At 38.5% G+C, this 144,179-nt stretch overlaps 6 protein-coding genes across 8 annotated transcripts in view; 4 read left to right on the top strand and 2 right to left on the bottom strand.

Annotated features, from left to right (window-relative positions):
- Positions 1 to 4,689, top strand: part of LOC147164490 (transcription factor Dp-1-like) — a 9,309-nt gene extending 4,620 nt beyond the window's left edge. For both annotated transcript variants that reach the window (XM_086092011.1, XM_086092010.1), the window contains 8 exons: positions 257 to 378; positions 461 to 626; positions 733 to 879; positions 949 to 1,017; positions 2,265 to 2,416; positions 2,530 to 2,696; positions 2,770 to 2,845; positions 3,519 to 4,689. In XM_086092011.1, the coding sequence (XP_085948137.1) occupies positions 257 to 378; positions 461 to 626; positions 733 to 879; positions 949 to 1,017; positions 2,265 to 2,416; positions 2,530 to 2,696; positions 2,770 to 2,845; positions 3,519 to 3,657 (1,038 nt within the window). In that variant the 3' untranslated portion in view covers positions 3,658 to 4,689. The remainder of the gene's footprint in view (positions 1 to 256; positions 379 to 460; positions 627 to 732; positions 880 to 948; positions 1,018 to 2,264; positions 2,417 to 2,529; positions 2,697 to 2,769; positions 2,846 to 3,518) is intronic.
- Positions 4,690 to 6,479: 1,790 nt separating this feature from the next.
- On the top strand, positions 6,480 to 11,476 carry LOC147164489 (rhodopsin kinase GRK1-like). Its single transcript, XM_086090956.1, has 7 exons — positions 6,480 to 7,389; positions 8,121 to 8,248; positions 8,935 to 9,092; positions 9,158 to 9,241; positions 9,459 to 9,583; positions 9,660 to 9,861; positions 10,833 to 11,476. Exons 1-7 carry the CDS (start codon positions 6,691 to 6,693, stop codon positions 11,120 to 11,122), a joined length of 1,686 nt encoding a protein of 561 aa, XP_085947082.1. The 5' UTR covers positions 6,480 to 6,690; the 3' UTR covers positions 11,123 to 11,476.
- Positions 11,477 to 12,505: 1,029 nt separating this feature from the next.
- On the bottom strand, positions 12,506 to 16,623 carry LOC147164488 (methyltransferase-like protein 21E). The gene is made up of 5 exons (XM_086090959.1): positions 16,548 to 16,623; positions 15,030 to 15,148; positions 14,806 to 14,951; positions 14,437 to 14,554; positions 12,506 to 13,290 (listed from the first exon to the last, which is right to left on the bottom strand). Exons 2-5 carry the CDS (start codon positions 15,124 to 15,126, stop codon positions 12,893 to 12,895), a joined length of 759 nt encoding a protein of 252 aa, XP_085947085.1. The 5' UTR covers positions 15,127 to 15,148; positions 16,548 to 16,623; the 3' UTR covers positions 12,506 to 12,892.
- Positions 16,624 to 21,824: 5,201 nt separating this feature from the next.
- On the top strand, positions 21,825 to 29,424 carry jam2b (junctional adhesion molecule 2b). 2 transcript variants are annotated; one of them, XM_086090958.1, is made up of 10 exons: positions 21,825 to 21,961; positions 24,006 to 24,071; positions 24,229 to 24,339; positions 24,410 to 24,559; positions 26,499 to 26,680; positions 26,815 to 26,923; positions 27,002 to 27,109; positions 27,681 to 27,696; positions 27,769 to 27,811; positions 28,322 to 29,424. In XM_086090958.1, the coding sequence occupies exons 1-10, from the start codon at positions 21,916 to 21,918 to the stop codon at positions 28,358 to 28,360; spliced, it is 870 nt and encodes a 289-aa protein (XP_085947084.1). In that variant the 5' UTR covers positions 21,825 to 21,915; the 3' UTR covers positions 28,361 to 29,424. The 2 variants fall into 2 exon arrangements, with proteins under 2 accessions (XP_085947084.1, XP_085947083.1); XM_086090957.1 differs by having other exon boundaries at positions 27,678 to 27,696.
- A 32,534-nt stretch (positions 29,425 to 61,958) lies between these two features.
- st6gal2a (ST6 beta-galactosamide alpha-2,6-sialyltranferase 2a) lies at positions 61,959 to 116,090 on the top strand. The gene is made up of 6 exons (XM_086090616.1): positions 61,959 to 62,109; positions 84,333 to 85,401; positions 90,245 to 90,342; positions 91,567 to 91,668; positions 95,672 to 95,846; positions 111,414 to 116,090. The coding sequence occupies exons 2-6, from the start codon at positions 84,447 to 84,449 to the stop codon at positions 111,659 to 111,661; spliced, it is 1,578 nt and encodes a 525-aa protein (XP_085946742.1). The 5' UTR covers positions 61,959 to 62,109; positions 84,333 to 84,446; the 3' UTR covers positions 111,662 to 116,090.
- Positions 107,510 to 135,885, bottom strand: tmtops2b (teleost multiple tissue opsin 2b). Its single transcript, XM_086090618.1, has 4 exons — positions 135,161 to 135,885; positions 120,966 to 121,291; positions 116,105 to 116,338; positions 107,510 to 107,976 (listed from the first exon to the last, which is right to left on the bottom strand). Exons 1-4 carry the CDS (start codon positions 135,531 to 135,533, stop codon positions 107,764 to 107,766), a joined length of 1,146 nt encoding a protein of 381 aa, XP_085946744.1. The 5' UTR covers positions 135,534 to 135,885; the 3' UTR covers positions 107,510 to 107,763.
- Positions 135,886 to 144,179: the final 8,294 nt, after the last annotated feature.

Below are 144,179 nucleotides of genomic sequence, written 5' to 3'. Positions count from 1 at the left end.
TATACATAGAATGTATACATCATGAAAATCAGCTTAGATATCACCTTAGTACGGGATCGGGTGCCTACTTTCACAATGCCTCAGTTTCAGCACATGTGAAAGTTGTCAACCCTGTTATTGGTATTTGAGTGACACATCACCTCAATCTTCCAAATACTGCTTAGTTGTGTTAATTGTCATGCAAGTACACAAAATAACTTCTTAAAGTAAATGTTAAATGTTGAGAAGTATATTATTGCCCCCTTTTCTTTTCCAGGTGATTGGAACACCTCAGAGGCCAACTGTATCCAATACTATACTGGTTAACAGCCCACACACACCCAATTCCCAGTTTCTCACTCAGACTCAGCCTTCTGATGCCTCTCCTTGGTCGTCAGGGTAAGTCCTCAAAAGATTGGCGAGGAGTTCTTTTACTTTTGCAAACCACAGCATGAGCCGATGAGCACACCGATGTTCGCAGGAAGCGTGGCAAGAAAGGCGAGAAAAATGGGAAGGGCTTGAGGCATTTCTCCATGAAAGTGTGTGAAAAGGTGCAGAAGAAGGGGGTTACCACGTACAACGAGGTGGCAGATGAGCTGGTTGCAGAATTCAGTTCGGGCGACAACCTCATGTCACCCAACGACTCGGTAAGAGCCGCAGCTCCAGAATGATGCAAACCTACACACAACTCAAACTGGGAACTACAAGGTACTCTTTATCTTGCTGATGTTTGAAATGTTTTTTTCCGTTTAGCATGTATATGACCAGAAGAACATCCGGCGGCGTGTGTACGATGCCCTTAACGTCCTCATGGCCATGAACATCATCTCCAAAGAGAAGAAAGAGATCAAGTGGATCGGCCTGCCCACTAACTCAGCGCAAGAGTGCCAAAACCTTGAGGTACTGTTAGAACTCACCGCATGTCACTTCTGTGGTGTCTCTTTTGTAAGTTATTTTTGTTGATGGCAGGTGGAGCGACAGAGGCGGCTTGAGAGGATCAAACAGAAACAGGCGCAGCTTCAGGAGCTCATACTACAGGTAGGGGTGGCTGAGAGCCATGTTTCCACATAGCTGTAACACAACTGCCAAATTTTAGGGATCATCCGTATTTTGTTTTGAAATCACTTAACACTAACTGGCTACACTTACATTATGGCTCAAGCATTTGCTTAGGCTACCTCACGGTTGCCTCCCTGGTGAGGTGTCATGGGGAAGACCCAGGCCATGCTGGAAAAACTAGCTAGCTTGGGAACACCTCCTTCATCCGCCAGGAAAAACTGGACAAAGTGGCCGGCTTCCTTTCTTAAACTGCTTCTCCTGTGACCCAAACCCTAGCTAGATGCCGAACCCAAGATTTCGAAGTGTGTTGATTCGATTTGAACACCAACAGTTAACGCTATAATATGGAGCTCATTTGAAAAACACTGTTTTGGTGAGTTAAATACAAACTAAGAATATTCATTTCATTTCATTATTTATATGGCACTTTCACAATAGTTGCAGCTGTAACAGATAAATGTGAGATGCATCATTGTTCAAGATGCAAGGGTTAAAGCTGGGGATAAAAAGTAGTAGCTTTACGGTATATATAAAAATGAGTGTGTTACACAGACTAATAATGAACTAGCCGTGCCGTGGGCTGATATTAGATTCGATAGATATGATAACTCTGAGAAAAAATATTGTTGTATCACGGTATTATAATTACAGCTCTAAAATGACCTTTTTTGAAATATTTGGTTGAAGTCAGCACATCTATACACATTGAACAATCTACTGTATTTTGTTTTTAAGCAAAATATGATATAATACAGTATTTGGTACAGAAGAAACGTTTACCATGTTAAGTTTAAATAAGTAAGTGTTAACATTCTTCTGTTTTAATTCTTAGTAAATCACAATGTTCCATCACTAGTGAGCTCTTTTTAGAACAGACCTGTGGGCCACTCATGTTGTCCTTTGGCCTAATTAGTACCCAATGAGACCATTTTTAAAATTTTAATTTGTTTAGGAGTGCATATTTATCAGAGCAAAATGCATCTCGGTTGTGTCTTTTTGGTCTTGCTTCTACCGTCAACCTCTTCCTCCATGCCTACTGGTCTCTACTCGCGCGGAGAAAAAAAATCAGTAGAGGCAATTAAATTCAGGGATGGCTCATTTACTCAACTCTACAATCAGCCAATCATGTTTTACCTAGCCTAGATGTTCCCTCAAAAAAAAAAAATGCTGTAGTGTTACTACAGTGATCCATGTTCACTTGTTCAAGGCAAACTGTTGTGTTGCAGCAAATAGCCTTCAAGAACCTGGTTCAGAGAAACAAGCAGAGTGAGCAGCAGGCAAACAGACCTCCACCGCCCAACTCCATCATCCACCTTCCCTTCATCATCGTCAACACCAGCAAGAAAACCGTCATCGATTGCAGCATCTCCAATGACAAGTACGCCATTTAGTGACCACACACGACGACAGCACTTTCAGTTTGGACAAATGTATCTGTACATGTGCCTTAAATAACATTTGCTGAAGATATTTTCTGTTCTTGATTGGCAGGTTTGAGTACTTGTTCAACTTTGACAGCATGTTTGAGATCCACGATGACATCGAGGTACTGAAACGTATGGGCATGGCTTGCGGTTTGGAGGTGGGCAAGTGTTCGCCGGAGGATTTGAAAGTCGCACGCAGTCTGGTGCCCAAAGCGCTGGAGCCCTATGTGATCGGTCAGTGCCACACCTTGCTTCTATTTCACATCAAGAGTCACGGTTTCACATGATGATGTCTCTCCTTCACCAGAGATGGCAAAGGGCCCCATCAGTAACGTCTACATCACTGGGGGCTCCTCAGCTAACGGAGCCCGTTACACATCCAGGTGAGTGGCATTTCAGTTTTATTTTGAGCTTTTCCCCCTTGCAGTTTGTCTTTTAAAATTCCCTTCCAACTATTCGAATTGTTGGAGGTAGTTTTAATTAGCCATGGATGTCACTGATAGTACAAATGTGTTTTGCCCATACATTTCCTTGAATAAACTTTAATAATGTCTTAAATTGACCATCATTGTTTGCAAAGCACTTTGGACTATTACACTATGCAGTAAATTTAATAACTTTTTGGAAGGAGTCAATCCCGTGCCCTCCGATTGTTGATGCGAGCAGTCAGTGAGCCTGAAAAAACAAAAACTAATTTTTTTGGGGGGAAGGTTTTTAGGGTGTCATGGCTTGGTAAACGAAGGATATGCAAGACCGTGCTTATGAATAGTGGCTGCTAGAGGATAATGCAATGTGATTGCAGAAACGCCAATGTTTTTAATTCATTTTATTGTGCAAGTTTAGAAAAATAAACAAAATATATTCATAAGAAAGCTAAAAAACTGACAATCTTTTTTTTTTTTTTTTTTTTCCAAAAACACACAAAAATCTAAAGAGACATGCCTTTCATTGGCCATCAACCATAAAAGTGATAGTGGTCCATTCGGGTGCCCGAGGGCATAATTTTTATTTTTACAAATTGTCTAAACACAAACATCTTTTTGTCCATTGTTCTAGCGATGGCTGCCCTGATGGCACCATGGCATCCAGCTCTAACGACTCTCACTACAGCGGCTCCCGCGTGGAGACCCCGGTGTCTTACATGGGAGACGACGATGATGAGGATGACTACGACGAGAATGATGACGATGACTAACCTGTGTTCACCTTGCCACTCCAATAAGCACAGTCTCTCAAAAGCGCCATCATGAGAACATAGAACACCCCCCCCCCACACACACACACACACACACCCTCCACCTCTTACACCCTTTCCCCATGCTCTCCCATGCCTTTTTTTTTTCTGTCTGGCTTTCTCAGGGCTGTAGATGAGTATTGAAAGAACAAGGGGAACCGTGCGTGAGGTGCCCCCTTGCCTGTTGAATCACTTGCACATGCACTGCCGTTCTGGAGGAGAGTTTTGTCCCTGGAACTGCAGCGTGTGGCCTGACTTAAAAGCTGAATGAAGTCTTTGTGTGTTTAGCTCATTTTTCTCTAAGCCATCCAATAAGAAACAAAACCATAAAAAAAACTAATGCTGTTGGAGAATGAGAAAAAAAATTGTTTGTATCGTTATGCCACTGTTCCCTATGGCAACACAATCTTTAATGTTGAACGATGGTCAAAGTATTCGCTCAAACAGGTCGCCATGTTTTCCCGATAAAGTTGGCATCCTATGATGGGGCTCCATTATACATGTTGTTTTTGTTTTGTTCTGGGCAAGAGGTTAATGTTTCTTCCATTTCCCACTCAATTGAGCTGGCTTCCTTTTGTTTTTGTAGGCAGCTGCTTAATTTACCTTATTTGCTAGTTTTTTTTGTTTTGTTTTTGTATGTCAGTTCATTCTCATGAGCGCCCTGTTTAACACCTTGGTAGTGTTTACAAAGTTAATGGCACCAGCAAAGTAATGTTTTCATAACCCAGGTTCTTGATAGGTAAATAAGCTTTGTTAATGACATGTTATGAAGTCTGTTGATGATTGTAGCTTATAGTATCCTTTAGAGGCCAGTGATATTGATACTAGACCATCTGACATTATCCATGTAACTGTGTGGTTGTATAGGTCTTTGTATACTCCCATCAAAGATCTCCCTTTCAAAACTGAGCAACACCTGTACTGACTTCTTCCAAATACCTTTTTTTCTGTATTCTAATATAAGTTTTCAAATTAAATATAGTTTTAAAAGTTTCTGGAAAATGGTCTGAGTAATTTGCAAAAACAAAACTGGTGTCAGTTAGGGATGGCTGTTATAATCCAAGTAAGAATTGTCTTGTGAATCAATTGTGTGGGATTTACTGTTGTTTTAGCGACAACCTTTATACGGCAGACATGGTTTGTTCACTATAGTTTACTGTCTAAAGAAAAACATCACCATCATTCTGATCTATACACAGAACATGTACCATCGAGTTCAGAACATTCAGAGAGATTTTGACAATCCATAAATGATTGATTTCTAATTTGCTCTTGTCAGTCACGTAGAGTACCGTTGTGTCGATCCCGAGATCAAACTTGTGGAGTGCCATAAGGCTCTCATCTTGGTCTTGCCGGAGTAAATTGACAATAGTAATTTGTTAGGGGGCTATATAGCTAAGTCCCTGGTTTCAGTTTTTTTATGGCCTAAATTTTTAATATACTAACCAAGATGGTCCAGTATTTCAGTTTAATGTTTGCTTTAGACTTGTGTTTTTTTTTCTGGTCATGAATTCATGATTATTAGATGCAACAGACATTTATAATAAAAGATGGGAGGAAAAATTTATACAAATTTTAATTTATAGTTTGAATAAAGTTATTAGTGTGATAACATCAAGGTTATTTTACTTAACTACTAACGAAAAAATTTAAATTACCCAAAAAATCGTTAATGAAATTAAAACGAAAATGTTTAAAAAAAAACCCTAAAACTACATTTTAAGTTTACAAAACTAAAACTAATTATAGCAAAAATGTCCTTAATTTTAGTCTTTGGTAATTTAATGCATGAGCCTTTGGGGATGATTTCAAATGTCATTTTAAGTAGATTTATTTTGATATTAACCGGAATAAGGACGTTTGAAAGTATGGCACGCAGCAGTGACGTCATCGAGCTGCAGCCAATAGAAAAGCACCTCCAGATGACGTCGGTGACAATTTTTCATGCTTGACTTTTGGCGGCAATGGCTCGGCTTGCCTGCTTTTTCCATTTAACTCAGCCGAAAGGCAACATTAGGTAAGAAATGCATTACTTTTGGTGTTTTTTTTAGTAATAATACCCCTTAAAAAAAATAATACTGAAACTAAATAACTAATAAAAACTAACAGACCCACCCAGATAACTAATTAAAACTAAGTTTAAAAAACAAAACAAAATCAAAACTAACTAAAATGAAAATTCGAATACATTAATAACCCTGGATAATGGATATCATACACAAATTATTCATAATATGGTGCTTTATAAATAAATCAACTCTGCAACATTTGCTCAATGGCTGATGCATAATTTTTGACTAACTATACATGCGGTATATATCTTTAAATGCCTTTTTAGCTAAACACCTAACATGTGACCAGTTTTCATTGAGTTATCTCTTAATGCAAGAGTACAACAAAACTAATACAATCCATAGACAGTGTGATGTAAAATTCGACGGACAAACCACAGGTTCATGGTATTTTTACCACCAGCCCTGAAACTTTACATTTGAAATGTTTGTCACTGTTCTTCTCGTGTATGTTTGTCCATCTAACAATGCAGAAGCTTGCTGTATTTTTTTTGGGCAATTTGAATCTTATAACTTGGAACCTCTAGTCCGAATGCCACGTTCTCTGAGGCCAATCAAATGCTGCCCCCAAATTTAAGATGACTTTAAATTTTACTCTATTAGTTAACAGGATCTTTTTCAGTAGTCCTGACCTTATGTAAGATCACAATTAGGACGGACTCAATTTAAGGCTGTCTAAAACCTCGTTGTGAAAGCGTCCCCTGCAGCCAGTGTTGTTCTGTTCTAGTATGTGCTCGCACTCATTGTCTGGGGCATCGGGGTGTTAGGGGATTACTGAAAGGTGTTGACTCAGGTGTGTGCGCGTGTGTGCGCACAGTTGTCGGGTCTGCCCAGAGCGCTGGTTCAGATACCGGCACCATTCCTCTCCCTGGTCTCCTTCCGCCTTGCCATGTACCCCTTTTGCGTGGCCTAAAAGTCAAGCATGGATATCGGGGGGCTGACCACTGTGGTGGCGAATTCCGCTTACATCAATGCCCGTGGCAGCATCGATGGCTCGAACCCAGCGGCGGCTCGAGACAAGAAGTACCACTCCCGCCTCAAGCTGCCTCACATCACCGTGTGTGAAGACCTGAAGGACACGCTGGATTTGGCTTTTGACAGCATCTGCGTGGAACAGCCCATCGGAAAACGCCTCTTTAGGGAATTCCTGGAAACCAACCAAGAGTACCACGGTGCTTGTCGCCTGTGGCGGGATATTGAGGAGTATGACCTGGCAGAGGATTCGGATCGAGCAAAGAAGGCCTCCAAGATCGTCCAGCGCTACATGGACGCCTCAGCCAAATATTTCTGCCCGTTCCTCTCTGAGAACATCATAGCCAAGGTGAAAGAGGGCCGGGAGGCTGCAGGTGACGACTTGTTTGCGGCAGCTTTGGCCACGACTCTGGACTACTTACGAGAGGCGCCCTGCGTGTTCTACCTGGAGAGCATGTACCTGAAGAGGTTCCTCCAGTGGAAGTGGCTGGAGATGCAGCCCATGGACGCAGACTGGTTCCTGGACTTCCGCGTGCTTGGCAAAGGCGGCTTTGGCGAGGTGTCGGCATGTCAGATGAAAGCCACGGGGAAACTTTATGCCTGTAAAAAACTGAACAAAAAGAGACTGAAGAAACGGAAAGGCTATGAGGTACGTTCTATCTATTTTCGAAGATTATTCTAATTCTTTCGCTTTATGGTTGTCGTCTTTGGAAAATGTCAGCTTTACAGATGCCATGTTTGCTATTCTCACTGGCACGGGCAAAAATAACGTATGGTAATAAGCGTACTGGGTTAGGGTTACCGTACCCCCCTATTTGCTATAGCCTACCGTTCATCCTGTTTAGGGAGCTGGAACCTCGCCCACTTGACTTCGGGTGAATCAACACCCGGGACTGGTCAGCTTTCATTCACAGGCCCGTAAAGACTTACAATCATTATTCACATCTTCAGTGAGTGATGCAAAATAGCAACATTGCTGTCCTTGTGTGTCTTATAGTTTTGAATATCATGTAGCCTACATAAGACTCCATAATAGACCTTTATCCATTTAATAATTGTATAGCCCTTTTGTTTTGAGGCTACTGCACGTCAGTCATATATTCATTCTGCAGATCGTAACTTATTTCTCTGCTCCAAATGTTTTAGCTTCTGTTGCTTGTGCTAATCATATTTGTCCCTACCATAGGCGCGGTATTAAACCCTAAGACAGGGATTGAGTGATTAGTGGGGGGCTTTATTGAAAAGCTCCTCTGAATGGAACTGCTTGGCACAGTTATATCTTGCCCTTGACTTGTCTGAAGCCAATGATGACAAAGTGCTTCACGCTCCACATCGGTGAATTGTATTTTCAACCGGCTTTTCTCCTTCTTCCTCCCCTAGGGGGCGATGGTGGAGAAGAGGATTCTGGAGAAGGTCCACAGTCGCTTCATTGTGTCACTGGCTTATGCCTTCCAGACAAAGGACGAGCTGTGTCTGGTCATGACCATCATGAATGGCGGCGATCTAAAGTAATTTCGTATTCTGAAAAGCTCAAATAATGCAATGGGCCTGGTATCAACTTTGTGTAAAAGCCTGTTACTGTATTTGGGTGTTCGAGCCAACATTTCCACACGTGAAATTTCCACACCATTTCCATTTCCACACCTGGTCACGTGATCAAATAGGAAGAGAGAGAGAGAGAGAGAGAGAGAATACTCTACTCTCGTAATGCTGTAATACTAGGTTACATACAAGAAAAACTGCAGAATTTTAACCTAGTTTCATTTTTTTTCTAAAAACTTCATCAACCAATTTCATTTAAAGCTACCGAATTGTTCTGATAATTGATGTGACAAAAAGTCTCAACATGCTTAAAGCAGACAGATTTCCTGCCAAGATTGCATCAAATCTTGAGCTTCATAACAAATTACGCCACATAGAACAGTATAAAAGTTGTCCCGTTTGTTTTTCGACAGGATGACTACTGTATAAATCCGTTTACATTAGAGATTCTCATTCATCCATGTCATTTCATTCTCAGGACTTTGACTCGATCGAAACTGGACTGCTCTGGTTGTCTCAGAAGACGTTTAGCCTCTCATTGTCATGCAAAAAGGCACCCGTTCTAAAACAACCAGAACAGGCCGTTTACATTACGCAACTCAGTTTAAGATATGGATCTCTAATGGTTACCCGCTGTGTCTCTTCCTTGAAGGTACCACATCTATCTGGTGGATGAGAACAATCCGGGTTTCAACGAAACGAGAGCCTGCTTTTATATAGCTCAGATCATTCAAGGCATGGAGCATCTGCACCAGAAGAGAATCATCTACAGAGATCTCAAACCTGAGAATGTGCTCCTCGACAATGACGGTAACGCTCAAGAATAAGCACAACAGTAAATGCCTCATATTAATGATCGGTGTATCTGTTGGTAGGGAATGTTCGTATATCTGATCTTGGGCTCGCTGTGGAGTTGAAAGAAGGCAAAACGATGACCAAAGGCTATGCCGGGACACCAGGTAACTCTTGAAATGTCATCTTCAAATACATTTACATCTTTTTTTTTTTTACAGGCCTCCACTCTAGTAAATGCATCATCACTGATGAGCAATTTGAAATAAACATTCTGTTAAGTTAGATCCTTTTAAAACAAAAAATAGCATGATGATTCCAAAATTGCAGTCACCCCAATCTTAGGCCATGTTTGACATTGTGTCCCCCTTTTGTGTCTTGCAGGCTACATGGCTCCAGAGATGCTGAAAGGAGAAAAGTACGACACATCCGTCGACTATTTCACCCTCGGTGTGACCTTGTTCGAGTTCCTCGCCGCCAAGAACCCCTTCAGGAATAGAGGAGAGAAGGTTTGCTCGCTGTTTTGTTTTTTTCAAATCCAATCAAACCGCGTTTGACTTTGTCATTTGTTTGACTTTTGTTCAGCTTGAGCGCGAGGAGATGAAAGAGCGAATGCTGACCCGGGAGGTGAGCTACACGGACAACTTTAGCGAGAATGCCAAGTCTCTGTGCAACGGGCTGCTGGCTAAAGAAGTCGATAAGAGGATGGGTTTTAAAAACGGTTGCTGTGACGAAATCAGAGCGCACCCCTTTTTTAGTGACATCAACTGGAGGAAGCTGAACGCAGGTACACTCCCGTCCAATATGTCATTTCCCCCGACTTTGTACACTCACATTGTGAAAGCTGAATCAAATATTTTGTTTACCTTAGCGACTACCTATAATCTACTATATTGATATTGAATAGGAATTAGCAAGTAACGATACCAGGTATCAGTATTGGGCCAATACCTGGCCTTATTTTAAGGTATCGGTACCGGCCGCCCTCTTGTGGCTATTTTATGAACAGAAACTACAAATTAGAAATTCAGAAGAATAGAGAAAATTTCTATTAATTTCTCGCAAATTTTTTTGGGGTAGAACTGGGATGTATAGGTCTTTAAAATGTATCTTTCATAGTTTTGTTTTTATCAGCGGTATTAGTGGTATTGATACCTATTATCAGTATCAGTGAGAGTTGACTACTCATGCTAGTATCGGTCTGGAAAAAAAGTGACAGGGTGGTAGGATGTTTGTTATGATTCCAAAAATATATTATGATTAAAACAAGGTATAATTTGTGTTTATTTCATGACAAACAAATCACATTATATTCATATTTAAGTCTATATATTTATATATCTATTTTAAATATTTTAACTCTGCAGTGTTAATTTATTCATATTTTATAATTAAGCCATATTCTCATTATACTATTATTATTATTAGTGTAAAATTTATTTCTTAATTATGAATAAAATTGAAGTTGTAAAAATATATTTTGTGGGATGTTAATGGCATAAACAAAAAAAAATTGCACACACACACATATATATATATATATATATATATATATATATATACGTGTGCGATTATTATTATTTTTAACATTAAAATTGATAAATTACAACATTTCTGATTTATATAATCTGGTTGTTATAATTAAAAAGTTTTTTTTTTTTACAACAAATTTTTTTTTGATTAACCTTGTTGAGTTGAATTGAGGAATTTTACCGACTAGGAAACAAGTAAATGAAGTCAATCAAATCCCCTCCGCAGGCATCGTGCCCCCTCCGTTCATTCCCGACGCCAGGGTGGTGTACGCCAAAAGCCTGGACGACGTGGGCGCCTTCTCCTCGGTCAAGGGCGTCGCGCTGGAGGACCCGGACAGGAGCTTTTTCGACGAATTCTCCTCGGGCAACATCCCGATCCCCTGGCAGGAAGAAATGATAGAGATGGGCGTTTACGGCGAGCTCAACGTATGGGGCCCCGAGGGTGGGGTCCCCAACGACCTGCGCAGAGAGTCCATACTGGAGCAGCCCAAGTCGTCCACCTGCTGCGTGTCCTAGTGGCTCACTCAGGCAGTGAGGACTGAAATGCTCAGGACTACTTTTCTTTTGTGGGAGCAACAGTGAGGCAGATCGCCAACCGGGAATATCAGTCCTTGTGATATCCTGTCAGGTCAAAGTCATCTTTTTGTTTCTTAGTAATTGCTGTATTCTGCTCAATGACATGCTGGTGATGGATAATCCAAAAATGAAGGACCAGATGGAAAAATACTGTATGATTAATAATGTCTGTTTTTGGGCACAATAAGGAAAATTTCCATGTAGGAAAAATGTTCTGGGCAGGTTTAAAACAACAACAACATATGTAGCATTTATTGAATTGTGTTAAATAAAACTGGGGATTAGAGTGTGGAACTTGTTTTTATTTCTTTTGTAATGTGAAATGAAATCATTAGCACTTGTTTTATGAGGACATACTTCAAGTATTTATTCCTGGATATTTTAATTTAAATTTTTGGGGGAATATATAGAATTTTATTTGCATAATCTTTATCTTTTTTTGTGCTTCAAATTACAACTTTTTTTTTGTAGATCAGAAATACTTTTCATAATAGCCCTACATTTTATATTATATTCTAACTTTATTCTTGCAATTTATTTATTTATTTATTTATTTTTGGGGAGGTTAAATAATATTATTTTTTCTTGCAACCACTTTACAACTTTGTTGTAAATATGATATGTAATGTTTTTTTTTTTACGATTTTTCGTAATATTACGTGTTATTTTTGTAACTTTTGAGTTTTTTTTCCTGGCAATCCAACTTCATTCCTGTAACAACTTGTTTCATAATAATCAGACTTTATTTTAGTAGCTTAACAACTTTTTTTTGTCTCCATAATATTGGAACGACTCTTGTGAAATTACTGTACAGCACCATAATAGTCCAACTTGAGTTTTTGTGCGGCTTTTTTTTTCTAATCATGCAACCACACGTTTCTTTTAATATCACATCTTAACTATTGTAACGGAATTAAGTTTTCTTCCCTTTTTTTTTGAGTGGGGTAGGGGGGGTGGGGGTAATTCTGACGCGATTCCCTTCATTTAAGTAATTTATTTTTGTTAATGGTTGTATCCATATAATATTAAATCCCTTTTGAAGTAATATTGCAAGCTTATTTTTGTCACAATGTACCTTTATTTGTTGTAGAATTCTGACTTAATTTTTTGAAATTTTGTAACTTAAAAAATGTATTTATCCATCTGAATTTTGTCTTGTAACATTGCGACCCCCCCCCCCAATTAAAAGTTTCTCTTGTAATGTTAAATTTTTTTAGAATATTATGACTAAGTATAAAAAACAAGTATATGTAGATTTTTTTAATGGGGGGGGGGCTGTGTGTGAGGGTAGGGGTGGGGGGTGCGCTGTGTTGCCAACCTTTTTGAAGCTCAGAGTTAATTCTTGGCTGCTGATTCGTGCGAAGGGCTACCAGTTTGATACACACGTCTAAAATAACAAATTTGCTCAAATTATCTTTACTTATGTTATTAACATAAGGGCTAGGGAAAAATAGTTTAAGTCAATCACCAAAATGGTTTGACACAAAAGTGCATCATGAAGCTTCATTTTCCCATCACTATTGATCACTTCTAAAAAGATTCATTAGTGACAGCTCTAGTTATTAATAATTAAAGGCGTTCATTTATGTGAAGACATAAATCATGTTAATTTCTCACAATAATTGGAAAACATAAATACCACATTGTTTGTAAAACCCCTGTTTTACTTTATCAAAAGCACTATGAGTATCGGAATGTCCTTTCCGATCGTCACTCCTTGGCCGTGGCCCTGTAAATCCTCACTTCCTGCTGCGGGAACTCTGCGAGCAGGGTTGCGTGGAAAGTGCTGAGGAAGCGCTCGGTGAACCTCACGTCCGACTGGAAGCGACCTTTGTTGGCCCACAGTAGCGCGGTGCGTCCCCCTGGCGGACAGAAGTGGCACATTGTGTCCAGCAGCCGGTCCAGGCCTCCGTGGTGGTAAACCACGTCTGCCGCTAGCACGTAATCGTAGCGGTGGGACAAACGAGGGAAGTCTCGTTGGAGGTGGTGACCCCAGGTGAGGGCCGTCACTTGCGGCGTGTGTCGGGAACGACCCTCGGTGTTCCGCATCAGGTTGAAAGACAGATTTGGTAAAATGGCGGGAAGATCTGTAGCTGTCACGCAAGCGCCTTCGTCAGAGAAGAAGAAAAATGTGGTAGTTACATATTGTAATGTTATACTTGTAAATATAGAATTTTTTTGTTTTTAAAAAAAAAAGAAAATATACTTCATTTTCTAGATAATAGTGTATCCTCTTTTTTTTTTATCATAGGCGTCATCACCATATTGTGATAAGATTGATAATGCAAAATATCATCATCACATGATAGTTTTTAAATTTGTCTATTTTCTGAAACATTAGGTTTTTATTATTTTAACTTTGCAACATTTTTGTGAAATATTATGTTTTACAATATCATAAACATAACTTATGGTAACTTCTTTCGGGGTAGGAGGAATGAATACGAAGTTTGTGAGTTTTCATAAAACACTGTTGCCATGGCAACGCGCTGTTAGCCAGGACACTGTTTTTGAGAGTCTTAACGTGCACGAAAACTCATGAAACTTTGCATACACATCAGGCCTGGCAAAATAACATTTTATTTGTTTATTGTGCGATTTAAACAAATAAAAAATCTCTGGTCTCCTACAAACGTTTGACATAGCAGCCCAGGTTGTGCGTTGCATTTTTCTAAGATCTGCAAACAGTTGGAGATACAGTACTGTATATGTAATACAATGTTCCCTCGCTACTTCGTGGTTTAGTTATTGCGGATTCACTCTATTGCGGATTTTCTTTTGTGACCAATTTGTGACGTCTATAACCTTGTTTCTGGTTAAGGTTCATCAGCGGCTCTATATTTATTCTACACTTTGCATGCTAAAAGTTAAATTTATTAAGTGTAACAATTGTTTAGAAGGGTTTGAGCCATGTGGGGGGGTTCATACTTTGGGAGAGGGGGGCAGATTACGATTTTTGTCCATAACCTTGTTTTCATTTTTTTGTAAGGTTGTGATTTATTTCATAACATTGCAACTTTATTTTCATAAGTTATACATACATTCTTCATAATATTACCGAGTCTCATGAACTTTACTGAAGCATCCACTTGGAGCTGTGACGAACGACGGGTGCCAAATATACTCAAAAGCAATAAGGGATTATAAAGAGCCACGGGATTATGAGCGCAGGTTCATTTAACAATAAACAATACGTCATGCCTGTGTCATGAAATGGATTCATATTCTATATGAAATGGCAATACGGATCGTACCAAGCAAGCTGGCCACTACTGACAGTAAACCAGTGCCTGCTCCAATCTCCAGTACCGTTTTGTCCATCAGGTTGACCTGCTGCTGGTTGTTCTCCAGGTAGTGACACAAAGCTACGGCCTAGACATGAAAAGCAAAACACAAATCATTCTCATTTGAAATTCAAAATGCTCAGCTCATTCAATTCAATAATGAATTTCAACATACCCACAATTCCACATACAAAATTATATTTTCTTCTTCTTCTTCTTCTTATTATTATTATTATTACACATTTGTTGTTTTTAGGGTGTCTGGAAGGGATTGCTTAATGCGTTTCCATTCATCTCAATGAGGAAAGCGGATTTAAAATATGAGTATTTTGAACTCACCCCAGGCCAGACGAGTGCGCCGAAGCTATCCGTGGACTCCCGAATGCTGATGCGATGACCCGCGAAATGGAAGGACTCCATTTGCAGCGCATCATGAATGCTGGATTCCCAGACACGCCGCTTGTCCACCGCTGTCGCGTTCCAGTCTGACGACAACCCAACGAGAGTCCAAAGTCAACATGATAGCTGACACGAGATCGAAAATGCATACTGGATGTGCGTACCATCAATGGTGCTTCTCATCCTTCCTTTGTGGACGTCATCACCTCCCACGTCCTCCTTCTCAGGTTGCTTTCGAAGGACCATCGGGCTTTCCTCCATTTCCTTTTCCTCCACTTGAAAACTGCAAAGGCGCATTTCCATCACTTGTGTTGATTACAGTTCGATGCTGTGCAAAACTTGTAACTTCACAAGCCTTTTTTCCCCCCAATATTTAGAATGTGTTTTTGTAATTTGACAACTTTAACATAGACATTTGACAACACATAATATGCTTTGAAATATTAACAGCTTGTTTGAGTAATTTTTTAATGCAGTAGTCTGACTTGACTTTAGCCTCAACTTAAAAAAAAAGGAAAAAAATCGGACTTTATTCTATAACAACCCCCCCCCCCCACTGTATTCTCAATATACTTTGAAAAAAATAAATATAAATGATAATGTGACTTAATTCTTGAATTTACTTTTTTCAGAATATTGAATAAAAAAAAAGAAGTCTTTATTCATGTGACCTTACAAGAAGCTACAGTATTTTGGAGGATAATATTGTGACTTCATTCTTGTAACCCTTCAATTCTTGTTTTCTTTATTTCATTTTTTAAAAACTTTCTTAGGAATATTTAAATCTAAGCATTTATTTATATTATTTACACAATATTCTTCCCTTTTTCTTGTAATTTTGCATATTTCTTTTTTAATCATCTCAAATGTAATCTTGTAACAGCAACTTTTTTTTGTAAGACTTGATTCTTGAAACTAATTGATTTTCTTCCCCCTGCAGTATTCTGACTTTAGTCAATAAAGTAGTAAGCAATTAAATTGTCTCTTTTCATATTATCACAACTTTTCTCCTAAATTTACAATTATTTTAGGGTGAAAAAAAGACATCCTGGGATTTTCTGACTTTTATCTATGACTATTCTTGTAAGTTTAGGATTTACATAAATCATTTTCATAACATTTTTTAATCATTATTTTGCTGTTACAACTGATCTTTTATATTTAGATTTTTTTAAGTAACATGATTTTATCCTCATAACTTTAAGCTTATTATGTATGTATGCATGTATGTACTGTATATATATATATATATATATATATATATATATATATATATATATATATATATATATATATATATATATATATATATATATATATATATACAGTATATAAACCCGACACTGTTCATCCTCCCTTTTGCTGAATCCCAGAGACAAACATTGCATTGACGATTTATGCATTCATTTTAAGCCCACAAAAAGCCTCGACGGTTTGGAATGAACTGGATTCAGTGTGATAGTCTCTGTAGTCGCCACTGGACCCCCCACAAACACAGCTGCTTTAAGCCCCCTACATCCATGTCAATGACTATTTATTTGCAGTGTGATCACTGACTACAGTTACTTAGTCTTTGCAAAGCAATTAATAGCACATATAAAACATCATCTCACTTGTCACAATTAGCCACACGATGCATTACAAGTACTCCTTGTGTGCATAATATGTTAAATTAAACATACCTTTATTGAAGCAGTTGAGCAGAATATTCCTCCTGTTTTTTTTTGGCTCTGACTGAGCCTCTCGCCCTTGTTCTCGTGTTTATGGGCTGAGACAAAATCGTGGGACACGCCCCTTACCTCCGCCAGGGAGCGAGGATGCTTCATCATCATTCATCAACATCGTCATTGATCCTCATTATCCTCATCATCATCACCGCCACAACTATATTTTAACATTAATATTTGTATTAGTAGTAGTATTTCATGTATTTCTTTTTAACATATAATTTTAATTGATTTATTTATATAATGTACTATAATGATGAATGATCATAATCATCCTCCTCCTCATCATCATCTCCATTATTATATTTTTCCCACTGTGTTAACAATGACAAAATATCATTTGCATCTTCATCAAATAATATTAACCTTTTTTTTGAGAATAACCAAATATCTTGAGGCACCATATGGCAAAGTAAGAGAACATGATTGTTCCATATTGTACAAAAATTGTGCTATATAAATCTGATGCATTATATTATTATCGTTATTATAATTATTGTTAATTGACAAATTGACAATAATTTACAGTTATATAAATATATTCTGTCACAGTATACTTTATATATCCAGTACGGTGCATTTACTGTAGCTTTGCCCTGCAAAAATGGTTACTCTATACTATATTACCAAAGATGGGCGAGTACTGATACCAGGTATCGGTTTAGGGCCAGTAGTAGGCCATTTTTTGAGGTATCAGTACTCGCGATGGCTCCCTCTTGTGCCTGTTTTATGATCAGGAACTGGACATTAGAAATAAGAAGTACAGAAAATTGCTATTTATTTCATGCAATTTTAAGGAAAATTATATTTTGTGATATATAGAGTAAATCTTTATTTAAAATGATCTGTCATTTTTTGGGGGGGGAATTTATGTATAAAGTAGCCTACTAGTTTACTCAAGAGTTGAGTATAAATATGCTAAATTCACACTATCATTTCTTTCATTGACTATCAGAAAAATATATGCGTTTGCAATTAAAAATAAAATGTACCCTATGTTAACTATAAGTACAACCATTACATATCTTGCTGACAGAAATATTAGTTTGTGCAGGTGCGAGCTGCCTGTGAATGGCGCTGGCAGCGGCGTCATGTTCACCAGGAAGACATTCCATTGAAGCCCACAGATTAGCCTTGGGACTATAAAAGCTTTAGTTCATCCACTCGTGGCCTGTAAAGCAAAACACACAATCTGTGAGGTTGTTATGTCAGATCCACACATGTCATCTAACAACATCAAATGTCTGGATATGACAGATGGCAAGCATTATCATCATCATCCTCATCATCATCATCATCATCATCGGTGAGTTTCACTCGGTCCCAGTCATGGAAATGGCATGTGTAATAAGCAGTCAGAGCATTAGCAGCTCTCCTCCTCTGGAGGATTACAGGCAGCTCTATTTCAATTGTCCGCTGCCGCATGAAGACTGATTTACTGCCACACACACACAAAAACCAGCTGTTTTAATTGCTTATTTGTGATAAACCAACAACACACGTTTCTATAAATATGTTTGTCATAAATCCTGCATAAAATTCATCGCAATGGAATCATGGTGTAGACTGGGCAGGGGCGGGCAAACTTTTGGTGCTTGACACATCCATCCATCTGGATTATCCTCACTCCGGTCATGGCTGTGCTGGAGTCTATACCCGGCTGACTGTGGGTGAGAGGCGGGGTACACCCTGAAATGCTCGTCAGCCAATCGCAGGACACCTGGGAATATGAAAAATAAATTGAATGAAAATGAACCAGTGGAAATCAAACATTGCGTTTGAATTGTGGTTCATCAGGAAAATAAACTCATGAGACAGACAAGCCTAGACAAAAAAAAAAAAAGATGGTATCCCTTGACCAAGGTATGTCCTCTCATCAGGTGTCTTCAACTTGTAGCCTAATCAATCAGTCGACCTATTGAAAGGGTGACAAGTAGGGGAGACCGTGCTAGTTGTGTCACGGGTAAGTTGTCACATTGCAATTTTCTTCTCCACCAGAGGGCGCTACGAAAAAGTGGAATACTCGTTTTCTTTGTATAAAGGGTCAGGGGTTGTGTACTGTCTGAGAAGAGAATAGCACATTGTGAGCTGACATGAGTGCCAGTTATCTGTTTTGCACAACCCAAAGTAAAACATTTCAACTTCATATATTTTGATACAGGCGTCACACATAGACAAATTCATTCTAGCAGCAAATCATGTGGATTCGTTAGAGGAGAGATTCAAGCACCTTGTCACGCCTCAGTCACTGCTCTGTTTTAATTGTTAAAATGTATTTTGTTTGCAGATAATCACACTTTATTTTATGCCGGGAAAAAAAATAAAAAAATATATAATGTAATGCAGGTAATAGAAAAAGAGTTTAGAACATTATGAAGTGGTTCAACGCCACAAACAAAATATTAGAAACATCATTGATTCATTTATATTATTTTGTTATAGTTTTTTTGTTACTCATTTCTGTTATATATTATAGCATTTTTTTAAATTCTTTTAAATTTTTTAAATGAAAACATGAAAAATGCACATTTCTTTTTGATGCATATTGTTTTCTTTTGCGGTTGTATTATGGCACACTCTAAATATCTGTAGTAATAGCTGTCGTTCATCTAAAGTAATAATACAGTCGCTAAGATGCATTTATAGTACATCATTTTTCTTCCAACATTCATATTCAGCACAACACTCGTAGTAACAAGAAGCATTAGCTTCAACGCTTTCATATGTTATTGTTATTAAACGGACTTCATCTGAACATAATGTAGGCTATGAAATATGAAGTCCTAACCAAATAACGACCTCCAACAGACAACAGTGCGGTGATGATGGAAAGAAAAACGAGTGCTGAACATTCTAGTTAGGTTTGCCTGCTTGCAATACTGTCGTCTTCAGTCATCTGTACTCCACGGCTCTGGTTACACTTGTACCATAGTACCACCATGTGGACGCAGATGGGAAGTGCAACCACTGTCACCAAGGTGTTGCATTCTCGTGTCCAACCTGGGTTCTTCTTTGCTTGATAAAGCAATAAAAAAATAAATAATAAATAATAAATAATAAAAACAAATAAATAATAATACAAATAAAAATATTTTTTTTCAAACAAATAAAAATTTAAAAAATATATATTTTTAAAAATACTAGCATTAAAAAAAGAATACAAAACGTATACAATGGTGCAATATAAAACTACAAATATTAGGAGAAGGGATTAAAACCTTGTGTTATGTTGCAGGTTAAGCCCAATTTTATTATTTACTGCTGTACAGTGGCGTGCACAGACATTTTTGGGGGCAAGTGCTCCAGGGGAAAAAGGGCACTTTTGCGCATATGGAATACCTTATTGACAATTCCGAGATGACGTCATGAGTCACGATGGCGGTCAATTTGATCAATTTGGTATAATTTGATTTGTGAGGATTATTTTGATTTCAAAATGTGATGAGATGTTTGACTACTATAACACTTGGTGTGGCTTGGAATTTTGGTGTAAAAATGTAGGCCAGTGCTTTTGAAAGTGTTTTGGCAGGCACAGAAGGCCTTACTGGCTCTGACCCCCACCACTGACACGTCTAGTGCACTTGTACTTTGACTGCATGATGCTTGAACCCCTTTCTCATGTCGCTAAATAAGGCAACCAAACTATTAGGAACGCCTCTCCAGTCTCCACTCTTGTAGGTCATTCAATTGTGCAGCTGTACCTAATGTGTTGACCTGATGATTCGCTTACAAGGGGATTTATTACATGTGAGAGTGTGCAACACGCCTGTGCAAAGTGTCATGTTATAAGCGTGTGCTTGTGTGTGTGTGTGTGTGTGTCACAGGACGACAGCTGACAGTGTTGAACAGGTGCCGTGGCGAAGATCTGCTGTGTTTGTATCCACTGTGTGTGTGTGTGTGTGTGTGTGTGTGTGTGTGTGTGTGTGTGTGTGTGTGTGTGTGTGTGTGTGTGTGTGTGTGCGTGCGTGCATATGGCCCAAATGTAAGCATGTGGCACAGGCAAACAGCACGGGCGACAATGGCCGCTTGTGTGTGCCATGCGGGAGGGAAACCCAATACGCAAGGACACGCTTGGAGCTCAATCTGCAGCTGCTTCTTCTTCTCTGCTTCTTCTGCTGAATCAAATCATGGCGATGACACCACGAGTCCTCAGCACGACCAACTGGCCCACCGCAGATTTTATTTTCTCATGCAGCGATACTGTACATGCTATCTATCTATCTATCTATCTATCTATCTATCTATCTATCTATCTATCTATCTATCTATCTATCTATCTATCTATCTATCTATTCGCCCATCCGTCCGTCCGTCCGTCTGTCTATACATCAATCTGATATACAGTACTTGCCGTTGTTTGTGGTGTCCCTCAGGGTCCCCTGCTGTTTAACTTGTGCTTAAATGGTTTGTTTAATGTATCTAAATTCTTAGGTTAATAATTATATATCCATCCATCCATCCATCCATCACCATGCATGAAATATGTTGTTTTATTTATCTGAATTTATTCTCATCCATTTTTCATAGTTTGAGGGTGATATGGAATATTATGAATTTTACTTTTTGGGCCTTTTTGTTGTAAAAGCTTTACTTTTCTGACTTTTTATCATAAAATTACAGCAACATTTTCATAAAACCGTAACTCTACTGTCATAAAATAGCTACTCTTTTTCTTGTAAAATTACGACATTATTCACATAAAATCTTCCTTTTTTTAATTGTAAAATTACTACATTACTGCCATACAACTATATTCTTACAATATTAAGACGTTTTCCTGTAAAATGAAATCATGACATTCAGTTATTGTAAACCTGCTACTGCCACTACTACTTTCAAGCAGCTGTCACAAAGCACTTTACAGAACACATAACATGAAACATTAACAATAATACAATTAACAATAATGCAATCAAAACAAACCAGCAAAGCTTCAACTACAGCGACTCAGCTGCCATGATCACGGCATGCATGACGTCACCGTCTTCGACAAGCTAAGTTTGTAAGTAAACAAAAAGAAAAAGTAAATAAAGTAGGTCTAAATAATAATAATCATGATCGAAAATAATGAGTAATAATGGACTCAATCCATTTATGATTTGACAATAATTTGGGTTTGGGGGGCACATGTGTCTCCTGCCACTGTTGATGATGATGATGATGATGAAGAAAAACAAGTGTCGTCACGGTCACGTGTCGTCATTTGCTCCACGACCCTCGCTCGCGCCTTTTTTTTTTTTCTGTGTGAAACTTAAGAAGGTCCACACACACACTTCTACAAATCGAGCACGCTACGAGAACCCACGCGTGGCGGAGGACGACGATGACCACGATGATGTTCAAGCTCTTATTTCTACTCTGCATACACTGTGAGTGTTAAAAAAATAATAAAAAAGACACTTGTTTGCATGTCGCTCTGTTCAATTAATCTGAAACTGTATGTGCAAGATCTGCAGATGCCGCGCGTTATAGTATCGCAGTTTTTGTTTAGTTGTGATAGCGATATTGTGATATTCATTTCGGATGTAAAAAACAAAAACAAATAAACGGTCATCAGGCAAAATAAAATATGCAAATTGCGTGCTATGTTTTGCAACTTTAATCATGAGTTTAAAATGTTCAATACACTACAAGTTTCTATGAATAAATTTTTTTTGGGGGTGGCTTAACAGTTAGTCTGGGGTCATGTTTTGTTGTTATAACTACAGTTTTAACAGTAAGACCAAAAGTTGACAAATCAGCTTTTTTTTCTTTTTTTCAAGAAACTCTTATTTCACTTTTTGTGAGCGGTTGCGTTTACACTAAACCGACTCTCTGATGCTGCTTGAGATGTGCACGGCTGATGAGAGACAGTCACGTGGTCTTTATGGTCCCCCGTTGACCGCACTTTATCAGGACGAAACTCCCTTTTGAAGTTGGGTCTTTTCATACGATTGCTTTTTCCTGATCTGTTTAGCAGAAGTGGTCCAAATATTCGGAGCGTTCTTGTGAGGCAGAATTTCATGCGTAGTCTACCATTGCATTTGTGAGAAGACGTTACTCATTTCTAACCCTAGCACTCCAAACTCAAACCAGAACTTCAGGCTTAACCTTAGAGCTCAGATTTAATCCTTGAATGTCAAATAAAAGCCGCCTGATAAAATCCAATAATTTCCAAAAATAGATGACCCGGTTTTGATTCATACTGTCGGAATTTTTTCTTTTTTTTAAACATAAAACTGGTTGTTAAAAATATTGTGAAGTGTTTTTAGTATTCTGACCCTCTTGTGTAAGCAAAATGGGTTTTGTTCACAACCACAATGATAAACATATACATCAATTCTTTGTCTCAGGTTTTGCATTGGATCTTGTTAAAAATGGTGCAGGTGTACCTTTACTCACTTACTGTAGTGTACCGTCCATTTGGACATTAAAGTAGAAAACCTTCAAATTCTTTCAGCCGATTCTGCTTCATTCTTCATTCTTCTCTGTCTTCTTGTGTGTGAGCGAGCACTTGAGAAAAGAGGTTATCAGTATCGGGTTGAATCCGCCCCTTCTGAAAGTCGTCCATCACTTTTACATTCCAAAACAGCAGCGCTCCTGGTACCACCAGACACCGCACACACACACACAAACTGGAAATTCCCTTACGAATTGTGTGTTAATGGTAACATGATGAAATATGAAAGAAATTAAATTAAATTCTACAAGGCTTTTGTCCGTCCCGGCATTTCAAAGCTGTCACAAACCAATCTTGAAATCGATTATCCTATCGATTATTCCATCGATTACTCTGTGAAACGTACACAAGCTTTTGAAAGGAAGCTATGCTAAGTTAAGCTCGCGAGAGAAACCGCATGAGACAAGTTTATGCACATGCACAAGGATTTAATGAACAGTCCTGCTTTGCTTCCCGTTTATTAACAATTATTTTGAGGCATGCATTTTTGTGTTGACCAATTTTTGTGGTCGACGCAACCGAGTTGGTTGACTTTATTCCCGGCTTTATCATAATGGTTAACAAGCGATGAATTCTGTCGCCAGTGTGAAAACTGATTTTGGATTAGTGCTTTAAACCTCCACAATCGACGGGGCATGCATTACACAACTGCAACCAGCAGAGGCGCTGTTGATTGACACTCAACTCGTTTGCTGTTATGTCACCAAAATCAAAGATCAACATTAATCTCTGACGTGTTTTTTAATTTGACATCTATGCAGTTTATCAATACGTGCAGAAAGGAACAAATTTGAATTTTGTGCCATAATATAGAAATATTCAGTATGTGCTACTGGAGGGTTGTTTGTTTCTGCGTGCCCTGCGATTGGCTGGACACATATCAACTGGCGCTACAGGAAACGAATGGATTGCTAAAGCAACAATCGTGGAATTTGTTGCCTTTTCAAAACATTGTTAATTTTACTATTTTTCAGGTCCTGTCAGTATGTCAGTGGCAGTGAGCTCTTCTAAAACCAAAGTGGAGGTCCATGAACACACAGGTAAGTGTGCTTCATCTCCATCTTGTTTTTGTTTTTTTCAAACCATCTTTTTGATAAATCTATATTGGCATTCTTTAACAAAAGCTGTTAGAAAAATCATGCTACCTCCAAAGGCAGAATGTAGCTGTACATAAATAAGCCTGTCCTGTCCTTTCAGATGCTGTTCTGTCCTGCGACTTCCGCACCGAGAAGGACCAGAACCCTCGAATCGAGTGGAAGAAGAAAGGAAAAGCTGTGACCTTTGTCTACTTTAATAACAAATTTACCAGTGGGTGATGACATCTCTCCCTATATTCTGGCATTACACGCAACAATTTCTTTTTTTCCCATCACCGCAGGCTCGTACGCAAGCCGGGCCAAGATGGAGGGAGCCACTCTGACCATCCACTCGGTGACACAGAAAGACTCCGGGGAATATCGCTGTGAGGTGACCGCCGGCGACGACCACGTCAGCTTCGGAGAGGCCTCCGTCACCCTCGATGTACACGGTATGCGTCCGTGAGCCACACTATTAGGGACACTTGCACAATACAATGCACAAGCTGCGTTGAAAGAAAATCCATCTTCACCATGGATTCATGTTGGGTTTTAATTGATACTGTTAGACAGGATGGATTAAACATTAGGGTTATAGTTAATTATTATTTTGGCCCTCTCAGCCAGCCCAAAATAAAGGACATAAAAATATTAGAAACAGCTTTCAGTATGATGCATTTTTACAAACAACACCAACATATTAAAAAAAAAAATTACATTATTTTCCAATACCTGCATCAATGTCCATTACTATATATCTTTAATTATTGATATTATATTATATTATTTGTAGAATTTTAGTCACATTTTTATTTAGTATTTTTTATTAATAGTCATATTTTAATTCATTATTCACTTTGAATTATTTCATATTTATTTTCAAAAGATATTTTTTATATATTTATTTTCAATATATATTTTTTATAGATTATAGACGGCATTGATATATTTTCATATTTGATTAAAGTCTTTATAATATTTGAATCATGTGTTTCATGTGACTTAATGAGGTAGTTTAAGATTGGAACCTAGCATTAGAATAGTTAAGAACGCTAAAAAAACAATAGAGCGAGCATTACAAAGCTGCCATTAGCACTATTAACAAGCTAATGTTAGCCCTGGCTAGAGTGACAACATTTTCAAAATTAAAAACCGGGACATTACAAATTTGCTGAAAATGAAATATACAATGAATTCTCACCAGAAACAATTTATAACAAATTTAACCGCTAGTCACTGGTGACCGGTGGTTGCGTAAATGCTTTAGCTAATACTAAATGCTATCTTTGTTGACAGTTCAACAGCGCTTAACAATCAATGCATTCTCCACCGTTTTTTGCTCGGTTCTGGCAGCTATTAAGATGGCTGTGCCATGTACCTTGCGCCGGTCCTGCATTGTGACACTGGAAATATGCCGCCAGAAAAGCTCAGCTTGCGTTGGGTCTGACTTGCAGGACTTTATTTCCCATCATTCTTATACACAGATACAGGAAGTACAGTAGTTTTTCCAATATGATGAAAAAGACGCAAACGTGATTGAGAAAGTAAATAGGAAGGAATTTAACAGTTACATTCTTTTTGAATTGGCTTATAGTATAAATCACTATGACAACTGTGTGATTGACATACTGGTGGCCCAAAACCAGGATGCCAGGATGTGACCTGCGCAAAACGAGACAAGACAATGTGGCTGGCGAAATCCGTCACAATGGGACACAAGGCTCAAAAGTCCGTAAAAGTGAGACGTCTGGTCACCCTAGCCATGGCTGCTAAGTTTGTAGCATGACTTCTTAGAAAATATTTTTTTTTTGGAATGTGCAAAAAATTAAAAACCAAAAAAGAGTTGATACAGGTACTTGTTGAGCAGTAGCTTTGCTAAGTCTGTGTCACTTCCACATCCTCTTATTTCGCCAGAGATTCTCAACATGTAGGTCGTGGACCCAAAAGTTGGACGTGGACCCATTTTGGGTGGGTTTCTGATAGCTAGTAAAAAGCTAAATGCATTTTTATTCTTTTTTATTCTTCTGTAGAATATGAAGACGTATTAAGTTCTCACATAGAACATAGCAGCTAGGTGACAGGAAATGTTAGCGTTAGTCGCTAGTTTACTCTGTAAACAAATGGAGTGCAGCTTAGATAACTTTTGCACATGGGCGTCATAGCTAGCTAGCAATATGCTATTAGCGGTATAGTTGCATTCATTTGAAGCAGAATTTAAAAAACATATTGTACATGTATTTTCAAAGTCTATTTTTAAACAGGTGCTTCCTGGAAAATCCAATTAGAAGCACAAGATGTGGGCCAGAGAGTTGTTGTAGAATTGCGCCACTATTACTGTTTTGAGCTGTTATGTAAATATCAGTGTTTACAGTATTCCGTTTGCGTCCTCAGTGCCGCCCCACATCCCGTCTTGCGAGGTGCCCCACTCGGTATTTGTGGGCTCCGACCTGGAGCTCCTTTGCAAAGACGAGCAGAGCGTGCCCCCGGCGACGTACAGCTGGTACAAAGACAACATGGCACTGAAGGTCTCGTCCGACATGCCGTACAGCATGGACACGCGCAGAGGCACGCTGGTCAGTGAGCTCCCGCTGTGTGACACATGGCGCGCGGAGCACAAAGCACACACTTGTGCTCTCGTATGGACTCGAGAAGGAACACATGTGCAGCTGTTGCTCTTCTTCTCTCTTTTACTCTTCGCCCGGAGCAGAAGTTTGCAAGCATTTCCAAAGTGGATTCCGGCATGTATCGCTGCGAGTCCTCCAACAGTGTGGGGGCGCCCAAGAGCTGCGTGGCACAACAACTAAAAGTTATTGACTGTAAGGATTTTTTTGCCCCTACCTTTCCATGTGTACTCACAAGAGAGATGACATTTTATTTATTTATTTATGGTGCAGATCCGGTGGATATCTCCATCTTGATCGCTGGCGCTTCGGGTTTCGTGATCCTCACGCTCCTCTGCTGCATCTCTGCGTGCGTGTGCCGACGTCGAGGATTCTGCAAGAGTGAGTAATCTCATAGCGCGGTCGCCGTGTATGAACTTTACATCAAGCGTATGAAATGTACAAAAGACAGCGATATATTGGGAACTTATTCAAGGTCATTTGTGACAATGTCCAGAAATGGGGAACTGGTCATGTGAAATAAACATTTGTGATTGGAAATTATGTTTGAAAATATTTGCAAATACATTCAAACGTACTTGTAGGCTTAACTGCTAAAAACGTTGCATTTTTTGTGCAAGCAAAAAAAAAAATAGTTTTTTTTTAGCATTTACCTACATTATACTAATATGTTTGAAAATGAAATATGTAAACAATGTTTATTCTTGTTTCTTATGATTTATTAATATGTCTGCAGCGCAAGATTGCTATTTTTAAGATTTAGCCTAAAAGTACATTTGAACGTATTTGCCAATACGTTTAAACATATTATTTGCAAGTACAGTCAAATGTATTTGCAAATACGTTCGATTGGTTTGAATAAATTGAAATATGTTCAAACATGAGCAGTTCCACGCATCTGTAACAATGCAAATGTCTGACCATCTCCCGTTTTTCTCCCTTCAACCAGAAGAGAAGAAATCAAAAAGGTGAGTTGCTAGTCTTTTGTTTTTCTCAACCACTTCTGGACATTTAAGCAACTTGTACAGTTTATCTTCCAGCGCCAAGTCGTACAACCCTCCTCCACCTCCACCCATCCACAATGTAAGTGTGTTTGTGCTCATATTAAATACAAGACATTTTGAGCCCTGTATTTCATGAATATAATATTTTTTTCCCCCCATTAAAATCCCAACTTATATTATCTGACACATGCTTTGCACGGATCATCCATTAGAGGGCAGTATCACCCGGCTTTTTCCAGCGACCTTGAGAAAGGAGAGACACCTATACTTATTAATTGTGGGAAATGTTCTTAATATGTTTGATAAGTCTGTTTACTATGATATTTTTGACAGTTATTAATGCAAAAATTTAAAGCATTGTGACTGGATGTATCAAATATGACACAAATCAAAAGTCATATGTGAAAGTTGATTTAAAAAAAGAATGTTTGTTTGTTCAAAAGGACCAGTAAATACTCTATTTACAAATAATCAAGAATGTTCTCTCATATATGTCATGATTCAGGCTTTATAAGATGAATGTGTTGCTGCTAATCAAAGGCCCAGGCTAATTCAAACCACTAATTGTTTTTCTGTGTGTTTTTCGCAGATCAAGACCTACAAACCGACTCAGTCCTTCATGATCTGATTTGTGCAATGATGTTTATTCATGTATTCATTTATTGTTCAATTAACTGGACTGTTGTTTAGCCCACGCTGGTATTTTCCTAAAGACCAAAACCTAAAGCAGACGTTTGTCCTAATCTTTGTTGGACCGCAGACACAATTGTGGCTCAAGGCCAGTTTCTGCCAACACAGGGTTCAAATACCTTTTTTTACAAAGATAGTTTGAGTATTTGCTATTTCTGTGAGGAGTGAAGGCGCCAGTATTACAATTATGCTCTCTCACTTATTTTGGCAAACTAACAAATATTCCCACTGCATTTGATCTATTTTTCCACAAACAGAACCTTTATTTTTCTCGGTAATATGTTCATATGCTGTGTTTTACAAAGCTATATGTGTTTGTGTGTAAATGTGTTTTAGTTACTCTCTTTCACTTTTGTTTGCGTGTGAACTAAGAAACAAATGAACGGGTGTCTGCAAACACTGAAGGATCTTTGTATTAATTTCAACATTTATATTTTCACAAATCTCACGTCCTCATTTGAAAAAAAGGCAAGTTGTGTATTTTTATGATATCAATAATGCCCACAAATTCCAATTGTTGATTTTAAAATAACACAATAATTACATTATTAATCAACAAATTCTCGTAATTTCTCAAAATAACACAAAATAACGCCCACATTTCCCACTGTTTATTTACCTTTAAATATAATTATTGAACTGTGTACAATGTGTGCAACATGCAGTAGGTCTTTCACACCAATCTGAGATGCCCTTAATGTGCACTTAGTATGTTGACATCAATATGTTGCATATTTTACTGCTTAACGAGCGTTTCCCATGAGTATATACAGTATACGGTATATTGCCTTAGCAGACCACTATGAGATGAGTGTTGTACTACTGGTACATGGCCACGAGAGGGAGACATTGCACTGAGTGTTGGTGGCCTGATGAAGTAAAAGTGCCTTTCTTCATTTCGCATGAACTGAATGAACAATAGTAGAGTTAATATTGCATTTGATTTTGAGTTCTCCTCTATGTTATTGTTTTCCTTTGTTATTGTTGTCCCTGTCTATTAAAGTTTTGACATGCAATGGCCTCTTGTTGTGTAGTTTTCCTGTCGCACACACACGCGTGCAAAATATTCAAATGTCCCTTAGGAGGGAATTAATGACAAAGAAGGTCTTAAAAAATAAATAAATATATATATATAGAGAGAGAGAGAGACGAATGAAGAAAAAGTTGGGCTCCAGCAGAAAGGACACATTTCTCATCCAGGGCAAAAAGGGCAAGTGCTCGAGCACCAGCAGGGGTCTATCTGTGCATGCGCAATTAACTGGACTGCTTTGAAAGCCAGTGAATTACTTGAGTGAGTTTTGCGCTGACAAGTCTTCCTGTTCTTCTTACATCCCATTTTAAATCCGCTGTGTGCGTGCGTGTAGAAAGCGATCTGTCAGAGAGGGGCCGAGAAGTGTGAAAAGAAGTGTGACAAAACGACAGAGAGTGTGTGCGAGTGGGCGGCGGCTGTCAAATGAAATCTCTGTCAGGGCTGCTGTTTTATTAAGACGCCAGGATGAAAAGATGAAAGTTAGCTCGGCCTCCATCTTTGGTCACACGTTGGCGTGCTCCATCGTGAGTCAGTTCCTGCATAGACTTGGATTGAAGGAATGGAAATCATTGAGTAAACTTGTAATATAAACTATAATATCTTAGTCTTATACTTGTACTACTTTCACTTTATGGTCTTGGACATATTCTTATTCTTTCCCACAAGAAAAAAACCCGAGGTGAGAAACTGTATATTTTCATTCACTGACAGCCATTTTAAAGCATTTTGGCATTGTCAAGACTGACAGGATATTGTGTTAGTTTACTGATTATATACACTGAATCTCTAAATGAAATAAGAAACTATATCTCTTTTCACCAGAAAAAAAAAGAGTTTGATTCTGCCTTTTTCCGTTCTTTTAAGTTCGGCAGTAGAACAAAAGAAGGTTGCACTAAATTCAGCCATTTAGTGGACTCACTGACTCTGCTCATCACACATATCTAAAATGGGGCATCACTGCCATCTATTGGTCGATGTGCATCAGTAAAATTGTTTCCAGGTTTGAAATGGGCTGTGGAGTAGCACCAGATACTGCCCCACCCATCCTCGTAAAAAAAACAAAAACAAAACAAAAACCCAAAACCCTAATTAAAAAAAAAAAGTAAATATATTATTTTCTTTAATTTCTTAATTGTATTTAGTTTTTAAAATTTTACGTAATATGTTATTCATTGAAGTTCTTAACTGCTGTATTTTTATTCCATATATGATCATTATCATTTTAATTTAGTTCTTTTTTTATTTATTTCATTTTCATCTAAGTAATATTTTATCAAATCTAATTTCTTTTTAAATATCCAGAATTTTATTTGATTTATTTCTACACATTTGATTAAATTTAATTCATATTATTTTAGTGTATTTAATTAATTAAAACATTTATTCTCTTTTCAAATTCACTTACCCATTTTATTTTATTTCATTTATTTTTTAAATAGCATTTAAAAAACATATCCTCACATCTTCATTTTAATCAGATTATACTGTATATATATATATATATATATATATATATATAATTTCCTTGAAATTTTACTTGCAGATAAAAAATTGTATTGTATTCCTCTATTTTATGTAAACATTTTCAATTTTAATTTCATAATCTATTAATTTTAAATGCCCCTTTATTTTGCTTTTTCGCAGTAATTTCTTATCTGCAATGTATTTGTTGTATTTATTAAAAACAAATCTCACATGCTTTCTATTTGAAATTTTTGATAATACATTAGAATAAAACAATGAGACATAAATGTCTCCTTGAAAATAAAGAATTACCTTGATCTCCTAATAGCACCTAATTAATTTATTATTATTATTATTATGATGATGATGATTATTATTATTCAGGAGCAGCAAGAGAAATAGCTCCACAGCAAAGGCTTTTATACAAACCAAACAAAATGCAAATGACCAGAAATGACAGACAAATGCAAATCCTGTTTGTGTTCGCTGCTCGCATGAGCAACTTTCATGTAAATCTTACATCACACGGACATCAATCAATGCGTGGATGCCTCGAGGGGATTGTTGCGGTGAAGACCAACAGGAAGTGGACCAGCGACACGGCAGGGATCGGGGCAGGAAAACGCTCACTTCCCGCCGTAGCAAGAAGAAATAGCAACGTTTAAACATTTAAAAGCTCGCAGACGGCGTCCCCTACTGCTCCATGAAATCTTTATGCCGACGCGCTGTCACAATGCCAGGAGGCCTGCTGAGTGATGCTTGGATGTCAGTGGGAGTGCTTTTAGAACAACTTTCACACTCAAGACTGTCAGAATCAATCCCCACCAAGTCACCATCAACCCCACTGCAAAAATGCAGACTGACCAATCAGAGAGCAGAAAGAAGAGAGGTCAGAGATTTTCCGAGCAGTGCCTCATAGAATAAAAATAAAAAAAACACATAGAAGGTTTTCTTTATTGTTTTGATATTATCACCGTTCCAACCTTAAATTGGAGTGAATTTCAGTATCGGCAGGTAGCACTGCCCATCCACTTTGGCAAGTTGAATTTTATATATACATAGTTTTAATGGGTAAGGCGTTAAGGGGACGAATAGGACATGGTGGAAGTGACCTGTGACCTCAAGCTGAAGCACACTTTGGTTCTGCAGAAGGACATATACATACAAAACACAGCAGCGAGCCAATTTTTGAATGGCTTAAAAAACAGAAAGTCAACATTTTGGATGGAAAAAGGCCATTCATAATCAGCCCCCCCCGCCCCCTTGGGCTGCTCTTTTGCTTCCGGACCTGGACGACTATGAATTCTGCTCTTTTCAATTTTATTTTTTTGGGTCAAATTTTTGACGAGTCTGCCCACCTCCGCTGCTATTTTTTTGCTTTTGAATGATTGTAATAGTAGTAATAGTAGGGATGGGCTAGCAGTGATACCCGACCATATTTCGAGGTATCGATAATTGCAGCGGCGGCCGATACCAGAATCAGCTGCCCTCTGATGGCCGTTTGATGAGCCTAGCCTGATGATGACTACAAATGACAAATTAAAATAATAATTTAAAAAAAGGTTTAATTTTTTTACATTTTATTTTATGTATCAAAAGTACTTGTGGTATCGGTGCTTGTTATCAGTGACTACTCAAGAGTTGGGTACTCTTACTACAAAAGCACTGTTGCTCCTTGATGTCAAGTGCAGCCGTTGTAATCTGCGTGCACCAGCTGCCATCTTTTACGTACGTGGACCTATAACTGTAACTTTGAAGGCACTCTTCTGAAACCTCCTTTCTCTTTCTCTATATTCTTGAAATATTTCTTCAGGGTGTGCAGAAAGGTCATGTGGAAAGCCTGTCGGACATAGCAACAGTAACTAAGTGGGGGTGAAATTGTACACTACATCCACATCCTCAAACTCCTACTGAATTGCAGCCCTGTGCTTCCTACTAGAGCTCAAATAGGATCAGTGTAGGCAGTGTGGCATCCAGAGGAAATTTTCAATTTGTGTGTGTGCGTGTGTGCCATGGCTTGGATTTTAGGAAGTATTAGAGCGCATCCGAAGCATGAAAACCAAGCAGGTTTGTCACACTTTGTAAACCAAAGAGGAAATATTACGTTTGGCTTAGATTCCAACACCCCGCAGGAACGTTTCTAAAATTGTCAATGAATACAATATATTGCAATATATTTGTATTCCCTGCGCAGAATTTGTGATGCAGCTCTCAAAGGCGGCGTGGATTCGCTCTTAACGAGTTTGCTGTCAAATGATGAGAGGTGAATTATTTTGTTCAAGATTCAAACGGTCCCATATCAACTGTATGGGTGATATTTACTGTATAAAACATTTTTTTAACATTCTGAACTGTTAGGCAAGCATAAAAAAAAAGTTTAGTTCTGCATAATAAGGCGGCATTAACACCGCATGGCTCAAGTGACGTGATTCTGATTTTTTTCCTCTCAAGTGGCACAACTTGGGATGCGCATCATGGTATCTTAAAATCAAAATCTGACCTCGTCAAATGAGGCTTCAAATCTGATATGAATCAAATATGTGCCATGCAACTGTCAAACAATAAAAATAAACACATTAACTCATTCACTGCCATTGACGGCTATAGACGTCAAAAATTCATTTGAACTATTTATATTAGTTTAAATTTTTTCTCACTTTTGTTAACAAGAGTATGAAAATCTAGGGGAAAAAATATTGTACATTTAGACCAGATATGAAATTTGTGATTAATCGTGCGTTAACTATTGAGTCATGTGATTAATTACAATTAATTAGTTTAGTTTTAGTTTTAATTGTAATTAATTGCATGACTTCAATAGTGAACTCATGATTAATCACACATTTTATATCTGTTCTAAATGTGCAAAACATTTTTTTCCTAGGTTTTCATACTCTTGTTAACAAAAGTGGAAAAAATGTTAAACTAATAGAAATAGTTCAAATGATTTTTTGACGTCTAAAGCTGTCAATGGCAGTGAATGAGTTAAAAACATCTGCTGTAAATCAAAACTACAGCAAAAGCAGAGACTAGAAGAGGGTTCATCTGTGGCGTAATTTGGTGGTTAATCAATATGAGAAGAGTAATCCCAGGCCAATTCAACTCTATGTAACATTTAATTACATTGCTCAGAAGGAATCAGAGTTCCCACTTCACATAAGTGCAGACAATGATCCAGCTGAGGAATAGGATTTTTTTTTTTCCCCGTTCAGGTTGTTGAGGTATTACAATTTCTTTCGTTCTTTCATTTTTTCAGGCTTAGTTTTCATATTTTAGATTTTTCATTTCAATGCATCCCTACTAAAAAGGCCAATGCATATAAGTTCTGCGCTTCAGTGCATTGCTCGAGCACTGCTTATCATTCAAGAGGAGCCGTCCATGCTCAAGTGCTCCCAGCATTATGCCTTTAACTCTTTGCGAGAGGTGGGAAGGGCTAAAGGAGGGGGGAGAAAAAAAAACAAGAAGACAGATGGAGAAGGACAGAATTTTTTCACAAGTAAAAACCCAGTGGATTCCCGTTGGACAATCTGTGACAAATATTATTGAGGGTAGTCCCGCCACTTGCCAGACACTCCTCCGTGTGTGTGTGTGTGTGTGTGTGTTGGATTCGACTTCACAATCACATCTCATTAGCGGGAGGAAGAAGGAGACCACCAGCGCAAATGACTATTTACCGCGACCATTTATGTGAAAAATGATACGCCGGTCCGGCCTGATTGTGACTTGAGCATCCTCGCTCAGTTCATCAATAGCGTTGCACTGCACCGAGATGAATATTTATCAAAGCTATAAAAAGGCAGGGGAAACAATTTATTCAGCTCACTCAACACAGCAGGAGCTTCACATCTTCTGGACACATTTGTGAAAACTAGGACAGTGGAGCACAGACCTCCCAAGGCCAAACAAAAACTTGTGTTGTTTTCTGTTTTATTTTTAGATGATTTGGACTTTGTTAGTACCGGATCCTGTGTATTAATGATGAATAATCAAGACGAGCTAATGCTTTTGCTAGCTTCTGTCACAGCTGGATGCAACTTAACGAGACATTTTCTTTTTAACTCCAGTCTTCAGTTTTGCTTGATGTCAAGGATATTCTCTTTTTTTATTTTTTATTTATTTATTATTATTATTTTTTTTTAAAGAGCTCAGTATTGTTCATTCGGTAATGTCATCATCATTGCTCTTTTTTTTTTTTTGGATGTGGGTGAGTATGTGTATGTGCGTGTGTGCGTGCGTGCGAGCGAGTGTGTGCGTGTGTATTCGTTAGTTCACCAAAAACCTATTAAAAAAATCCCATACCGTTCACCTAAACCGAACACCGCCGTCAGGAGACCCGAGGAAGGACCAATCAAGGATATTCTCAACGTCGATTGGAGAATTTGAGTGTGAGAGGGTTGGTATTGAATAACGACTAGCGTATCTATGTGACAACAACGCCTAATTCTGATCTGCCCGTTTTTTACACACCTTTTGCATACAATCAAGAAACCACATAGGTAACCAATTTAACCATGTCATAGACTTATTGTATCCATAAAACTGTTCAACGAACCTAACATGCAAGATTGTGGACTGTGGAAAGAAGCTTGAGACGTATGCAGATGTGTTAACTGCGAGACCACTATGAAGCTGTATTGAGGAACAGTGAGCATTCATTTTAGTCAGCGGGGTTACCAATATATTCTTTACAAAATTATTTTTGTGTGCCACCTTGCCATTAATGGTAATTGGTTACGTAATTTTTATATATGTCAAGATATAGCAATCATAGAAAAATCCTGAATGTCCAACAAATGAGAATACTTTTTTCCTTGTTCCCAAACACACTCTGAGCGGCCTCTTGATTAACCCCACCCAAAAAACTAAATTATTATTATTATTATTTTAACAGCAAATCCCAAAAGAATTATTAAGTAAAAGCTAATAAACATTTAATTTAGGTTCTCATTAAAAACTGCGGGGGAAGTGAGGAAAAACTAATGTCAGATACATGAAGATAACCCCCCGTTAGGCCATTTCGAATACTTCAAAAAGCGGGCAAATTGAGTACTTTAGTTTCAAACTAAAAACAATACAATGACCTGTGACTATTAAAAAACAGCGTTATCATCAAATACTGGCGTCAGTTTTGCTCTCTGTATGGACCAAGTTACTTCGACTTCTTTAGTCTTCTGTTCTTCTTCTTCTTCTTCTTCTTCTTCCGCTTCTTCTTCTTCTTCTTCTTCTAGTTTAGTTCTTTGATGTGTAGACGGCCCCCTACTGTACAGGCAGCATAAAGCGGTTCCATACATTCAACTGTATACAGTCACTGCAGTCAATGCAATTCAATGCAATGGAAGCAAACAAGCAAGCAACCCCGCTGCTAGCTAGCAACCGTCGTACCCGGCGGACTGTCTACCTATGACGATTGAAAACCTACTTTCGTCTTTGCTTTGTCCGGCATTTTTTTTCTCCCCCGCGTCATTCATCATTCGCCAGAAAAATGTGGGTCCGTCGGCGATGGACCGATGTATTATCAAAAATTTAATCTATTAAGAGCATGTACTGTGTCCATATTTAAAATATCATTTTTGTCATACGTCTGGTTAGCGAGAGTATAGCACTAATGAAAAATCGTGGCCCCCTCCAGCATTCAAATTGCTCATCCGCGCTATAAACCGACAGGAAAACGGAGCTGACCTCAAGACAAAAGCTCCTTGGTGGAGGTCTAGCATGTACATTCTCTGGCTTCACTTTCCAAACATGCTGCAGCTGATCAGAGCATGAACGCTGATTGGAATAATTGTCTGCACTCATTTGCTGGGTCTCATTAAAGAGCCAGGAAGAGGATTATAAGGTTAGCAGTCCCAAAACGCACTCCCCAACAAACACACACGCACACGCTCGCGAAGTGGACCAGCCCGAGACGCACCCACTCCTCTCTGAATCCACCTTTAACCTTACCGCAAACACAACACATCTGGTGCTTTTTTGTCCTTTTGCAAGGCCCTGCCTCATCTTAACAACCCGCCAGCCCCCCTCCGACGTGTTAAACCCCTCCAGGAAGAGTTTCTGATGCAGTAAAGCAGAAGGAGCGCTTCCTTCAATTTGGCCTCATTTCTGCGGGGTTGCGCATAGCAGATCCTCCCCTTTATTACACGTTTTGCTCTTTCTTCCCTCAGATGATGAAATCAAAAACACTCTCCACCTGTTCTTTTGTTTTCTTGTTTTGGCTCTTATCCACCAAACATGTCTTTGTGTCCTCCAGCGCGTCTGATTAAAAGGGTTGAGTATATTTTTCCTTTCTCTTGCCACACTTGGCTGCGTCTTTCTTTCCGCCAAGGTCTACATGATTATAGCTTGTTTCCTCACTGATTATGACCTCTCGCTGCACTGCGTCCCCTCCCCGTCGAGAGGGAGACAGACCTTGGCAGAAGAACAGGACAAGAGCTACACTATCGGATAGTACCGTTAGGTAGATCTGGGATGTAACACAAGAGCTATATCTTTACAAATAGTAATACTCACTTAAGATATTAATTATGGCTTAAAAAAAAAGCTTTGGTGGTTACCATTACTAATGGTCATAAATTAACGTGTACATTGGAAATGAAATGGTACGAACCATTGGCGTGTCGAGTCCATTTTCCATTCAAGCACACTTAAAGTTCATTTTGCATTTTGCTTATCCTCACTTGGTGAGCTGGAGTCTACTCGGTGTATACACTCAACTGGTCGAGAGGCACATTCAAGTCAGACAAGCAACAATTTATTCACATTCACACCCGCGGGCAGATTGGAATTTTGGGAGTTTCCGGGCCATTTTAGAACCGGTTGCCCCCATCGGTCAATATCTATTAATTGGCGCGTGCCGTCAGATGCGCTCTCCCTTCCCCTGGCGACAAATGCTGAATAGCAATCGCTGGATGTCGCACCCACTCACACCCATGTCAACGAATAGGATTCGCCCGTCATCAACCCCCCCCCCCCAACTCTTTTGACTTTCTACACTTCATTTAACAAAAATATATATGTTAAAAATAGTGCTATTAAGCGATGAATTTTTTTAAACTCAGACAATTTTCCGTAATTAATCGCGATTAATCACCTTTTTCTATTTCACCATCTAGTCTTTTTGTCTTGTTTTAAATTAAAACCGATTTTTACTTGAGTAAAATCTTGGAATTTAAATGATCAAATAGAAAGTATATTTATCATCAAGACTGTTCTCATTAATAGCTTTCTTCGATCTTTCGAAAATTTCTGTAAAATACAATTGTTAATCAAAACAAAATGGACTCAGCTTTACAGGGAATCTTATTCAAAACATTTCTCAGAACTTCTTACTTCAGAATTGTGGCGGTAACTTGAGCAGGGTATTTTGCTTTGAGATGATGCAACTAATACGCTATTTGAATTTGGCTTTGCAAAGTGCACAAATTACTTGAGATATCTCCAACGAGCGTCAAGTAAAACAAAGTAAAACTACCTATAGACCATTTTTGTCCACTAGTGATTAAGTTTGGCTGCAGGTTATAGGCCGTAACAAGAAGTAAATAAAACTGAGCTGAGTTTTTTTTAAACAATTTAAAGCAACACTAAGGAACTTTCAGTTTACATTGATTATGGCGACACCGTCAAAAGCGGTAATGTTATGCCTGAAGGAAGACTACATTTCCCATGAGGACAAGCGCATTGCGTCGTTTTTGAGCTCACGCCAGCGAGCGTCGAGATCCAAATTGACTTCTGTCTTTGTAATGAATGGGGAAAGGAGGAAGTGACGTATGCCATAAAGCCGTCAGCACATTTGTAGTCTTTTGCGTGGCAGTGTTCCTACCATCCTCCTCAAAGTTGCTTAGTGCCAGTAAAAATGATACAGGCCCCCTCAGGCCATGGCAAAGGTACCAGTCAACTAGTTTTAAGTCGATGCTTCATCAGAAGAGTTATGAAAATATTTGATCAAGGTTAAAAAGTTCCTTAGCGCTACTTTAAAGAATTTATTTTAATTTTTACAGCCCATCACAACTTGTCAGCATTTGCACCATGCCTGAGAAAAAAAGAGCAAAAAATAAAAATCACTTTGCCATATCTCTGCCGACATCACAGCTTTGCTGGGACATAGCGGCCATCCACCAAGCATCTAGAAATAAATCCATCTGGACCATCCAAAGTAGTGTGGTGACAGCTTTATGCATGACTGCAAGCCTTTAGGGATTCCTGCATCCATAGATTGGGACTCCAGAGACACCAAACGGCTTCAAATACCCGCTTCCTTTGTCACATCAACAGCTAAAAGCTGCTCGCTTGATAAAAGTGGATTTTCCTGATAAAAACTTTCCGTAGTACGCCTTTAGTAGAACGAACCTGCTGTATCTAGCTAATTATACATCACAATTGCATTGGATAACAAAGTTATTCGTTTTTAGTTTTTATATATATATATATATTTTTTTTTTTTTTTTTAAAAAAAAAAAAAAAAGTTTTTATATTTTATATACAATGGAAGGGGAGATTCATGTCAAACTCCAAAGAGCATCACCCCCGCCTCCCCAAAAAAACAAAACGGGAAAACTGAAATGTTGAAAAACAAGTAAACACTATATTTCCTTTTCACATGGGATTTTCATCAGAATGTTCTCCATTACACATAAAAACAGTGATTAGCTTAATGGTGTGGAGCAACATCCTTAATGAGGCCCATCTGTGAAACTAATGATCAAATCGGTTATCACCCTAAACCATGAGTGTCAAACTCAAAGCCCAGGGGCCAAATCTGGGCCTCCAGATCATTTTATGTGGTCTTCTAAAGCAAATAAAGCACTTTATATTTACACACAACACCGCTGTTGCTCCAGCGTAAAAACTGTTTTTCTTGTTTTTGGGAATTTGGTTCATCCCTCTGGTGGACCGAGGGCGTTTCCTTAGACATTTTGGTGGCTGACAGTAGACCAAGTCTAAGAATTGGCGGAGGTAGTGTAACGTGATTTTTGTGAATTTGATTGAGGTGGAGACAGACAGATTCTGTTGACAGAAAATCTTTAAAAATTGCATTGCCTCACTTTATTCGGTTTTATTTTCATTTATTAATTTTCAATTTTTTCATTTATGTTCATTCTTAATCCCCCAAACGTAATTTCTTTTAATTTTTAAATATTACCATAGTCCCAAAAACACGTTTGTATGTTTTTTTGTTTGTTTTAATGCTAGAGCATAGAGAAGGCTTTGATGCAGCCTCTAAACTGAAGAGAACGCTTAAAGCAATGGTAGTTATTATAAAAACGGCCCAAAGGTGGCAGCAGAGTATAGGAGATCAACCAGGGCCATGTTGCAAGAAGCTCTTTTCTCCACGGTTTTAAACAGATTCGTGAATAATGATGAAACTGAGCTGTATTCTAATGCTAATTGCTGCAGAACAAAAACAGATAGAAATATACTGTTTTTTCCTGATAAAAGAAGAGACTTTAATCTTTCTTTTGGTAGGTTCCATGTTTTTATAGCCATAGAACCCAATATTCTGTGGGCCTTGCAAAATCTGTCAAAATCCAGTGAAACAGCCGGGAGCGAAGGGGGTTGCTTCAGTGAAAATAACTGGGAGTGTTTGTAAAATACAGTATTAGCTTGTCATGATTTTAACACTTCTAATTTAAACTTACATATTTTAAATATACTGCATTTAACAATAATAATAAGGGCGTATGTCGGAAACCATAACTACATGTGGCCCATGAGGACAATGAGTTTGACACCCTAACTCTGAACAGACTAAAGAAACAGCTTGTTAAAAAATTGTTTTCTTTCTTTTTTTTTTTTTAAATAAAAGTTCAAATGCAATTTAGGCTAACGATATGCAAAAATGCAAATTGTACATGCATAATTAGGACCACAGTGAGCACAGCTCAAAAGAAAAACACCGTTTATAGTTTCTGTCTGCAGTCCATATGTTTGTGCTTTGTGGGCTTTCAAATTGTTTATATGTACAATTTCAAGCTTGCCATGGCTGCTTTATAACGTGGGAGCATGTGTGGACTGTACAGCATATAGAGCAAATAGCTGGCCCTCGGGCGCCGCATATGGCGGCGTCTTCAGCCATATCACTGGTGCCTCTCTCGTCTCGCCCGCCTCTCCCTCTGATTGCGCTTTCAGACTATGATGCGTCTGCAAGAATCCATCCGTGCAAGGACAATATGGGAGCACAGCGTTGCGTAGACACAGAAGGAAGTGTGAAAACGAACGTCGGCCCGGACGAATTACACTGCGCCTGATTCATCCCAGAAGAAGCAATATGGCAGCGCCTCCCCGGCATCTCGGTGATCATTTTTGCATGGTGTGCAAGATGAAAGGCAACTGACTGCACATTTGATTTGGGGAGAAAAAACAGAGCCACACACAGTGTCTGAAGGAATAAATAATACAAGAGCATGCAATGCAGAGAGAAAAAGCAGAAGCGTGCAGGTTAGAGCGCAGCAAATTAGGTGTTTTTTAAAGCTGCTGTCTAAAAGTGCTCTGTTTAAAAATGTAACAGGGGTGGTTTGAAAAGGAAACTGTTGTATAGTATTTTGAAAATTTGGAATGAAAAAATTCTACACAGAGAGAGTTTGAAATGTTCCCAATCTGTGGAAAATAAATGAAGGAATTCTCTCTGGCTCATCTTGTACTTCTAATTTCATTTTTAAAGTGGAAGTCAACCTTAAATATTTCTTACAATAACACACGACATTCTGAATAATATTACATGTGTGGGATATGAGTTATGGAGCAAAATCCAGCATTTTTATCCATGTCAGGGGGCGGCCATTTTGCCACTTGCTGTCAACTGAAGATGACATCAAAGTAGCTCTGGGCTCAGGCAAAGACCAATCACAGCTCACCTGTTTTCTGAAGCTGAGTTGTGATTGGTTGTTGCCTGAGAACTGAGCAACTGTGATGTCATTTTCATTCGACAGCAAGTGGCAAAATGGCCGCCTTCTGATATTGATAACATCTGCTGGATTTTGCTGTTTATATCATATTACACTAATGCAATATTAACCAGAATACCATATTTAGACTAGTGAGGCAGCATAGAACATATTATTGTCAATAATTATTTTGGGGGGGTTGACTTCCCTTTCAAAAAAACACCTCATCCAAAGAAAAACAACCAATTGGATACAGAAGGTGTGACCAATGATGTGTCAGTTATTTTGAGTGCACTCGTGAAAACACTCACTTTTTGGACTTTCATTGCAAAGGCAGATAAAATTCTCAACCCCAGGTGTGGAGTACACACATTCAGTTCTTTAATGCCGACTTGTTTAATTGGCTTCCCTGAGAAGTCCGGAATAAATCAACATAACACAAATGGTTCTTGCTTTTACATTTGAGTCAAGTCCAGGATTATATCTTTGCTGAGTCCTTCCTGGTTGCCTGGCAACCACACAAGTGCCAACAACCCTCCAGGGAGTCACTTGCCTGCATAGGAATTATGTTTGCTCCCATTCGTAATCCCTTGAACCGTAGTGCAACGAACTACATTTGCCTTTTATGCATTATCCTCAATGAATCTCTTCAAAATGTCAACCACCAAGAGGGCAGAGAAAGAATAAACGTTCTGTATGACGTCTTTCATGTCGTGCGGACTCCCACTTAATTTGATGCCTTTGCATTATATATGATGAGATTCAGTACAAAGGAAGTAAAAAAAAAAAAAAAGAAGGGGAAAAAAAGATTTGGTATCAATACACTCAGAAATGTAAAATTGAACAGTGTAATTAGTAGAATCGTAGAAAAAAACATTGCCAATTGTAATAAAAATAAAATAAAATAAATAAATGGCACTGCTAAATTACATTCAGCACCACATTTTCTCACAATCACTTTGTGAGCTACAACATTTTAATTGATCTTATTTAATATAACGATCATCTTCAAACAAAATATCTGCAAATGAACTGATGGGAGAAGACAACAGATGAGCAAACAGGTCCGCAGTGAAAGGAGTAAAAGGAAGTCTTCCTCCTGCTGCAAATGGACGCCATTTATCATCCTTTCATTGCCAGCGGTTAGCAGTTATCATGCATTGTCCTCTGCTGCCACCTCATCACATCCATCATCCGCCACCATCACCACCTGCTGTCACATGTTTCTACACACTCGTAGTGTACGCTTCTCATCTCCGTTACTCTCAGGTCAGAAGACGTCGGCGGATAACCACGCATATTTCCCAACAGGCCGCATAGCCATTGATGTTTTTGCATTCCAAGCTCACCATTTGTAGATTACTATTACACTCCAAGTTTATGCCAAAATACACAACGTTGAAGACTATGACATCAAGTATTAACTTTACATCACTTTATATTTCTTTTTGTGTTGTAAGTACAGCATTTCTACAGTTACCCTGAAAAAGTAACATAGCTTTACAGATGACTTAATTTTAAAAGTAACTCAGTTATACTGCAAGTTACATTATTGTGTTCAGCAGACACAACAACTCTGTTTAACATAAACATAAAAAGTGGTTTTGCCAATACCTTATTGCAAGTGCATTTTTAACAGCAATGCTTAAAGATACAGTTTTTTTAAAAATTAAAAATAAAATAAATACAGCCTTTTTGACTTAACATAAATGTTGTTTTTCTATCTTTATACCTGTATATAGATTTCACTGAACGTAAATGCTCTGCATGTTTTTATATATATATAAAGTATTTCAAGACTTCACATCACATTAATGGAACTTTCATTGATATAATATAAAACAAAGGCTTTTTTGACAGGCAATTTGACTATAACTACTGTAATGATAAGATTGAACATCTATAATTTACACTGAAACTCAGGTTTGGGGTCTTTTATTATGAAAAATAGTTTTGAAAATAGATCGCTCAAAGGCACATTTTCAGATCTAGGCAGATAAAGGGTTAACGTCATCGAATTGTGTTCACTTTTTAAGTTTTCAAAAGTTCGGCATTTTTCAATATGGTTAGTTTTAATTTAGTTTTGTTTTTTAGTTCAGTTGGGTTTAAATAGTTTTTAGAGTGGGTTTGTTAGTTTTTATTTTTGTTATTCCCAAAAATAGTTGTAGTATCTTTTTTTTATTTTTTTATATATGGAGCCTTAGTCATGTTCAAGATGGAAAAAAGTAAAATTTGATATACATATTGTGTAATAAAGTAATTCCCAAATGACAGCCATGCAGTAAAACTGAAATGAATACATTTAAAATTAACTCCAAAGACTCATGCATGAAATTAATTGACATAATTTCAGTTAGTCCCTTTTTTGAAAGGCACTCTCATTTTCATTTCATTTTGTTCACGAAAATGCTTTTCAATTTTTGTTTGAGTTATTTTATTAGTTTCCGTAAACTGTAATAACCTCCACTGACCTTTGATGACTTTGTTTACGCTCTCGAGGTGCTCATAGATCACAGTGTGACCCTTCACCACTGTTGCTTCCCCTCATCTGCTCCAAGCCAAGATGCTCCCACCGTCCTCACTCTCCACGAAAGAGTTAAAACAAGGCCAATTTGTAACACTTGTCATTGACTCAGCTCAAGGCCCGGAAGTCACACAGGAATTGTGACAAGTGATTTTTCCAGCAGGAAACTGTGAAAAGGAAGACAATGTTTGTCTGTGTCAGTTGGTTGCCTCATTATTTTGCAGCTATGCCATGAAACATTTAGTGTTACTGAAGTGTTGAACACGTGTTAACTTTTTTTTTTTTTACAGAAGTCACAGATCATGTCAAAAATAAATATTCATTTATTTCACATGGATTTAGTCATTCAATATCCCAACATCCGCGTTGTTCACGTCTACTATTATGACTGCAGCACAATTTTAGTTCCATTAAAATCAAGCGTTTTTCCACATGATTTTTGTTCTTGAATATTACAATGTTACAATGTTTATCTACAATAACCCCCTCCTGATATTTTTTGACTACATATAACGCAATTTTCTTCTTTATTTGGGGGTGTAATTCCACTTATGGCCACTAGGTGGTGGCACACAGATGAGTTTAACACAGTCAATTTCAGAGAAGAAGAGAATAGAGGCGCTTCATTTTCCCCCCTGTGGATATTGGAAAGTGGTCATTGAATGTCTTCATCCTCTTCCATCCAGCTTTTTATGCCTACGGAAAGTGACAGGTGTAGATTCATTTCATAACAGCCTTCTGTGGGCATGATATCATTATTGATCTGTATTTCTTCGCAGGTTAATCCAAAGGAATATTATTAGCCACCTTTGAGTCGTAATGCGTTGACAAATAACCCCTTCTGTAACAGATTGCCCCAGCTTGTCCATGCCTTTTATTAAACATACAGTGTGTAGAATCGATTGCCATCTAATGGTGAGCTAATAGAATGTAATCATTTTGAAGCACTTGCACTACGGTGCCTCAGAAAGGCCACACGTCGCAAGGCTACCACCATTTACGGCCAATAATTGAAGGGAAAAGCCAAAAGGAATAGAAGAAGAAGATTATTAAGAGTGAGCAAGCAAGCGAGCAACCCGACGAGTAGGAGCTAGCATGAGCGGCCAGCAAGAGTGGCTAGCAAGAACTGGGTCCGACATGAGCTCCGCCAGAGGCTAACTACGTTTGCGAAATTCTTCACCTTCAGGTACCCTACAATTATATATCATATTATATATTAAAAATGTACCTTGATGTGATAGAACATATTTCTTTTCATATTATTGAAATTAATAGTGGGTTTTTAAAATTGGTATTATTATTGTACTGTATTTCTCATATTTAAACAATATTCTTATATAAGTATGTAATCATCACTCCACTCTTGCCATTGTTTTCATGTTTTTCTGATAATAGTATCACAACGTAAGTTTTTCCCCTCCTCATAATATGATGACTTGATTTCCATCACATGACTTCCTTTTGGATTTTTTAAATCATAAAATTACATGATCATAAAATTGATGTGCTCATTATTATCTATCATCATTTTCATTCTCAGATTCTACATCCATATCTATCTATCTATCTATCTATCTATCTATCTATCTATCTATCTATCTATCTATCTATCTATCTATCTATCTATCTATCTATCTATCTATCTATCTATCAGTTTTTTTAATAAAGTTTTACCTCCACATATTGGACATTCTCACAGTTCTTAACTCTGACAAACCAAGAACAATAAAAATCCACATCATGAAAAAAAAGTTGTATTGTTTTACAACTTTATACATAATGTGGACCTTGTTAGGGTAGGATACAATTACAGTAATAGCAACACTCAAACGTCCTTTGTCTTCCTAAATCCTGCTTATCAACACACGCACAATAGAGCAGGTTTTGATGAGTTATGCAAACTTTGTGCTGATCAGCATCCTATCGGAACGGAAGTTTGGGATATTTTGTCATGAAAAACATTCCACTGATAGAGATTTGAAAAAAAGGGGATTTTTTTTTTTTTGCCCCTCAAAGCCACTGCAGCATGATGTGCAAATGAAGTGTAACAAATACATGCATCCACGCACATCGGGGTAAAGAGACAACCTAGAGGAAAGGCAGTTGTTGCGGCGGGGGAGTTTATTTATTTATTTATTTTTCACGCAAGAATGCGTATTCGGCCTTCTCCCCGCGGCGGCTGAGTATTGGAGGTGTATCAGGCGCACCCTGTGGGAATGTTCTTTTCATCCAGCTGCGCTTTCCTGCGACTCGACTTCTCTCCTAAAGCCTTCTGTATTTTCCTCAAGGTCAATGCAGATATAAAATGGCGCAAAGTGTTCAGGTCATGAGACGGCAGACTGCAGGAAGAAAAACAGAAAAACCCAAAGGAGTTCTCATGTTGCACGTTCCGTCATTTGCCGTCCTCTTGTTGACAACACGTTGCCTTGACCCTCGCTCACTCTTACTGTATCGAACAAAAACATACACAGAGCACAGTTATTGAATTTACATCTGTCTTTTTTGGGCAATGACCTAAAAAAAAGAACTGCAATTCACTCTGAAAAGAAAAATGAAATGTTAGGAATAAAATACTGTAGCATGAAAGTTCAAATTGAAAGGCAATTTTTTTGTGAATTGGGTCTAGACAACCCTTGCAATCAAATACTAATTGGACCACATGAGTAGCACATGGGCCTGTACCAAATTTAGCTCACCAATGGTGAGGCATTGTTATTTACTAGGAATGTTGCATAAGTGAACACTTGAAAATGTAAACGGTGGAAGACATTTCTTGAAATAACGTGTTTGTAATTGGTAAAAATAAAAACGGCTGTCACTAGCAAATCTATTTAGAATTATTGATCCTGTCAATTAATTGGGAAATCGCCCGCCCCCATTTCAAGACAGAAATTTTGTCAGCCAATTTTTGTGGTCGACTTAACCAGCGTGGCCGATCTTTTCCTAAAACATATCATAATAATAACATATGATTCAATGTAATTTGAACAGAATTGTTATTTCAGAAGTGTGTATCAAACTGGTAGCCCTTTGCACTAATCAGCAGTCAAGAGGTAGCTCTCAGCTTCAAAAAGATTGTGAATCCTGCTTTCAAGGAATGCTCTTTGCGTAACAGCCAATCGATCCTTCTATATGTTTAAACTAGCAAACAAATCCTCTTTTTCCAAACTAGCAAACTTATCATCTCACAATATGCAGCAGTAGATTTTAAAAGGAACTTACAGCTGTCGCTTTTTGTAGCCCCCAAAAAAAAAACCAGGATTACAGGATACAACATACACTACAGTATTTCCTGTCATTCTTCTTCTTTGAAATGTACACGTCTCAAAATAAATAAATGTGCTGTTTCTAGTGGTTGAAAGTGGAATTACACAATATTATTATTATTATTGTTTTTACAAGAGTGTCATTAACTGTAATGTAAAAAAAAAATCAATCATGTTTACTGTACATATGGGCTTGTGATTGGCTTATGTTTTTCTTGGAAGTGCTGGTGGGCGGAGCTTCCCTATTGCACCACTTGGCAATTATTGCCATCTGGGATTTAAACTTGGTCACTGTAACCAATGTTTGTATTTCATCAGCCCTTTTCTAGCCAGCGAACTGTACTTGTGTCTGCTTCTCTTGTGTTTTCATGCCTTCTGTTTTTCCACTTCCTTAGCTACATTTGGTTCCGTGTTTTGTATTTCTACCTTGTGTCGTTTAGCATCCCCGTTCGGCTGCCTTCAACTCAACACTGGTATTTGTCAACACAAAAATAATCATAATAATTTTTAAAAAATTATTATTATTTAATTATATAATAATTATTATTTAATTTTCTTTTTAAAAAGACTGTTGGAAAAACAAGAAGTGTTCAATTGCATTTTGTTGTTCTGAAAGTTTTTTGGCTTTTTCTGCAACACAGCGCAAGTGACTTTGGTCTAAAATAATCCTCGTTGTTTTTTTCGCATCCTTGTGCCGAGTGACCTCCGAAACAAAGCGGACAAAAGGAAATGGTTTTGTTGTGGAACTTGAAGCGGTGAAGGCTTGTTGTGTTTCAAATTTGAGGAGTTGTTGAGTTAAGGCGGGACTCGGCAGCTGAATGTTGGGCACAGATGGTCTTACATCATTTTGCTTTTTGCTTACATGTTACTGCAACTAGTATTTATTTGGAGGAGGGTTTGAGCTGCACAATAAAACAAAGGCACTGCTTTTTTTGTGTTCACGTTGAACACTTTGAATGAGCACAAACATGAGATCATTTATAATGCACTCAAGAAAATATTAATATATATATATATATATATATATGTATATATATATATATATTTTTTTTTTTTAACGAAATCAAGTATTTATTATCTGGACTTGATTGTTATAATCTGACTTCATTATTGTTTCACGACTTTGGCATGAGTTGGGATTTTTAAAATATATTTTTTACCTATATGCATAAATTAGAGCCTCACTTTTTTTTTCCGTTACAGATTTATTTCCTCTCATGCTACAATTTGAATCTTGTCAATCGACATATTTCCCATCACATTATTACACTAAATTTGAAAGAATACACTTGACCTAATTTTTTTTATCCACACACATTTTCTCCCGTAATTTTTTTCTTCATAGTATTACATTTGATTGAATAATTAAGTAATTAATTAATTATAAATTAATTAATTTAATAAATTTAATAAAATCTAATTAAATTTAAAAAATGTGCTTTCCTTGATAAAACCTAGTTTTTTGTTCATTTAAGAAAAGTATCTCATAATGCTATGATTATAATAAACTACAAATTTATTTCTGTAATATTAGGAATTTCCTCGTAAATCCTCCCTATGACTCTATATATAATCTCATAATTTGACTGTATTTTTATAAAAGTAGATGTTTTTCATTCTACAATTACAAACATGTTCATTAAAACAAAACCCACAATGTTCTCACTTCATTATTGTAATTTTTTTTCTCTCTCCTCCGTCGCTCCTCTTTTCCCCCCTGAGATATTGAGCTAAATTCCCCTCTAGTCTTCCTCCTGGGCACCGTCGCTAAATGTGTCCCATTACTGTCTCCCGATGTCTAATTCTGCCATCCTAATTCAGTCCTTCTGTCTGTGCAGAAGCAGGAAAGCCTTACTCATTACCAAGCAGGCCTCCACTTTAGCTTCCAACATCCCTCATTATATCTGGAGGGGAGTTGGGGCTCTTTTCTGCATTTGTTAAGCAACAGACTTTTGAAGCTTGGATTACAAAATTTCATCATGTTGGGTTCAATGGTCATTATGGGCGCACACGTCATGTTAATGCATTTTGATGTTTAAATCATAATATTACTACTTTGTTTTAATTCTTGTAGTATATTTTTATGATTTTGTTCTAATAAATTTACAAAAAAAAAATCTTCATCACAAAAATGTGCTGTAGACTTTACACAAGTGTTAACTTTATCCAAATAAGTGCTACTTTTTTCTTTTATTTTTTACGATTCATAATTATGGCCTCATGAATTTGACTTTGCTCTCATGGTAATTATGCTACCCAATCAATAGACAGCAACACATTTATTTGCTCCATGGGCATATCATTTTTGCATTTCTGCCAGTGTCCCAATAAACAGATCCTAAAAATCATTCATGGCATGACAATGTAAATGTAAACAAATGATATACAATACAGAGGAAAACTAAACCGAAGTGTTGTACTTGGTAGAATCACAGTTATTGTCATTCTTCTGTTCAAGGAATGCAGGTCAGGCTTTTACTTAAATTCTATTAAAATTGTATCTGCTTCTAACAGTACTTGAGATCTTTTCGTCTGCCGAAAATTGTGTCTCTTTTTTCAATTTTGATAGATATGCCATTTTATCATTTTAAAAGGAGGACTTGTTGACAAGTTGGTGCGAATGCAGCAGCACAGCATATGATGGTTGTGTGACCTGAAGGTGTGTGTAAAGTTTCAGGCATCTAGCAAAAGAGGAAGCACGTTGGATAATTACACCTTTTGAGTTTGAGCTTGTTTTTTTAGACGAATGGAAAAAAAAAAGGGGACGTTACTGTGATTTTCACGCGCTGTGTGGAAAACGAGGGAGGATAATCCTTAAAAGGAGTCAGCGGTGCCTCAGTGCTGAACGCTTTGATACATTCCTTTGGAAAATAACTGGCACTGAGGCCAGAGCAGAGCGGATAGAAATGTGTTTGCATCCATTTTGCACCAAATTCTGTACATTCCCCATCCTCCTTATTTGGATCTTCTACACCAGTGATTCTCAAAGTCTAATAATATTCCATTTGTTAGACTAAAACCTTTGCATGTTTTTCATGAACACTTAGACTTACTACACTACTGCATTTTAATGTTGGTCATGTTGGTGCTACTCGGAGAGTATGTTTTTTTTTAGGTAGTACTTGTAAAAATGTTAAGAACCACTGATATATAATGAATGAATTCTAATAAAAAAACAGTTTTTCAGAAGACAATAATGCTCAGTTTTGACACAGAAACTGAGAGGTATTGATTTTAACATTGCTATATTTAGGAATGTCTCAATCACCGGTTTGAGAGGAGGGGCGAGCAGTTACGCAGAGAAGAGGAGGAGCAACTCGAAAGGGACACTCCAAACACGGGTGACTTTTTGCTCTGTTGATTAACCAGTATTGCCCTAAAAAAAATAAAAATAGTGCCAGTGGATACTAGTTAGTCCCAAGGACAGCATGAGTAGGCCACATGAGTAGGCCTGTTCTAAAAATACCTCACCATTTGTGACTTTTTAAGATACAAAGAGAATTAAATGTTGTGTATTCAAAACACTCACAAATCTGCCAGCTCAGTGCTTTTGAGAAACGCCATAGACGGACTAATGAATAGCAACCCATGATGGTTGTTTTTTTGTTTTGTTTTTTAACACAAATGGTGCAACACATGTGGACAGATTCACAAGAACATATTCTTTATTGTCTGCATAGAATGACAATTAATACTTCGGCTTACTGAGGAGTTTTGAGTAATCTCATTAATTCTTTACATTGGAATTATGCAACTATTACTGTATGTTTTGATGTAGAGCTAGTTTTATCATTAAAAACACATTGCAGACATTTTGGTTGTTAGACCCGTGACCTTACGTCCCGACCTTGAGACACGCATCTGCCTGGTTGTTATGACAACACAAAGCATGTGAGAGTGATTGTTTTTGACAACATAACCATGTGGCAGGGCACGCTTAGCTTTTAACTCATTCACTGCCATTGATGACTATAGACGTCAAAAATTCATGTGAACTATTTCTATTAGTTAGAAAAAAAATAATAATTTCATTTAATTTTTTATGAAAACCTAGAATTATTTTATTGCACATTTATAACAGATATAAAATTATCATGCGATTAATTACGATTAAACACCCCTTATTTTTAATATATATATTTTTTAATTAGGCCCGTCAGGCGATTCCAATTTTTTTATTATAATTAATCACATGACTTCACTCGTTAACTAACGATTCATCACAAATTGTATATCTGTTCTAAATTTACAATAATAATTTTTCTAGGTTTTCATACTCTTGTTAGGAAAAGTGGATTTTTTTTTTCAAACTAATAGAAATAGTTCAAATGAATTTTTGACGTCTATAGCCGTTAATGGCAGTGAATGAGTTAATATGACAACAAAGGGACAAACTCATTTTTCAAGTAATTATATCATCATTTCAGAAATTCCACTACAATAAATACACTTAAATGCCATCATGATCAACCCTTCTTTCCTTTAAAAAAAAGAAAAGAAAAATATATATAGTGTTTGAATAAAAAGCTAACAGATGTGTATCCATGACATGGTAGAAAATATCAATATCTCTCACAGTTGAATACAGTATTGGATATCAGCCAATGTCACTGCAGTGTAAACAGACGGTTGGGATGTAACCTGTCGATGCGAATCTGACCGCACTCAAATACTGCACAGCGACTGGCGACATACACGCACGCACGTCTATCCAAAATCATTTGCATGTCACCGTTGTTCACTGTCGTCCATTGTCCACGCGGCAAACTCCACTGAAAACATGTTTCATAATGTCGTGTTTCTGACATTTGGCTGTTCCGCCACTCACATTGTTTTGATAAAGAGTGAAGAGTATGGAGCAGATGTTCATGATTTTGTTTCATCAACCAAGTTGTTGGCAAAGATGAGCATGTTTGCCTCACAGTTGTGAAGTTCTGGTTCTTGAATCTCAGCTCTGGCCTTTCTGTGTGGACACATATGACAAAAGTAAACTGAAAATTCAGTTTTGAAATGGGGATTTATTTATTAAGTGCAAGGGGGAAAAAAAGCATTCAAAGCTACCCGGCCCCATGTGGAAAAATATTGTACTTGCTCTCCTTGTTTCTAGTTTACTGTAGCTAATCTAATTGTTTGCAAAGCCTGATTACAGCCAGACCTGTGCAATCAAGAAATGATTTAAATAGAACCTTATTGACAAAATGAAATCAATCCAAAAAAGAAATCAAACCAAAAGCTGCAACAAAATGCCTTGAGCCACGGAAGCAGTGCGGCACCCTGACCACACGTCCCTGTTCGTTACCCCGATGTCCTGTTTTTCAGTGTTTGCTTCTGCTTTTCAGTTCACAAAAAAATCAATTGTCAAACGTTACAAAGACCTCTGTTGTTTCTTAACCTTAGCTTTGAAATATTCACCCAGTAGAACAAAAACATACACATGCGGCAACTTCCGCTAATCTCAGCTCCTCAACGCCAGAACAATCAATAAGCATCATTTCAACATACTTCTGATGACTAATTTCTTATTACCAGAGCTTTGGCATCATCATGTGACATATCAGCGTCACAAAAATACTCAAGAGAGTCCTCAAATAGTTGAGGTTTGAAGTTCCACAATCACTGTATTGTGATTATTATTGAATTTGCGAAATACTTCAAATAACTTCTCCTTAGAGCCACGAAGATCAATGAAAATAAGCAAAAAGCAAACCAAATCAAAACATATACCATATCAGTGTCAAAGTGGAATCTGGGACTTATTTTCCATGCCGAGAATGAATCATCGTTAAAAAAAACGTTTTAAATGTGCAAACGTCACAACCGCTCGTTATGCAATGACACACTTCACTCGTATTTAAAAGCACATGCCGGAAGGAACCCAGACTGTAAATGAAGTGGCAGTGGATTACATAACAACAGACTAAAAGACACACATCACACAATCAGCTCCATTAAAGTCGGTAAATGTGAATAAATGTTCTTTTCACAGCCGATTAGTCAAAACGAGAGCGTGTATTCATTTTGCGCGGCCGTCGTACACCGACCCGTCCATCAAATATGTGGTCACCATGGAAACAACCCAGTTCCAAGCTGGCGCATGGCAGATGCGGCGATATAATGGAGGACCAGACGGAGCCTCGTCTGCCCGGGGAGGCGATGTTCTTAAAGGGCCGGCACGCAGACTTTTGTCTTTTCCAGTATCAAGGGAAAGACACAAGGAAGGCCAGCAAAAGTGCAACGCCAGCTGACACATATTGCTTTTATTTATTTTCATCAGGTTGTAATACAGTTACAAGTCACTGCTGCAGTTGTATAAACAGAATTAGAGAAGGAAGCTTATCTCGCGGCATCATTAGCAGATTCTATTAGGTGGATTAAAAAAAAGAAAAGCAGATTACGAGCAGAAAATGAGGGATGAAGATCAAAATTGAACAAAAGAGTCTGGCAGCGTGAGGATGCCATCCAATGATGGGGGACGTCTGAGAGGAATTATGAACGTCTCATTTGAAAGTAATTGACAACCTGAAATTTGGCAGATATGAGAAAGAGGAAGACAAAAGGTGAAAGGTTGAGTGGCGCTATCTTTCAGGAAATAACACCCGCTGTCTGAAGATGCAGTCAAGCACCCACCAAGAAAATAGTTTGCACAAATAGATACAAACAACACATCTAATTAATTGCCACATTCCCCAGGTGGTTAACCTCAGGCATCAATTTCATAACGTAGAACCTCAAAGGTTGAACACAATCCAGTATTGAACAATTGAACAATTTTTCCCATGCGAAGTACGTTGAAGTATGGAGATATATTTGCTTTTACATCAACAGATGTTAATTTCACATTGCTGTCAACTTTTCCCATAGGACATCATATAAAGTGAATTTATTTGAGTCACCATCATAACAATTTTATTGACTGTTGGTGATGTTTTAATTAACCTTATAACTAAAATGTTGGGTCCAGGAACCCCAATGCATGTTTTTCTAAGGACCTCCCTCATAATCCTGATGGCAAATAAACATAATTTCCTTGTGTACCCCTCAATGCCGTATAAATTTAAAATAATCAAGAATCCTATCTTTCAGATCATAAAGCTGTATTGTTATGAGATTTTTAAGAAAACACATAAAATGAAGTATTTAAAAAAAAAATCGCTATGTAATTGGTAATGAAGTAAAAATACAACCTTATTGTAGTAATATTAGTTTATTAATGTATTCATTTACTTATTTTGGACACTATACTTTTATTCTCTAAAAAATAGTATTCAATATTACACAATTTTTTCCCCCCCCGGAAAATTCTCCAAACATTATATTCATGAAAAATCAGAGCTTTTTTTATATGTCCAAATTCTAAGATACTGAGAAGTAATTGGTTTATTGTATATGTTCTATAGCTGTTGGTCCTCATATGTAGGTATGGAACTTTTTAAAATGAATAAACATTTTTTGGGACCCCCTCAAGCTATGGGTCACGGACCTCTAGAAGTCCCCGGACTTCAGTTTGATAGCTCCTGGTCAAGCAAGTAGAAAGAAACCAGAAAAAGCAAAACTACTCCTCTTTTGAAGGAAAAAAAAGTTTACCAGTATTAATGCATGTAGTTATTTAAATCTGTACTGAACAGCAAGAAGTTTTCCTATGTCACAATCATTTCCAGTTCTATGGTTGTTACCCCCCCCATCATTGATACCCTGGTGGCATCACAAACACACTCACGCACACACACACATGCATATAAATAAACACTAAGATAAACCAGTCGACGTGAATGAGCCCATTATGTCGACTCGGACCATTTGGAAATCAGTCACGACTGTGCAATCAGGACAAACAGATGGCACGCAGCGGCCGAGATAAGGCCTGAAACGCCCGTGCGCATCGCCGTCACTATGGAGACCGTCACACTCTCGAGGGTTACTAATGGCCGTCAATTAGTTGAGAGACACAACAAAGCGGCCCGGTGTGAGGAACGGACAGATGTTCAGATACGGTTTTGTCTGCGTCACAAGGTTCTGACGGCGCTGTCATGCGCCTCCGATGATTATACAGGTGGACACGGTGAGAGCTGGGTTGCTGCTTAAGTGAGACTGGCTGGCGACAACTATTAGCATAGCATCAGGTGGGTGAGGAATTTATTGATTTTTTAATATAATATATAAATATTTTAGTGATAAACATCAGTAATAATATTTAATAGCTACTATGATAATATTTAAAAAAAGAATATTTTTAAAAAAAAATTATATTTAAATTTTTTATTAATTTTTTTTAGATCTGTGCCGAAAGTGGGAGGGTGGGGGGGGGGGTCACAAGCATGTTGGTAGGTGACCTATGACCTGCCTGTAGGGATGGGTTTGCTGCTTGAGTGAGACTGGCTGGCGACAACTATTAGCATAGCATCAGGTGGGTGAGGAATTTATTGATTTTTTAATATCATATATAAATATTTTAGTGATAAACATCAGTAATAATATTTAATAGCTACTATGATAATATTTAAAAGAAGAATATTTTTTTACATTTTTTATTTTTACATATATATATATTTTTTTTAGATCTGTGCCGAAAGTGGGAGGGGGGGGGCACAAGCATGTTGGTAGGTGACCTATGACCTGCCTGTAGGGATGGGTTTGCTGCTTGAGTGAGAGAACTATTAGCATAGCATCAGGTGGGTGAGGAATTTATTGATTTTTTAATATCATATATAAATATTTTAGTGATAAACGTCAGTAATAATATTTAATAGCTACTATGATAATATTAAAAAAATAATTAAACAAAAAAAGTTAGTTTATTTTGTATTTTTTAGATCTGTGCAGAAAGTGGGGGTGGGGGGTGCACAAGCTTGTTGGTAGGTGACCTATGACCTGCCTGTAGGGATGGGTTTGGACAAAAGTCATTTTCTAGAAGTTGGAAAATCAAAACACATCATTAAATCTCACCAGTATGTTTGTTACCACCTGACTTTTAAAAGTGATCATTAATCTCTCTGCCTATGAAAATAATGAAAAAGTTCAAAGTAAAAAAAAAAAGACACATAACCCAAAACATATCTGACATTGTACCATTTTCTATCCCATGCAACCAATTAAATGATTATAGTCATAGCTTGATGAAACTACTTGTCAACCTACTGAATGTAGAAAAATAACAAGTGAGTCATGGAAGCAGATCGACTCTGTCATGATGAACTTCTCACTTCTCACAGCTGGTGGCTTCCCTACATTTTGGCGCTACTAAAAGGCTGCGGCGTAATGAAAAGTGCTTGAGTGACAAGCACCTGCAGAGGGACGATAAGCGAGCCAGTCAGGTGTTCATCAAAGGCTTGAGGGAGAGAGTTTTAGGAGACGGTTACCGCCAGATGACGTTGGAGTCTATGTTATAGCGAATTTAGTTGAATCGAAAAAAACACATCTCAGACCATGTTTTCCGGTTCAGGTCTCTGATTTGTTTTTGTGATTTCTTGTTTGTCATTAGGAGCTTTACCAACACTCTTACAGTGCCAAGGCAGTTCAATATTCATCACTACCTCTTTGTTAGTTGAACTAAACACAAAAAGGACCTTTTTAAATCATTCACTGCTATAGACGTCAAAAATCCATTTGAACTATTTCTATTAGATTCACTTTTTTTTTTGTGTGACAACCTAGATTTTTTTAAAATTGTACATTTAGAACGGATATAAAATTTGTGATTAAGCGTGAGTTAAGTTTTGAAGTAATGCGATTAATTACAATTAAAAATTTTAATCGTCTGACACCCCTAGTTTTTAATCATCTTTCCTTTTCTTTTATATTAGGGACATCAGGCGATTGTTTTTTTATTTATTGTAATTAATCACATGACTAGGGACATCAGGCGATTGTTTTTTTATTTATTGTAATTAATCACATGACTTCACTAGTTAACTCAAGATTAATCAATCATTTTATATCTGTTCTAAATGTACAATACATTTTTTTTTTAGGTTTTTATACTCTTGTTGACAAAAGTGGAGAAAAAAATGTGAAACTAATAGAAATTGTTCAAATTAATTTTTGACGTCTATAGCCGTTAATGGCAGAATTATTTTCCTCACTTTTGCTAATTGTTTTTGTTATTACTCGGTTATTAATAAGTTATTACTATCCCTATGCGTTAGCTCTGGATGCTGATGTGTTTTATTCTATAGTGTCCAATTTGCTGCAGTGTTACATTTTGCTTCTGCCTGGTAGCCACTCATCTTGCCACAGCTCTAAAAGCAGTTACTACAAGTATCTAGTCAATCAGTGTTTCAATATGGGTCATATAAACACAAACCACAAACAAAAACATTACACTAACACTGACAGTTGTGCTTAAGTGGGGATAGCTACTAAAAACATCACAAAAGTCACAATGGAGCACAAGATTGTTTCTCATTGCAAACTCAAATGCAAACTGACTTTCCACTTTGGTCTTACAGTTCACAAACGAGGCCTTAAAACTGTTTGCAAGCCGATTTATTGTTGACGGGCGCGCACGGCCGTGCGGCAGTAATTGCAAATTACAGCAGCCCGCGCCTGATGGAGCGCAAACAACTGAATAAATCGAGATAGCGCACCCATTTGAACGTTTGACGTTTACTGATGAGGCAATTAACGGGAGCGAATCAAACAGACACACACAGCAATTGCACAAAACTCAGCTGCAGTGGCGGCGCCGTCTTACCCTCACACCAAATGGACACTCTTGTGTCATGTCCGTCAGGACAGGGGACAATTTTTAATTGGATTCAATGGAGTCACAAAAGACAACTTCTGAATTGACAAAACTGACCACATTGCCTTTAATTATGTTATTTTTAATAGTTAATAATACTCATCTGTGCGAAGACACTTATGTTAATACATTTAAACAATTATTTAACAAAGTAGGTAAAAGATAAAAATCCATAAGCAACATTTTATTTCTATGCAAGTGTTTACAAATGATAATTTTCTAGGTTATCACAATGTCTCATTACTGGTGAGCTATTTTTAGAACAGGCCCGCAGGCTAACTCATGTGGTCCTTGGGGGCAACATGGCACACGCAGGTATCGTATTGGGGCCCCCAGCTGAATACAGTTTTAATGCCAGAGGATTTATTTACTCAAGTGAATATGAGAGAAGGATTTATCAAAGCGACAGTGTGTAGTATTTAGTGCCATCTAGTGGTGAACTAATAATTCATTCATTTTTAAGGATTAATTTCAATAATATATATATATAAAAAAAAGGTTATTTCACATCAATGTACATTTTTTATATAATCAAAGGTCTAGTAATCGCAAATTATTACATAGGTCGCGCCACGCCTTACAGGAGGCTGACATCTTTTGTCTCCATCTTTGTGCTACGGATACCCGAAGGAGAAGAACTTCACAAATGTAGTTAGCCTCTGATGGTGCTTGCAGCTAACGCTAACGCTTACCTTCCACAGCTGGGGCCTGCGGGTGGCCGTCACTGAGTCCCGTGATTTGGGCTCTCACCGCTTGTCTCCCCATTTGCTCTCGCTAGCTTATCCTAGCTTCTCCCGCTAGCCAGTCTTGTTAGCCACTTCAGCGGGTTCTTGCTAGCCACTCTTACTTGCTGCTAGCTCCTGTTAGCCAGGCTGCCTGCTTGCTCATTGTCGCTCACCGGATTGCTTGCTCTCTCACTCGGCTTATGAAATGTGGTCTTTCTGAGGCACCGTACTTCAAAATGCACGTGCATTGAATTTAGGTCCATGCATTTTATTAGTTCACCACGAGATGACACCAAACTCTACACACTGTCTTTTTAAAGGGGAGCTTTATATTTTTGCACATTTTGGAATTTAAAGAATACTAGCAACACATTATTGAGGTAAATTGCTCAATTTACACAGTATTTAATAGCTTTTTGAATTAATTCATTGAATTGATTCAAATCTACCCAATTTAAGTGGCTGCAAATTGTAGCTAGATTAAGTAGATTTTCCATGTTGTTTTTTTATAGGGTAAAACACAACAATGGGGAGATATCAAATGCCTGTGGAATTAATAGGACCGTTAATCGTTTGTAACACACGGTGTCTTTATACAACAGCAGGTTGCGGCTGTTTTGGTTAGCAATAGAGTTCAAATGGAGCCTATTACGGTTAACTCTAGGCAAGACCATAATGGAGTAATCACCAAAACATAAGGCATACGGTATGTATTGTATGTTATGTTGAATGCAAATCAATCATCAAAGTCAGCCCAAATGATAAACTATAGACTGTTTTTTGAATAACATTGAAAATTGCGAATGTGGTGGTAAATGTGATGCAAGAAGGTGGCTCTATGATTGTAATCAATTGCAATCATAGATACTTAGCTAAACTCATCCCAGCTCAAAGTCACTCACTAAAAACTGTGCTTGATCTCGTGTTATAAAACTGCATGACTCCAATTAGCATATTTGTAAGTAATTTATGCCTGCTCTAAAGCCGAATGTCAAATGATGGTGAACATCGGAGCTCAATAAGCCACTACCTGGTTTCATGTGATAATGGCAAGGTCAAGCAATCGACATTTGCTTTGCAACACTTAATTATAGCGTTGACATCCGTGCCATCACTTCATTAGTTGCGTAAATTAAGCCTGCTATTCTCAAAGGCTGTCCCGTCGTTGTTTCGCTGTAAATCGTCTTTCATTTGTGAAGCGTATACTATTATCCAGATTGCGGTTCATATCTAAAGGGTTTGTAGTTTTCACATGGACATTTTCAGTGTATTCAATTGTGAAGGTTTTATAAGCTACACATAATGTAATCTATGATGATATTTAACCATTGATTAATATCGGTGGCTTGTTATCTGTCCAGTTTAACGATATTGTTATCTTAGCAATAGCTAGAGAATCAAGTATTGGTGGTGAAATATTTATTTGGGAGGTCGATTATATTTAAATGGTTTGCTTGTTTATATAAGAAATATTAAAATGGTTTAAAATGTGTGTGTGTTTTTTCCCCTTCACGGTTGATTAGTTGAATGTTTATACTGTCATCACTGCTGTTCATGCTAACTAGCCTTTTTTTTTTTTTAAGTTTATCATATTAGCTGTTATTATCTGGGAATTTCTCTGTGTATAATGTTGGAGTCTTAATCTCAAAATTCAGACACAAGCATAAGGTGGGCTGCTATGAAGGTAAACAATATTGGTATGCTGTGACGTCAACGTGAATCGAAATTACAGCAACACAAGAACAACAACTCATTTAAAATGGCAAAAGCTGAAAATTGTGGAAATGAGTGATAAGGGGCACTAAAAAAAAAAGACACGAGAAAAAAGTTTCGAGGTGGCAAGTGAGCCGTGAGAAAACAAACAGGCAGGCGAGGGGCGAGGGGGGTTGGGCAGGAGGGTTTAATGGTCTGGGGGTACCAGACTGAATTGGAGTCAATTCAGAGTTCAATCATGTCTTCCATCTTGTATGCTGCCAAGTTCTGCTGAAGAAAATAGGCCGGGACATTCGGGCCCTGCTATACATTCATGGCCAGACACTGTCAAAGCTCACGGACAACAAAACAACTTTCCTTTGACCCACTTAGACAATGAAAATAGAATATTCAGAGGAATATAACTCAACACTGTATTAACTGCAAATAGTGGGGGAAACACAATCTTTTGGGGGAGATTTGGAGCACATGTGACATTATGTCACTGTCAAAAACAAGCTGCATTAAACACATCATTCAGAATATGACAAATTAACAAACAATACATGCAGGAGCACCGACCACTCAGCTTTCCTTTTTACTTTTACATTAGAAACACATTTGATCCGAGAGGAGACTAAGGAAAGCTAGAAAGTGGGCAGCTGCAGCAAAACGGAGACTGCAGCTTCTAGAAGGAATGCCTGGCAACTCGGTTAGCAATTGTTAGCATGTGTCATTGATTTTGCCATTTCAAGCTGTGTAATATTAGCCACTTTGCAGCAATGACCAAACTCCTAGCCCAATAAGCAACCAGTGTTGGTTTACGTCACCCATATGGTATCTGCTAGGCGGACACACAACACTGTCTGCATGTTCTGAATAGTACTGTAGTTGGTAGTGTTGAAGACAGTGTGAAAGCACTTTATTAGGTCAGAACATATTACATTCCTCCAGTATTAAATACTTTACATTCACGGTTATTTTAAAACAGTGAATAATAGTTTAGGTCCTTGAATACATAAAAAAAAATGCTGATGAACTATAAACCCAGTAGGGTTCTGAGTACAACTTTATACTATATTTTCCTAACTGTCTGCTTAACACCCGCCGTAACTACGCCCCCCCCACCCCCCGTGTAGCTTTGTGCAGCTCCTCAGCAGCTCCGCCCCTCTCACTCAGATGTGCATGCCAAAAAAAAAAAGAGAAAAAAAGAGTCGAAGGGGTCCAGCATTACCAGCAGCAACTATGTGACAGGCAGACAACGCGGACCCTCGGCTCTGCTCGCAGGTATCTGCGGAGGCAAAACCGAACCACCTCCACCATCTCCCGCCGGACGACCCTCAGCATCCCCCCCGCTGCGCTTTTTAGGTAAGCATTTTTTCTTGTTGTTGTTCCGACATCCGCCGGCTCTTCTTGCCATTCAAGGCACCACGATCGCGGCATGCGCGGGTGTGTGGAGAGCATCTGTCTGCACGCACACACAGAGAAATACATACATCACACAAAACCCTCCCCAACAATGAACAAAAAAAAAACAATAACAACGTTTGACTGAATTACACGCTGTGCACGAGGTCTTTGTCCCGGTCGCGCGCATCCAAGCTGCATTCCCACACGAAAGGCGCGTGCACGATGGGTCAATTCCAGTGTATTAGATCAAAATAAGCAAACCTGACCCCCCCTCCCTCGAAAGGAAGGATTCCTCCTCGGGGCTTAAATTCTGAGCGTGCACCCTGCTGCACACAACTTGGCACAACATTTTTATGTGTTTTGATTATGATTCAATAAAATCACATCATGCGGCCAACGGCGTGGTTTGTAAATGAAGGAACTATACCATTTCACATATCGAGATAAAACTGGGTGCATTGCTCTTTTTATAAAGTTATTTGTAAATTGTGGCTAGTGTGCCAATTGTCTGCACTTCAATTATACTCTCTAGATGTACATGCGTCAGTATGTGCTTCTGTTTTGGTTAGCAGCCAAGTTCAAATATGATCAGCAGACAACTTTAATGTTCATTTGAATGGAGATGATGGAAGTATTTGTTAGCACCTTTACTATAGGGGGCAAATTTGAATTGCCATCATTTGTTACAGCTTTCAGAAATAGTGCTGCAGTAGAACTCAATTTATTTCCCTGTACAGCCACACTAATGCATCCGTCCATTTAATTAATCCGAGAGGCTGGTTAAATGCTTTGGAATGCGCTGCTGTTTTAGTTAGCAAACAAATTCAAATTGGCCCAGCAATCTATTCATTTAACGTCTGTGTGTTAACCGAGGTAATGAAGGTATGTCTTTTTGGGGAGAGGCATTTATTTGTTGAAGTTGTCGCTGCACCTTGAGACATGACTTTAATTAAAGGAGGGGTAACCTCTTGGAGGAAATGGGATATTTTCTCTCTGCTATTATGAAATGGCATTATTCTGTTCCTTTCCTTGCACACACAATAATGTACCCATTAAGGCTAATTATTGGACTTCATGGTCGCTGTGTGTACCTTTTTTAAGAGCCAAAAGAATACATGTATGTTCCCAAATTGTGAAAGTCAAGAGTCACAGGTACCGATAAAGAAAAAAAATGACGCACTTTATTTTCTGCCGTGTAAGGTACAGTTTAGAAATGAATCATGGAAAGGAGCGATGTGTTTTTCTGCCTCCCGACTGATTTGGTCTGTTATGTGACGTGCTAAGAAAAGCAGGAGGAAACACTGAAGTGCGCACAGGCTGGTTTCGAGTCGGCTTCGGGGTTCAAAGTACGAGCTGTGGATGATTTGTTTTGGTGACTGGCATTGATCAACATTATGTTAAGCACGTGCTTTTCTATGCAAATCCGATCGCGATCAGTGTCCAATTGATCGGAGCACCACTACTACTCAGTGGGAATCGGCCTATCTCAGTAATTATTTTTAAACATAGCCACATAGCATTTATGCTAATGGTGTATTGACACAAAACTCAACAACAAAAAATTAATTAAAAAACTAAACAACACAACAAAATGTAGGTCACATGACTTGCTAAGATTATACCCCTCACAGTCATAATTGAAATACTCTATCTTCAAATATTTAGAAAAATAAATGAATTAACTTGCTGTGGTCCACAGAGGATCTGAATGATGCAACTTCCTGTGGCTCATACGACTTGTTGAATATTCCAAATTTCTCCGACATGGCAATGAGTTATGCTAACAGGCCTGAGTGAAAACCCAAGGACATGACTAAAGTTTGAACATTTTTCTTTAAGATACCTGGTATCGGTACTTGCCCAATCCTAAAGTTTCTAGAGGACTGAAATTATTATATGGAATTATTAATCATGGTTAAATGTGCGAGACTTGCACTTGGTGTGCACTTTGACAAATACAAATGATCATTTTTATTTTGTATTAAATTTTTTTCTGTGCATTAATAGATTTTATTTCTCCGGCATGCAAATGACACATTTGGCAGAGTGGCCCCTTTCTAAAGCCACAGATGTACACGTGTTTCCGTTTTCATTTCCACTGCATTTTATTTATTTTTTTTGCAAGGTGGAGGAAACGATTAGAAACAGGTCCCAAAAGGACTTTAAAAAGTGCTTAAATTTAATTCTGGAATAGTTGTATTCCGTAACTCAACTCCTTTCTACTCACCTTGAGTTGGGGGCGCAGTTTATGATTTTATTTTGGTCACCTCTAGTTTTTCTTTGTCACGTTTGACGAGCCAATTTCAGCTTTCTGACCATGTGCTTGCTTCATGTTTCCTTGAAGCAAGGGAAGCTTTGAGGATGCTGGGGGTGATGACTGAGGGTTAAATGCACAAGCGTGAACAGCAATTAAGTGTGAATGTGTTTTTTTTGAGTGTACGTGTGTGTTGTCTTTGAAGTGCCTGCACGTCTGTCACCTTCAGGAAACTGGCGGTTTCTCACTCTGCTCTGTCAAGACGTACTGGAGATCAAACGGTCTTGTTGAGGAGGCGTGTACTGGATAAAAATACACACACTTGCGTCTCATTTGTACGCCACTTTCTGGTCCGCTGGAATGAAATGTGCACTTGATGCAGTGTAGGAAGCGTTACTTTTTTTTTTTTGCAAAGGTTTAGTTTCGTAGTAAAGTCAGTGTTTTGAGAAGCTGCTCTTTTGTGTAATATATGACAGACTCAAGGCTCAGGGGCCAGATCATTATGTGGTTGCTAAAGCAAATCGTGTGTGTCCGCTTCACATGTTATGGTAAAATGCGGATCAATATTGCACTTTTAATAACGGCGAACCATTGCAGGCATTTAGTTTGTTACTATAACGCAACAATTCCTTGACTTGTGAATTCAAAACTCGTCATCCATATTAGTCATGTACAGTATATGTGAATCGTTAGACAATTATTCATCAACTATGTATAGTTTCACAATCATATGGACCCCTATCTACAAAATGTGTTTGACATCCCTGGTCTCTCATTAAACAGGTACTACTCGGAATAGAGCAAACGGCAACACTAATTGGAATAAGTTGAGTTACCCCCCCCCCCCATTGCAGTGGATCATAAAATAGTTTTTGGGTTCATTCAACTCATTATAGACTTTGAAGTGCATATTAGTCTATAATTGCATCCTCTTTATCTAGCATAATAATGCAGTCAAATATGGCTTGATGGCGGCGTACGTACAGCGAGGTGAAGCAGGCGGGGAAAAACATTCCACATTTGCGGGACCAGGAAGAGGCTTTCAAGGGAGAGTGTGTAATAATTAGCGCCATCTTGTGGTGAACTAATAATTCATTTTAAAAAGCCACTATTGATTGAAATAATATGACCAAAAAAATGTCCTATCACATCAACGTACATTAAAAGGAAATATGTAATACAGGTCTAGTGATCTGTAATTATATGGCTGACGTGTTCCTGCTACGGATGCCCAAAGGACAACTTTGCGAACGTAGTTAGCCCTGCTTACATCTAGTGTTCGACCCAATGGATCGACCGCCGCTTACCTTCCACAGCTGGGGCCTGCACGTGGTCGTTTTTGAGTCCCGTGATTCGGGCTCCCACCCCTTACGCCCTCTTCTTTGCTCTTGAAAATTTTTACTAGCTTTTTCTGCTAAATAAGGATGACTTGACTTGACTAGCCGCTCTTGTTAGCCGCTCGATCCGACCTATGCCTTGGCTAACTCCCACTTGCCGCTCTTGTTAGACCCTCCGGCTAACTCCAGCTCGCTCAGTCTTTTCGGCGTCGCTCGCCGAGATGCTCCCTCGCTCGCGCTCACGCCAAATAAAAATATTGATGGTAGGCTTGCAAAGTTTGTTCTCTCTTACAGTTCGTGTGCTTCAAAATGCATGTGCTTCGGCTGTATTCTATTATTTGGCGACATCTAGTGGTCAACTTTTACACACTGTACTTTTAAGCGGATGTACTTCTGCAATGCAGGCGTAAGAAAGATGGTAGATAAAGTGGTATGATTGAAAGCTCACAGACAGCAAACTGCTTGATTTTTCATGAATTTGACACCTTATTTTTTTTTCTATTCAAATTTGACAGGTTGTAAACGCTCTCTGTGGTGTTTAAAAAATCCAAGACATTTATTTTCACTTTAAACAGACTCATTTGGGGTTAAAGACTTTCTATGTCCTGGTATATTAACCTTTACAGAAACATAAAAATGAATTTCTAATGCTGTCAATTTGGGGCAGCTGCCATAAACCTTATATTAGGTGGTCTTTACATTTGTTCAGCACAGTACATACCGTTTTGGTGTTGCATAGCCCCTATCTAGATATGCCCAAATAAGGGCTACGCTTGACAGTTGGTAAACATACAGTAGTTATGCATCTCATCTAAAATTGCCTACCAGTTATAATGGTCAGCATAGACACCAATCTAAATGATACATAATGAGCATGCTAATGAGTTAGATGCAAACACAACATATGCAAAATTACTATCTTGGCTGTGGCATATTAGATGGCACTTTTTTTTTTTTTTTGCTGGATGTCGAATGCAGCAGGAGGTTCCAGGTGTGCGGGAGAGACCTACAGAACTGAAGTTCCACCACCCTCCCCCACTTTGTGCCCTATAACAATGAGCGTCATGCATAAGTGTATTCTCGTCTTATATCTGTCCTAGCACAATCGAAGGAGAATAAAAGGAAAATAAAACAATTAGGCATGCGCTGGAAGCCACATTTGCTCATACATGCCTGAATGGACCAATTGGCACGAGGAGAACACCGCGACGCAAGCCCTTGTTAGCGCGGCAGGTGTGCCAAATGTGTTAGAAACCACAAACCACTGGAGAGGTGAAAAGGCTACTGTAAATGTTGTAGAAAAAAATATTGGGACACCTGCTGCAAGCGAACAACTAAAACAATTCTTTAATAAAACCTTTTTCTGTGGACGTCTCTTTTTGTCCACTTGTGAACCTGGCTCCCGTCCCGAACTGTGTCGTAGTTCGCCCCAAGAGAAGTTCGTCCACACCAAGCACACTTTTTATGGACGTTTCTTGCATTAGGGCTACAAAAAAAAAAATCTCAAACTTGGGCCACCATATCTCAGGGGCATTTCAAGCCATAGCTTGGGCATGCACCAAATAATTTGCAAAAAAAGATTTTGTATCATATTGTGGTATCATTTAAAAAAAGTGCATACCTACATACTAGGACCAGCGTACTTCCTGATCTTTGCTTTGGCCCAATTAAAATCTCTGAATCTCTGCAATATTAATCTATATGTTTTTTGTTATTTTTAAACAACAAAAGGTCCATTATTTCAGGAAGTCTTATAAAAGCAATCTTTTGGGAATTCCTATTTTTGGGAGTGTAAATGCATTTCTTCCTGAATAAAAGGCAGTATGACAATATAAAGGTATTTTTGAAATTCCTTCCCTATAACTTTAATATAAAACCATTATGACTTTATTTTTGGGGGAAAGTCCTCATAAAATTATAATTTTTTATCCTTTTAACTTTTAACAGCTTTATTGTAAATTTACGCTCCTCGAAAATAGGAAACCTTTTAATTGCTATGGCCTTTTGGCCATTAAGTTTAATTAATTGATTTTGATGTTTACGAGGGCCTAGAATTAGTTTTTGTTTTTTTCTGCACGGAAAATTTTGAGAACCCTCAGCAACCATTTTCTACCACATTAGTAGTCCTTGGGCACACCTAACACCTCAAGTCTTGTTGGTTTGGCTGGTGTGAGTCCTCCATGCCACATCCCGTCTCACTTTACTTCAAAGCACAATTGAAGAGGTGAGCCTGGGAACGGTTGCACATACATAAGCACGTACACATGCACACACGCAGTTTAGGCATGTTGTACGATCATGATGCAATCTTTAAAACTGCCACATTGATCAAAGCTGGCTTGTGCAATAGAAATAACCAGCCAGGTTGCAGTAATGCATCAGGCCTGCACATGACAGTCAAACAATGTCATGAAAATAGATAAAAAAAAAAAAATCATAGAGTTTGTACTAAATTAAAGATAATAGCAAGTGAAACTTATTCAAGCACTTAGAATGAGTTAAGAGTCATGATTCAAACTGATACACGTGCTACAAAAACAGTTTAACTAACGATTGATTAGAGTGTGATTAGTGTGTGTAATGTGTGAAATTAATTGGTTCAACGTATGACTCATGGTTGACCAGAAAAGTAAGGATTGATACATATTGAAAACGTTTATCTTTTACGATTATTGGCCTTGCCTTTATTATTAAAACAACAGAATCCAATAATGAGAAGGAGCCAGATGGGCTGTCATGGTAAGACCAGCCCTTGCATGTACTGCGCCACTGACAAATTGAGGATGTGGTTGACATTGAAAAAACATACCAGTGGCTGGAAAAGGTTGGACTTAAAGACAACACGGAGGCTAATCACGGCAGCACAAGAACAGGTCCTAAGATCAATAGAGACCAGGATCTACCGCATCCGACAGGACATGTAAGCAGGTAGCAGGAATGGTTTGCTACTTTGTATTTATTGTTGTCATGATAATTTTGATTCCACCATTGTCTATTTTGCTTTTGAGTTTTCTGAATCTGAATTTGTTCAACTTCATATATTTGGCAGTCTTGAACCAGTTTAAAAAAATATCGCTACCACCTACAGAACTGGAGTGGAATTATTTATCAAGCATTGAAACTGGGTCATTCCCCTCCATGCTAAATGGCGTTAGACAATGCTGCTAATAAATATGATAAGACGTGTGGATGAAAACAGCACGATGATTCATTCACACCTCCAATGCTGCCAAACGTCTTTGTGTAAATCAGTGGCTGGAAAAGGACGTTTTGAAGGCTGAGTGGCTGTCACACAGAACTGCTGCTCTAAGTATAGTAACTAATGAAATGTATAATTGCAGTCAGTCATGACCTGATAACATAGTTAGTCACAGATTGAGCGGCCTCATTAGTGGCGGCACAGGAAGTCCGGGGAGATGGCCACTTACTGTATGTGTGCAATGAGTGATGAACATTCACAAAAACGTGTTGTATGCTTTCATTCCCCCTGCTAGCCGCACCTTGCCTTTTTGCTGTATACACTGTACCGTATTTGCATATTTTGGGAGGATGTCTGATATTTTTGTCGTTTATTTATTTTCCATTCACTCCCCGAAATGGGAAGTTTTGCTGCAACGCATTTGACAAAAAATTGCCGTAAATTGCGACAGCAAGTAGCCAGCAATTAGTTTAGGGAATATTTCAAAGTCAGTTTTTCCAGGCTCAACCTTTTTCCATTATATAACTTTTACTTCTAGGCAATGCTTTAAGTAACATTTTAACCTTCTTTTGGATTGTCAAACAAGTAGAAGTAAGAAACTAAGAGAAGTAAAGCACTGCATAATGAAAGAAAACTTCTTGGACCACATAACAGCTGCTTGGTAGTTTTAATGTGCATGCGAATAACACGGACTCGTGTATAATACACGCCCATAAAATCACCATTAAAAAGCATTTTTTTCTCTCTCTTTGCTTGTGCATAATACATGTTGAAAAAACGTCTTTTTGTCTGTGGTGGCGTCATCAAATGTTCTATATGTTAAACATGTGAGCGGGGCAGCATGTCCACATGAAAAGTCTCCACTCAGCGTTCGCCTCCTAAAAACACTGGTATGTAATTTGACTGCTGGTGGAAGCCACAAAAGAAGTTTCCCCTCTCATCACTTCCAGGCCTCATCTGTGCGGAAGCATCAGAGACGAGCGGGCAGGGCACTGTGGGAAGGTGGAGGTGTAATTTCAGATGCTCGCTAACTGACCAGAGCAGCAGTTATGTGAGCTTCAAAAGCAGCAGCGGCGGCGGCGGCCCGCAGCAGCCCCGCAATCATCAGGACCAGCTGTGCCCCTCACTCCGGGACGGGCGTGGGATCTGAATTTGCCACGTGAAAGGTGCCGACTTCCCGGCCAATTAGCCGCCTTTTACGAGGGCTTTAAATTGTCTGCTGGAATGTCCTGCAAGCTGTTGATTAATTGGACACTCATTGGCCAAAACATAGCCTGCACATTTGAATATATACTGTGAGAGCGGGTTAACATTTTTATTTTAGTAGTTCCTTCCCACTCTAAAAAATGAACACACCAATCCCCTACTATATCCTGGTCCACCTATCACCCTCTCGCAACTCCAAAAGTGTGTTAAAATAAAAACCTTGCCCCAATATACACCTCCCCCGGCAATTGAGTAATATGTATCACTATTTACAAAAGTATAGTATACAGTACTGTCAAAGAATATCTATTGAAGGATGCCAAGAATTAGAATGATAAAAGCATTTCTTGTATTCAATCCCATTGCACTGCATACATAATATTGTGGCCATTGAGTGTCTGCTACTTTTGAGCTTCTTAAACAGGGACATGGCATGTGCGAGCTGCTTATTGTGTATCATAGTAGTGCAGTAAGTCCCTAATAGGCTGCTAATCTGAGTCCATGTTTGGCGACTAGAGTTCACGTGGATTATAAGGGTTAAGATGTCTGAAAAGAGATGCAGAACTTTGCATTTTTTAGCGGGCTTGTTGTCTCAGCAGTTTTCCCTCCAAATACAATAGCCAGAGCGCTAAACACATTTGTCGGTGTTGACAAAAGCAGTTTAAACCATTGTTTCTCTTTTTATATTAGTCTTTTTTTTTTTTTATAGTCAAGTCAATAGCGGTGTACAGTTTTATAGCAACAATAAGTAATTGAATGTGAAAACAACAGCTTCAATTCAAAATCATTTTGGACTATTGTAATGTATTGTACTGGCTCATTGGGTGACAGGATATGATGTTATGTGGATTCCAGTAGACTCTGCCATGTGATGGCTCCACAATGTTGGAGCATCCATGTTTATCTTTGTGTGAGCTACACGATTTAATTGGCGTTCCCAGAAGGTCCAATTTTTCTGCAATTATCTCTTTAAAAAAACAACACCACATTTTCATTTCGCGTAAATGGAAATATTATGCCTTGGGATTGACTGGCAACCAATTTTAAATTGGACCCTCTAGCTAGTAGTGTGTAGTTACAGAAGCGTGGAATTGTCAATGTGGAGCAAACATTTTTGATTGGCAGACTCGAATATGTATTTGCAAATATGTGTGAATGTATTTGCGACACCCCTGGTGGACATCATACAATATCATGTAGCATGGTTTAGCTCAGGCTAAGCCGCATGATCATTCTAATGTGAAACATGTTGGATGGAGCTCGTGATAAGCAGGTCTGCCACATAGTCTCGGGCACTGGTTGGCCACCTTATATACTCAAAGAGCCATTTGGAACCCACAGTCCGTCACAGGTGTACGGGGAAAACTCTAAACTCAACTGGGATAGACTCCAGTTCACCCTTAACCCTAACGAGGACATCAAATCTCGAGGTCACCATGTCAACAATCCCAATGATTTGAAATCAAAAGAACGTCTAATTACTGCTCATGTCGCCGCAACAAAGGGAGCGAGTGGCGAGTTGAACTCTGAGTGGACTTTCTCCACTCGCTCACATCACACGCCAGCCCGCCGGGGACGTCCCCGGTCCCTTAGCGGGATTTATGGGCCGTAACGCGAGGCGGCGCACGGCCGTATTTCCTGCGTATAGGTCCTTGCCGCTGGCATGGTGAAAGGCTGTCGTCAGGAGACCAATGTCCCACGATGCGTTCTACAAGGTCGGGATGATTCAACTCTTCTATTTCTCCTCGTGTGTTTTCATCTGATTTATTTTATGTGACTCTCCAAACATTAGTGTGGCTCTTCTTTTCTCCTGACTGACTGACTGTGTTCAACTGAAAATCTTCCGACGACACTGAACGTATGGAGAAATGGTGTCTGCCGCTTGAAGATTGACATTGTTCTCTTGAGGACTGGATGAACTGCGCCCTCTGCTCTTGTAATTACGATGAGCTGGAGCACTTCGTGAGGGGCGCTAATTGGTGTCGCGGTGACCTTGCTGTGCTTGTAGGTACTGCTCTGCATCAAAAAAGAAATCTGATGAGAGCCGTATCAAAAATATATTATGTATACAAGGATTTTACAAAATGTTCTGGTCTTTCATTTGTCATTCGTCAGTGGTGTGGGCAACCTTCTGTCATTGTCAATCCGTCATCTTTTTTCAAGCCGAACCAAACTGTAATCGTCAGTCCATGATTTTGTTTGAACCGCCCGTCCATTTATGAGCAGATTGAATTTGCCTTTAAAAATCATTTGAACGGACTGCAACGGACTCAATTGTGAATAGTTACCTTTGAGCCTTTTAAAATGGACTTAAAGTGGCTGCAATTCCAAAATGATGCATCCAACTGTTCAATTCAAGCTAAAAGTCTACACTATGTTGATTGTGGTGGTGCATAAACTCCAAATCAGAAATTGTCTAAATACTTCTGGGACTTACCATAAACCAGGTGGGAGTTCTGCAAGTTCTCGCCTCCCTGCAACACTCTGCCGGATCATTAATGGGTGTAGTTGGCCTCCTAGGAGCGGGATTAATGGGTTTCACAGCACTTGTTTGCAGAAACGGACTTTTGCGTTGCATTGCCGGTGTAATCGCTGCTGTGGTTGTCGGAGGAAAGCGGGCTTAATCTGCCTCAGTGGGATCACTTTGTAATAGAGTTAGTGTGCCCTGGTCTGACCTTGGTGGACCCTGCATTGCGTGTCTAATCCTTTCCACAGTCCAAAGAAAATAGATCTTTCTTGTTTTTTCTTCTTCTCATCAGCACATTTTGGTTGAGTAGTTTTGAACAATGGAGGTGTGGGAAAAGGGAGGTAAGATAAGGGATAAGTATACGGCACACAGGGGCATCAGAAAAAGGCTCCAAAGCATTTAACCAACAATACTATTTACTGCAATAATAAATTGGATTGTTGCATTATGTCTTTTTTTCCATTCATTTAGTATGGCCCTCAGAGGATGTTCTGTTTTAGAGCCTTTCTTGTCGTAGCAGCCTCTTTGCATACATTACTACAGTGGTGAATGAAATGAGAAGCATGGTGTGGGAAAAAAAGTCATAGTGGCAAACGCACTTGCCACCACTTGCCCTCAGCATGACGGAGAATTTAATCACATTCTCTCTCTCTTTCTCTCTCTTTTTTTTTAATGGTGCGCCATCACTAGGCTTACTTATTTTATTGTGCAGTGGTCTCCCAATGGCTTCCGTAAGAATACATATTTTTCACTAAAACCTTTTGGAGGTGAAAAAAAGCATGATCTCTTGTACATAAACTGGTCCAGTGTGCATGTGCGGTACTACCGGTAAGTGGCAGAATTGTGACCGCCAATGGAAAAACTAAAAACTCAGGACTATTGTGAGAACAAAAAAAGAACACTTTCTGACATAATACATTTTCAATGTATTCATATATATCCATAAGAACGCTATCGATGGCTCGTGAGCGTTGTGAGCAGGGGTGAAAGTGGTACAAATTCGGGACCGGAACCGGTGCGGCGAAAATGTGCATATTCGCTAAAGTTGAAAAATTTGAACTTAAATATGTGACACATCGGCTTCGGGGATGGACTACGTCACACACAGCGTCCTGTTTTGTTGTCACCTGCGTGCAAATAAAATGTATCCCCTCCTGCGGGTACAACGCATGTTTTTCAATAAATACATGAAAACACGCATGGGCTTTCTTTTGAAACAAGAAAAAAGTATTAATTGCGCTATGTACTTCCGCAAGCAACATTACGTCGACAAATAAGATGAGCGGATTCTGTATCGTCATACTCGGAATAAATGTGCTGTCACAGTTACCGTAAGTTGTCACATAAAGGGCACTGTTGTTCATTAATTCCATTAACATTTTGCAGACTCACGGTATTACAGGACAACTAATTACGAAAAGCGTACTTAAAGTTCTAAATACAGGACGATTCTGTAATTCAAGGGACGATTGGCAACCCTACTGATGAATTACAGATCATCTGCGCCGCGATTTTAAATATCTGTAACACCAGTTTGTAATTCCAGTTACAGATATCTACAACACCACGTCACCGAGTTTACTCGATTTAAGATATCTGAAAGGGGACATGTAAATATGTTGAATTAACTCATTCACTGCCATTGACGGCTATAGACGTCAAAAATTCATTTGAACTATTTCTATTAGTTTAACATTTTTTCCCCCACTTTTGTTAACAAGAGTATGAAAACCTCGAATTTTTTTATTGTACATTTAGAACAGATATAAAATTTGTGATTAATCGTGAGTTAACTGGTGAAGTCATGCGCTTAATTACGATTAAAAATTTTAATCACCTGACGCCCCTAAATTGTAATAATCGTTTCTCTTTTTTATCGCGTTAATTGTAATTAATTGCATGACACATTTTATATCTGTTGTAAATGTACAATTATTTTTTTCTAGGTTTTCATACTCTTGTTAACAAAAGTGGATTTTTTTTTTAAACTAATAGAAATAGTTTAAATGAATTTTTGACGTCTATAGCCGTCAATGGCAGTGAATGCGTTAATGAACTAGAATTACGACTATAGTCAAAATCGAATCGTAGAGATATAAGACAGCGGTTACACATCTACAATTGAATCACGTCCAAGCCAACTTCTTTTTTTTTTTTCAGTAAAGGTGTAAGTGCCATTGCCTCCCTAAACCAATGGGGGGGCTAAAAGAGATTCCTCTTTTAGGGGTTCATTAATGGATGAGAGATCCACGGTCAGTGCAGCTGTGAGTCCTGAACTTAAAAAAGTAAGAAGCCATTGATGTTGGTCGTCGTGTTTCTGCATCCCCGTGCTGATTAAAATTTCATCTAGCTGTTCGTCTGCGGATGGCAAGAGAAGGCAGCTGCTGAGCATGCTCCACGATATACAGTACCTTCTTATTAAGCTGCATGTGATCACTTTGAAATGGTCAGTTCTTGTTTTGGGAATGAAGCCTTTGATGGTGTCAGAAGCGGTACACTCACCTGACATAGTAAGCTTGTGTTGAGGTTCAGTCCAAGATTTTGTTCGCTTTACACCCCAAATCATAAATCGAATAAACGGTACGCCCGTAGACGGTTGAGTGTGAATCCACAGTGTCATTAAGCCTCAATCACTAATCTCAATAAATTCCACACAGTCGGCAGAATTCTTAATAAATCAGTCTATCAGCAAATCGATTATTGTGCCCATAGCCGCTCCTCAATTCCATCCTTACTTTGCAGTTTTGCCCAGCAACAGCAGTCACATGTTCTTAATTTATTCATCATGTGATCATCACCCTCAACAAAAGTTATTATCAGCAGCATGCTATACTTTGCTTGAAAGTAAACATAGTAAACGTTAAACAAAGCAGACGAACGTGACTGAAGACCAACTGGCCGGTACTTGCTGGGAATGAGTTCACACAACGGCTTCAAATTGCTACTTTCTTTTTTGTGTGTTTGTCATGATGGTGCATCCCACGATCCAAGTAAGATATATGGCAGGCGCACGCAGATAGACGTGCAAATAACGAGTACAATTGTGTGTGCTTTCGCATCTTCTTCTTCCCACTACTCTAGGTTGTAAACGTAGGTGCATTTGGAGCTGCTGTGTATTGTTGCAAATTCTGTGTTATGTTCAAAGTCTCTTGAAAAGGTCCGCCACACGCATCCATTCATTCATGTGCTTGCGTTTGTGTGCAAAATGATGTTGTTGCCTCGCAGCGATGTACCTGCTTGATTGTCGCCCGCCTCGGCTGCTCACAGGCGAATATTAAAGCTTTATTTTCGGAGATGCGGGCAAAAAGCTCCGCTTTGAGTCTTCAATACTTAATGAAGAATGAGGCCATCGGTCAGCGTTTTAGTCAACACAGTGTGTGCGTACTTACTGGTGTGGTTATTTCTCCACTGCAGAAAAATTGCCCCTGCGAAGCTTCAAGGCAGACATTTTGCCGTGACCTTATTTGATAATCAAATAATTTGAGTTATTTGATTAATCGTTGGAGCCCTATCAATGGGTTTAGTCTTTCGGAGATGAACCTGTTCTTTTGGCTAATATTCAAATATCTGTATGTTCGGGTTCAGCAGGAGAAGTGACTACAACATTTGTGGAAGAAGAAAACAGAGTTGTCTTTAGGTGTATATAATTTATACTTTTATGGCTTAAGTGACGCTGTCTTAAAACTAGCCAGGGAGACAGATAATGGTTAGCTATAGCTTCTGCCATAGCCATCTGTAAAATTTGGAGCGCACCCATATTCTGAACTCGGCATTCTGCATATGCCAGAATGTTATTGTCAAGATTCATTTATTGCTCATTAGGAATTTAGAAAAATGTGAAAATATTACATCTTTTTTTATGTTAACAAAAGTAAGGTGGCCTACCTATATTTGTTTCTACACCAAAATATAACGGCATTTCCTTTGACCCTTGCCCCATTGTTTGGGCGCAGTAGAATTTGTGCAATCCAAATGAACAAATCTGCTTGGTAGAGGTAAAAATGAATAGCCTTACATTTGATTCAGGATTTAGTATCCCTGGCATGGCCGTGTGTAGTTTACTCCAGACGTTGCTGTTACATTTTATCTAGACCATTTTAATTTCTTCAAAAACATCTCATGTTAGTCGTACTTTTCCTCCATGGGGACTGAAATATTTTCTGTAAAGATGCCAGAGACACTGTAGTCCCTTTCCAGCCATTCAAATTCAGCGTAGTCCCCTCTGCCACTGCTTTTTCTGTGAAGACTCCAGGCTTTTACTTTGAATGACCTGGAAGTATATAACAGGCATGACGAGGCTAATGGAAGCTTCTATTTCTCTCTATAATGAAAGAAAGGAGGAACGTTACGATCCCACAATTTCTTACACAAGTTTATACCGCATGGCTCAACATAGCTCTATTTGCCTCAGGCAAAAGATCACGTAAATTTGGAATTGCCTATGTGGAGTGAAGAGTTTTGGCTGGGCTGTAGTTGTTCCAATGTACTGACAAAATCATTTGAACATTTTGACAGTTGTATGAATGCATTGGCAAAGTCGTTTGAACATATCGGTCAAATGTAGGCCAAATGTTAAAACAGCATTTTTTTTCACAGATTGCCGCGGAGTATTATTATGCCACAATTCTGCACTTACAAGTTAAAATACTGTGGCATTACGGGAATTAAAAATTATTATAATAAAAAAATAATAATAATTTTGCCTACATTTTACCAATACATTTCGACGACTTTACCAAAATGTTTGAATTACTTTATTAAGATGTTCAAATGACTTTACAGTACGTTCAAGCGGCATAGCCCAATCAAACGACTTATTCCACACTGGCAGATCCAATGATGTTTTTCTATTTTTTTTATCACTCTACACAGCCTCACCCGCTGATTCACCAAGACCCCCCCCCCCCCCCCTCATTGTCATCCTGAGTCACAGCCCCTACCCTGACTTGTTCATCCTTCCGATACTTTAGAGGTACAGAAGAATAAATATTTCTCATAAAAATAAAGGAGGAGGGAATGCTTTTCAGTAAGGTATTGAAGCAAACCTACATTTATGTTATGTGGATTGTCGCAAAGGTTTTACAAGGTCTGGATATCTTTGAGACACTGAAGGGCTCCAAGTATGCAACTCCCCCCGTCTTCACTTCTTGCACGACACTAAGCGTTCATTTTTACGCTATAGAGGTTATTGCTCAACCATTGCTTGTCTTTTGTTTGATTGTGGAAGCAGACGCTACAGCATATTGTCTGTCTTACTGTCACAAGAGGGCGTTTGAGTGTAAATACGCTGATGTGAGGATTTATGCTGTTTGTCAGCTAGCATTAGCTTATTCAGGTGGGCATTCAAAGCACTTGACAAGTGAACAACACACATGAGTGACTCGTGCTGGTTATATTTGAGGATAGATTTGCTTCTTTCTTTTTTTAACCGTGCTATAAGTCTCATTTTTTTAGCAAAATATTTTCAAAATAATACTACTTTCAGACTGTGATAATCAATAAAGATGTTTTTCATTCATTCTCTCTGTGCGTCCACGGCCGCCGTGGCTGAGGACGTGTGCTTTATTGCACCAACAAAAATGTGCCTGTAACATTTTTACAGTCCTCGCTACAGGTGTTAAGTGCTGTCATTTTGATGATTACGGAAGTCTGCAATCATCTGCCAGTCGGTACGGACAAGACGGTCTGTTCTGACGTCGCTAATGCCGGCTGTGTATTGAGGAGGATGATTACGTAGAACATTGCTGGAACAAGTAATGGAAAAGTTTCTTCTGCAAAGGAGAGGTTTTTTTCTTTTGTGGTTTGCCTCTGCTCTGAGACCTGCCTGTCCATTCACGAGCATGCATGGAAAGCCCATCAGCGCAAAGACCACCCCCACAGGAATCCTGCTTTGTATTGAGACATTGAAGAAAAGTGTGATGACTTCTTTCCCCGTCTTGATCCTGGATTTCCTTCTGGGCAGGCTGACATCTTCCCAACATGCATGTTAGGCTATCAACTTGCCCCTGTGATTGACTGATGGTCTGTCCAGGGCCCACCGGGGAGAGGCTCTATTACCACTGTAACTCTGCATAGGCTAAGCGGTGTAGAAAATGGATGCACGAATGCATGAATGGATGGAATGACTCCCTTGAATGTAAAACCACAAGCAGATGGTGGACTGATGAATAGTCTGACTATAATACAGTTTCGCTGAGCTTGCAACACAACTAAATCATTCTTTGGGACAACTTGCATTGCATTGACGAGGTATCTATGTCAGTGTATCAATTTTGTCCTTTGAAAAATCGGTGGTGTTTTTTCAGCATCGTCAGCAATGAGGACGGTCATCCACATGATGACGCAACTCTTCCGGGCAGCGTCATTCTGAACATCACAACGCTGGCAGAAATAGGAGTTCAGAATGTTTATCAAAAGATTGTCAAGGGTTACCGGGGTCATGAGTGAGTTGGTCTGCCACCCCTTGCGCTCAACATGTTCCTCTACTTAGTCTGTCATAGAGGTCGTATGTCAAGCAAGTATCCCTATGTGGCCTGCGAACATTTATCTCGTCTTTCTTTTAATTACACACGCTTTCCATTTTTCCACCACCATCGAAACTAAATGCTCTCACAGAACCTTCAGTTGGAAAGTGTGAGAAAATGCTGATGTGACACGTCGTCCATTATGAGACATTTTCCAGCATCATGATGACACGTTGATATACTCTTACAGACCCTGGAAAGTGAATTCTGAGATTTGTTTCCAAACATTATACATTTTGAAGACGGACTACTACAGTCGCCTTCAAAAGTATTGGAACAACAAGATCTATTCGTTTGTTTTTGTTCTAAGACTTTTGGGTTTCAGATCAAAAGATTAATGTAAGACAAAAGTTCAGAATTGCATCTTTTCATTTATGGTATTTACATTAATATCATATCCATACTTTAAGTACTTTATTTTTTATTTTTTGCAAAATCCAAGCTGATCCAAAACACTCAGGCTCATCTGTGAAGCATGGCGGAGGCAATGTGATGGCTTGGGCTTGCATGGCTGCTTCTGGAACAGGCTCACTAATCTTTATTGATGATGTAACTCATGATAGTAGCAGCAGAGTGAATCAAATACGTGGACGCTCTCTGACTGGCTGTCAATCACCGGACCTCAACGCAATAAAAGCATACGTTTTACTTCCTGAAGTGGAGACTGAAGGGAGAAACCCCCAGAAACAACCAAGACCTGAAAGAGGCAGGAATGGGTCGCAGGTTTGATGCAGTTATTTCACGTAAGTGTTATGCCACCAAATATTCAATGTTAAGTTAATTTAGTAACATCTGTTCCAACACTTTTGTTGACTTGAAAAGTGGGCGGGTTGAAACAAAAGGTGCTCTGCCCCGAGTTGTTTAACACATTTAGATGTAAATACCATAAAATAAAAGCTGGAATTCTGAACTTTTGTCTGATCTTTTGATCTGAAACCCAAAAGACTTCAGCATACAACAAAAACAAATTGACCTTGCCGTTCCAAAACATTTGGAGAGAAAGATTGAAAATGGATGCATAGAAGTTATCTGAAAAAAGCTTTAAAATTATGTCAGCTACTAACAAAGCAATTATTTTCAAAAACTAAATTCTCCTAAGAAACAGGCTTACTGAACACTCCGTTTGAGATTTATAAAGTCACTTAATGTCTTTGTTTGGCAGTCTTCAGCAAATTCCATTAAGACCTCTAATTATTCATGGTAAGCTTTAATAATAGAACATTTTGTAACTCTCAACAAAACAAGGAGCCAAGCTGCATCTCCAGAGGAAAACGGAAAGCGCAACTCAGTGAGCATTAATATAACTTACATGAATTAAAAGCCAAATGCCATAAATAGGTTCATCTCGCTCATAAAAAGGCTAACCTATCATTTTAGGGCTTTTAGTCATCTTTTTTTTTTTTTTTTTTGCATCTTGTTGCCGTGTGTTGCTTGCAAAACGGCTCTTGCCTCTCCATCCGTACGCTTGTGTTGTTTCACGCTCGCCGACGCAACCTGAATGCTGCCAGGTGAGGGGAATTACTCGCACGTCGGAGATGCCATTTGGTTTGTCGAAAGCATCTAGGCAGCTGTGCGCTTGTCGTATTTGTTCAAGTGAGTGAGTGTCAGACTTCCAGGGTGTTAGAAAGTCATATTTTTCCACTGGGAAACGTTTGACCTCCTGTAGACGTGTTGGAACTGCTACGCTCGCAGCATATGAATCACGCCTCCCACCTGATGTGGCCCCAAGGCTTTTGCAAAGCATGTCACTTTTTGACATGTGGGTCTTGAGTCGCAATCGCTACTCTTTGGCCCAGTTGCTTTTTTTGCTGGAGCTTGACTGAGGTCAGCGCTTGAGCTTTGGCCTCCTGCGTGGCCGAGGGCAAGGGGGTGCGTGTGTGCGCATGTGGATGCGGATTCGGAGGGTTAAAGGCGATTGTGGAAGGTTGGTTCATGTGAGTGGCAGCCTTTCTGCTGCACTCTGCAAGTCCTGGCAGGACCGACAGGAAGCTGTAATTACGGCGAGAGGTTTTACTCTGACAAGACCCCCCCATCCCCCGGGAAAATCCCATCTCACATTAAGAGACCATCTTTTTCTAATTATGTTTGGCTAAGTAGGTTGTGGTGCCGTAATGTGTGTTTAAAGCTTCCTTTACTGTGTACAGTAGAACTTCTATTATAGACACGTTTGAAAACGTTTTTTTTTTTATTTAATTAGAACCAATTAACATCACCTTTCACCCCCTCGACTAAATGGCTTACCACATTTTGAGTCGCTATATTTGAATGAGTAGTGTTTAACTTAATAGACTGATCTAAATATCTCAACAATTAACCGTTAACTAGTTTTGAAATCAAACGTAAATGATGATACTGTAGTTTGTTCAAGTTACTGTACAAAGGGGCTTGGTAACAAAAATCGCTTGCAATACAGTATCTCTATGTTGATAATTCTACATATGATATTTCGAAGTTTTGGTGGAGATTTTAGCAAGGATTATGGATGTTGACGCACAAGATTTGCTTTTGTGGGCCACATAAAAGGATAAGGCGGGCCAGATATGGCCCCCGGGCCTTGAGTTTGACACCTGTGATGAAAATCATTATGGACTGGACATTTTCACTTTTTTTTTGCTGGCGATTTGGAAAGGTAGAAACCAGTTTTTACATGGTATTCGTGGTCGAAGCCTTACTGAGCAGAAATATGTTATCTGATAGCAGAAAATAGTAAAAACAATTTTTTATAATATATATATATATATATATATATATATATATATTAATGTGCTCAAACAAATAGTTGATTTGTCACTTTATCGGTGTATGTAGCGACATTTAGCATATTGAACTCAAATGTATTATTTGGCGTAAAATCAACCCAATCAACCCTTCTATATCAAGGAGTCTCCACATTCTTCAATGTTGCCCTTGGTGAACAAGAACAAATGCTAACTCGAGGAGTCAAAGCGGTGACAACACTATGCAAAACCATAAAACATCCTTAACACATTCACTCCCAGCCATTTTCACCGAAGCAACCCCCTTCGCTCTCGGTTGTTTTACTGGATTTTGTTTCTTTCATCAGGAAAAAAAGAGTATATTTGTATCTGTTTTCGTTTTGTAGCAATTAGCATTATAACACCATCATTATTCACAAACCTGTTCAAAACACCGGGGAAAAAAAGCTTGTTGCGACATGGCCCGAGTTGATCGCTTATACTCGGCTGCCACCTGGTGGCTGTTTTTGTAATTACTGCCATTGCTTCACACGTTCTGTGCAGTTCAGATGCTGCATCAAACCCTATTGTATCCTATAGCATAAAAAAAAACATGTCACGTTTTGGTGACCATGGCAATATTTAAAAGAGAACGTTTTTATACATTTTCGGGAGCAAATTAGTTAACTGGCTGTTGTGTTATATGGCAACTTCTTCACAAGTTGTGGCCTGGAGAAAAGCTTGCACAGCTCTTTGGGTGTGAAGTCCATTGGCACAGTGCGCGCCAGCCACACTGGTGGAGCTCTTTTGATGGCAAACAAAGACCGGATGAAGAGGAGCCAAGGGGGGGCCTGTGATTGCAGGTCTGCACAAGGAGTCATTTCAGTAGCATGCACAATAAATGTGTCAAAATTAAATAAATAAATAGTTATTGACGTGTAGTGATTAGTCAGTTCTGGAGAAATATGTCATAGTCATGTGCCTGTGTGTAATTATGACCATTATGTGGGATGGGGAACAATCGAACGAGGCAGCCTTTTTTTCCCTCTTGGGCCGGTTTCTTCTTCTTTTCTTCTTCTTTAATCTCGCAAATACTCCACATTAGTAAAATGGATGGATGGGTCTATTAGGCTTATCCTCACCCTATATAAATAAATGTAAACATGAGTAATAAAAAAAAAATTGAGATGGCGTATGGTACCCATAACCCGGCAAGTCGAATGAAGTATTCGCTGTGACAAGTGGGGACAATGCATCCGCAGTCCAAAGGGTATGTCAAGGTGATGATGTCAGAAATGCTGTGTTTTCCTCTGTTTCAACTCAAACCAGGAATGCTTTGTAGCATATCACCGAAGGTAAAGTATAGTTAAAGGGTTAAATCATCAACATTTTGACACCATAAAACCTGTATTAACTGCCCAGGGATTTTTCAAAGTAGTGGGCCTTGAGAAACAAATAGGATTTTGAAAAATATTCGAATTACAATATTTTTCCTCGCAATATTTCCGGCTGCATTGTAATAATGTAATGATTTTTCAAATCCTCTTCCCATTTATTTGTTTAACAAACACAAAGTCTTCCATTAAAGAGTTATAATAAATAGTATCACACTTATTATACATGCATGTTTTGGTGTTATATGTTAGGTTTACAATAAAATAATACCAAGTGAACCACGAATGAATGAAAAACTGTTTGTTTTACGTACCTTAGAGTTGTTAACTGAGGCTTTGATCGGCAATCACTGATCACGTACTTTTCCACCAAAATTGGCTGTTCACGATTACTAAGGTTTATCTCTACTTACAATGTTTTTTGAGCATATTTTCTTCAGCATATTTTAACACACTCATAATATATGTTGTGTATATGTTGTGAAGACATCATTCATATATTTTTATTGCAAACAGCCAATTACGACACTAAGAAAGAATCGTCTCCTCTCCACCTTTACCCCATTTTGGTGATGCCATTTTCAATAGATTACAGCCTCTTCCCCTGCGCCCCCACATGCATGCATTCCCACCTACTCTCAACCCTCCTGGTGGCTTGGCACTCCTTGACGTTGGCAGCCAATCAAATCAAACCCTCATCAGGAAACAAAGAGGACTGTAGTGTATATAATTTTATGGATGTTCAAATTGTTCTTTTTCATGGAAATGACGGGAGAAAGTCACTTGAAATTACATTAGCTTTGATTCATGAACTGAAACTGTTTCATATGTATCAGTGAAATTCCTTTATATATATATATATATATATATATTTTAAAAGTATTTGCTTATATATGCTTTTCATATGATAACAATGATCTTTCACATGTTTCTAATTCGCCAGCCTGGCTGCCCGATGAAAAAATGTTGGTGTATTGCCTGATTTAAAAACTCATAACATTGGGACATACTTGCCTTTTATTGTACAGTAAGGATATGTTATCTCACAGATGTGGACATACCAGACCAGATCTTCCTTCCTTATGATCTTTGTTTCTCCTCCAGGCCCTCCAGCTGACGTCTCGGCTGGCTGACCCCTGCCCACCCCCGCCCCCCTCCCCTCTCACCCCCCTCCTGCTCCAGCTGCAGGGCTTTGTTGTCGGTGAGCCCCGCTTAGTAATGAAGTCCAGCATGAGGCAGTGGAGGCGGCTCGTGTTGGTGGGAATGCTGGCCTGGGTTCTCATCTTTCTCGCCCTTTTCTCCTACTTCCTGGACGCCAGCGTGAGCAAGTCGCCTACCTCCGCCGGCTCCCTGCTCTCCCAGCACCCTGACACCCGCCGACTGGCCTCCATTCAGGCTACCCGTCAGCAGAATGCCGTCTCAGTCTCCACCTTGACCCCGACCTTGCCGGGGGATGTGCCGGAACCTGAGCCTCACACCAGCTCTGTGACCTCCAGCACCAGTGCGCCCTATGCCAACTATGGCAGCCAGGAGATCAGCCGGCAGGATTACATGGACCCGCAGACTCTGGCGGCCTGGTCTTCTTTTGGCACAGAGAATGTGGGCTCCCACTCAAACCCGGTGGTCCAAAGTCGCGAGCTTACCTCCCAAACTACGGAATATCAAAACAGAGCACAGCCCCATGGAGGAGAGGAGCAGGAGGACGAGGATGAGAAAGAAAATGCAGATGAAGTAAAGACAAACAGAATACGAACTGAAGGTGTCAGGACGGCTGCTGACACCTCCTCGAACCTGGAGGAGAACATCTCCTCCAAGTCGGCATCGCTGCTGAAGCGCATATGGCAGGGCCGCTTGTCCACCGATATGCTGGACCCGAGGCTGCAGCGAGCACGGAATGAGTACATGAAGGTCAACAAACACCACGTGACCTACAAGGGGCCCCGCCGAGCCTCTCAAAGTGCCAAGGAGCTGCTGTGCCAGATGAAGGCTCAGGCCCGGCTGAGCTCGGTAGACGGATCGGAGAAGCCCTTCTCCTCATTGGGATGGGCCCGTCTGGTGCCGTCCCTCCCGCTGGAGCGGCTGCACAGGTCTCAGGGTGGGAGCAGCTTCAAGACCTGCGCCGTGGTCGCCTCTGCTGGCGCCATCCTACGATCGGGACTGGGCAAAGAGATCGGTGAGTTGTCTTGAAGTTCCTTTGATTTGGATTATTGGGCCATAGAAGGCTGATTTTTTTTCACAGATTATTTTAAGTAATTCAACTGTCAGGTAGGGGTGTGCCAAAAAATCGATTCTCATAAGAATCACGATTGTCATTTAGTACGATTCAGAATGGATTTTAAATATCCCAAAATCGATTTGATTTCAATTATTTTATACTGACTTGCCTTTGGCTGTGTGTGACTTTATTTGGAGCGCTGTTCATGTTGTACCCGGTTTGGCCACTGAGGGGCAGTGTGGTTCCACGCGGTCTAATACACTGTTAAGTTGTAGCCACATTAGAGAGTAGAAGGAAAAAGTCACGATCAAGTCATTCCAATAAAAGTTTTTTTTTTTTCAGCGTGGAGCTGTTCTTTTGAGTGATAAAAGTGCCGCGAGTAGCGCGCTAATTAGCATTAGCGAGTCATGTCTTCATTTGTCAACTGTGGCTGACCCTTTAAGATCGCGCACGTACTCGCACGCGCACCATGAACGAGCCTGACACAGATGTTGCAGTTACACTTTGAGCCAGAGGTGGCAGTTGCAAGTAAAAAAGTGACAAACTGCAGAAAGATCCTTTAATATCAAAAGTAGGTAAGTAAATTTGCACTATAGAGAAACCATACAAAAAAACCCAGTTTTTTTTTTTAGGGTTGGGTGAGTATCAATACAAGATACCAATACTCAACTTAATTTCAAGATATCGGTAATCGTGACAACTGTGGCCGTTTTACGATCAGGAACTAGAAATGAGCAAATAGAAGAAAGGAAGAAAACAAAAAAAAGGAGAATAGAAATTAACCATTAATTTCATGCAATTTAAAGGAAAAATGCTATTTTGGGATATTCAGGTCTTTTTTTATTATCTGCCATTGTTTTTTGCCAGAATTTTATCTATCGAAATTACTAGTGGTATCGGTACTTGGTATCGGTATCAGTAACTACTACTAGAAATGAGTACTTGGTATTGGTCTGGGAAAAAAAAGTGGTATCAAACATCCCTACATTTTTTAATAGTGTTACTCCTCCCACATACAAATAAAATTAAGGTTATTGAAAATCATTTTTTAAAGTAATCCTTAACACCTCTCGCGGTTGAGAAATAGGAGACTATTAAATGGATGGATGGATTTATTTCCGGCACTTTTGGTCATCCATACAAAATGATGTGGCCTCACACAAGTGTGTATTAGCATTTAACATAAACACTATTGGTCATTAAACCCACCTTTTTTTTCAGAAGATATTCAGCAAATAATGGAAAGCAGGTTCCCCTAAAAACAAAAATCTGCAAAAATTGAATTTGTATGTTACGACGGCGTATTAGGGCCACGTATAAATATACATTTTTTTTAGAGGGCGGGGGCAATATTAAGAGAAAAAAACTCTTTATAAAGTGGCAAATTTGCGAGCTCATAAAGTGGCAAATTTGCGATTTTATACAGTGGCAGATTTGAGAGAAAAAAAACTTACGAGAAATACACGTAGCGTACTACTCGTACTTTTGGTCGGGTTTCCAAACAAGAAGATAGTAATTGCTTTAGCATAGATTAACCATATCATGTTAAGCATTCGCTCTTTGAATCGTTGTGTACGGCCACTGGCCAGCGACAAAGACGCCTTGCTTTGCGAAGGTCCATACCCGGACGAACAAGCATTTAAGTTAATTTGTTCAAATGTATATTTACGTTTCCAGAATTATTATTTACACATTCTAGTATTTTTTTTTGTAGAAGTATATTGATATGTCGAATCTGCTGCTCTCCGTCATTCACTTGCATTTACCTATGGTATGCTAGCATCTGATTGGATAGTGTTAGTCAGCTGATAGAGGATCAGGAAGTGTTGTCGCTCTGGCTGCGGTGAATGACGAGTAAAGTTTGAAATTAAGCCTTTTCGTTTTATAAACAGTGTCTCATTAACCACCAACGAATCCTCACATGATTAGACTATAGCTACGCTACGTGTATTTCTCATAAGTTTTTGTCTCGCAAATCTGCCACTATTTAAAGTGGCAAATTTGCGAGTTTTTTTCTTTGAATATTGCCCCTGCGCTCTAAAAAAAACCAAACTTATACTTGGCCCTAATACGCCGTCGTAGTATGTTGAATATATGTATCATCACAATTCCATTTGCACTAACCAGATTTTGCATCAGCTCTAGTTACTGCACTAATGGATGTCAGGTGGGGCCCGCAGTTAGAGTGTGCACACCTTTCTAATGTGTACACACTCTAGTTGGTAATTGGCAGCCTTGAGGAAAAGTGTGCAATCCATGACAGATGGACTCACTAGGAAAAAAAAAAAGGTGGTGGGCCCACCCTCACCAGCCCCCCTTTCTAGCGACCCATCAGGAGTCTTGACATCACATCGAGCCTCTTTGAATTTGTATTTGACTGCTGAATGCATAATACATATTTCTGTTAACATCAACAGCACGCATACTGCTTGATATTGATTTCGGCAGCTGTGCATAGAAAAAAAAAAGGCCTTGAAAGACCAGAAAGCCGACACTTGTGTGATGTCAAACGCATCATGTAGTAGCAGTTGCTTATGAATAGATAGAGGCCTCAGCTCTAATACATGCCACAACCCGATTAATGCCCCTGTGTATCGGTCACTTGAGAGGCCACTACTTAACCGACACCACCCACCAATTAACAAAGCAAATGTCAACACACTAAAAATAAACAAGTGTACAACATCAATCTCCAGATGGGAGCTCCAACTTTTACAGTGAATTTGTACACTTCTTTATTTTAATATCAATATCAATATTGCTCCTCCTGAGTGTCATTAAAGAAAACGCACATACTCACGCACGCGCGCGCGCGCACACACAAAGTTATTCATGCCAATTTGTTCAATGACAAGTAGTGCGTGCTTCTCAAGCAGCTTCAGCAAATTCATCATTCCATTAGTGATCTCTAAAAGAGATTTGACTTGACTGGTACTTTTGAGACTTTGACATCATTTGAATTATTTAAGTTCTAGTTATTATTTTTAACTTCATACAGATGTTGGGTAATACACTAGCTCGGGTGAATCCTAATTTGTTTTTCTTTGCAACGATTGTCAGAGAGGTATTTAATCATGTGTTTATTATCATTATGTGCTTGTAATTTGCAATGGTTTGGGCTCATATTGAGAAATCGTGTAGTAATGAAATGTAAACACAAGTACATTCCAAGGACCTTCTAGAGATGTGAAAATATTTTATTGTGTTAATTGTCGGATGACGAATCATGGATTGCTGATGCATATTGCAATGCGTTACTGCCACCGTGTGGTCAACACTATGGACTACAGCTTTGGATACACAAGTTATTCCACCAAATTCTACCATTCTTTCAAACGCTCACTACAGTTTTGGGGGACGTTACTTTTGTTCAGTTTTTTTTATATTAGTAAAATAACATCGTTTTATTATTATTATTATTATTATTATTATTATTATTATTATTATTATTATTATTATTATTATTATTATATTGCTACATTTGCCAATGTATTTATCTTAAAAATATATATATTTAATGATGTTTGTATTTGTTTCTATTTCTTTTATTTTGGGGTTTGATATTGTATTTATTTGTAATTAATGTATGTATTTATGAAAATTATTTCTTAATTTAAAAAAATATTTATCAGTCATAAGAACATTCATATTTCTTCATATATTTATGTGTATACATTTATTTTTTGTTAATTTTTACATTTTTTGGAAGGTCTTAAAATAAGATTTTCAACTGAAGTTTCTTTACACTATGCACAGTTTAGGTTCCATTCATAAGTGTATAGTCCCTAAATGACGTAGTAAAAAATAGCATTTTGATTAAACATATGTTCTTGTTGCTTCTGTAAATTAAAATAAGGTTGGTTGTTGTCAGACAAGAAAGTACTATAGTGACAAGAAAGTACTATAGTGCCATCTTCTGGGTACCACTTGTATTTGCACCTAATTCTAAACGGGCTAAAAGGATATGTGGAAGTCGATCTGCTTCAGTTAGCAAGACTGACCGTTAGAGGGCAATAATGCGACATAATTGTTCCACTTGCCTATGAAAATGTGCTTCCACTCACTCATATTGAAATTTTGAGTATGATTTATTGCAGCACACCATGCTTTGAAATTTTAAGATCTTAAGCAGACAAATTTTAGACCGGGGGATCACCAACCATTTTGAAACTGAGAGCTTCTCTATGTAATAATAAAATGAATGGTATTCGTTTATATGAAGAAACTGATCATGTTAAGGATGTTGCACCGTAATGATCAATATTGGCTTGTAGGAATTTGTCCTAGCTATGATATTTCTAATTTACATTTAGCTAACGGACTGAAGGACAAAGTAAGTAATGCAAAATGTGAATGATCTTTTACATGTTTAGTTTGACAGTAAACTAACTTGGATTGGTTTTGACCTTGCTGAAGCAATCCAACAGTTTTTAATCCAGGCTTGCTGTTAATCTATTTAACCACCCTTTTCTAAGAATGTTACCTTACATTTGCTTCAACTTCAAAACTCTTAAATGGCAAACCACTCCTGAGCCTGCCCAAATCCAATGTTCAAACCAATCAGATGGGTTAAAACAATTAACCCAACTTTGTGGAAAAGTTATCCACTTACCCAATCTGCTGAAAATCCACAGCCACCCAGCGAGTGGGTTAGGAAAACAACCCAGCATGTTTGTGTGGAATGAAATTAATGCTATTTTTTTAACACCTTGCCACGTGGCAGACACAAATATAATGAGTGATTAATTGATTAACGTTTCAGTTTATCACGTAATGTGATTGCCGTTGTGTGTGATTTCAGATGCTCACGATGCCGTGTTGAGGTTTAACGCGGCGCCCACCGAGGGCTACGAGAAAGACGTGGGCAGCAAGACCACCATACGCGTCATCAACTCAATGGTGAGAACATGAATAATAATGACGAGGTTGACAGGTGCTGACGTACTGGAACACGTTGAAGTGCTGAGGAGGGACACATGATGAATTATTCATTATAAAATAGATGCCATATGGTTAAAAAGGTTGGGACATGAAAAAAATATGGTCTTGTCTCCCGATATGGGAAACGTTTACATCTGCTACCAAAGTGATGATGATGTAAGCCATCCATTTATCCACTTGCTATAGCGCTCAGCGTCGTCGTCATTCGGGTGTGCTGGAGCCAATTTGAGCTGACTTTGGGCGAGAAGCAAGATTCTACCACTTAATTCTCTTAATATTATTTTACAATTGTAAATGTAATTTCAATTTGTATGAGCTATTATTTTATTTCATGTTTGTAGTTTTAATTTTTTTCTTTAGTTAGTTTTGATGTATTAAATGATATTTAAATGAATAAATTGTGAATAATTAATCTTAATTACTTATTTAATCAAATGTGTAATTAATTATTATTTTAAATGTTAATTCATATTTTTTTATTTGATGTTTTTAATGTCAATTTTTTCTTTAATTTGTTTTGATTTATTATTTAAATTGAAATTACAGTTTGATTACATTTGTTTTTTTAAAGGAAATTGTACCCCTGTGTCCTCGCAATATTATGACGTTTGTCTTGTAAATATAGCTTTATTCTAAAAAGGGAATTACTTTATTTGTATACTATATATTTTCTTCATTCTCATAACTTTATTTTTAATTAAAATAATGAATTTCTTCTATGAGAGATGGTTTTTGTTATCATTATTGTCAGTGACCGATACCCAAACCAGTATTCGTGCCGATACTTACACATCAGTACTGTACTCATCCATGGAAAAATGCACCGATACTACACACTGACACCACTTCGACCCCCCTCGCCCGCTCTGTCCTGCACTGCTATTGCAGAGCCGGCCTCACCTGGCGCATTGATTGGCTCTTACAGACACAGAGCTATGAAGATCTTCGGGTCATTTGGACTTTAAAAAAAAAAAAGTATTATATTATTTGTTGCGAAATACTATGATAATTCTGTCGGTTATTATTGTGTATTTCTTATGAAAGATAAGTGTTTATATGAGTGCCCTCTCTCTGACTTGTCTTACCGAAGCACCACTTGCCTCGAACGCAGCTTTTTTTCCCCACTGCATATCCATATGTATTTGATGGAATAGTTAAAAGCATGTCCGATTTTCTCGACAGGTTATGGCAAGTCCAAAGCATCACTTCCAGACCAGTTCTCTTTACAAGAATGTAACCTTGGTGGCCTGGGACCCTGCGCCTTACACCCTCAACTTGCACAAGGTTGGTTGGCTTATATGCAATATGTGCATCTATAGCACTGTGAATTGACGTGAGTTGATGTTACATCATTTTGAGTCATTTTGCTTTAGTGGAAATTGTTGTTGCGATTTGAATGCGGGCAGTCTGACGTCATTTCAAGCCAAGAAGATTTTTCAGGTTCTTATCGCATTCCACATGCGTGCCGCCCCTTCCTTGCCTTATATATTTCTTGTCAGCTCGCATTTATCAACACATGTATGACTTTGTTCTGCCCTTAAAAATATTAGTCGTGATAATGTTCTACTCGGGGAATAGTTTAATAATAAAATAAAATGACATAATTCAATGAATTAATTGTATTTATGTGATTTTGAACCCAAAAAATAGTTTTAACTTACTGTCACAAATATGTTTGCTAAAATTGTGTGTGTGTGGGGGGTGTTCTTCTTTTTCTTTACGTGTGTTCAGATTCTCAGTCATCAACGTCATGGTAATCTGCAAAGGTTTAACTGTGGCAAATTTTTTGGGGGGGGGGGTCTGAAAATGTTGAAAAATGAATTGTGTAATTATGCTATTAGGCAATGTTATTCTAAAAGTACAATTTATTCATAATTTTATAAAGATGCCCCTTTTAAAACATTTAAAGACACTTGCATGATCATAATAATACCAAAAAAAAATAAAAATAAAATAAAATGTATTTATTAGAGATTTTAGAGGAAAAATACATTGGTCATAATAATGAAATAAAGTAGTACCATTTGTTATTTCATGAGTTATAATTTTATATATACTGCATATACTGTACAAAGTAGTCACACTACAATAAGCAGCACAATTGAAGGACTTCTCTTCAATTCTATCTCAAGGCACCGCTGTAACAAGGAGAAGAAAAACATACACAATTATGATAAAAATAATAAAACAATACTAACAATAGTGTAACAGTTAATCCAGTGTAATCTATTGGGTCAATTTAGATATACTGTAATATTTACGAGCACGGCTGAATTTTTTGTTTTTTGTTGAAAAGCCTCATTTACGATTATTACACATTTTCATTACACAAATACAAACAAACTCTGAATTGTTATTGTTTTAGCGCAGCAACGTGTCCTGAGTACGATAACGATTTTTTTTTTGTTAAGACAGATGGCATTTTGACAAAGATTGCTTTCTCCCTCACCTTACACCCGACCTTTGTCCCTAAAGGACTATTGTTGCTCTTCTATCCCATTATCTCATTTAATGGGCCACAACATGATGGCCTAGCTGCTGCAATTTGCTGCGCTCATCATTTTTTTTTAGTCGTTTGCTGGCAAATACATTTGCTACCAAGACAATGACATTTTTGACTGACAAGATGATTTAATGATACCAATTTGTGCTGAGTACTAGCAGTTCCATAAATTAAAGTCTCAGCCCACCACAAGCTTCTTTATTTTAATTACCCTTTTAATGACATTACAGGTAGTTGTCAAGAATTTAGGCGCTGCTTGTCTATTCGTCATACTCCATCAATCATGAAGTACTGTATGACTTTCTAACAAACAAATACAAATAAAGTGCTCCTTCAACACCCCACCCCCTCACCCCCCACACTTTTTTTCACGAGGTCACCGTGTTACTGTGGCCGTCTCAGAGTGCACCATGGCCGTTGACGTCCCTCTGAAATTCAAAGGGATGCCCACATATCGGCAACCAGGAATGTTGATTTCCATATCGTAGAACATCGACCCAAACAAAGCTCATTGACATATTGAGTATTTTTGAATAATAGTAACAAAGACCGTTGAAAATCATTTGAACAAGGGAATGCTGCTAACTTGATAAAAGGACAATTATAAAAAAATAAATAAATTGAAAAGTAATAGAGTAGTGATGAGTCACCAACTAATTTTCTCTCGATAGTCCATTTTAGTTATGTTCCTGCTTCGCTCAATGCCTTTGTAAATACTACAGGAAATATGACATTGTTTTTTCCTTTGCAGGTCAATGTTTAAACGTTAAAGCTGCACTTTGTAACAGTTTGCCCTAAATTATCTTTACAATAGCCTTTTTATTTGACCATTTATGACTGAAACATTTTTTTAATTAGTAGATTAACACCTTAGCTCTTTATAATCCTGCAAGCCTCTGGCCAATAGTTTTCAGACAGGACTCGGGTTCGAATTTCCCGCCCTCTGTTTGCAGCATTGTGTATGTGAAGAAGAGAAAATGCAGTTTCATTTTTGGGACATCGGTGAATTTAATTTTTGGCGTTTAGTAGCTTTAAGTTGACATAATAAAGAAGCACTTTTTCCTTGGATAGCATATAGCGTATATATACCAATTTAAAAATGCAAAATCAGCCATCGTTATTTGCCTTTCACATGCTAAATTCATCTATTTCATTGTTCTCCTCATAGAATGCACAAACTGAACTGTGCAGCAATTAAGTGCCTTTTGCAGACCAATCCTGGTTCTGTCCAATTAATTAAGTTTGCATCTATTCATTATGCCCCAACAGAATCTAGTTTACTGTATACAGTATATAGGTTTAATGAAAAGCCAGAATTGTGTACAAAGAGAGAAATGAAAAGGCTGCAGTGTAAGATAACAATAATAATACTCTCTGGTTTGAAAATTAAAAAGGACCTTCACTTCCTGCAATACATTTTGCGGGAAGAATCAATTTGTCTGAGGTGTACTTCTTCAGCGAGTTCTATTTTTCATTCGCAAACAATAGAGGAGGCGCCCTGGAGGCTCATCAGTCATTGACGGTTTATATCTCATATTAATTTTTGTCAGAGGCGCTGCAAAGAACGTTTTTGACTGATTCGGAAGCACATTCAATTTCCTACTTGCTGCCTCGGCCATACAGCGCATGCCTTTGTGGGCAATACCATTCGTCCACTCTTTGACATACAACTGAACAAAATACGTTCATAATTATGAGTTTAATATGTTTAAAATGTGGTAAATTAACACTCATATTTTGCCAGAATGGCACCCATGTGCTCACCGTTTTCACTCACTTTCATTTGGTGCCAGGGCGAGTCTAGTTTAGCGTGTTTATGAATTTAGGTGACACGCTACTCGTCCCTGGGCGTTCCGGTGCACCAAGCTGCTGTGCCCCCGGCGCAAAAATAAAGTACTGTTGATTTTATACTCGGTAAAAGCAGGTCTAAATTGTAACACAGGTGGTGTATTTTGTGTATTTTTTTGCAGCTTTGCATCATAAAGCACTCGCTGAAAGGTGGGCATCCATCAGTGTCGGGTCGACGTAACGACGGAAGTGCCCACCTCTGATAAAAATGACAGCAGCATTGGGGCAATCCCTCGGAATCATTGTACAAATCAATTCATTGAAAAAAACTATAATTGTTATCACTCAGCACACTTATTGGCTTGCACTTTAGGTGAAAGATTTTGCCATTACTTCTGTAGTCACTTGTATTCAGCTTAACTAGTTTGTTGAATGTTCTTTGATCAAATTCAACTAAAAGTACGTTTATATCAAGCATGCTTGTGCTGCTTATCACCTTTTCAATGAAACAAACGAGACCATCTGCATAAAAAAGGGAGGTGATGAAAATCAATTATTTTCCCAGCCCCCCCCCCCCGGAAGCCCCAGAAGATAAAAAAAAAAAAAAACTGGCGCCATGCCCTATTATTTGTTATCTATCTCTTTGTTCGTTAGCAGACTATGACTTCCCGTTTCACAGATGATGACAAAACTGCATTATAATTATGATTCTGGTGGGTTAAGCTGTTCCATTAAAATGCGACAATGACTCACACCATGAAATGCCCTTCATCCTGATCCCCACTGTGGCACATGCACCACCCCTATACAAAGTTGGTGGCAAATGACAATAGTTAGGCAGGTAAGGCAATTTTATTTCCATAGCACATTTCATACACAGGGCAACCCAATTCACTAACTGCACTACCAACATGACTTCTGTGGAAAAGCTTATTAAAACATGCGGTCTGAAGCATTGTCTCCCCCCCCCCCCCCCCCCATCCCCTCTTTTGTCAGTGGTATGCCAGTCCAGACTACGACCTGTTTAGCCCGTACATGGAACACCGCAAGTTCCATCCCGATCAGCCCTTCTACATCCTCCATCCCAGGTACATTTGGGGCCTCTGGGATGTGATTCAGAGCAATACTCAGGCGAACATCCAGCCCAACCCTCCCTCGTCCGGCTTCACAGGTGAGCACATCTCGTATGGACACTTATAGGCACGTGTAAACTCCTCAGCAAGCTCATTGGTGCAGCCTGGACTGAATCCATTAGATGAGGAATGTGAAATATTCATAAAGTGCTGTCAGAATAGCAATTGCGTGTCATTAAGTTTTTTGTGCCTTCACGTGGGAAAAGGGAGCCACCGGTACTTTTCAACAATTTTTTGAAAGTTGGGAGAAAAATACAACAAAAATATTTTTTGTGATACTTTTTCGATGAGCTCCATTTTGTAGTGTGAATTGTTCACATTTTTAGCGTACGTTTAAGCAAGCGGATCGCCATTTAGATGTGCACTGCTCGAGCGCACACTTTCAACGTGTCAAAAAGGTCACATGAAGCATGATGCAGCCAAGCGGTTTTTGTTTTGTCAAATCTGAAATCTACTATACCATTGAAATGAGTGATGCTAAAGCTCTCAAAGCGCTTCACACTGATTTCACATTCACCTACAGATGACGCAGCCACTGGGGGTTCGGTATCTTATGGGAAGTGCATATTTAATGTTTCTCTGTGATTTCTGAATATTTTTGTTGTTGTTGAAAATCCTCCTCCGCCAATTTCATTGGGCCATATATGCAGTTCTGCTTGAAAGTTTACATACCCAATGAGTTTACTGCATGGTGAGACAAAAGCTTAAAGTAACACTAAGGAACTTTCAGTTTACGTTGACTATGGCGACACCATATGGACAAAAGCGGTATTGTTATGTCTGAAGGAAGACCACATTTCCTATGAGGACAAGCGCATTGCGTGTTTTTTTGTTGTTGTTTTTTTTTAGCTCACTCCAGTAGCTTTTGATGTATGCCATAAAGCAGTTAGCACATTTGTAGTCTTTAGTGTGGCAGCGTTCCTACCATCCTCGTTAAAGTTGCTTAGTGCCAGTAAAAATAATACAGACCCCCCCTCCCCCCTCAGACCATGGCAAATGTACCATTCAACTAGTTTTAAGTTGATGTTTTATCAGAAGAGTAATGAAAATATTTTATTAAGGTTGAAAAGTTCCTTAGTGCTACTTTAATGCCCATAAAATCCAAAATACGGTGGCAATTGTTTTGATATTTTCAGAGGTTGAAGTTGACATGAGTAGAGATGTGCGTGTGAATTTTGGTGACAACAAGTGATGTTTAGCTTTTGTACATCTTCTCAAACATTATTCAAATGATTATTAAATGTTCGAAGCATTTAAATGATAAAGATTAGCATATTTAGGTGGCCGGTGGGAGGAGCTTTGCTACCCACCATTCACCTGCATTTGGCAAGTTGGCTTCATGTCAAACCCTGATCACGATGTACTGTACAAATAAACATAATACATGTCTTTACTTTTAGTGTGCGGTAGCTTTTACCCCATGCAGACAGTTGATGGAAATATTTCATATTGTTGTTTCCTCTGTTCTCTTATCTTTCAATTTCCACATTTGCTCAGACACATCCAGAGTCATGTAGACACGCTGTGCCCAATCATAAATCTGAGACGAGATGGACTGTAGACTATAATCTCCCACACGCTCCCACATCATACCAATAAGCATGTGCGTTTCAGCTCGCGCCTCTTTGCCATATATTGCAAACAGCGTTTTTTTCTCTTTAAAGAGATGCATTCACCATAAGTGTCAAATTGCCACAGTTGTTTGTCTCGCATGTGACAATATGTCTGTGACTTTCGTACTAAGTGCAATTTTCATTTCTTAACACTAAAAGCGCACTGACAGGCGCTCGTTCCAGTTTACATTGCAGTGATTTGTCGCAGTGATGTTCAATACAGGGAGCATAGAAACAAAGCAGAGCCACACAATTTTACTTACGCTACAAATACAACAAATCATTTGCATCGTATTATTCGAGGTTTTGCGTCAATGAGTTAACGTTGGACTAAAAATGGAGAGTAAATCATTTCAATGTATGTATATTTTTAATTGCTTATGATCTTTTAACATACAAACTAGCAGCGGTGCCTTAAGTGTGTGGAAATATTTCACACAAAAAATAAGATAACTAGCCTAGTCACTTGCAAAATGTGTTAGTTTGTCTTCAAATGTAATAAATGTACGACCATATGAAAAGGCACCCGCCAACGCTAGCTAATGTTAGAGTAGACAATATTAAGTATTGTACTCTTTGCGTGTTCAATTAACTGAATGGTGAGATTCTGTTGAAGGAGTTCCTTTGCAAAGGTTTTAATTACCAGAAGCTTCTGGTCCACATAGACAAACCATCCAAGCGATGTCTCTGTTCAAATGTGGCTCCTCTTGGCTCACATCGTTATTTATTCACAAAGAGGGTTCATAAAAAGGTCAGCCCACAACACACCTGGTTACAACTAAATGAGTACAAGAAAATCCCTCTCTCCTCCCTTCTGCAAGTTCAGCAAGTTCCCATAGCTATAAATCAGATTAGAGAAAAACAATCACACATCGGCCCGTCTCCTTCGGAAGAGACAGATACCAGACCCATACACTCCCTTATTTTCTCAGGAGTGTGAGACACATAAAAATGCTATTCATTTAGCCATACTGAGTTAACTAAATCTAAAACGACTAAAATATAATTTAAAACTAAAAAACAATGTTAATAACTTAACAATCCCTCATTTGAGCTCATAAGAGCTCAACACATTAAAACATTTTTTTTCAATGGTTGTGTGGTAAAAAATAATTATCCTTAAAACATCCCTTTAGCAGAAGAGGAGGTAGTTTAGCAATCATTTGACATTAAAAAACAATTTGATACATTTAAAAGATTTTTAGTGAAATAAGCATAGCATATGTGAGGCTTAACATAAAATGTTGTTCATTAAAAAGTGTCGCAATGTATCGGCAGACGAATATGTGTTCTTTGAAGCCATCTTGTGATGAAGTTCTTTGAAGGTCTTTTTTTTTTTTTTTTAATGAAAAGAGTGTCGCCATAGTTCGTCTCTTCTTTAAGAATTTGGGGTAGACTACCCAAATTCTTCGATTTGTCACCTGGGATTATTCTGCCCAAAATGTGACTGATCAAAGGAATGATTGCCCAAGAAAAGGCACTTGCTCTTGATCCGTTGACTGATGTCCTCAAACGGCAGCTCCGGAACGGCCGCTCCAGAACGATCACTGGGTCAGCTGACGTGGCTCCAGGTCGGAGGTGATAAGATTGATGCTCCAGTTGTGGAATTTCTCCTCTCCTTTCAACCTGAGAGCATCAGTTGATGAGATGGCCGAGCCTGGCACGTCTCCTTTCCAGTTGTGGAATTTCTCCTCATCAACCCCCTGGGGCCGTTCTCCTGAGTGCAGAAACTTTTCATTTTTAGTTTCTCATAAACTCACATAAATTTTATTTGGAGGAAAAAACCCTGATAGTTTTTGTTAGTTGGGATTAGTAAATGTTATTTGATTAAGATCCGTAGGTCCTGTGCTGTTGGAACAGGAAAAGATCTATTTTTGTGACATTAAAATAGAGCCCAGCCCTTGATTGAGTTGAATGACATTCGCTCATTCATTAATATAAGACAGAGCTTGTAAATATTTATCTTTCAAATAGGTTTTGTTCAATAATAGGTAATTTTTTACCATGACTAAATTTGTTCTAAATTTGCATAACTGTGCCTTTCATATCTCTTATTCTCTTCCCAGAATCCCATGACCGGCCGAATCCTGGCATGCTGGGAAAAACTCACATATATTCATATTATCTATACTCTTTTGCAAACACTGGGCTCCAAACATTACATTTTTCAAATATGATTCTGAGATAAAAGATATAATATAATATAATTACCTTCATTCGGCGAATATGCATTATTGTCCTTGCTTGCTTCAGACTTACTTTGCGATCGATTTCCTCTGATAGATTTCTTCAAACTGTGGATTATCATTTTCAAACTCATCCTGTCAATTGGAGTGTAGGCCGATACCCCACAACCTTTTTAATTTCGTTTTTAAGTTTGATTTTAATTTTCTAACTCGTCTACATTGGTTAAATTCTTAAACATAAACTCCCTCATTTGACAAAGATCCACTAATTTTTTCAAACACGTCAAGATAAAGGGAGGACAAAATAGAGACCTCATTTCTCAAAAAACATCATAAATAACTCAACCCTCTAAATCAGGCTATGAGATAAACAAAAGAGCTACAAAACACTATAAAACTGAGCATAAGCAGATACAACTTAAGACACTAATATATGATGACTTTGGGGCCATAAAAAATAGAGATAACCATATTACTCTAATTCTCCTAGAGTCCCAAAAATTATTTAAACTGCTAATCAACCTCACCTCTTTTACAGATTAGTGGGGCTGAGGATAAAATCTAATCTTTCACATATTAGCGGGGCTCATAAAAAACACAGCACACAAAATATTTCTGGGATTTATAAATCACAGTGCTGTTAAAAAAAAAAATCTAATTTAGCCATCAAACTCTTAGTTAGTCTTTTACTCGTTACTACTTATTCTATTCTATTATTTATTTTATACTATAGCTGCAGCTGGACGAAGTCCAAAAAAGTTCCTCACGGGGAAAATAAAAATATATCATATCATAACATATTAATAAAATTCCCATTGTACCAATTCAGAAACTGATTCTCCCAAAAATATAGGCAAAAATTTAGTAGGCTATAGATTGAAATAAATCTTCTCAATCCCTCATTTCAAATTTACATATGTCGTTTTCAATTTCCCAAAATATCTTGCTATAGATCACAGTTCCCCACTCAACACATTAAAAATGCCTTGCATATCACTATGTAGCATTTTACTGAATGGATCACATCTCATTCCGACCACCAACTTTCTTTGTCCAGACCCCCAGCAAAAGGCAGGACGGCAGCTGTTGTCAATGTTCAGTCCTGGCCAGCATGGCGGCTGCTGTGGCAGCAATGTTCAGAGCAGGCATTTAGATTTCCTCTGGATGCAAAACAGCCATAGGGGAGAAGTCACTAGAATGAGGCGTATACACAGTCACTGGGCATTGAGGAATTTGAACATCATGTTTTTCTTAGGCACAGGACGAGAAGACTGTTGCTCTGCGGCTTTAGACCTTTGATCTCTGCCACATCCATTCAGACGCTGTCTGCAATGTGGATCCGATGACACACAGTCTTTCTGAGAGCTCACCTGATCAAAAAATGCACATTCGTTGATACAATGCTTTAAAAATGCCAGACTGAGGATATGGGACCATAGCAAGACAGTTCACTCCCTGCTTTCTCAAAAATGTTTCGTAAGAAACACAGCCTCTTTATTCATTTCTTTTTTTCTTTTTTTTATACTATACCCCTTCAAATAGCTACTAGCCATACAACGTATCAGCAGCTGGGGCGCATCAGTGAAGGCCATCAAACCCTCATCTGCCTTGGAACTCAAACATCAGTTTCTGAAATGACACACTCAGAAAAAAAACAAATATTAAAAATCATTATCAACATGTCAATTCCAAAAACATTCATAACTCCTTATTCAACTATCTTACTTCCAGCCACAGCTATAAAGATGTAGGCATAATTATATCAACTCTCAAACAAAATGCCATTATTTTATCATTACTCTTTATTCATTTGTCCCGAAAAGGGAAAGTTAACAAATTAACCATCGTCATCAATCATTAAAGTGTAAAGATTTATTAGCTCAGTCAAATACTATTACTTATTTTATATTGTTTATCATTCCTCTCTTACCATTTTGACAAAAAAAAAAGAGTCCCATTACGAGGACACATTATGGTCACAGCGCAAAGCCCAGCCCCCACCTTTTTTTCTAACCTAGAAACGGGGGAAGGGGGGGGGGGGGGATCTTAACATTATAAATCGCAAAACCTATTTTATCATATTCCCATTAATAAAACAAACGCCACTATCACAACAGTATCATCTCACACAAAACAACACCAAACTTAGTTAAAATATTAAAGAAAAACAAACAAAATCCCCATATGCACACTTCTCACTTACAAACCCCCACCTTTTTTTAGAAGCTAGGTCACACACTCAAATGCATACGCACACACTCTTCAGTCATTTAAAAAAATAAAATAAACGGTGTTATTCCTTCAATTCGTTGTCTACAAATCTTATAGCATTCAAACTGCAGTTTTATACGGTGATTTCAGTAAACGGGTAACTTTAAACAACCCATCCGTAAACTGCTCCACAAATGCTGGAGTCATTTTAGCATCAAATTCAGCCTTTTTCCATTACCAACAAAGAAAATACAAAAGTCTGACATACCATTTTGTCCAGCGAAAGCTTTGTATACAATCGATCCATAGTTCGTTTTTTCATTGTTCATCGACGCTTTTATTTTTCGCTGAACCGGAAGCGCATTCAGGACAAACCATTCTGTATCCGGGTCGAAATCGCCTCCATTTTGTTTATAGTTTTTGATGTATACATTCGGTTTTAATACAGTGACGTCTCACTTTTAATATTAATAGTTCAATATGTTAACACATATGGCCACACACAGACAGACATAAGAATTACGTGACCTCTCGTTTATACACAGCGGTTACCCAATCCCGCTGAGCTAAACTGTTCTCCATACATTGCAAAATTTCTGCAAGGCGCTCATTTTCAAAATAAAATGTCACGTACCATCGAATTTAACCGTAGAACAAAAGGAATTCATACGGTAATCCTGACCCCAAAACTACAAAAGTAGGAACGCCAAAACTGAAATAAAAATTTTCACGTAATCTCTCGATTGCAAATACAGTGATACAAAAATCCAATCATCGCTGTAATCAACCTGGACCCCTTTCTGTTCAATTTCAAACAGGCGCTTTTTCAAATAAAAGACATATTACGTGTAGAGAACTTTCACACCAAGAGCCATGAACAATTATGTTACTTGTCCTCAAATCCGGCCAAAACTGCTTAAAAAACAGAAGCGCGTACCATAATCTTCGCGATCCTTAGTAACAAGAAGGACTTGTTACGTCATCCGGCAAACCCTTTTATTCAATATATATTATGGTCTAAGGATTCTTCATAGCGTTGACGAAAAACAAAACAAATCAAAAAATTAACCGCTATTTCTTCCTGTACAAAAAAAGCTTCATCACTTCGAGTCTGCATTACGTCACCTTCAAATGCACCACTCCACGACGTGTTTAGTTCAATATCGTCGGAATTATCACAACTCACAATAGAACGACATCAAACTACACTCGTTCACACAGATCTCTTTTAAAATTTAGACAATTTTGGAAGACGAAAAAACCAGCTGCAGCGGACCAGACAGACAAAACTTCTTCTACGTGGATAAAGATCTCCACTTACCGTACTTTATTTATTAAGGCCTAGAAGTTCCGCCCGTCCTTGAACGCCGCAGCTTGTTCCACGTCAGAATAACACCTTCCGTTTGGTTCAACGGAGGAGACCATTCGTTATAATTCAGCGTCGGCGGTCACCATTTGTTAGAGTAGACAATATTAAGTATTGTACTCTTTGCGTGTTCAATTAACTGAATGGTGAGATTCTGTTGAAGGAGTTCCTTTGCAAAGGTTTTAATTACCAGAAGCTTCTGGTCCACATAGACAAACCATCCAAGCGATGTCTCTGTTCAAATGTGGCTCCTCTTGGCTCACATCGTTATTTATTCACAAAGAGGGTTCATAAAAAGGTCAGCCCACAACACACCTGGTTACAACTAAATGAGTACAAGAAAATCCCTCTCTCCTCCCTTCTGCAAGTTCAGCAAGTTCCCATAGCTATAAATCAGATTAGAGAAAAACAATCACACATCGGCCCGTCTCCTTCGGAAGAGACAGATACCAGACCCATACACTCCCTTATTTTCTCAGGAGTGTGAGACACATAAAAATGCTATTCATTTAGCCATACTGAGTTAACTAAATCTAAAACGACTAAAATATAATTTAAAACTAAAAAACAATGTTAATAACTTAACACTAACTAGCAGCTTTGAAGCCTCACATGAGCCATCAGGGATTCAGGTGGCAGGTGGTTGTGATAAAATGTTGCCTAATGCTACATGCTATTGCTAACTTGCTAATTCACTGCAACATTCCTATAAAATGTATGATTTTAAACAATTAATGCTAACAAACAAATGACAAGGAGTGGAAAACATTTTATGTACCCACTCAAAAATCTGCTTGTTTACATGACTACTGTGATTGTCTAAGCCGTCGATGGGGACTGTGACGCATGGAGCAGCGAGCGCCTCTTTGTTTTCTCTGAGTTAAGCGTCATTTCCATTTGAATTTGTTCAATTTAAATACACAATAGAACGAATGGGCCACACTCTCACACAGCTTTCCTCCAAATGAGCATTCATCAACGTCCACCCAGCTGTTTCCACACGTCGGTGGGGATAAATGAATACAAGAAGGAAGCTCTTAATATGTTACAGGATGACAACTGTTCCTGGCAGACTCAACCATCAAAAAGAAAGATGTTCATTTAAGTAAAATGCATCACGATTAAGCATCACCACAATAGTCATGAAAACATTTGAAACAGATGAAATAAAACAAAAATCATCAATTAAAATGTGAAATGATATAGTTTAATGCCTACAAATAATTTGATTGTGCAATATATTCAATGAAAAAATATATAGAATAATTTTAAGCAGATACAATAAAAAAAAAAAATACCATGTGAAATTATATAGTACATTGCATACTAATAAATTATATTATACAATATATCCTTAAACAATAATTTATTTAAAGGTGCATTGTGCCATTTAAAAAGGTAATATTAAAGCTTTTTCTACAGCATGCACCACCAATTCCCAGTTGAGTACAAAGAGCCCTGACTGTTACTCTGACTGCACCTTTTATCTTCCCTTAACAGTTTCTTTGGGGAGGGGCGGAGTTTTTCTTACCTCATTCGAAGTCATGTCTTTGTTTGTCAACTGTGGCTGTCGCTTTAAGATCGTGCACGTACTCGCACGCGCACCATGACGTGGCAGTTGCGAGTAAAAAAAGTGACAAACTGCACAAAGATCCTTTAATGACCAATATGGTATATTTATTTTGTAGCTGATTTATTAAATTTCAGGACCTAATGGCGTTTTATTAAATTGTTTTGCCTAATGGCCTTTTATTTTGTGACACTGCACCCACAAATAAATAAATAAAATATTGCTTTTGTTTCTATTCCAGTTGGCATAACAGGTACTTTCTGTCTTTACGCCCATTTAGAACACTGTGGCCTTGTTTGTGTTTACATTGCAACAAAAAGAAACATGTCCTGCTTATTGCTGTTACTCATGTACGTGACAAAGAAATCGAAGGAGATGGCAATGAGAGGCACCTGATGAGGTGGTTGCTGCTTTTATCGATTCTCCCTGACAATCAATAATAAATGCATCTCGAAAACCCTGAAACGAGATGGTTCTTCTCATTTTTTAATGCTTTTGTATTATGTCATCTCGTTGCGTTGCGTGCACGCAATCACACAACAAGGAGATATGTTGCATTTGAATATTTATCAAGAAAAATATTCACTACCTAGTAGACTTCCATCCATGAAGAATGTCTTACCAATGTCACATATAGTGGATCTAAAAAATCGAGTTCAGGTTTTGGTGATATGAAAAGTGAGATTAATTGCTGTCTCCATGATATGACGACATCGAAGAGCAATCACATTTATCCCTACTTGCTCCTCTGTTGCCAGGGGTGTCCAAACTAGGGCCCGGGGGCCATTTGCCTTCCTTTTTTTTTAGCGGCCCACAGCATATACTGTACTCACAAATAGATTTTGGCACAGCCTGTATCACTATTGTATTTTTTTTTTTTTTTCATAAAGGGGGCGGGGGGTAATGAAAAATGTGAGTGACGATTACTATTTATTGATATCGGGGGTGTAGGTACGACCGGCTGTTTATATTGAATATAAATCAGAATACTATTAAACAACACTACTAAACTACAAACCAAGTTATGTACGTAACCATGATTTTTGTTATACCATTACTAATTATGCATATATGTGGTTTTACAGTTGTAACTGTCCCCCTCTGGGCAATATGTGACAGACTAAATGTAGTTTATGTTTGACATTATGTGCATTGCAACTGATTGGCCAGTGGCCACCAGTCCAACTTTTATTTGAATAATGTCTCTCTATTATCCCCAAGCCCAAACACAACTGTTAATGTAATTTTGTTTAATCTTGACTGATAGTGAGTTCTGATCAATAAAACTGCTCTTTTGCATTATTATGTAAAACGTTTTTTTTATCGACATCGAGACATCTGGCATGAATATCAAGATATCAAATTCTGTCCATATCATTCAGTCCTAAAGGATAGCATACTGTAAATTGTTTTACACGTTCATCCGCTGTGACGGCCATAAAGCTGCACACATTGATATTGAACTGCAATGGGGGACAGGAAATTTTCTGTCCTGGTCCAATTGAAATTTAAACAGTCCTCTTCATTGCACACTTTGACATTATGAGGCCAAGACAACACATAACAATCGTATAACTGTACCTTGCTATTGCAAGACTTGAAACAAGATTTGCTAAGAAGGAAGTAGCCACTTATCAGCAGGTTGCAAGGAGATACGGAATAGACTGGAGAAGTCACAGAAAGGTGTCAAAGTGAGCATACTGGGGGTGGGGGTGACTGGGAGGGGGCGGTGGGTGGAGGGCATCTGTTGCAAATTCTGTCTTTTTTATTTTTTTTAAAGAGTATCAGCAGGTTACGCAAAACCAGTTGGGATGTGTTTTAGAGAAGGTGAAATGAAGTTGACCTGTTGCATTTTAGATTAATCCTGTAATTGCTTCTTTAATTCCAAGTTCCCTAATATTTTTTTGTGACCAGATAAGGTTAAAGAATCCAGTAAATACCAAGTCGATTTAAAGATAACATTTTGGCATTCAACAAAAAACAATTCTGCGGAATCAGTTGATCATTCTCACAGTTTATTTTTGTGTGGAGTCATTCACTTCAATTTACAATAACGGTACCATCCATCCATTTTCGACACTGCTCGTCGGTTCAAGGTGGCCTACCTGAGCCGATCGCTGAAAGACAACTGCAACCTGGGCTGGTCCAAAGGGCTTTTTTAAACATTTTATTTTATTAACAAAGTCGCCCCCTTCTGGCTTGGAATGTATCTGACAAGCTAGCTTAGTGAGGTTTGCTGTGATCGTCTTATTTTTGAAAATCAGGATTTATTTTTGTATCTTTTCAGTTTGTTGCAAGGCAACTGTCAGAAAATAAAGAACTTAAGATGAGTCATGTGTATTTTGCCTTTTTTTTTTTTAAGCAAGCCTACTGTTTTGCACATGACATCTAAAACAGGTACTAACTAGTAGAAGATTTCCAGGCAATGTAATTAATTTTAAATAATAATGGAATACAATACAGTATGACTTTTAGTCTCTCACTGGTCAAGCAGATTTTTCACTTGAGGATGCAAGGACAAAAAAACCCAAACATGCATGCTAATGTTAGCCTTTGGACACCTCAGCACTGTGCTCCATAGTGTCCATTTTGTTGCCATGGCCCTCAGTCTCTTCATGGACACACCGTGAGTTGTTTTTTAGTGTGTCTCGTTCCAACTGACGCAATCAATGCGGCGTTGGTTTTGTAGTTGTCCTGGGGTACTATTTTGAAGTGAATCCCCACCCGCCCCACCCAAAGTAAAGAGTCTCTTTAAACATAACCCTCTAGTGTCCACATACTGTACATCGTATCATATTGTGAATGTTAAGCATTTTTTTTCTATTTTTGCATATAACACATTACGCACAATTGGAAAAAAAAAGTCACAAGGTGAATCTACTCTGTACAAACACAAAGCTCACATGTAAACTAAATGAACCCATTCCCATTGGTCCATATGGCAGTCAACCAGCTGAAGCATTCCCGCTTCTCGTCGTTTCTGCTTATGTTTCCACGGGCCTGCCAGTTTCAGGTCACGACCTCGGGGGGCGTGGTCAGCTTGACGGCCGGTGCAGCGCTAGTTTTGAGCACCTCGTTGGAGACGTGGGCGGCACAGGCAACTGTGTTGCTGGAGATCCGTCGGTTGAGCTGGAGGACGGTGGTCTTGGACGGCATGGAGGTGTTGCCGTTCTTCTCCGACCAGTGGTCGCAGTGGAACAGGATGAGGAAGCATCTGTAGAACTAACCAAACAGATGGGAAGTGGGTTAATGTCAGTGCGAGTGTAGCGACCCTGTTTTCACAAGCTGGCGGTGGAGTTGATGGAGCATAAATCATTGCGAGAAAGCACTTTCATTGCGGTGGGAGGAGGGAAAATGGCCTTCTAATGACATGTCACATGTCATAGAGTGGCTTCAGACGGTCTGAGTGGTTTGCTCCAATGCCTGATTTGGAAACCTCTAAGAGTAGATGTGGAGTGTTTCCTGGATACCGCCGGGCAGCATTTATTCCTACACATAAAGCCAATTATGGCTAATTCCACGTGAGACTAGTGCATATACAGTACTGTGCAAAATACATTGCTACATTTATTACTTTATGACCTTTATTCACTGGAGCCATGTCGGCAAAACTAAATGGAGGACCTATATATATATATATATATATATATATATATATATATATATATATATATATATATATATATATATATATATATATATATATATATATATATACCATTGTGTTTAAAAAAAACTGAAGCAAAATTGCATTGTGGAATAGACAACGTGTTACAATAATTCTTGTGTAAGCATTTCAAACATGAGCAGAAAGGTTCTCCCTGCTGCCTCTCATTTTTGCCTTTCCTCCTCCTCACGGTTATTACGGTAGTGTTGTTCCGATACCGTTTTTTGGCCCCTGATATAGATTCCGATACCCAGCTTTGCAGTATCGACCAATGCCGATACCATACCGATACCTAAGTTGTTTTTTTTCTCAACATGAAAAAGCTGTCCTGCCATTGGTTCAGAATATTCAAGGGCCAATAGGATATCTTAGCTCGGCATGCAGTGAACATGTCACACATCAGTGAATGTCGTGCATGAGCAAGACACAAGATGCTGCATCCAAAGTTCTATATTAGCGTCAGAATTAATGGTATCGGCATGTTACTTGTTAGTACTCACTCAGATACCGATACCACTGTTTTAATGCAGTATTGGGGCCTCTGCCGATACCAGTAGCCGTTTTACCCGCCTTTCAGATACTATATTTAAAGACACAATCAGCCATCACAACTGGTAAATCCAGTGCGTGCAAAATATATCTATCCCTCACACAACGCACAAAATGAACTGTGCTGCAATTTTGCCTTTTGTCAGACACAATCCTGGGTGCGCCCGGTTAGTCGATTATAGTAGATTTTTCGTTTATTCGTTTTTTATACTGCATGAACGCGACCGCAACTTGCACATCAAGTTACTGCCTCTGTGACATTAAAACTGAAGATTATTATTACCTCTGTGATATATTTATAGGATGAAGGAAACACATTCAACACGATGGCGTGGCGATGAGTCACCTTACAAGGAAGGATCGAGCATCACATTCAGAATGACAATCGAGAGGACACAGACTTGTGAGCAGAATAACAATTCTGCGAGACAAAACGATAAACAGAAATTGCTGCTGTGTCTTGATTGGGCAGATAACGCAGCATGGACGGTAGCATGCCGAGCTTGCCTGGGCTTCATGTTTTATGTATTTGTTCGCTCAAACAAGACTTTGCTGAACATGCACACTTTTTCCCCCCAACCCTCCCTCCCCTCGCAAATTACATTTGTATCTGAAAAGGCCCCTTGTTTTAACTGCAGACCACCATTGACAAATCTGCGTTCTCTGCACAACCAAGTGGAAGGTCATTACGTGTTCTCTAATCAGATTTCCGTTGTGAGTGAGGGTATGTATGTAGGGCCCATAAATACACGGGGGCACCGCACAGACGAAATTTTTTTTTTTCCTCTGGCAAGAACATGGAAAAATTGAACTGGGAATCGATCAAACAGCGTGTAGCCAATGCAGTTGCACCAGAATTATCCGTGTCAGCTCTGATTTCATGACCTGCTAATCAGACTGAAAGGCCACGTAGCTACAGCTTGTCGCTCCAATTTAGAGGCTCGCCCAGCAATCAATAATCAATGATTTCTAATTAACGTGACTTCTTGTCACCAAATTGTCTGTTATCACTGGAATCCCTTTTTTCTTTGTTCACAATTACCAACAAATGAAGGCTCCAACATGTTTTGTTCATTAGCGCGGATTTCATGGGATTTACTAAAGACAAAAGAACTGGTCAGCGGACTGCGAGATAATCACACAAAATCCAATGCCAGCAATGATCTGGATGATTGATAATCCAAAGGGATTGTACAAAAACCTCTTAACCACTTTCCATGGCACATTGGAGAGGTTGGAGCATTATGAAGGAGTACAACGACCACACTCGCAGAATAGAAAAAAAGGTAAAATTACGTAAAACGGAAAAAAGACAGAATTTATTGACTTTAAAAAATGTACCGGTAATATTACAAATTGAAAGTTGTGTTAAGGAGAAAAAAAGTATAATGTTAAGAGAGTTAGAAAAAAAATACAGTGAATGAATGAATGAATAAATACATGAAATGGAATTTGGAAATGTATGTAAATAAATGAATAAATACAGTAAATAAATGACTTTAAAAAATTCAAGAAGTACATAATAATGTACTCTAATGTGTGTAATTATATATATATATATATATATATATATATATATATATATATATATATATACAATTGTATTACAACACAAAAAAAATTGTAAAGAGAATAAAGAATTTTGTGTGGTTTTATGTTTATGGTTGCACAAGAATAAAGTGGGTATTCCCAGGCCAGTGCAGGTGGCGGTCATCTTTGAGAGCATGTAATTTGCTTCGCTGCTTCTCCAAATTAGGATTATTAAGTCTTGCCAGATGTCTAAGACATGACAAAGTGGCACTCTAGGTCTCTTAGATTACTATAATTGCACCTTAATTAATGTTATATGGAGTGTGTTCAATAATGGGATTAAAAGACCCTTTAACGTTCATTTAGAGATGCGTTTCTAAATACACTCTACATTTTTAAAGGTAATTACTGAACATGTGGGCAAGGACTGAGTACAATGCCGTTCAGAATTGATGAGAAAGAGGCTCATTATGTATATTAAGTGCAAGTCTGGCACGAAGCGTGGTCTAACTATGCATATTGGTGGGCCACACCAAGTGTTGGCATTTTCGCAGATGAAGGCATCTTGGTAGAGTTAAAATTGTGCGGTTTGCGCCATTGTGGGTGTGAACACAGCCATTCAAAACAGCTCTTCTCATTCCCTATAAAATCAGTACATGACAGGCGCAAATCCCTTGACACGGCAGAAGCAGAAACCGATTAGCTGGAGTCCAGTCAGGAGGTCGAAACACGCTATGTAGGTTCTGTTGGTTAGCATCTCTTGTGGCATGGAAAGCTTCGTGAAGCGGATATACAGTATTTTGTGGCCAAAAAAAATTGTAGGGATGTGTAGGCATATGACATACTGTCTACGTGGTATTTAATTGACAGTTGACAGCTGTTTACATTTGAACCCTGAACTGTTTTCTTGCAGGGATCCTCCTGATGATGGCGCTGTGCGAGCAGGTGCACGTGTACGAGTACATCCCCTCCATGAGGAAGACCGACCTGTGTCATTACTACGAGCGCTACTTCGACATGGCCTGCACTCTTGGCGCCTATCACCCCCTCTTGTACGAAAAGAGCCTCATCCAGAGGATCAACAAGGGCACAGAGGGCGACCTGCGCCGAAAGGGGCGGATCACACTCCCCGGCTTCCGCACCTTTGACTGTGACATCTGAGTATATGAGACCTGACTCACTGAGCTCACGTTATGTAACTTTGACCTTTTCTGGGCCCACTAAGGGTGCGGTGCAATAAAGCCACTGGAGACGACGAGGCTGCGATGGAGAGGTAGGGGTGGTGGTAGGCTTACAAGTTTTGGATTCGATTTGCGAAAAACACAAGCCATAGACCTACCGGGTGGTGGGGGGTCAACAGAGAGGCTTTGGGGAGAGCTTGTTTTCATCAAAATGTTCTTTTGGGACTACATGCTGCCGGAGGAAAAATACTCTGGTGACAGAAAAAGACATATCTTTCTGCTTTAGCTGAGCCACGTTAGCTGAGCTAACTTAGCATAGCCACCGATTTTAAAGAGTTTTTAGGGAGTTTTCAACATTGTATTCATCGGTATAAAGTGTCTTTTTTTTTTTTTTGTAGTCGATGTGGCTATCCACTTAAGAGCGCTTATGGTAGTGGTCGAACCAGTTTTGTTCTAATCTGAAATCATCTGGGATGATGTTATTTGGCTTTGGGAAAATCGCAATGCTCTATTTCCCTGTTGCATAACATTAAAACCCTAATGTACACCTACAGTACATCCAGAACCAGTAGGTGCCTCCCTAGTTTAGTTGATGTGGTAGATAGGTGTCGAGGTAGTGAGAAAGGCCAAAGGTTTGAAGATTGGTGAATACGTGATGGAATATATGGATTCATTTCTTACATAAATGTTTGCTGCGCTCTTGCTGACTTGTTTCATATTGACTAATGACTGTTGAGTTTGTTTGCGATTGGGGTCTGATTGAATCAGAGGAGTAATAAGGAATGGTTGTTGATCCCCGGTTTTTGATTATGCAAGACAAAAAAAAAAACATCTCTAAGCTTATCCTGGATGTTTAAGTAATTTTAAGTAACGGTAGTGTAGGACAGGGAGATAGATAGTCAAGTTGGTTATGGTAGGTTAGGAAAGTAGGATGGTGAAGTCGAGTAGGTTATAAAAGTGTAGGGTAGGTAAACGGGATACACACATACTGACAATCAGACTAAATTTGCAAATTTTCCCGTCCCTTCTTATCAAAGTCAGCCATGGCTCGAATCTCAGATGTGTCAAACAATGATCCTGTGATGTAGCGGGAGTGAAGTGAAATTATTTCCTATCGAAAATGTTAAATCAATTCAATTATTTCTGATAGCAAATTCTTTCAACTGTTGTCAACATAACGGCAAAGTCACAGACTCCGTGATTGTGACGTGAACCGGAACGCTATCGTTCAAGTCCTGATGCCCTGTGGCACCATGCTGCCTCTCACAGGTCAGTCTTGGTACTACAACTGACAATCGTTGGTGGCATTATTGTTATGTGCGATGTGGTGTGTTGGTCATGTCAAATCATCAAACACTGAGGTGTGTCGGAAACGATGTATATCATACCCAAACAACTTTCCCTTTTAACGGGAAAAATCTCTATAATTGAATGTAACCTTTAACAGCTGCGAGTTTTCATGGCAAGCCTCTTAACGAAGTATGTTTTAAAACAGCTGGTAGGCAACCAGGGGGAGGTTATATTCTGTTGTCACAGAGCCAGACAGCAAGCTCCTTTATTTCTGCTCGGGAACCCTCAAATATTGGTCGGGGTTCGCCATCATCAGCGAGGAATGTGTGTGACCCGGTAAAACCATAATTTTTGCGCTGTCTCCGCCTGAGGGGATTGGATTTATTATGTTTATCTACCTGTTAGCTCTCCATTGGGCAGTATTTTTCTTGCCCATAAGAGCTTTTTTTTTAAGACAGAAAAATGTGCGCTGTTGTTAAGAAATGTTCCTGAGCCAGTGTTGATTGTTTGGTAAAAGAAGTGATGTCACGTGAGTTTTATAGTACAAGTAAGAAGTTGGCTCTGGTAATGAAAAGATGAGTCTGGGGTTTCTCACAGCTAGCTGTATGAAATACTGTATTTCCTCAAATAGTGGCCTAGTAACTGCAATGAACTGCTTGTTGCTAACCAAAACAGCAGCACCTACAATTTCCCAACTGTAGTTTCCCAGAGTCGAATTACAATTAGATGAATGGAAATGTTTCTTGCCAATTGGTTGTTGTAAACGGGTCCACAATTTTGTATGCATCCGTGTTTATGTTCTGTAGAAGCAAGTGCCATCCAGCTTGCTTCATTTCTCACCATTTTTCTGTAGAATAGTCCTTTCTATTGTAATGTATAATATGTGAAGTATCATTGATTCGATACCACTTTTCAGACGATACGAGTACTCAACTCTTGAGTAGTCATCGATACCAAGTACTCATATCACTAGTACTTTTGCTACCTAAAATGTCCATTAAAAAAAACTGTGACAGATTATTTTAAAGAAAGACCTATACATCACAATGTAGCATTTTTTCTTAAAATTACATGAAATGAATGGAAATTTTCTATTCTTCTAATTTGTATTTCCTGATCGCAAAATAGCTACAAAATAGCCATTGAGAGTACCGATTCCTTGAAATAAGGCCGGTTGTTGGCCCCATACCTAGGGCTAGGCGATTTTGCCTAAAAATAAAATCTCTGACTTTTTAACAAAAAAATTTGATTTACGATTTTTTCCTGATTTTATATTATTATTATTATTTCTAATAATATTTTATTTTTTGTTTGTTTTATTTATTTTTTGGTTTCTACATAAACCAAGAACTTAAAAAGTTTAGCTTTTATTTGATCAGTTAACAAAAGAAACCATATTTCTTCTCTTGGAATCAACGTGCAAAACTTCTACCTTGAATCAAATACTTTTGGAAATGTAAATCTATGTGTTGATAAAGTAGGAAAGTAGAAACTTCATTTTTTTTTTGCCAACTTTGTTTTAAGAGCTAAACAGTGCTACTTGTGTCCCTCAATATGACACAAATAAACATCACATTTTGGCTTTAATGTAGGAACCGAGGTCTGAGCTTGTCATCCCCTCCAACTGTCTGCTGATTTTACAAGTACAAGTACTGTTATGTAAATTGGGGTGGCAAATTTCCTGTTAGCGTTATTTGATTGGCCAGTCCCCGGAGTAAGAAAGTCTTGGCAAAAAAATCTGCAATTTTACTGTGATTAGTCCGCTTCACCAAGTTCACCCCTTCTATAGATCTCCTTTCACTTTTCAATTTGTTTTGTCACTGAAAATGGGCTGTTTATCAGCATTACCAGCTCACTATACTACATTTCAAAAAGATTTGATGTAGCGGACGTGTCACGGGCACCCATCCCTAGTATATAATAATATTTAACCCAAATACATGCCCCATAGGCCACTATATGAGAAAATAAAGTATCATCTCCTTAGAAATAGTCACATTTGGTGGTCTTCATACTTTACGGTAGAACTGGGCTGTATGGATCAAATCTTGTGCTGTGGTACTGTGTATTGCAATATGAAAGCAAGCAAATAACGTGTAGGGACCAACTGTATGGATACTTGAAACATGAAGGTAGTGCATTACATTAACACAAAAAAAGGTGAATGCATTACTGATCACTGGATTAATTGGTGGTTAAAATTGGGTCGACAGACAGACCTCGTACCACTGGAATATTGAGAGAGATGTAGCCACTTCGCTAAACAAAATAATATATACAGTGTATTAAATAAGTACTTTTCTTGTATATAGTGGCTCACCTTTCTAACTGTAAAGTTTGAACTCCTTAGCAACCGGATTAAAAGCATTCTTGGAACAAATGTATTAAATCAGACCGTAAGTGTTTTTTTTAATAGCTGAGGAAAAAGATTGAGCTTTTTCCAATTCAATTGCTAAAGGTAAAACTTGAACTCTACTGCTGTGGATTTGATTTCTTTCTGACTGAGACAGGTGCGACAACCATTGAGAATACTGTACATAGGTTTCTAAAGAGGCGCGCATGGTATGCAAACCAGGTTGAGGGGCCAGGAGAGTCTTCAAACTGTATGTGCTGTACTGTGCTGCAAATAGAAACCACTAATGTCATACATGTTGTGAGAGGCTATGAGATGTATTTATTTGTTTCTTTAGCTTCAGGGGGGTGGAGGGAGGGAGAGGGGGGGGGGGGGCTGCATGCTTATGGAGAGGCCAATTTAGTCTGGCTGCAGGGTAGCTCAGAGTAACTCCCTAGTAGCATTTCATCAAATGCAATTAATTCATCTTAACCTCATACGCTTGTGCCAATTTCTGATACCCCCCCACCCCCCTCCCCAAACTTTTTATATGCCCTGTGGTGAAATTCGAGGGACTGTGCACCCCACTGCCTGTGAGAACATCTTTTTTGATGCAGAAGAAGAAATGAAGCAGCACCATTTTAACTCCTAACAGCCTTATAGGGTGTTCTTGTTGACTGGTTTGCACATTTTCTTCTTAATACACTTGAATCAATATTTGCATTTGTATGATTACAACTGTTGATTTTCTAACAATGTAAATAAACATTCTCCATGTCTAAATTTCCTTTGTCTACTCACCTGCTTGTTCATGAGGATGTAGATGAGCGGGTTGATGACGGTGCTGCTCTTGGCCAGCAGGGACGGCACCACGCTGGCCACGGGGCTGATGGTGTCAGGCGGACCAAATGTCGCCATCATGGCCACCACGCCGTACGGCATCCAGCACAGCAGGTAGCACGCGGCTGTGGTCAGGACCATGAACAGGATGTGGTACTCTCGCTTTCGAGCTGCCGTCTTGCGGATCTTCCCCACCTGTGGCTCGAAAAAAAAGAGCAATGCAACAATTATCAAGTATTAACTCATTCACTGCCATTGACGGCTATAAATGTCAAAATTTCATTTGAACTATTTCTATTAGTTTAACATTTTTTTTCCACTTTTTTAACAAGAGTATGAAAACCTAGAAGAAAAATGATTGCACATTTAGAACAGATACAATTTGTGATTAATCGTGAGTTAACTAGTAAAGTCATGCGATTACTTACGATTAAAACATTTATCATTTCCTTAAAAAAAAATATATATATTTTTTTTCTTTTGAAAAAACAAAAATCTTTCATATGACTTCCTTAGTTAACTCACGATCAAATTTTATATCTGTTCTAAATGTACAATTATTTTCTGCCGCATATGAGTAATAAAGAAATGGCAAACTTCATGATTTGGCCATTGCATTTCCATAGACAAGTCATGAAATGTCCTCGTTTGTACATTTAATGAGTCCGTGGCAATGTGGGCATACCACCTATTATATGGAACCAAGGCACCATCTCTCAGTCAAACAGACTTTGACCTTCAAGCTGCTGAAAAGAAGCTTCAGGGACGCTTATTCACAAAAGTACAACATTTTAACAGCAAACATTTTCCCTTTACCAGGACAAAAGTTCATTTTCGATTGGTCGCGTACGTAAGCATGGAACTGTCAATGTGGAATAAACATTTTTGAACGGCAAATATGTTCAAACGTATTTGAAAGTTTAAATGTATATACTACGTACTTCTAGGCTAAATGCTAAAAACTTAGCATTGTTCGCTTAACAAAAGGGAGTATTGACCTGGGGTCTATTTCACAAAACAGGTTTAGTGAGAATCATTTAAGCTCTCGGTCAGTTACCGTAGTAACACATTCCATGAACCAAACCTGGTCGGTTGCAGGTTTTTCACAATAAACCTCAAGGTTTTCTCTGTCCCCGCCTCCTTTCAGCCACACAACATTTCATTTCCTCATTCATAAAGTCCGCTGCGGCGAGTTTTTGCGTAAATACGCCTATAGTCTAGAGCGTAAAGTCACAAACATGGCATGTCCTTTTGACAATGACCCTATTGATGAAGGTGCCGCATTATTTCTCAGGGAATTAAATATTCGTCATGCGATTGTTATCAGACCACGCATATGCTGGCATTTCCGGACAGTTATCTTTTTGATATGTGGTATGTTTTGATCTACATACAGTTTAACGCTTCCATTGTTACATTTACTACAGTGGTTGAAAATTGCTGTGATTTGAAAATGCTGGTCCTATCAGTATGATGCAGTATGAGTTCTTTACCATTAACTCATTCACTGCCATTGACGGCTATAGACGTCAAAAATGAATTTAAACAATTTCTAATAGTTTAACACTTTTTCCACTTTTGTTAATAAGAGTATGAAAACCAAAAAATAAATAAAAAAATGTACATTTAGAACAGTTATAAAATTATTGATTAATCGTGAGTTAATTATTGAAGCCATGTGATTAATTACAATTTAAAAAATAAAAATCGCCTGTTGCAATTTAAAAAAAAAGAAAATATTATAAAAAAATTAGGGGCATCAGGCGATTACATTTTTTAACCGTAATTAATCGCATGACTTCTAGTTAACTCACAATTAATCACAAATTTGATATCTGTTCTAAATGTTCAATAAAAAAAATCTAGGTTTTCACACTCTTGTTAACAAAAGTGGAAAAAAATGTTAAACTAATAGAAATAGTTCAAATGAATTTTGACGTCTATAGCCGTCAATGGCAGTGAATGAGTTAAAAACTACAACCATAGGAATTAATCTACTTTGAACAAGATAAACATCACACATGAATCTCAAAATTAGAAGCTAAACCAAGCATCACAAATAGAGCACGGTGTCCTTTCCTGGAGGACTCTTCAGGCAGAGGCATCATTTGGACATAAAGACAAACATGTAAAGTAGCCTAGATTTAGTGCTTTCATTATACAAACACATCTGAGAATGATCTTCAGCGGCCAGATGGGTACTCATGTGAATAAATCCCCCGTAATACTCCATCAGTTTACAAGTGATTGCAACGTGAGTTAGGGAAGATCTTTGATGCATGCTCTCGCATACAACAAGTCATTAAATATAATTTTTTGCTTTCATTTTTTTTGAACGGCTTTAGTTGTTTACATGACATCGGGCCAAACTTGTGTGATACGTTTGAAGTAATCAGACTTATCGAGTGAGATGCTTGGCCTTTTATCATTTTTATTTTGAGGCAAATTAACAGAATTCACATCTGTTACTTATAAATCTGCGATAAAAGGCACATTTATTTTAAAAGGATGGAGCTGAATGTGTGAGAGGTCTCAAGTCAAAAAGACTCTGGGAATTGTGAGGTTTGGCCTGTCAAATTGCGCCACTTCCAAGATTGAGAAAAGAACCGTCATTGAGCGAAAATCTAAAGTCTGAACTCAATTTTTTATTTTATTTTTTTTGCAAAGAACTTTGAGGTGGTCATTTGTGTTACAAGTTTCAAGTCAGTCTGATTTATGGCGAGATGAGCTTTAACTAACAAAGCTTGAGACCAACGCCACCATCTGGCCAAATTCTAATATCTGAAGGACTTTTTTTGCAAAGGACATTTTGCTAAACTTAAGATTCAAGCCAATATTAGTTAGATTAGCCCTTTTTTTTTTTTTTTAAAGAGGAAGTCACCCCCCCCCCCCCCAATTTTTTTTATTGACGATAATATATGGTATTCTGGTCAATATTGTGTTAGTGGAATATGAATGAAGCAGCAAAATCCATCCGTTTTCATCCATCTCAGGGGGCGGCCATTTTGCCACTTGCTGTCGACTGAAAATGACATCAATGTTGCTCGGGTCTCACGTAACAACCAATCACAGCTCAGATTCAGAAAACAGGGTGAGCTGTGATTGGTCGTTGCCTGAACGCTGAGCAACTGTAATGTCATCTTCAGTCGACAACAAGTGGCAAAATGGCCGCCCCTTGAGATGGATAAAAACGGCTGGATTTTGCTTCATAATTCATATTCCACAAATGCAATATTAATCACAATGTCAAGTTTAGACTAATGAGATCACATAGAACATAATATTGTCAATAAATGTTGACTTCCACTTTAATTGTAGAATTGTGGGGCTTAGAAACGTTTTATACTTGGTGCACAAGTGTCAGTAAGGTAAAAACTTGTGTGTCAAGGTAGTAGAAAATGACAAGCCATTCAAGATGCAAGAATCTGCTACTAATTGCTTTTAGGTACAATTGAAGGGCATTAATGAAACAGCACTAAACAATTCGGTTAATGTAACCCACTTGGTAATTCTAAGCGAAGGCTAATCCTTACTTCTTGAATAAAAAGCGGCTTATGCACACTAGAGAAGTCATTCCAGTGATAGAATAAGACTGATTACAGAAGGAGACATCTGAAAACAACATCACAGTTATAGAAACCATCAATACTATCCAAAAGATGCACTCACTGCCTCGGATTTCATCTGGAGCAGGTCAGAATCTGAATTTATTGTATAACATAACCGCAAACAACATTTAAAAATGTAAATCAAATGTATCATATATTTAGAGGGATTGTCCCAATTAGTTGTCATATTGATGGACAAAATGTGACGTTGCCATCGCATTACCTCTATCATATCTCCCTGAATCTGCTCCACATCCCTCTCTGGGATAAAAGCTCACACTGCCTCTTCCCGCGTTCAGAACACAAAGGATGACCACAGGACATTCCACCAATAGATAGTCACTTGATTTATGGGCTGTCAATCAAAGTAGGCAGCAGTGAATAGTACACCGATATCACACTATGTATGGCATCATCTCATTTGTCAGCCGCTCTCTGGATCTATAGTTGACATTTGGAAGATGGATGTACGGCACACTACGACTCGGGTTTATTGACAGTGAGGCATTCACTGCTTGTCCACTGCTTGAACCTATGGATGGTGAAGGGGTGTACACAAAATAGCCTAATGTATGTTTACGTGCCGCTACATCTACCGTTTTGCATTTATCGACCTGAATTTTCATTGAAAGTTAGTTGACAATCAGTTATTTTACGGTTATTGAAAATTTAAATCATTGCAATCATTATAAATAGGGTAAGATTAAAAAAATATTTGTGGAATCATATCCAATCAGAATGCAAATCAGTCAAGTTTAATCAGGATTGGATGCAGATTGTGCAATTATCATTTAATGAACTCTAACATGGTAAATCCAATTTTACCTTTCCAGTAACACATCTGATCCCATTCAAATTGACTTTGGAAAATCCTGTGTAACCAAGATACATTTTTTAATGAATTGAATAAACATTATTTCATTAGAAGTATTGTGCATGCTGAGTCATGTCAAACCAAATTTTAATTGTGCGGATTGTGCATCTGCCATAAATTAAGTTTGAAAGAAAGTGCAATCAGTTTATGTTCAGGTGCTCATTTCTGTCAAATCTTGCCTGATTTGAAAATAATCCTATCCATCATCTATTCCTTCATCCATCCATTAATCTATCCACCTGATGTGCCTCAAGACAAAATAAATATCTTGCAACACCAACACGGGTAAGATGAAATTCATTGCTGTACATGCTTTCACGCATTTCAGCAGAGTTTCTACCTGTTTGACAGCCCAGAGCAGCCTGCCATAGCAGTAGATCATGACCAGGACAGGCAACCCCAGGCAGAAGATGAAGAGGCAGATGATGTAGGCGTGCGACTGGGTCGTCTGGACCGTCCAGGATACTGAACAGCTGGTTCCGGCTCCCTCAATGCCGTAGCTGCTCCAGCCCAAGAGCGGCGGCACCGTCCAGAACAAAGAGTAGAGCCATGATCCCCCGACAGCCAACAGGGGCTTGCGGTAGTTGGGACCGCGCTTGTTGTACACGGTCAGAGTGCTGTAGCGGTCGTAAGAGAGGATCACCAGAGAAATCAGCGACACGATACCTGGGAATGCACGGAATGATGCGTTAAAGAACAGAATGTGCAGACAAAAGCAGTCATGAAGCATTGTGCTGCCAGTGCTTTTGCACACATGTCCAACTGTTTGATCCGTAAATCGATCAATGGGTTACCATGGAATCAGCAATTTTTCGAATCTTGGGTCAATTTGTCCCAACTTTGAGACAAGAAATGGGTCTGTTAGTGTAAAAAAAAACACCTCATAAATATTGGTCAGATCCTTTACTTGGGTTAGAAAATTAGGTAATTTTGTATAAAACAACCCAGAAAGTTGGGTCAAATTGATTCATAAAGTGGATCGGTCCATTTTTTATCCATAATTGGGTTACTTTTGACCCAACTGTTTTAAAAATGTAATAAGTTATGGCTGCCATCTAGTGGTGAATGGTGTTATTACAATTTAAAACTGATCAAGTGTGGCAAATTTTCGGTGTCCTCTGTGAGAATCAACTACAAAAGCAAATATTGCTGCAAATTTGAGCCACAGTAGTTGAGTGAGTCTTCTTTGTTTGTGTCTTCACGACTGTTGGCCAAGTTGCGCACATCAGAAAGAATCATAAGTTAGTCATGATTCACGGAAATTTTATATATACTCTATTTAATTATGTTATTTTGACATGTTTTCTGAAGTAAAAAAATATATACATAAACCTACTGTGTTAGTAATAGCATTATGCTGACAACTTAATATGTACAATATCTGAAGTGTATAAATGGAATAAAAAAATAAAGGAAATGGGAATTTGTCATGTAAAAAAAATACATAAATCTCAAGTTAGACTTGAAATATTTCTGTGAGTGTATATTGCATGTAAACGTTGTAATTGACTAAGTCTGTGTTCTCCAATTTCATACTATCACGATATTAATAAGCACATGCAAACCTGACACATCAGGGTTGTTCTGTGGTTCAAAATACTCCATTTTTGCATTCAGGAAGCATCGCAGTTAGGGTGGGGGCATTTAAAACAACAGGCGGACTCTGTAAACCAAGTAAACAGAGCACACATGTGGCATGGCAAAAGACAAATTGACTGATCCAATGCTTAACAAATTATAACAACAGCTGCCATGAAAATTAGAAGGACCATCCATCATCATCAAGTCCTTTGATGCAAATTTCCCAATTCAGTGATTTTTTTTTTTAAGCAAACAATTCATTAGAAAATTCACAACAATAATGATATTTTCCATAACTAATCTCATCTGGGTTATAGAGCTTTGAGTGGTGCATTAATTGTTACGGAAACAAATGATTTATGCAATTACAAAAGGTATCTTTGGCATAATAAACCTTACTTTGGCATTATTTGTGAATAATTGTACATCAGGAATCGGAATTATGTGTCTTCTTCAATGTTTTGGCCACATTTCAGGTTTCCTTTTTAAAAACATAAACATATATATTTTAAGACACTGTAAAACAAAAGTAAATAAGCCTTGTAAATTTGAAAAAATTACAGAGAAATGTGGTGTTAACAACCATTCCAAATGTTTACTGTATCTATGTAATTCAGTACAACATGGTTCTCAGTCTTTGCTCATTTTCAGCAATTATCTTCAAACATGTACAATGTCATGTATTTAGAAACAAATCTATGACTTCACTTTACAAATAAACTGAGGCTTTTGACATTGTTATAAAATATGAGTGAATGAGTGAATGAAAGCTAGCATCCATGTGCAAAGTGGTTCACATTTCTGCATCACAGTTCAGCGGTTCCTGGTTTGAATCTCGGCTTTGTCACTTTGATATGTTTCCTACTTTTTGACAGAGTTGGGCTACTGTCTCATTGTGGGCTTAACATGCAACAACATGACGTGATGCTGAGGAGGGGACTAAGCCCAGCTGTCGTTCCATTGCGTGATGGAGCTGCTGCCACAGGCCATGTGCTTTAACACCCTTTCAAGACAAAATTATAAATAAGCAAAGAGGTCTCCTCGGAGAGTGATTTCAAGCAAACCTTCTTTGATGCTAGAGAAAAGTGATGTTGAATTTTTGTGGGCTTAGCGAAGGCTCCAAACAGCTAACTGTGAGGGTCAATATCCCAAACTGCTCGTTTTGATTAAGCCACATATTGCCCCCAATCACTCGCCGGGGTGGATAGCGATGTGTCTCCACAGGATGTGGGCGAGCAGAACAAAACAGCAGGAGCAAATAATCGGGAGCAGCTACAGGAACATCCGAAAGAAACACAGGCAAAGCCCAACAGTGAAAATCCTCTAGTCATTGTTCAAATCTTTTAATCGTCTCGAAACGTTTACAAAATGGCCAATAAGTGGCAAGGGCCAACCAGATGCCACTGTTTGTTTCTTTCCTTACAGTATGTATTTTCTATATGACATAATGCAATTGTGATAATGATAGAAAAAAAAAATCCAAGTCTTATGAGAATAACATCTTTATAGCACAAGTAGTGGGTCATAATGCTGTAAGAAAAAAAAGTATCATCTAAAAGTCATAACGTCATGTGAAAATCGATACACATGGAGGCAAGGGGTGCAAGGCAGTCTCCTATTACCCACGACTATATCATCCGCAAGGGAAGTGGTTCAATGGCAGTTGTAGAAATTTGGACGTTGAAGCAACACTGACTGTGCAAGGTATAGAAATAGAAAGGGCTAATGAAATCAAGTTTTTAAGTATTGGTGTATTGAAGAACATTTAACATGGAAAGCGCATACAGAACATGTCAAATCGAAGGTGTCCCAAACCGTAGCCGTTTTACACAAGGTTAAAGAAACATTGAACTCGAATGCTTTGCTATTGTTATATAATTCATTGATTGCATTGAAGTGTGCGGATGCGTCTGCAAAACCTATACTGAACCCATTTTTTTTTTTTACAGAAACGTGCTATTCGGGTCGTGTCTGGATGTGGATACAGAGACCACACTAATCCAATATTTGTACAACTAAAAACTTTAAAATTCAATGAATTGATGGAATTTAACCACCTTAAAATATTGTACAACGCCTATCATGGATTTGCACCGGTTAATATACAAACTAAATTTATAAAAAGGAAAAGTGTGTACAAATTAAGAGGAACAAATATTTTTTCCAAACCTAAAGAACAAAACAAAAAGAAAGATGTATTTCAACTGAAGGTGTCAGTATTTGGAGCAATCTGGGTTATAAAACTAAATCATATTATTATAATTTTTTTAATAAAAGCTCACTTACTGGAGAAATATACATAGCAATTGTCTGTTACTAAATTTTACTTAAATTTTTTAATTTTTTTATCAAGGGCAGATACCACAAGTTTCCCTTATTTCTTTCCCTTTTCATATCTTTTTTAAAGAATGAAAACAATTTTTTGAATTGAATTGAAAATTTGAAAAAAAAAAGGAGATCTTGCATTTTACTGGTATAAACACACTGTTCCCACTTTCATTTCTCAGACTCCAGTGAGTCAATTTCTGCTTCCACAATGTCAAGCATGTGTGCACTTCCACTGCCCTGATTTTAATGGGAATGAGGGGGAGCCTCTTCGATGGGGGTGGAAGTCGGCTGTGTTCCATTTCACAACGACCCAAATCTACCTGTGCAGAATCTAGGAAAATACCAAATCGAAAGAAAACTCCCCCGTGACTGTGCTTTGCGCTAGACTTCAGCTGGGAACAAAATAGGGCCCCAAGAGTCTATCCCACTCAATGATTGTATTCATATTTCACTGATATTCTTGAGAAAATGTCATTGTAGCACATATTTGTTTTATTTACAGCACAGTTTTTTGAGTAATAACTTTAATGTGTGTAATATCCTGCTTTTGTCAGCCCCTAGATTATCTAACAGCCTCCCAGTGTTGACTAACAATGCCAATTTTTCTCTTTGGCCTACGGGACAGTTATGATTGAGCCCTAATGAATTCCGCCTTTCAACAAGTCTCTGCTTCTGATGTGACCTGAAAACAGAATCCAAATGTGTTGATCTACGCTGCTATTAAGTTATTGTGAATGGTTTGTGCTGTCTGTGTGATGTCTAACACTGATGGTAGAAGAGAAATTAGAAGGGGAAAAAAGCCCATTAGACCATTAGAAAGTAGTTTTCTTGGAAGAGAGCCTACTTCCATTAGTGGTGCTTCACATTTAATCCTCACTGCTCCACACTAAATTGAACTTAAATTGCAGCATGTGGGACACTAGCAGTCGGGGGGGGGGGGGGGGGGGGAACAACAACAAACAAAATCTAAAAGCTATCCCCCTTTTGGGAGATTTCTTCAAAAGTGAGATGGGTGTAAACAACAAGAAGGTTCACCATTCAATTGGCCTGCTCCTGTGGCGAGACACCCACTGAGATGAACTTCGAACTGATGAATCATATCTGACGTCTTAGCGTTGCCCCCGCTGTTCAGCATTGACTGCTGAATCACTAAAGAAAAAGTCAGCAGCATAGGTTTAGACTTCGATGTTCACGTGGCACTTTTAAAGAGGTGGTCAAACCCAAAACTTTTTTGGGGCACTAATATGTTCTATGCAGCCCCAGTATTCAAAATATGCTATTCTGTTTAACTCATTCACTGCCATTGACGGCCATAGACGTCAAAAATTCATTTGAACTATTTCTATTAGTTTAACATTTTTTTCCACTTTAGTTAGGTAGTTAAGTTTAGTTAGTTAGAGTATGAAAGCCTATTTTTTTTTTTATTGTATTAGAACAGATATAAAATTTGTGATTAATCGTGAGTTAACTAGGGAAGTCATGCGATTAATTACGATTAAAATTTGTAATTGCATGACTCTCCTAATTTTTTATAATCTTTTCTTTAAAAAATATAATTAAACAAAAGATTATTAATAATTAGGGGCATCAGGCGATTAAAATTTGTAACCGTAATTAATCGCATGGCTTCTAGTTAACTCACGATTAATCACAAATGTTATATCTGTTCTAAATGTACCCCAAAAAAATCCTAGGTTTTCATACTATTGTTAACAAAAATGGAAAAAAAATTAGTTAATAGAAGTAGTTAAAATGAATTTTTGACGTCTATAGCTGTCAATGGCAGCGAATGAGTTAATATTGTGTTAGTGGAATATGAGTTAAGCAGCAAAATTCTGTCGTTTTTATCCACCTCAGTGGGCGGCCATTTTGCCACTTACTGTCGACTGAAGATGACATCACAGTTGCTCAGGGCTCAGGCAAGAACCAATCACAGCTCACTTGTTTTCTGAAGCAGCACTGGGATTGGTTGTTACCTGAGACCTGAGCAACATTGATGTTATCTTCAGTCGAGAGCAAGTGGCAAAATGGCCGCCCACTGAGGTGGATAAAAACGGCTAGATTTTACTTCATAACTCATATTCCACAAATGTAATATTAATCAGAATGTCATGTTTAGAGTAGTCACATATATCATATTATTGTCAAGAAATGTTTAAGGTTGACTTCCACTTTAAGGATGAGTTGCACAAACCTGTATTGTGACATATATTAAGCTAAAAGCGATTAAAAATTGTGCATGTTTTGTATGCGTTTTTATTTGACAAAGGTGTTTCAGAGCTTGAAAACAACAGTTAATGTTTATATAAGTTTCACCTTCTTGTTACAAACACACTGGGATGTTTCGTAGTTTTTTGGATTTTATCTCTGAATATCGATTGTCACACAAATTAGGAAACTTGAAACTATTGTGGGGCCTAAAAACTCAAACAGAATCTGTCTGCCTGCGCCTCGTTTAAATCCATCAAAATCCCACTACACCACCTGCACCACAAGTTAGGCCTGGTTTTAGGTAGTCTAAACTCTAGTCTACTTTCGGTCGCCAAATTGTAAGATGCGCCAAGGGCGTGTAATTGAATTCATCGGACTGCCTATCGAGGCATATTGCGGTCTACCAAATTCACAAACAACCATGGACGCTTGTCTACGAAAAAAAGGGCTCGCTGTCTTAACCCTTTTTGATCAGTAACCTATTACAATAAAACATCTCTAATACAAGCTCTCCCTCAATTAGTCGCTGACTTGAGACAAATAAACAAATAAAAGCCTCGCTTTTACCATCCGTAGTCAAAATGAGTAGCAAATGATTACCACAGTTCATAAATGCTAGTGCACATACAGACAAAAAGTTAACTAGTAAGATTTTGACTTCTTTTGCAAGCTAAAACAGCAGCACTGAAGCAGAAAAAAAACCTCCAGCGTTTTAGGGGGCTGTAAGTCTTTCTGTATTAGCTCCACCCAATTTGCTTCATATATTAAGATTTTGCTACATTCATCCATGTTGATCTTTTTTTTTTAAACTCTACTTTCACTTCGTTGGAAATGCAACATACATATAAGATTGTTTTATTATTATTACTGTATTTCAGTTATTATAATCCCACAAGTACAAATAAATGCCACCCCGTCAGTAGATGCTACCCTTCTGCAGTTTAGTAATGTAACATGATCCTTAATTTATTTTAATATAACAAACATGTTCTTCCCCGCCAACCTGATTTCCACTTCAACAAGAAATGAAATAATAACGCTTGTGTTCTTTAAAAAAAAAAAAATAATAATCTTACTTTTTGGAGACTTTTTTTTTGTCATTAAGTATTTACACAGAAGGGGCCAGAGGCCTTTTTCAAAATAGCCCCTTTTATGCCAAAAATTAGACTGCGTCCTCAGTCTTACGCAATGTTGGGAATTATCATCACTGGCAAGCAGAATTGACGATAACTGTGGCTGCCTAGAACTGGTCAGCATATAATCAAGTCAGTACATGTTGGCGAAATGTCCACATTGAAATTTTGATCCAATGTTGGAGACACTTTTCTGATATTTTATATTAATTTTCTAAAGTACTGCAGTATAAAACACAACAAAGTTTTTCTTACTATGCTACATTGTGATGATGTAATGATTTCATACTACACTATAGCGTTATTTTGCATTCCTGTGCAATATGCAATCCATATCTAATTCTCACGTATTATTCCCAGTTTGGGGAAAAACATGACTATGATATTGGCATTAATAAATCAACTTGACCTTCTAATCCTCTCGCTTGTACCTACTTTTTCCTTTTACCCTGGGTAAATTTAGTTAGCTATTTTATTAGTTTTTTGAAATGATCTATACACACATTTTGCACACACAACTAAGGCTTCAGTAAACATTAAAACACCTTCATAATTAGCACCGTTGGAGTTGCAACAAACACATTACTGCCGCAATTCAGACTGTGTGTTATAAGGATGGGCCATGGCAATGGTGTCAATAAATATGCAGTGGACCCCCGCTACTCGCAGTTGGTAGGGAATGGGCCGGCTTATAAATAGTGAAAATACATGTATAATTGACATGCAGCCACTGAGACGGTTCAGATAATGGATGGATGGATGAAACGCTCCCGCTGTTGAACTTGAATGGAATGAGAGGACCTCATTCCGTTGGCCTGCTGTGCTCCCTTCCACAATGCTAACATTTGACTTCTGACTCGACTTGACTTCTACTTGCGCTCGTCTAGGAAATTACAAAAAGAAAGAAAACTCCACCCATGCGCATGGCTAGACTGCGCTTTGCACTGGATTTGCGCAGGGCACAAAAAAGGGCCCTTTAAGAGAGAGCATACCAGGAGGATGAGTTTATTTATTCACACTAATTGAATTGCTACTCAGTATCAAATATAATTTGTTTTTTTTAAAGCTCAGTTGCTGTAGGTCACACCAGACTATAAGCACACATTGGAACATGGGATATTGACACAGATAATCATATGTGTTACAAATAATGATTTTTTTTTTACTTTTAAATTACAAAAACAAAAAAACACTTGTAAATAACTCTTCTGGATTTTCTTTGTGACGTCATGCAAGAGATGTTGATCCCAAATCAGGCTGCACCTCGCTCGCTCGTGGGTTATATCGCAGAGCTTTTGTCGCTCCCCGATGTGAGACCAGTCCCTCTAAAAAAATGGGACCTCTTTTTGCTCTAGTGAACACGCACACTTGAGGGCAAGTCAAAATATTGGTGGCATGAAGCTCATTAGCCCGCATACATAAATTAGCTACTTCATGGTTTGAGCTGCAGGGTTCAAAGCGTGCGAAAAAAAATTGTGACTTATAGTCCAGAAAATATGGTCTGCAGTTTACATGCCAACTGCTGGATCCGGCAGCCCTCGTGCAAAAAAATTAAGTGATTAACCACACATTTGTATTGATCTGCAGTTTGAGAGGGGACAAGAAACATGAGCGATGTACAGAAGCATTCCAAATAGCCTGCCGGGCAACAGGATTGCTAAAGGAATTCGGTGCTCTTTGCTTCAGAGCCTTAAAGGATCTTTGTGCAGTTTGTCACTTTTTTACGTGCAACTGCCACCTCTGGCCCAAAGCGTAACTGCAGCATCTGTGTCAGGCACGTTCATGGTGCGCTGCGAGTACGTGCACGATCTTAAAGCGACAGCCACAGTTGACAAACTGAGACATGACTTCAAATGAGGTAAGAAAAACTCCGACCTTCCCCTCCCCAAAGAAACTGTGGAGTGTGCAGGGTGCGCACACGCTACTATAAAAGGAAGATAAAAGCTGACAGATGCAGTCAGAGTAAAACAGTCAGGGCTCTTCGTACTCAACGACAGCTGTTGACGCAGCAAAAACTGTTCAGGAATGCTTTCTTCAAGATGGTCTTATTTGAAAAATGGTGCTGGCGGCAAAAATGAATAGGCTTTCTTAGTGGACTTTTAAAAGAGACGTTTGTTTGCATTGGTTCTCCTTAATTTTCACACTTTAAATGTAGGGATGGGCAACAGACCCCGTTGATTAATGTTGGTTTGCTGTTTAGCAGTTTTGTGCTAATCATTAATGGTAAGTTTTATGCAAGAGTGCCCTTTACAACAGAAAAAAAAAATCACAGTATTTATATATATTTCTAAATACACTACTTTGTGATTTGATTATTGCGGATTCACTCTATTGTGGATTTGTATTTGGGTCCATTTGTGCTGCTATTTTTGTCCTTTTTTTGTATTATTTGAGTAAATAAAAACAGCTTTCTTTCATTCAACACAATCTATTACATTTTTAAACAATATAGACCTATAAAATATTTCGCAAATTAAGAAACGTGTACCATGATAAGTTTTAAAAAATGTTGACATTTTTCTTAGCAAGTTAGTGTCACATCAAGAGTGAGTTATTCTTAGAACAGACCACAATTAGTAAGGCCAATGCGTGTGTCTCATTCATCCGCCACCCCCATCCCTCTCCCGCCCCCTCCATGCACTGCAGGACAAGCAGACAAACAAGTTAATTGAATACAGACTTCAAAATGGCCGCTCATTCACGCAACTCCGCAAGAAGAGCTCGTTAAGTTGACAGACAGTATCAGAGGTTATTTTAATGACCTCTACTTCGCGGAAATGTTTGCTTCAAATCTTTGTTGTTGGGTTGGGATAGTGCCAGTGGATCTTTTAGGCATGCATTGAGAATTGTATTATGAAAAATGGAATATATTAAAGAGCATGTATTTTACACATATGCACGCATTTTGTCCATATTAAAAATGGTGTTTTAGTCATACATCTAGTTAGGAAGTGCGTGGTCCTGTGGCCCCCAGTAGCACTGATGAAAAATTGTGGCCCCTCCAGCTTTTATAGTAAGTTGTCCATCCGTGGTGTAATGGTTCACTTGACATTGTGAGTTCAATTCACATCTCAGTAATGTTGTGAATGGTTGTCTGTCTTTATGTGACTAGTCCGGTATGTATTCTGACTTTTGCCCAAAGGCAACTGTTATTTATTTGTAAGTGCCACATTAGTTAGTCATGTGCTTCTGACCAATCAGAGATGACTGGTCAGCCTTGAGCTATTTCCAAGTAATCAGTTGAGTATTCACTTGTGCATCATCTTCTATTTTATCAATGTAAAGTCAATGTCAACTCCAGTGGATGAGGGGTTTTTTTTGTTCAAGAATGAAACTACATCCAATGTTGTGCTGTCCTTCATTTCTGTTTGAATAATCCATTCTGGGCTTCCACCTAATGTGCAAACACATTTTATTTCTATTGAAATGCATCTCGTTGCTCTTGTGGCGTTAAATGACGGTATTTCAATTCACCATGTGCAAATGACCTCAGCAAGGCCATTAGACATATAGATGGCACACGGTGGAACTGAGAACATTATAGAATGTCAAATTTTTCCACATTGCCGTACGTTATTGTATTGCAGGTGATTGACATCAGGAACAATAAGCAGAAAAGTAAGTGGGATGTGTGTAGGGCAGATATAGACAAATAAGCGTTCACACTCAGTCTTCAATTACCTTGAGGAACCTGTTTCTGGAATATGGGAGACATGCATGCATAAACCTTGAGTAAAAGTCCTTTGGGGGGGGGGGGGGTTGAAAATGTGTACACAGTCTTTTTTTCTTTTTTTTAAATTGATCATCTCCTTGTTTGTTTTGGGCAATTCCGCGTTACGCTATTTGCTCAGTTCCAAAGGAATGTACAAAGCGGATTTTAAACACATCAGCACATTTCTGTTGTTGTTTGCCAGTTCCTGATATCTATCTAATACTGAATAAAGTACCACTGAGGTTCAAAAAGCATTAAGCAAAGCAGACCTAACTTAAAATTAGGTAATGATCAGGCCAGCAGAATCAGCAGTGAGTACAATTTGTAACATTGCTTAATTGAGAAAAAAGTCCAGCCTGATATGTCATTACATTTTGTACACAGAGAACCAGATCACATATTTAGAATGAAAGGGTACGAAAACATTGCGGCACCACTTCCGCTAGGGTGGGTGGTGTGGAGCTGTTGCTTTGCTCAGAGATGGCAGTTTTTGGCATGTGCAATATGTGCAGCTGTGCAGGGTGGCATGACTTTTCTATTTTGTAATGGCATGACATGTGTGCATCTGTCAGAATCTGTGCACTTCCACAATCATCATATTTCAGGAGACCCCCAAAACAGCATGTTTGTTCAACCATTAATATTGCATCGTCAAAGAGAGCAAGCCATTTCCAATACTTTAGATTGGTCAAGAATTTATAAAAAATCTCATAAAAATGACACCCACCTTGTGGGCTGCTGCAGATTTATGAAAAAATATGTAATTTACCAAATTGTGACAGACAAGGTTACAGGTCCCAAAAATAAAGCCTGTGATTTATTTTTCCAACACAACAGTAGGCCAACTCCAATACTACACTATGCATTGTGTGTCTAATTGAGATGAGGTGTAATGTTTGCATCGAGAAAATTGCACTATTTATTTGTGAGTGTAAAGCTGAGGTTTCTATTTTGAGCCATCCATTTTCTATAGCACTTTTTTTGTTCAGGGTCATGGGGAGCTGAAGCCTACTCTGGCTGACTTTGGGTGATGGGCCATCGCCATCCTGGAATGGTTGCCAGGCAATCACAATTTATTGAGACACAACCATTCACATGCACATTTATAACATCACTGTTTGGGAACAGAACCCACGCTACCTGCACTGAAGTGGCAAATGAACCACTCGAACAACCGTGGGCAAGTTTATGCTCAGTAGATGAGGTCTAAAAAAAAAAAAACTTCAAAAATAAAGCTAACTTTATTCTAATAATATTTATAAATTTTGGTAATAGCACGGCTATATTGCACTCTATACATTATAAACATATATATACACTTATGGAAATTGCATCTTAATAAGCATATGAGAGGATTGACATAGAAGCAGTATACTTAGAAACACGTCAGCCATGCATTTCAATGGTATCAGCCGCCCTTCGCGAGTACCTTAGTATAAAATGTCAGAAAAGTTCGAGGACAGGTGTATGCAAAACCAAATTACAAGTTTCCCCCTTCAAAGTCATCCAACAGGAGTTAAACACACTTTCCTAACCTTATCTGCCACACATTCATGCCGTCATCATTGCCAATTTGATATTGTCCATGTCTTTAAAACAGGTGCCCTTTAAAGGCCTCCTTGAGCTTACTTCAGTATGGCAATGTTTTTTTTTCTGTTATTGTCAGATGCTCATGGCATTGTGAGCAGACGCGTTGTCTCACCTCCGAGTGCACTAAATGAAGCAAACGCTGTAGGATCTCTTTGTAGATATGCTGGTTGATTGGCTGGATCTCACTGAAGCGGAAAACTCGTAATTTGGGTTTGAAGTATATCCTTTGTGACACCATTCCTGGATCTTTTTGGAAATCCCTTGCTTATTTTTAATGACAAATTGAGTTTGATATCACAAGTCATGTAAAATAGCAACTAACAAATATACTATATTACTTTTGTACAATTTTTGTTAAATAAGAAATGCTTATATCTGTCAAAAGTGAAGACAATTTGCCATTGTTCATGCAAGTTTTCTTTCAAAATTGAAAAGAACAAAACCATTTAGCATGTAGCAGAAAATTGAGGGTGCGCCCTCCAACATACGTTGTTTTGAGGTTACAAACGGCACGCGATCTAGTTTGCACAATGGCTTAAGAGTACAAATGTAGTTACGCAGCACAAGAAGCCACGCTCAGCTAGCGCTGTATTTTATGTTTTTAATTGGATTCTATATCTGGTATAGACATTTACTGTAATTATGATGTTACTACTGTGTTAGTGTAGCTTAGTGGCAGACTACGGTGAGTTACGATTTACTGGTTGCTGCTGTTGAAGCGGAATTCTGATGTAATGACATAAACTGAGGCACCACTTCCCATGTCCAGTAAAGTACATCAGAATTATTATAGTGAACAAAAACAGACTAAATAGTTTAAACAAAACTGAAGAAACATTTTCATGAACAAAATAAAATAAAAACAAAAGTTCTTAAAAAGAAAAAAGAAAACGAAAACTAACCGAACATCTTATGGCTCTGAAAATTACTGTAACTTGACAAACATATCCATATATTTATAGAAAAGATAAAACTAACAATGTACTAAAACTATAATAAAAACAAACTAGAACAAAGCATTTACAATAACAAAAAAACATTACAAATGACCAAACGTGCTCTAAACACTAATTAAAATGAATAGAATTTAAGCAACAGAAGTCAAAACCAAATAAAAACTAATGAAAAATCCAATAACGCTTGATTGCAAATTGGACCTGCCTTTAATTTGGAAAATAACATTATTTTGGATGGTATGCATGAGAAACGTCCTTACTTTGGGTGATGGGCCTTTCTAAAAAGAAATCAGTGAAGTATTTTGTGAAGTTTTGATATTCAATTTCACTATAATCATATTGTCCATTCATGCGTCATGATCTATGTTTTTATTGATTTAGTTTAGATTACGTTTGTCTGTGTGTACCATTTGTGTTTCATTTTGTGTCTTGTCTCGTTCGTTTTTGTTTCCCCCTGTTCTCCTCAGTCCTGTCCCACGTGTCTACCAATCAGAATTCTGTTCATTTTTGCCCCTTACCATTTGGTAAGCGTTTTCTGTTTACACTTTGCAATTGTTCGCATTTTATCAATACATTTTGTAAACCATTTATCTGCGTCTACGTTTCTGGGATCCGCACACCTCACATCTGACAGAAGTGACCCATTGGCACAACAAAACAAAGAGGCGCCACCGTGAGGCGCGGTGCCGTACTGTTACAGGTCACAATGCGAAAGTTGCATTCATTATGGGAGTGATGGAGTTAATTGAAGGTATTTGTTGTTTTACCAAGTGCTTCTCCTTATTATCACATCGATGAAGTTGAAGAATAGCAGAGGCTTGTTTTAACCGGTCTGGACAGAAAATACTGATCGAGACCGACACTAGACAGACTTTCAAAATGTGTTCCGGTCTCAATACTACAACACCTTGGGAGCAACTAATTAACACGGTCTTCTCTGCACAACGAACCTAATCGGGTCGGATGGAGAGAGGCGTACGGTGCACCTAATGAAGTGACCACGGCCGATAGCCCCGAAGCTTACCGAAGCAGGAGTTGATGAAGCCGTACCAGCTGCAGCCGCTGGGGCCGAGCAGCCAGCGTCCGTGGATGCTGGAGGCGAAACTGAGCGTGGTGCCGAACACGCACACCAGCAAGTCGCTCACGCTAATGTTGAGCAACAGCATGTTGACGGGCGTGCGTAGCTTCTTGAACTTGCAGAAGAGCAGCAGCACCACCAAGTTGTTGAGGAAGCCGAAAGTCATGATGAAGCCCAGCACCACGGAGAGCACCGCGAAGCCGGTGGACGACAGGCGCGCCTCCACCTCGGCGGGCGGCTCCGCCAGCTCCGGGCCGTCGCTCAGGTTGGAGCCGCTCAAGTTGAGAGCCGCCTGGCCAGAGAACATCCTGGCGTCCATGCATGAGAGCTTGGCTGTACTTTTGGGGACTTTACAAGATATTTGCGCGCATTCCTTTTAAATTCCACTGGTTGTGATGATGAAAATGATGCCCCGCAGTCCCACCTGTTACTTGCCATCCAACTTCTCCATTTCTATCTGAATGGATCACTATTATTTATTGTTTCGTCCCACAATACCGTTTTTCTCCCATCTTTCCCGTGCCGCAATGTAATCCACGCCCGCCGCCGTTTTTGCGTGAAAGTGCGCCTCACGGCGAGGTCCAGTATCTTTTTTAAAGGCGCCTTTGACGTCATACACGCATCGTGAGCTGCAGGGAAGGGGTGGGTATAGTGGGAGCGACCGTCTTTCAACTCTCCCCTTCTTACTGTATCTTACTGTAGGTTTTCCCCCTCCCTCATTCTCCCTCATCCTTCCTGCAGGCGACCTGTAAAAAAAAAAAAATCTATTTTCAGTGAGAGTCTATTACTCATACTGTCGGCAGGAGACGGAGACATCATCATGACTCTATTTCTATCCCTCTAGGTCCAAGTCACACTAAAACACCTATTGGGCTCAAGTGATAGCCTATCGGACCCCAATAAACATATATACGGAACTTATTTTGCCTTTATCGTTTATCGTTTTCCACATTTTGTTATAGTACTGCGCTAAACTCACAAACTCATAATAACACCAACATTTAAGACTTTATTTTTATTTTTATTTTATTTTTCTATTTTTTTTACATCCCAGACTCCATAGGCCTACTGCTACTGTAACTAAAGCATGTGTGACTTACTGTCTTCTGCATCACATAGCTTAGTCTTGTTGTATATATAGTTGTATTCAATTATTGATATTTTCATCTTCACAACCTTGGAGTTTTACACCTTGTACACTAACAAAATAGAATGTAATCAATAAGGTATAACATCAACCGGTCCCACACAACGATTTTATTTAACAACCAATCATGCAGCATTAAAAAGCAGGTGAGCAGTGATTGGTTGTTACCTGAGCCCTGAGCAATGTGATGTCATTCTCAGGTATCAACGCAGTAAATTCTGTACATGCTTAGAAATAAGGGTTCCAAAAGGGTTCTTCATGAAGGGCAAAAGTTCTATCTATCTATAAAATCTTCAAGGGTTATTTTGAGGCTAAGGGTTCCTGTAAGAACCGTTTCAATACAGAGAACCCTTTTTGGAAGAAGGGGTTCTTCGAGGGCTGTTGAAAACATGGGTACTAGAAGATCCTTACCATCACATATTCAAATGTTTAGCCATGTTTCAGTATTCACTCAGAAATTCTAAGGAATTTTTACAAGGAGAGTTTTGAGTATGTTTTACCAGTTTGTTTAAAAAAAATGTTACTTAAGCATTTAGGAACGAACTCATGACCTTCAAGTTGGGAGAAAACAACTGTGCCACGTGAGCTTTGCCAATCTTGTTTGTCCCTGTACTACATTGCTGGTGTGTCCAATATGAGGCCAACACTGTACGATTCCACCTGACAGCAGCAATATAGTAACACACAACAGGAGTGACATGGCTCAGGTAGTATACTGGCTGTCGCCCAACCTGAAGGTTGTGGGTTTGTACCTCACCTTTTGAGTAGCCTTTTTTTGTTTTTGTTTTTTTAATCAATTGGTAAAATGTATTGGAAACTCTCATTGTAAAATTTACTAATATTTCTGAGCGAGAAAAAACTTTACTACGTTTTTTTCAGCCCCCCCCCCCCTCCTATTTTTTTTTTATCAGTGCACTATGAGACTGAGTTAAGAGGCATTTGTCTGCAGAATAACTTTTTTTGTGTGTCAAAATTTCCAAATTTGCGATGTAGAACACTTAACCTAAGAATACAGTACAATTTATGTAATGTCACAACACACTATAATCTCTGTATAATAATTTTGTTTCCGCCATTGTAACCCACCCTGGTGGGAGGACCTCATGAGTCCATTTATTCACTTTTGGAAATTGGGGAGTTTACCTATTTCTTCTTGGCTGCAGATGGTGGCTGTGACCTAGGTGGTAGAAATAGTTGTTAAGTAACCAGAAGCTCTGCTGTTCAATTCCCACTCTCTCCAAGTTGTGTCGTTGAGTCCTTGGGCAAGACATTTTACACACATTGCCTCCAGTGTCACTCACACTGGTGTACAGATGGTGCGAATATTTGGTGGTGGTTTAGTTGTCCAGGGGAAAAGCTGGATTTTAGTGTGTGGGACCTGGGAGCTGGCTGCCATGTTGGTTGCCCTATGAAAGTTGAATGCTGGTTTTGCCCGCTTCAAAAAAGGTGTGACATGATTACTACACATGTAAATTTGTATTGCAAGATGGATTGAAGTGAAACCCCAAGCGATCAAAAAACTTAAATAATCAAGGTAAGTTACATTTTATTTCAGCAAGTGTGACTCTAGGACCCTTATGGAGAAAGGTAGACCTTTTTTTTATGTTAACATTTGTTTCTTTTTTGTACACATGAGTTAGAGAGTTTGGACAAAAAAGACGTGTGCCACTGGCTTTAATAAGTGGGTTAGGGTGAGTATTGAACCTCCTTTTCCAGTAGTTTATTTTTAATGAAAATTATTTCAACGTTATTGAAAGTAATTAATATGAAAAACTTGTGGGGTTCCTTCACTTTTATCTGATTTTGTGCCATTGGAGGCTCTTGTCATAGGTGACAGGCTTATTCAATCTGGTCTGCTGTCACCATTATGATGTGCGGATAAATGTATACAGTTCTCATTCGACCATGCATGGCTTTACTTTTTATAAATGGCTTCATCTGGTGCCGTATGTATGCCTTGTATTGGTGCTACTAATTGTCTTCAACCCAACCCCCCCCCCCCCCCTTTCTATGTGCCGATTGCTGGAGATGATATTAATCCACCTGCTGAGGACAGCCTGGTGTGCATGGCTTGCATGCGTCTAGCTATCATGTTGCTGATTCCACTGGACCTGTGTTCACTTCTGTCCTGTCCTCCCTCCGGGACTTACATCATAGCTTTTCCTTAGACCAGGGGTAGGCTGGTTCGGTCCAAGAGATGCATGTTTTTGATGTCTCGCTCCTCGAACACAGCTGAGAGGCTCCTGCAGAACGTAATTATGAGCTGATGATTTGAAACACCTGGGTTGGAGGCAGGAGACACCGAAAACATGCAGGACTGCGGCTCTCTAGGACCGAACTTGCCTATCCTTGCCTTAAACAGTCTGCTGTCCTTATCCATCATTGTCCAAAGATTTTTAAATGATAAAAACAAAATCCTCATTAAAAATTTTTTGAATGATTCTCAGTGTCAACAATAATGATCAACACAACAAACAATAATTTTGATTTATAGAATACAGTGTGGTTCTTTATAAAAACCCTGAAAAAAACAAAACTCCTTGTGAAGGTTCTGGATGAAACCCTTGTAATATAAAAGGGTTCTCAATAGAACTTTATATGAAGGTTCTCTGAAACCCTTGATTAATAAAAGGGTTCTCAATTGATCTTTCTGTGAAGGTTCTAGATGAAACCCTTGAAATGCAAATGTGTTCTCAGTGCAACTCGCTATGTGAAGGTTCTGGGTGAAACCTTTGAAACATCACAGGGTTCTCAGTGGAAATCTCTGTGTGAGATCTAGATGACACCCTTAAAGGGTTCTTTGTTGAAACTCTCATGCAGGGTTCTGGGTATGAACAGATGGTTCTGGGTATAACCTGCTATGTTCTCAGTAGAACCCTTTGGAAGGGTACCAGGTGGAACCTTCATAAACGGTTCTAACAGGAACCAACAAAAGGGTTGTCCTATTAGGACGAGCTGGGGAACCTAAAAAGGTTCTAACAAGCACGTTTATTTCTAAGAGTGTAGAGTAAATTTGACTCTATTTAGAGTAAATTTGACACTAGAGTGGGACCACATAGACTTTTAGAGTAATATTTACACTCGGAAGAGAGTCAAATAAAGAACTGAAGAAAAAAAGTCACTCAAGGGTTGAGGAACAAACTCACAACCTACAGCTTGGGAGACTGCCACACTACCACATGCCTCTCCTACTGTTTGCTTGTATCTTGATATTTTTGGTCTCTTGGAGTTTGGAAGATTCCAGCTGACACGAGCGATATACTAACACACAGCAGGTGCTGCGTGGCTCAGAGAGTAGATCAGCTGTCTCCCAAGCTGAAGCCTGTGAGTTGGTTCCTTAACCCTTGAATAATTTTTATTATTTTTCCAATTCTTTATTTTACTCTCTTCCAAGTGTAAATATTACTCTAAAACTTAGTCTATATGATCCCACTCTAAATAGAGTCAAATTTACTCTGCAGAATTTACTGTGAACCAATCATAGCTCAGCTTCATAAGACAGGTGAACAGTGATTGGTTATTATTCGAGCCCTGAGCAACTGCGATATCATTTTCAGTCGACAGCAAGTGGCAAAATGGCCGCCCCCTGAGATGGATAAAAACGGGTGGATTTTGCTGCTTAAAGATGCATAATGCACAGTGTTGTGTTAGCTAGAGTGGGATAGAAACTGGAAATAAAAAGAAGAAGATGCCGGATTCGAGCATAGCCCAAATTCCAGCTCAGACTCCAACTGTAGTTACGCTTTAGGCCAAAGGTGGCAGTCCCAAGTAAAAAAGTGACAAAACTCCCTATTTAAACTGCTTGGATGTAATGCAAACTGTCACGTCAGAGATGTTGTCAGGGCATTGGGGTGTTGCTTTCGACCAATAGACACCACTGCTTTTTACATGCAACCCTTCTGTCACTTCACTAAGAAATAGTTATACAAATGCACACCCCCGCCCCACCGTACACTATTTATTTATCACATTAGCACAGGTCCTGAATTCCCCGCCATGTCTTTCCTGAAGCTGCAAATATTGCGCTTCTGTGTCTTAATAGGCAGCTAAGCCACTGGGATTTTTCTGTCTATCTCTCCATATAACTCAGTTTCAAATATGTTTTCACAGCAGCCGTTGTTCTTTGTTGTGGCACGGTAAACAATGAAAAGCCTCCATGATGGATTTGTTCCAGCAATATTTCACGGCTCAGCGAGGGCTGATGAGATTTGTTCAAGTATACATGTGCGTTAACAAATATCTGCTGCAAACTGAAATGATTATTGAGTTATTTTCTCCTCTAGGTGCTTTATTTTATTATTTTTTTGATCATTATTTACTTGTTCACTTTTATCAAGTCCCTTCTCACAGGGAATTTCATTACAAAGCACAACTGTTGGCACACTGCAGCGGGGAGTAGCTGTTCTCGTTAATCGCTTTCTTTTATCCTCCGTGTCAGTGTTTTCCATGGTTCATTTCGATAATATGTCAGAATCACAAATTATGAGAGATAAGATCTGTTAGCTTTTTTTTCATGCCAATCCTCATTATAAACAGCTGTCATATGGTCCTTTACAGAACATCTTCCCAGACAGATGGCTTACTGCATAAATGATCTCGGAGGGATTTTTATCAGCCAATGATATAACACGACTTGGGACAGGCTGAAAATAGAAATGTCAAAAGATGACATAATCTTTGTTTATGAAAGTAAAAACTGTGAATTTATGATTTGATGTTTTAGATTTGTTTTCAGAAAGCAAGACATAATATTGCGGTGTAGCCATGCACTTAGGAGGTACACCAAATATTAATATTATCACTGTCTGATATCCAAATATGTGAAGTTGCACACTTCTACGAATCTGACTATGAATTCTTCATGATTTACCACCATCAGCAACTGCAGTTACGCACTTAATAAGACTACACTTCGCAAACTATAACGCACTTAGTGAGCTTTTGAGAGTGGTCCCTGTGAAAAGAGCTATACTGCATATAGAATTTAACACATTACTGATCTCAATGATATAATTGTTCTCAATGAAATGTGCAAAGCTCCCGCTGTAAGCCTTCACCTTACTGTAGTGGAGGGTTTTATGTGTCTCACTGACTGAATTCATTGGATTTGACTGAGGTGTTGATTACATGTTGATGGCGATATTATGACTACTAGACTACTTACAATATACAGTATAATTAGACATTATGATCTTCCAGAACTATGCTTCAATACATTTCTAATCTTCAAACTGCACTTCTTTAAATTTTGATCTAGTCAATGGCTAAATGCCTCTTTTTCTGCATTTACTGGCCTCTAAACAATTTCAGATTAGTTTTAGTTTTAGATAAAGCCGTTGGAGTTTTCCTAAAGAGATAAAGTTGAAGAGAAACAGTGACAAAACACTAACTTTTATCTGGCTATCTTTCGGGAGAAGGCTGTAGACTCAATAGAAGAGATTAATAGCGGTGTCCTGTAGATAACTGCAATCCATCCCATAGGTTTAATAATTCATGAAACAGCGGCTAAAATTTCCTTTGGAGCAAGAGAATCTATAGGAAGTATGCGATGGAATAGAACGAACACTCTAGCATTAAGGAACAGAAATAGAACATATGAATATATGGTAATTGAAAACCATTTCATATTAATTCTTGCTGTATGATTTTTACAGGTCGAGGCAGCGGGAGTCCTGTGATGTGTAATTATGGCCAATTACAGAGCAAGATGTCATAGAGTATAGCACATACAGCTGTTATCTATATAGGAGGCTCTCAAACAGTGCATGAAGAGAATATTTAAATCAAATGTTGGAAGTGAACCAGATTTACACATGAGTTCAACTGGTGCTGTGTAGAATGGATTATTTCATTCTATCTTTTTCAATTCAGACACAATTGTTTGCACAAAAAAAAAAAAATAATACATCCTAAATGTATGTGAGCATAAACAACAAGATATGATACAGCTGTACATGGTATCAATTGGAGAGCAGTATGCAACTATTTGGATGGGAGCTTCCATTGCCAGCATCGAACAGAATAATTCTGCCCTCAGGATGCGCTCAACTTCACTTGGCTGATCGTTTTGGTGTAGTATTTTATGTTTAATTCATAGGCACACTGCGGGTATGTACTGATAGTTATTATTACCGTACGTTCACTCACATCTACTGCGAGATCACTTGGTCATCCAGGGATTGACACCGAGATAATGTTGTAGACCAAATAAGAGCACGTATTTCCATCCAAGTGCCTTCACAAAGACAGCAGCAGGCACATTTATGGAACAACCAATGACACGGAATGCAAATGGTCTTGCATGCAAATAAATGATAGGGGAGAGATTAAATGAATTATTAAGAAAGGGATGAAGGATGTGATAAAGACGGTATATAGACAGAGACGTAAGGCACATACAGAGAAACAACATTTATAATACAACCAAATAAATACATTGAATTTGGTATGCTATATTGTAAAACTAAGGTGCATAGTTAAAGTATTCACCGGCATGTTTTTTCTTTTCTTTTTTAATCTCTTTCGGTACATCACAGATTCTAATTTAAATAATTTTTTTAAAGGGCCCATTTTATGCAAAACCTCCATTTAACCAAAAACAAATACCCAGATCATGACATTCCCTTCCTGTCCCTGTCCTGTACTGTCCAATCCTATCGTCCTATCCCTCGCTCTGTCCCATATAAATTCGACTCCACTGTAACATTGTAGTATTAATTTTCATATACAGGTAGTGTCCTGTCTGTGCTTATGTTTATTTTTCTCTCTGTCCTCTCGTTCTCAAACCTCGTTCTGTTAAACTGTGATTTTCAGTCGATATCCATCCTCAGTGGCAGTATATAGCATTACTAATGGCTTTACAGTAATGATGAAACAAACAGACCAATTACACGCAAGTTAAGTCATCTCACGTGACCTTACTCAGCCTATCAAGTTTGATTTCAGACAATAATCGCTTACTGTAGCGCAGACCATACAGAAAGACGACAAATGAAAGAAAACATTTGGGTTCCGGGACATTTGCCCTAAGAAATTCACGGCAACCGGATCACTCAGAATTTTTATTAAAGATCCCTAACATTGGGCAATGATCCTTGTTCTTTTTGGCAGCAGCTTTCACCAACATGCTCAGTCTTGTCACATTGATAGGACTCTTGTTTGGCTCACAACAATTAGCTCTTGAAGAAGTGTTTACTTCACATGTCTATTAAAAACATAAAAATATAATTGTTTGTGTGTCGTATTCACTGAAGCAGATAGTGTTTGTCTAAATGCTTATTGAAGTCGATGTAACTGCGTCAAATATTTGATTGGATAAATTCTCCTTCGATGGAGATGGCGAGCCTTTGCCCAGAACGACTGTGAACCGGGAACAACATTCTGCTTATATTCTTCTTTTATTCGTTTTTTTATTCATGCGCATTCCACTGTCTTTGATCAAAAAGGTCATGGAAGTGTCGCTTCCGCCAGCCATGCACATCAAAGTATAGGCCGACACTGCCCCAAAGCCTGGCAAAAAGCCCTTATTACTTCACAAACAAAATGAGTGTGGTTATGTCATCTCTCGCTTCCAAATTGCATAAGATATAAACAAACAACCTTTCTGTTATATAATGTATTTCTGTCCAGGTCTCATGAAAGTAGGCTATTGCTGTGTGTTTTTCTGTCTTTTTTTTTTTCCAGTTGTGTACCTTTAATTCGATAAAGGTAACAGGAGGTTAAGTCTTGTGCACACAATAATTTTTTTAAAAAAATTCTTCAAATTTTCATCGGTTTCAACACAAAACATTACACACATTAAGTTCTGTACCTCCATCA

The sequence above is a fragment of the Leptonotus elevatus genome, chromosome 12 (assembly GCF_054856555.1).
Source record: "Leptonotus elevatus isolate MCC_2025b chromosome 12, RoL_Lele_1.0, whole genome shotgun sequence".
NCBI lineage: Eukaryota > Metazoa > Chordata > Actinopteri > Syngnathiformes > Syngnathidae > Leptonotus > Leptonotus elevatus.
The sequence above is the reverse complement of the archived record's forward strand: the minus strand, read 5'-3'. Positions and strand labels throughout refer to the sequence as shown.

Bases quoted from the DNA above. Each gene is read 5' to 3' on its own strand.
- jam2b (XM_086090957.1), top strand. From the start codon at position 21,916: ATGACCACGATGATGTTCAAGCTCTTATTTCTACTCTGCATACACT. The intron at 24,072-24,228 runs GTAAGTGTGCTT...CTGTCCTTTCAG, and splicing joins GGAGGTCCATGAACACACAG to ATGCTGTTCTGTCCTGCGAC. The intron at 27,812-28,321 runs GTAAGTGTGTTT...TGTTTTTCGCAG, and splicing joins CACCTCCACCCATCCACAAT to ATCAAGACCTACAAACCGAC.
- tmtops2b (XM_086090618.1), bottom strand. From the start codon at position 135,533: ATGGACGCCAGGATGTTCTCTGGCCAGGCGGCTCTCAACTTGAGCGGC. The intron at 121,292-135,160 runs GTAAGCTTCGGG...GTGCATTCCCAG, and splicing joins CTTCATCAACTCCTGCTTCG to GTATCGTGTCGCTGATTTCT. The intron at 107,977-116,104 runs GTGAGTAGACAA...CTGTTTGGTTAG, and splicing joins ACATCCTCATGAACAAGCAG to TTCTACAGATGCTTCCTCAT.
- st6gal2a (XM_086090616.1), top strand. From the start codon at position 84,447: ATGAAGTCCAGCATGAGGCAGTGGAGGCGGCTCGTGTTGGTGGGAATG. The intron at 85,402-90,244 runs GTGAGTTGTCTT...GTGTGATTTCAG, and splicing joins GGGACTGGGCAAAGAGATCG to ATGCTCACGATGCCGTGTTG. The intron at 95,847-111,413 runs GTGAGCACATCT...GTTTTCTTGCAG, and splicing joins TCCCTCGTCCGGCTTCACAG to GGATCCTCCTGATGATGGCG.
- LOC147164488 (XM_086090959.1), bottom strand. From the start codon at position 15,126: ATGGAGGAAAGCCCGATGGTCCTTCGAAAGCAACCTGAGAAGGAGGAC. The intron at 14,555-14,805 runs GTGAGTTCAAAA...TTTCATGTCTAG, and splicing joins GCGCACTCGTCTGGCCTGGG to GCCGTAGCTTTGTGTCACTA. The intron at 13,291-14,436 runs GTACGATCCGTA...TCTCTGACGAAG, and splicing joins AGTAGTGGCCAGCTTGCTTG to GCGCTTGCGTGACAGCTACA.
- LOC147164489 (XM_086090956.1), top strand. From the start codon at position 6,691: ATGGATATCGGGGGGCTGACCACTGTGGTGGCGAATTCCGCTTACATC. The intron at 8,249-8,934 runs GTAATTTCGTAT...TCTTCCTTGAAG, and splicing joins ATGAATGGCGGCGATCTAAA to GTACCACATCTATCTGGTGG. The intron at 9,242-9,458 runs GTAACTCTTGAA...TGTGTCTTGCAG, and splicing joins AGGCTATGCCGGGACACCAG to GCTACATGGCTCCAGAGATG.